Source organism: Bombina bombina, chromosome 7, assembly GCF_027579735.1.
Source record: "Bombina bombina isolate aBomBom1 chromosome 7, aBomBom1.pri, whole genome shotgun sequence".
NCBI classification, from domain to species: Eukaryota; Metazoa; Chordata; class Amphibia; order Anura; family Bombinatoridae; genus Bombina; species Bombina bombina.
The window spans coordinates 95,750,054-95,894,232 of NC_069505.1; positions in this window are offsets into that span (position 1 = coordinate 95,750,054).

A 144,179-nucleotide genomic window follows, 5' to 3' on the forward strand; every position below is an offset into this window, starting at 1 on the left:
CTAATCAGCAAGAACAACCACAATCTTTGTTAGTCTTCCTTGGAGGTGTATTTGTGGGGTTTATCTACTATAGTAAGGCCTACTCCAATATTGATGCTGCCTTCTGCTGCCTCTCCTGCGGCACTTCACGGTATTCCACAACATAGTTCCCTCCCTTCACCAAAGCATCTTTTTCAAAGTAGATCACTTCTGTTTAAGTTGAACTTCTCACAGATACTGCTTTTGTTCACGTTGAAGGACTTTCACAATCTCTTTGTAACTACAAACTGGAGCAGGTTTGGGAAGGTGATGAATGGGATTACTTTATTTCCTTTCACCCATACAACGTCACTCCACTTATGTACATTGCTTTGGTCTTTCATACACTCTAATTTTAGTATCTCACTAGCTAACCCACTGCTATCACATGGGTCCAAAAAGAATATGACAGCACAAAATGTAGGAGGAAGAATGAGGGCAGTGCAGAATATAAGATTGTACGGAAAGGTTTACAGGTTGGAAGTAAAAGGTTAAAAGGGGTTGAGACAATAGGTTGGTGGGAAAAGGTAGTGAAACATAAATTGATAGTAATTAAATTATCACACACTTTTAATTTTTGTTGTATGTTCTCTTGTCTCAACATTGAAACGCATGTAAGTTTAATTAATGACATTCCATAATGTAATTTTTTTAACAAAAATCATTTTCTACTGGTTTACTTTTGGCAACAGCATTATGAACAAATTTTGTTGTGAACAAATTTCTTTACCAAATATTCTGAAAAACTGAATGCTGGATGCCCGAAATTCTGCCAAAATGAACCCCATGAAGCACCTGAAATGAATCTTTTGGACTAAACAAATGTTTTTGCCCTTGCATATTTGTATTTGTAATTGTAAAATATTCATGTCTGTTTTGTTACAGAAAATTCATATTTGTGGATAAAATGGAAGGTAACTTGGAGACCTTGCAGGCACAAACAAGGGGCTGACTTTGTACCAGGCCTGTCAATTGTAAATGGGCGAAAGAGGCACCTGCCCCAGGCCTTGTACTTTGCAGGGCCCACTCTGCCATTAGTCTTTAGGGTAGGATTGAGAAGGTGGAATAAACATCCTGTATTTAGTTTATGAAGAAGTGTTTATGGTATCAGGAGGTGTAATACATAGACTTATTTTTTTTGTATAGGGCAACCAGAAAATTGGGAAATGGTTGGCCGTATAGGAGGCAGGGCTTAAAGGGGATGAGGAATAAGAGGGCTCGGCTGAGGGGCCCAACAAATTTGTCTTGCTCATGGCCGCTCAGATGCTAAGGGTGGCCCTGCTGTGGGCATTCTGGGGCGTTTCAAGGGGGGTATTAGGATTTTTCACCTACATTTACGGAGAGCAAGTGGAATCCATACAGACTCTATTGCCCCTGTTAAGAATCTTGTCTTAGTCTTGTCTGCCTATTACAAAGCTGACAGGGTTATCTAATTTTTTTCTTTTACTTTTTCCATTTTTTATGTATGTGAATTGTTTTAATGAGGATGCTTTTTACCATTTTAATTTGTGTGTTCTGTAACATTTTTGTGTTTTTGTGAGACTGGTATCCTCAGTGGTGCTCATTCTTTGACCTCATTGATATATAATAGAGAGTTATTGAATCTAGGCTAATGTCATAACTATTGCATGAACCGGCTAACTACTACAATCTTTTTGTTATTTTCCCCTATAGATTACTCTTGGTATGGTCCAGGACTCTGGTGACACCACATTTTACTTCTGTAATGTTCTTTTTCAGGTGTGTGGCAGGTGTGGAATTAATAATGTTGTATAGTGATGTCGTAAACATAAAATTTTGCATTCGCGAATGGCGAACGCGAACTTCCGCAAAAGTTTGCGAACGGGCGAACCGGGCAAACCGCCATAGGCTTCAATAGGCAGGCGAATTTTAAAACCCACAGGGACTCTTTCTGGCCACAATAGTGATGGAAAAGTTGTTTCAAGGGGACTAACACCTGGACTGTGGCATGCCGGCGGGGGATCCATGGCAAAACTCCCATGGAAAATTACATAGTTGATGCAGAGTCTGGTTTTAATCCATAAAGGGCATAAATCACCTAACATTCCTAAATTGTTTGGAATAACATGCTTTAAAACATCAGGTATGATGTTGTATCGATCAGGTAGTGCAAGGGTTACGCCTGCTTCACAGTAACAGACCAAACTCCCTGTTTAATGCACCGCAAACAGTCCATTTGCACAACCGCAAACTCCCCATTTGCACAAGGTTGGATACCAAGCTAGCCATGTCCCGTTCCTTGTCCTCACTGATGTCATTGAAGGTCTCTTCCTCCACCCAGCCATGTACAACACCAAGGGTCCCCGACAGGTGAAAACAAGCCCCCTGGGACGCCTGCTGTGTTTGGTCTTCCACCTCCTCAAAGCCACCTTCCTCCTCTGACTCCTCTTCTTCAGACTCCTCTCTCTGCATTGCCTCTCTCTGCGTTATTATAAGGTGTGTTAAGTAGTACTATTCCTATCAGTTTAATCCCTGTTACGTTCCCTATCAGGGGACGTGTATATGGCATCAATTTTAGGAACCGGGAGATGGAAAAAGATGCTTGGTTGGTCCTCCTACTTCAAATATGGGGCACTGCGCGTGCAATCTAATGTGCCACCAGATAGGAGTGGTGTGTTAAGTAGTACTATTCTTATCAGTTTAATCCCTTTTACATCCCCTATCAGGGGACGTGTATATGGCATCGATTTTAGGAACCGGGAGATGGAAAAAGATGATTGGTCGATCCTCCTTCTTCAAATTTGGGGCACTGCGCGTGCAATCTAATGTGCCACCAGATAGGAGTGGTGTGTTAAGTAGTTCTATTCTTATCAGTTTAATCCCTGTTACGTCCCCTATCAGGGGACGTGTATATGGCATCGATTTTAGGAACCGGGAGATGGAAAAAGATGCTTGGTCGGTCCTCCTACTTCAAATTTGGGGCACTGCGCATGCAATCTAATGTGCCACCAGATAGGAATGGTGTGTTAAGTAGTACTATTCTTATCAGTTTAATCCCTGTTACGTCCCCTATCAGGGGACGTGTATATGGCATCGATTTTAGGAACCGGGAGATGGAAAAAGATGCTTGGTCGGTCCTCCTACTTCAAATTTGGGGCAGTGCGCGTGCAATCTAATGTGCCACCAGATAGGAGTGGTGTGTTAAGTAGTTCTATTCTTATCAGTTTAATCCCTGTTACATCTCCTATCAGGGGACATGTATATGGCATCGATTTTAGGAACCGGGAGATGGAAAAAGATGCTTGGTCGGTCCTCCTACTTCAAATTTGGGGCACTGCGCGTGCAATCTAATGTGCCACAAGATAGGAGTGGTGTGTTAAGTAGTACTATTCTTATCAGTTTAATCCCTGTTACGTCCCCTATCAGGGGACGTGTATATATGGCATCGATTTTAGGAACCGGTAGATGGAAAAAGATGCTTGGTCGGTCCTCCTACTTCAAATTTGGGGCAGTGCGCGTGCAATCTAATGTGCCACCAGATAGGAGTGGTGTGTTAAGTAGTTCTATTCTTATCAGTTTAATCCCTGTTACATCCCCTATCAGGGGACGTGTATATGGCATCGATTTTAGGAACCGGGAGATGGAAAAAGATGCTTGGTCGGTCCTCCTACTTCAAATTTGGGGCACTGCGCGTGCAATCTAATGTGCCACCAGATAGGAGTGGTGTGTTAAGTAGTTCTATTCTTATCAGTTTAATCCCTGTTACGTCCCCTATCAGGGGACGTGTATATGGCATCGATTTTAGGAACCGGGGAAAAAGATGCTTGGTCGGACCTCCTACTTCAAATTTGGGGCACTGCACGTGCAATTTAATGTGCCAGCAGATAGGAGTGGTGTGTTAAGTAGTACTATTCCTATCAGTTTAATCCCTGTTATGTGCCCTTTTTTTGGTTTGGTTTTTGAAGCCACAGTGCAGCACCAGAGGCCAGAAAAATTAGGCATGTACACATGCCTGAAAAATTAGGCATTGTTGCAGCCGCTGCTGTAGCAGCGGCCAGAAAAATTGATGTTTGTTTCCCAGGCAGAAAGTGCCCTAAAACATTGCGGCTTGAACCCTAGTTGGTGGCGGATAAGTCACGCAAGTCATCCGGCATTCAGAGATAAAATACAGCAGCGTGTGGACCATTTTTAGCCCAAGGAAGCTCATCTCATCAGGCCTTTTTTAGTCGAATGTATCGCCCACTGTCAGTCCCTTCGGGATCCATCCCTCATTCATCTTAATAAAGGTGAGGTAATCTAGACTTTTTTGACCTAGGCGACTTCTCTTCTCAGTGACAATACCTCCTGCTGCACTGAAGGTCCTTTCTGACAGGACACTTGAAGCGGGCCAGGCCAGAAGTTCTATCGCAAATTGGGATAGCTCAGGCCACAGGTCAAGCCTGCACACCCAGTAGTCAACGGGTTCATCGCTCCTCAGAGTGTCGATATCTGCAGTTAAGGCGAGGTAGTCTGCTACCTGTCGGTCGAGTCGTTCTCTGAGGGTGGACCCCGAAGGGCTGTGGCGATGCGTAGGACTTAAAAAGCTCTGCATGTCCTCCATCAACAACACGTCTGTAAAGCGTTCTGTCCTTGGCGGTGTGGTCGTGGGAGGAGGAGGATTACTTTCATCCCTTCCCCTGTTAGATTCCCGTTGTGCTGTGACATCACCCTTATACGCTGTGTAAAGCATACTTTTTAATTTATTTTGGAACTGCTGCATCCTTCCCGACTTGCGGTAATTCGGTAACATTTCAGGCACTTTCTGCTTATACCGGGGGTCTAGTAGCGTGGATACCCAGTACAGGTCGTTCTCCTTCAGCCTTTTTATACGAGGGTCCCTCAACAGGCACGACAGCATGAAAGACCCCATTTGCACAAGGTTGGATGCCGAGCTACTCATGTCCCGTTTCCTCATCCTCAGTGATCTCACTGAAGGTATGTTCTTCCCCCAAGCCACGTACAACACCACGGGTACCAGATAGGTGACAACGAGCACCCTGGGATGCCTGTTGTGGTTGGTCTTCCTCCTCCTCCTCAAACCCACATTCCTCCTCTGACTCCTCTTCCTCACAATCCTCTTCCAGCGTTGCCGCAGGTCCAGCAAGCGATGCTGATAAGGCTGTTTCTGGTGGTGATGGTGACCACAACTCTTGCTCTTCACGCTCATCTACGGCCTGATCCAGCACTCTTCACAGGGCACACTCCAGGAAGAAAACAAATGGTATGATGTCGCTGATGGTGCCTTCGGTGGGACTGACTAGGTTTGTCACCTCCTCAAAAGGACGCATGAGCCTACAGGCATTGCGCATGAGCGTCCAGTAACATGGCAAAAAAATTCCCAGCTACGCAGAGGCTGTCCTAGCACCCCAGTCATACAAATAGTCGTTAACAGCTCTTTCTTGTTGGAGCAGGTGGTCGAACATTAGGAGTGTTGAATTCCAACGTGTCGGGCTGTCGCAAATCAAGCACCTCACTGGCATGTTGTTTTGCCGTTGGATATCTGAAAAGTGCGCCATGGCCGTGTAGGAACGCCTGAAATGGCCACACACCTTCCTGGCCTGCTTCAGGACGTCCTGTAAGCCTGGGTACTTATGCACAAAGCGTTGTACGATCAGATTACACACATGTGCCATGCACGGCACATGTGTCAACTTGCCCAAATTCAATGCCGCCAACAAATTTCTTCCATTGTCACAAACCACTTTGCCGATCTCCAGTTGGTGCGGAGTCAGCCACTGATCCACCTATGCGTTCAGGGTGGACAGGAGTGCTGGTCCGGTGTGACTCTCTGCTTTCAGGCAAGTCAACCCCAAGACGGCGTGACACTGCCATATCCTGGATGTTGAATAGTACCTGGGGAGCTGGGGGGTGCTGTTGATGTGGAGCAAGATGCAGCAGCAGTAGAGGACTCAGCCGAGGAGGTTATCGAAGAGGATTGAGTAGGAGGAGTAGAGGAGGTGGCAGCAGGCCTGACTGCAAGTCGTGGTGGTGTCACCAACTCTTCTGCAGAGCCACGCATTCCATGCTTGGCAGCCGTCGGCAGGTTTACCCAATGCGCAGTGTAGGTCATATACCTGCCCTGACCATGCTTTGCAGACCAGGTATCAGTGGTCAGATGGACCCTTGCCCCAACACTGTGTGCTACACATGCCATTACTTCCTTTCGCACAATCAAGTACAGGTTGGGGATTGCCTTTTGTGCAAAGAAATTTTGCCCGGGTACCTTCCACTGCGGTGTCCCAATAGCTACAAATTTTTTGAACGCCTCAGACTCCACCAGCTTGTATGGTAAAAGCTGGCGGGCTAAGAGTTCAGACAAGCCAGCTGTCAGATGCCGGGCAAGGGGGTGACTTTGTGACATTGGCTTCTTACGCTCAAACATGTCCTTGACAGACACCTGACTGTGGGCAGATGAGCAGGAACTGCTCAAGGCGAGACACGGAGTGGCGGATGGTTGAGAGGGGGCAAGAAGGACAGCAGTGGTTGACGTGGCTGAAGATGCTGGACCAGGAGGAGGATGGCGGCTTTGAGTTTGTGTGCTGCTTGTACTCATGTGTTGATCCCATAGGCGTTTGTGATGTGCGATCATGTGCCTTCGCAAAGCAGTTGTACCTAGGTGGGTGTTGGACTTCCCACGACTCAGTTTCTTTTGGCACAGGTTGCAAATGGCATCGCTGTTGTCAGAGGCAGACACACAAAAAAAATGCCACACTGCTGAGCTCTGCAATGACGGCATTCTGGTTGTGGCAACAGCATGCGTTGATTGGCGTGCTGTCTGGCTGACCCCGGGTGCCGATGCATGCTGTCTGAATGTGCCACTAGCTCCTTGCGACGACCTCCCCCTGCTTCCAACTCGTCTGCTCCTCCTCTCTGTCTCCCCATCTGAACTTCCCCCTCTTCTTCTTCTCTTCTAGCGGGCACCCACGTAACATCCACGGATGCATCGTCATCATCAACCGCTTCACTTGTATCTGACAACTCAGCAAAGGAAGCAGCAGCGGGTACAACATCATCATCACACCGTACATCCCTGTTATCTACATCCTCTGGCAATAATGGTTGCGCATCACTATCACTCATTTCTTCTAACTGATGTATAAATAACTCCTCTGACAGATCAAGTGAAGCGGCTGTGGTGCTAGTGTTGGTGGTGGCGGCAGGCGGGCGAGTGGTAACTTGAGAGATGCCCGAAGCTAAGCTGGAGGAGGATGGTGCGTCAAGGTTCCGAGCGGAAGCTGTAGAAGATTGGGTGTCCTGTGTTAGCCAGTCAACTATGTCCTCAGAACTGTTCGAGTTCGGGGTACGTGGCCTCTGAACACTGGGCATTATTCTAGGGCCAAAGGGAATCACAGCACCACGACCACGACGGCCCCTGCGGGGTGGCCTGCCTCTGTCTGTCATTTTTTTTCCGATTAGTGGTACTATGCGTACAAGCTACTGTGACAACAGATATGAGTGGCACTGTGCACTGGCAGAAGTTGGCAGAGTAGACGCTGTAGGCCTGGCACACACACTTGCAGACAACTAACTGCTATTCAATCTATTACAGTCATTGTATTTTTTTTTTTTAAATGTACACTACTGTTACACCAGATATGAGTTGCACTGGTGTGACACTGTGCCCTGGCAGGCACTGAAACGCACACATGTGAAGGAAACTGACTGCTATTATTTCACAGTCAAAAAAGTGTTGTGTTTTTTAAATGTACACTACTGTTACACCAGATATGAGTTGCACTGGGGTGACACTGTGCCCTGGCAGGCACTGAAACGCACACGTGTGAAAGAAACTGACTTCTATTATTTCACAGTCAAAAAAGTGTTGTGTTTTTTAAATGTACACTACTGTTACACCAGATATGAGTTGCACTGGGGTGACACTGTGCCCTGGCAGGCATTGAAACGCACACGTGTGAAGGAAACTGACTGCTATTATTTCACAGTCAAAAAAGTGTTGTTTTTTTTAAATGTACACTACTGTTACACCAGATATGAGTTGCACTGGGGTGACACTGTGCCCTGGCAGGCACTGAAACGCACACGTGTGAAGGAAACTGACTGCTATTATTTCACAGTCAAAAAAGTGTTGTTTTTTTTAAATGTACACTACTGTTACACCAGATATGAGTTGCACTGGGGTGACACTGTGCCCTGGCAGGCACTGAAACTCACACGTGTGAAGGAAACTGACTGCTATTATTTCACAGTCAAAAAAGTGTTTGTTTTTTTTAATGTACAATACTGTTACACCAGATATGAGTTGCACTGGGGTGACACTGTGCCCTGGCAGGCAGGCACTGAAATGCACACGTGTGAAGGAAACTGACTGCTATTATTTAACACAGTCAAAAAAGTGTTGTTGTTTTTAAATGTACACTACTGCTACGCCAGATATGAGTTGCACTGGGGTGACACTGTGCCCTGGCAGGCACTGAAACGCACATGTGTGAAGGAAACTGACTGCTATTATTTAACACAGTCAAAAAAGTGTTTTTTTTTTTTAAATCTACACTACTGTTACACCAGATATGAGTTGCACTGGGGTGACACTGTGCCCTGGCAGGCAGGCCCTGAAACGCACACAATTGTGAAGGAAACTGACTGCTATTATTTCACAGTCAAAAAAGTGTTGTTTTTTTAAATGTACACTACTGTTACACCAGATATGAGTGGTGGCACTGGGCAAGTGGGCACAGTATACGCTGTGAGCCTGACACACACTCTGGCAGGCAGGCAACTGCAATTAGATTACAGAGGAAAAAAAAAAGCGGACATGTTCTAGCCCTAAAAAGGGCTTTTTGGGGTACTGTCCTTACAGCAGAGATCAGATGAGTCCTTCAGGACTGTAGTGAACACTGAATACACTAGCCTGGCTATCGATTTCCCTATTAAATCAGCAGCAGCTACACTGTCCCTCCTCTCACTAAGAATGCAGCTTCCGAATGAATCTAAAATGGATGCTGTCCAGGAGGTGGGAGGGTCTGGGAGGGAGGGTCTTCTGCTGATTGGCTGTAATGTGTCTGCTGACTGTGAGTTACAGGTTCAAAGTTTACTCAATGATGATGAATAGGGGGCGGACCAAACATCGCATATGTTCGCCCACCGCGGCGAACGCGAACAAGCTATGTTCGCCGGGAACTATTCGCCGGCGAACTATTCGCGACATGACTAATGTTGTATCATTTAGAGTAATTTTATAATTATGGATATTTTGTCCAGCAAATAAAAGAGCCAATCCATTAAAATGAGAAATAAGCATGCACATGAGCTTTAACCCCTTAACTGCTAGTAACTCTCACAATTAATTGCAGTGGTGTCTGCCAAACGGTGTCTAGAAACAATGGCTGATGTATTGATAAAGGTTGACACATGCTACCCTGAAACTAGAAGACCAAAACAAGCATTCGCCTAGATTACGAGTTTTGTCGGTAAAAACTTGCGTTGCTAATGAGCCTTTTTTTCCAGCGCACATTTTAAACAACGCTGGTATTACAAGTTTTCTGAATGGCTGCGTTAGCCTCAGAAAAGTGAGCGTTGAGCAAATTTAACGCCACTTCTACCTGTAATACCAGCGTTGCTTACGGTAGCGGTAAGCTGGCAAAACGTGCTCGTGCACAATTTCCCCATTGTATACAATGGGGCTGAGCCGGCTGAAAAAAAAACTAACACCTGCAAAAAAGCAGCGTTCAGCTCCTAACGCAGCGCCATTGTTTCCTATGTGAAAATACTTTTAATGTCTACACCTAACACCAACCCCGAGTCTAAACACCCCTAATCTTACACTTATTAACTTTCAATCTTCCTCCCCCAACATCGTTGCCACCTGCATTATACTATTAACCCCTAATCTGCTGCTCCGGACACCGCCACCACCTACATTTTCCCTATGAACCCCTAATCTGCTGCCCCTTACATCGCCGACACCTATATTATATTTATTAACCCCTAATCTGCCGCCCCCACTATATTAAATGTATTAACCCCTAAACCTAAGTCTAACCCTAACCCTAACACCCCCTAACTTCAATCTATTTTAAATAAATCTAAATAAAATTTCTATAATTAAATAAATTATTCCTATTTAAAACTAAATACTTACCTATAAAATAAACCCTAATATAGCTACAATATAACTAATATTTACATTGTAGCTATTTTAGGATTTATATTTATTTTACAGGCAACTTTGTATTTATTTTAACTATGTACAATAGTTATTAAATAGTTATTAACTATTTAATAGCTACCTAGTTAAAATAATTACAAAAGTACCTGTAAAATAAATCCTAACCTAAGTTACAAATACACCTAACACTACACTATCAATAAATTAATTAAATAAATTAAATACAATTATCTAAAATAAAATTCAATTAAATAAACTAAACTGTATTACAAAAAAACAAACACTAAATTACAAAAAATAAAAAAAATTACAAGAAGTTTAATCTAATTATACCTAATCTAAGCCCCCTAATAGAATAAAAAAGACCCCCAAAATAATAAAATTCCCTATCCTAAACTAAATTACAAAGTAATCCGATTGGCTGATTAAATCAACCAATCAGATTTTTCCTACCTTAATTCCGATTGGCTGATAGAATCCTATTAGAGCTGATTACTTTGTAATTTAGTTTAGGATAGGAAATTTTATTATTTTGGGTGGCTTTTTTTATTTAATTAGGGGGCTTAGATTAGGTGTAATTAGATTAAACTTCTTGTAATATTTTTTTATTTTTTGTAATTTAGTGTTTGTTTTTGTAATATAGTTTAGTTTATTTAATTGTATTTTAGTTTAGATAATTGTATTTAATTTATTTAATTAATTTATTGATAGTGTAGTGTTAGGTGTAGTTGTAACTTAGTAATAGGGATTGAACCAGCACCTACTCTATACCCTTAGAGCTTGGGGGGGGGGGGTGATACCTAGTAACCACCAATAGAAATCGAGTGAATAATGGGGATCCCCCAAGCGCCTACCAAACCGGAGGCAGAAGAAGGGATTAGTAACGATAAAAATCTAGTTGTAAAATTAATAGATATTTATTACAAAGTCTAAAAACTTATAATATAACTCATGGATCCATGAAGAATATAACAGGGTAAATAAACAAATATAATAATTGTTAAAAACATACAGATGTAAATAAAAACAATGAATGGTCACAGGTAAGTGGCCTATCTATAGCGCAGAACTGGGTGCAGATTAGCAGGGTATCACTATGATAAGTACAACAAATAAGTGTAGAGAAATATTCAAAAAATCCAAAAAATACAAGTGTTGAGATAATCAAAAAAATCACACGTGTTGGGAAATATTCAAAAAAATCATCGTGCTGAAAAAGTCTCAATGAAAGAGTGTCAATAAAAGCAATAATGTGAATTGCAATTCAGTTCCAAAGATCAAAAGTTAAAATGAAAAAATTATTGTGGTGAAAAAATGATGGTGAAAAAATTAATAAAATTTTTTATGAACTCCTGTGCACAAACAAAAATTGAAATAGTCACCCAAACCTATATGGATATTCCTTGCAGTGGTCCCATATGTAGATATATCCTTGAGGGTGTGGAGAGATGAAGGACAGTGCCCACAGAAGTGTGGAACAAGGAGTCAGAAATCGGTGTATGAACCAGATTAACACAAAAGAAACGATATCCACCTAAAAATATGTGAAAAAGAAAAATATAGTGCAGATTACTTCACACAATATTACATAAATGGAAATAGGCTTACCAATACTCAGTCATTCTATTGGCTGATCGGAACAGCCAATAGAATGCGAGCTCAATCTGATTGGCTGATCGGATCAGCCAATCGGATTGAACTTGATTCTGATTGGCTGATTCCATCAGCCAATCAGAATTTTCCTGATCGGAACAGCCAATAGAATGCGAGCTCAATCTGATTGGCTGATCGGATCAGCCAATCGGATTGAACTTGATTCTGATGGGCTGATTCCATCAGCCAATCAGAATTTTCCTACCTTAATTCTGATTGGCTGATAGAATCCTATCAGCCAATCGGAATTCGAGGGACGCCATCTTGGATGACGTCCCTTAAAGGAACCGTCATTCTTCAGTTGGACTTCGTCGGAAGAAGATTGATCCGCGCTGGAGGTCTTCACGATGGAGCCGTTCCTCATCGGATGAAGATAGAAGATGCCGCTTGGATCAAGATGGTTGCCGGTCTGGATCGCCTCTTCTTCCCGGATAGGATGAAGACTTTGGAGCCTCTTCTGGACCTCTTCAGCCGCAGGATTATGGATTGCCAGCCCCCGCTTGGGTTGGATGAAGATTTTGGAGCCAGGACCGATCGGTGATACCCGGCGAGGTGAAGATAAGGTAGGAAGATCTTCAGGGGCTTAGTGTTAGGTTTATTTAAGGGGGGTTTGGGTTAGATTAGGGGTATGTGGGTGGTGGGTTGTAATGTTGGGGGGGCGGTATTGTATGTTTTTTTTTTACAGGCAAAAGAGCTGAATTTCTTGGGGCATGCCCCGCAAAGGGCCCTGTTCAGGGCTGGTAAGGTAAAAGAGCTTTGAACTTTTTTAATTTAGAATAGGGTATGGCATTTTTTTATTTTGGGGGGCTTTGTAATTTTATTAGGGGGCTTAGAGTAGGTGTAATTAGTTTAAAATTGTTGTAATATGTTTCTAATGTTTGTAAATATTTTTTTATTTTTTGTAACTTAGTTCTTTTTTATTTTTTGTACTTTAGTTAGTTTATTTAATTGTAGTTATTTGTAGGTATTGTATTTAATTAATTTATTGATAGTGTAGTGTTAGGTTTAATTGTAGATAATTGTAGGTATTTTATTTAATTAATGTATTGTTAGTGTAGTGTTAGGTTTAATTGTAGATAATTGTAGGTAGTTTATTTAATTTATTTATTGATAGTGTAGTGTTAGGTTTAATTGTAACTTAGGTTAGGATTTATTTTACAGGTAATTTTGTAATTATTTTAACTATTTTAGCTATTAAATAGTTCTTAATTATTTAATAGCTATTGTACCTGGTTAAAATAAATACAAAGTTGCCTGTAAAATAAATATAAATCCTAAAATAGCTATAATATCATTATAATTTATATTGTAGCTATATTAGGGTTTATTTTACAGGTAAGTATTTAGCTTTAAATAGGAATAATTTATTTAATAAGAGTTAATTTATTTCGTTAGATTTAAATTATATTTAATTTAGGGGGGTGTAAGGGTTAAAGTTAGACTTAGCTTTAGGGGTTAATAAATTTATTAGAGTAGCGGTGAGCTCCGATCGGCAGATTAGGGGTTAATACTTGAAGTTAGGTGTAGGCGATGTTAGGGAGTGCAGATTAGGGGTTAATACTATTTATTATAGGGTTATTGAGGCGGGAGTGAGGCGGATTAGGGGTTAATAACTTTATTATAGTAGCGGTCCGGTCCGCTCGGCAGATTAGGGGTTAATAAGTGTAGGCAGGTGGAGGCGACGTTGTGGGGGGCAGATTAGGGGTTAATAAATATAATATAGGGGTCGGCGGTGTTAGGGGCAGCAGATTAGGGGTACACAGGGATAATGTAGGTAGCAGCGGTTGACGGAGCGGCAGATTTGGGGTTAATAATAATATGCAGGTGTCAGCGATAGCGGGGGTGGCAGATTAGGGGTTAATAAGTGTAAGGTTAGGGGTGTTTAGACTCGGGGTACATGTTAGGGTGTTAGGTGCAGACTTAGGAAGTGTTTCCCCATAGAAAACAATGGGGCTGCGTTAAGAGCTGAACGCGGCTTTTTTGCAGGTGTTAGGTTTTTTTTCAGCTCAAACAGCCCCATTGTTTTCTATGGGGGAATCGTGCACGAGCACGTTTTTGAAGCTGGCCGCGTCCGTAAGCACCGCTGGTATCTAGAGTTGCAGTGGCGTTAAATGATGCTCTACGCTCCCTTTTTGGAGCCTAACGCACTGAAAACCCTGACATTCTGTGAACTCCAAATACCAGCGGTATATAAAAGGTGCGGGGGAAAAAAAGCATGCGTTAGCTACGCGGGTTGTTACTGACAAAACTCTAAATCTAGCCGTTAGTTTGCACATGTAATTCATATTCCTTATAAAATAATCCTTACATATTACCTAGCCAGTAAAAAAGAAATAAATTACCTAAGCACTCCTATGGATCTTACTGAATTATCTAACAGAGTGGGTGCTATGTCACAGAATATGGATTTAATGCTCCAGGGTCTTAGAGATATACAGTCAGAACATGAGCGTTTAAGGAAGTTTATTAATGATCATATGTCTCAAAAAAGCACTCCAGTGGATAATTACCCTGAACCACAGGTTGCAGCACCAGAAAAATTTTCAGGCTTAAGAGCAAACTTCAGAGACTTTAAAAATTCATGTACTTTATTATTTTCATTACAGCCTAGAACTTATCCTAATGAGAAAATAAAAGTTCTGACTGTGATATCTTATTTATCTGGCGAACCAAGGAAATGGGCAAATTCCTTTTATGAAAAGAATGATCCCATATTGAATTCGCTGGATTCATTTTTTGAAGCAATGACTGTCCTGTATGAAGACAGAGACAAACAAAATACAGCTGAATCCTCCATTAGAGCACTCCGTCAGGGTAAGAGGCCTGTGGAGGAGTACATTACGGATTTCAAGGGTTGGGCACCTGATACAGAATGGAATAGTGCTGCCCTGAGGAACCAATTTTGACTTGGGTTGTCTGACCAAATAAAGGATGAATTGGCAAGTACTGAGATACCGACAGATTTGGAGGCTTTGATACAACTATGCATATCTATTGACAGACGCTTGAGAGAAAGAAGGTCTGAAAGGACATCCTTAGACCATATTGTTAAAAGATCTTATTCCTACATCCCCACTCCTGTTAACAGGAATACTGAGGAACCGATGGAAGTGGCCTTTGTCAGGGGCCCATTAAAGGCCGAAGAAAAGGCTAGACGTTGTGTCCATAATCTTTGTCATTGTGTTAAGGACTGTCCTATCTTACAAAGATCTAAGAAGGTTAAGATAACAAATCCAATACCTCTTGTTAGGTCTAAATCCTCATTTTCTTCACATTTATCTTTTTCTATCTCCCTACAGTGGGACCGGCAACTTGTAACCTCACGAGCAGTGATTGATTCTGGAGCAACTGGAAACTTTATTGATTATGATTTTGTGCACTTTCACCGTATTCCTTTAATAAAGGAAGAATTTTCATTAGCAATTACAGTTGTGGATGGTTCTTTAATAAAATCTGGTCCTATAACTCACCATACTATACCCCTTACACTGACAGTAGCTTCAAAACATATTGAGTCGTGTTTTTGATGTTATATCTACTCCGCTTTTTCCTGTGATTTTAGGTCTTCCCTGGTTAAGATCACACCAACCAACTATTCATTGGTCTAATAATTCCATAAACTTCGACTCTAAACATTGCTTAGAAGTGTGTAATCCCAATCTAACTCGTAGTATTATGCAAATTTCAAAGGCTGACATTCCATCCTGTTATTCTGATTTCTTAGATGTTTTTGATAAGAAAGAGGCACAGAGTCTACCACCCCATAGACCCTATGATTGCCCCATTGACCTGCTTCCTGGATCCTCAATACCATATGGTCGTATTTATCCCATGTCAGAACCTGAGCTTAAGAATTTGAAGGAATACCTTGGTGAAAATTTAAAGAAAGGTTTTATTAGACCATCAAAATCACCTGCCGGTGCAGCTATGTTTTTTTCGTCAGAAACAAAGATCAAAGTCTCAGACCAATCATTGATTATAGAGAGCTAAATAACCGTACGAAGAAGAACATGTACCCCCTACCGCTCATACCTGAGCTCATAGAGAGACTCAGAGGTGCTACAATATACACCAAGTTAGATCTGAGGGGCGCATATAATCTCGTCAGGATGAGGAAGGGGGACGAATGGCTGACGGCCTTCCGTACTAGGTATGGTTTATTCGAATATAGAGTGATGCCTTTTGGGCTTTGTAACGCCCCCGCCACCTTTCATTGTTTCATGAATGACATTTTCCATGATCTCTTAGATGTCTTAATGGTAGTATACTTAGATGACATCCTCATTTATTCTGAGACTCTTCAGCAGCATGTGAAAGATGTCCGTGAGGTTCTCTCCAGATTAAGAACTAATTCTTTATACGCAAAGGCAGAAAAGTGTATTTTTCATACAGACACCATCTCCTTCTTGGGTTATAAGATCTCCCCATCTGGAATATGCATGGAAAATGACAAAGTCAAGGCCATTATGGATTGGCCAATACCAGAGTCAAAGAAGGAAGTTCAGAAATTCCTAGGCTTTGCTAATTTCTACAGACGTTTCATCCAAGGATTTTCATCTATAGTTAAACCTCTTACATCTCTTACTAAGAAGGATTGTAAATACACTTGGAATCCACAAGCACATCAAGCTTTTCTTTCATTAAAGGAAAGTTTCATTACAGCACCCATTTTACAATTCCCAGACCCAGCACTCCAATATGTTTTGGAGGTGGATCCTTCAGACTATGCCATTGGGGCTGTTCTTTCTCAAAGACGCACTTCTTCTGATACCTTGCATCCAGTTTCATATTTCTCAAGGCTCATGAATAATGCCAAATGTAACTATGCCATAGGGGAAAAGGAACTGCTTGCCATTAAAGCTTCATTGGAATTTTGGAGACATTTATTAGAGGGCACGGAAACACCAATAATCATATACACAGATCACATAAACTTACAGTATTTAAAATCAAATAAAACATTGAGTTCTAGGCAGGTTCGTTGGAGTTTATTTCTCTTAAGATTTAACTATGTGATCACATACAGACCTGGTATTAAGAATTTGAAGGCTGATACCTTATCACGAAGAGATCCAAGACCTGCTCGCAATGACTCCCCTAGCCCCATCATTCCTTTGGAACATTTTATTGCTCTCACTACATATGGTTTCAATCATATAAAGACTCATCAAGCAAGAGATATTTCAAGTAGATCTTTACCTTTAACAACTTCTACAGAAGGTCTCCTGTACCATAATGAGAAACTATATATACCTCCTAATCTTAGAAATGAAATACTTAAATCAGCTCATGACTCTCTTCTCTCTGGTCATCCTGGAATACGGAAAACCCTACATCTTTTACAGAGGGACTTTTGGTGGCCAAAAATGGAAAAGACAGTGTGTGACTACATCAAATCCTGTGCTATATGTTGTACTTCAAAAAATCCAAAGAATCGTCCTTATGGTTTACTAATGTCCATGTCCATTGCAGATAGACCATGGCAAAGCATTGCAATGGACTTTATTGTTGAATTGCCATCTTCTTCAAACTATAATACAATTCTTGTAGTGAATGACTTATTCTCTAAAATGGTTCATTTTGTACCCCTTTCAGGATTACCAACAGCCCAAGAAACTGCTCAAGTATTCTTAAACAACATCGTCAAGCTCCATGGTCTACCTGACTCTGTTACCACCAACAGAGTTTCACAGTTCACCTCTAAATTTTGGTCACAACTTTGTAAAACTTTACAAATTGATAGGCGCTTATCCAGTGCTTATCACCCCCAGACGAATGGACAGACAGAACGTACCAATCAAACCTTGGAGCAATACTTGCGTTGTTTCTGTACTGTCCAACAAAACAATTGGAGTTCTTTATTACCCACTGCAGAATTTGCTTTTAACAATACCGTTAATAACTCCAGTAAACTTACCACATTCTATGTGAATTATGGTTTTCACCCATCTTATCATCTGGCAAAAAGATCTGAAAGCACATCTCCTCTTGTAAATGATACCATAAACATTATTGCACAGGGGTTTTCTGTTCTCAAGGACATTCTACAGCAAACTCAAGAAAAACAAAAATTTTATTATGACCTTAGAAGAACACCTGCACCAGAATACAAAATAGGTGATCTGGTTTGGCTATCAACTAAGTTCTTGACACTCCAGGTCCCCAGTAAAAAACTCAGCAGTTTATTCATTGGGCCATTTCCAATATCTAAAGTCATAAACCGCAATGCTGTCACCTTACAGTTACCTCCATCCTACAAATGTCACCCTACCTTTCATGTTTCTTTGTTGAAGCCTTATTATCCAGTAAGAGGACAAAGCCGGTCATTCAATGACATAGTAGTACCTCCAGATGACTCTCTGTATGAAGTTGAAACCATCCTTGACTCCCGTTATTTCAAAGGAAAATTGGAATATATTGTAAGATGGAAAGGATATAGTTCAGATGAGGATTCATGGGAACCTTCCATTAATTTGGCGGCTCCTCATCTAGTCTCTCTTTTTCATAGACATTGTCCTGAATGCCCGAAGCCTTGATCCGCTGAGCGGCTCTTTTTGAGGGGGTGTACTGTCAGGTTACGTGTATATACCTTTAAATGTGCTCACTACTCCCTATAAAAGGCCCCTCCTCTAGCAACTCATTGCTAGGTAATTTGTTCAGTTTGACTAAATGTCTAGAGTGAATTGTGTCTAGCCATTCTCTTGAGAACCTAATTTTGCATTTAAAGAAATTTACAACTAAGCTTAACATTATAGTTGCCAGTTTACAGCAACCGGATTCTACAATTAACAGTTCCTCTGTTAATCTTGTTACCTTTTACTTCAACAGTGTATCTACTTCCAGCAGGAACCGGAGCTTGTCTGTTCCTCTCAGCAAACAGTTTCACCAGTCTACAGCACTGCACTTCTCCCTCATTCAGTGTATTCCACACAGCACCTGCAGCCTGTCTCATCATCAGACGCAGTCTGTTACAGGCATATGAGTGAAGTACATGGAGCAACGGTAACCTTTTTATTATATTAAAACAGAATCTGCCTTTTGGATTTCTAACTGAAGACTTATGGTAATTACTAACAGCAACTTATAATTGCATGAGACTTTAAATAGTACAACTTGCCTAATTGAAGTCACGCTTTCAGCAATTCATTTCTAAACCAAAAAAGACTGTATTTACATAGAATCTGTGAAGTGTTGAATTTACTTGCATTTGAATGGACTGTTTATTATAACATCATTGTAAAGAAGGTTCATTGTGGCTTTATTACTCTGCTAACTAACAGCTATACTCTAGATCAATCCTTGGATTGAAAAAATTGTGCACCTGAATAGCACTCTTACCCCAATCTGGAGCGGCAAGATTTGGACATAGGCTGAAGAACTATAGAGTGGGAGTGCTGAAGAGTATTTAAAATATAACCTTTATTTGGAAATTTAAAATAAAAAACCAAAAACACACACACATAAATCTACATATATACAATGTTAAAAAATACAGGGTTTGGTCGGATTTATCTTAATCCAATGTATTCTATTTTAGATAAAGTAGTGATATCTTGGGTTTGGAATACTTATTTTGGAGTCAGTTTTTCAATTAAAGTTAGTATAGGTCTGATATAGCGTATGTAATGCGTGGTATTTATTCACCTTATACCACTGTACCAATGACTCTGTTATTTCTTGTCTATTGTACTTAAGTTACAGTCTTGTCTTACGTGGTAATGCGTGGTTATGTGTGGTATTAGATGACCCTATATCACTGTATTGAGGACTCTATTATTCCTTGTATATTGATCTTAGGTTATAGTCGGTCTTGTCTTCCTAAGTTCTTTGTTGAATATACATGAAGTAGTACAATTTTGTAGAGACTAATTTTAACGTGATATGCGGCAGAGTCTAGTTTGTCTTGTTATAAATATTGATGTTTTGGACTTTGCATATTAGATATCACTGTTGTTGCCAGAATGATTTTTCAAATATGAAATGGGTGATGTTCTGTATTTAAATCTTTGCTTGCAGTAGTCAGCTGATTCTTTTACTAACAGCTACTATCTTGATATAATATAAGTTGTGCCTGATATATTCCCTGGCTGTTAGATTGAACTGTGGTAGCTGCTATCTAAGTATGCTAGTCTCAGTTACTCTGTTTGTTATCAGATTGTCATACTACGTTCTCAAACGTTTTAAAAAGCATATATATATATATATGGTTTCTTAAGCTCTTTACTATTGGTTTCGCTTAGTATCTAGTGCTTATCTAAAGTCTCTCACCATATATTTAGTAAGAATGTTCTTTAATGTTTGGAAGTGTGTATAGAAAAGTTGGAGTAGATTGCTGAGACTTAGCTTGATAGGATTAACTGTTTCTATCAAATCAATTATTTTTATTTTTCTTGTGATTTTGCTAGTTCACAGTAGCAATGTGCTTTGACAAAGTTTTTGTTATTTGGTTCATCAATATGGATAAAGTAGTATGGCAAACTATTGTTAAGCTGCTTATGTAGATGTGCCAGTAATATCACTTTAATTATTCAAGCACTACATAAATTGCCTTTGCTAATACATTGTAGTCAACATTGAATTTACTTAAAAATGGATATTCTCAATATCAAATGATCCAGAATGGATCCGGTATTACTACTGGTTTTAGCGTTTTTTCTAATAGGTTCTAATATCCCATATATTTGCTGTGATAAATATTAGACCTGTATATTCACAGACAACTTTTGAAAACAGTAATGCAGGTATTAGCACTATAACTTTAAGTTGGATTGTATCTTGTCTTTTATCACCACTGCTTAATTTTAGCGTTAGGGAAGATACGCTCTTACATTGTAGCAAAATATAGCTAATAGTGTCAAATTTCTTTGCTATATCGTCTTTGACTCAGTTGTTCTAAATTAATATAGATGCGGCTTACAGCTTGGCGTTTTTCGTATTTTTCAAACGTTAAGTATTGGGGTATTATATTTCAAAATCCTATTGATTGTGATCTTGTGTGAATTCCTAAATTCAAAGTTTTAATCCAACACTCCCTTTGAATTTAGGAATTCACACAAGATCACAATCAATAGGATTTTCATATTTTTATTTTACCCTAATATTTAGACACTTTATCACTCCACTAGATTTATGAAGTACAGAGATACAATATTTTGTTTATTTCAGTGCCACTATCCACTTAAAGAGAGATCAAGACACAATCACATTTGAACACTAAAACTTAATATCTAAACATGCAGTACTCTTATATCCATGTAATGTTCCTGTACAATAAAAATAAGAGCCAATAATTTCTAACCTCAACAGGCACGTACAGAAGACTATAGATCTAAACTATTATAATCATATAGCCAGGTATAAGCCATGAGTTAGCAGGCTACCATATAATTAATTCTACAAGAATTCCCATGTATTATTTCTTACCATAGTTCTCATATAACATCACTATTATCATCTTAATTTTCACGTCTCTTATTAACACCTTCCCAAACAAAAGCACTTAGTCACCATCGAAGCACCCTTTTTTCACCAACATTATCTCAAGAACAGGCACCAACCTACTATTTAAGCAATACATAAACCGTTAGGATCTATACAGTAATTTTGCCCTAGCATTTTTATGCTCCAAAATGTACTATATTTATAATTAATGGTGCAAAACCTCAAAAATGATACAGGTTATGAACAAATGTTCAAAAGTTTTTGTAAAAGCATATCCTCTCCCCTATTGTCCCAACTCAGCACATCATCGTCAGAGAATTAACTATCCATGAGAACAACTAAGATCACTATAAATAAAGATATCTACAAACATCAACATTTGGGAATTGGTTAGTTGAAAGAAAAAAACATTTGAAATATTCAAACTAAGAGGGCAAGAATAAAGATGGCTCAATTGATATTTATTAATATCTGTAATTTTAATGAAACATTTCATTCCCACCATCAGACAAATACTAACCATGAGTCAAAAATAATATCAACTATCATCTCAGCCCTTTAGAGAAAGGCTGTACAGTAACAGGTTATTCAAAGTATATTGGAGAACTATTTGTTAGTACAAAATAACATATGGGAAGCGTCAAAAGTCCATAATTTATTAAGAGACAAACTCTGGGCTTAAATCTTAAGAATATGCCATACCGTTTAATAAATAACACAACAGTACAATAACAGTTTTGCTTGCACTCTTAATCTGCATAATAACTCTGATTCATAGAATCTCTAAGCATACGAAAGTCCTTCCCAAATAACACTTCGCTTTACATAAGTACAAGACATTTTGCAGCGAGTGATTTGCTCCCTGTAACGAACCTCCGGATTCGTCAAAACAACTACCAATAGGAGAAGGAGTGCGAGCCAATAAAAAGACACAATTTTGGCCGCGCCGTACCCTTTGAAAAAGCCACGTTAGTGGCGAAACATGTTAGGGAAATGTTTGTTATGAATGCGTCCTAACTTTTTTTTAAATAGCAGGATGTTTGGTCTATAATTTAAAACATAAGTAGTGGTACCTCAGAATTGAGTTAACAATCCCAGAAATATGATTTGATTTAATACCGCATATTAGACAGTACTCTTAACCGGCAATTTTAAGTGAGGCGTTGTAAAAAGCATACTAGCAAGAGGAAGGGGGGAATGAAATATAATACCCCAATACTTAACGTTTGAAAAATACGAAAAACGCCAAGCTGTAAGCCGCATCTATATTAATTTAGAACAACTGAGTCAAAGACGATATAGCAAAGAAATTTGACACTATTAGCTATATTTTGCTACAATGTAAGAGCGTATCTTCCCTAACGCTAAAATTAAGCAGTGGTGATAAAAGACAAGATACAATCCAACTTAAAGTTATAGTGCTAATACCTGCATTACTGTTTTCAAAAGTTGTCTGTGAATATACAGGTCTAATATTTATCACAGCAAATATATGGGATATTAGAACCTATTAGAAAAAACGCTAAAACCAGTAGTAATACCGGATCCATTCTGGATCATTTGATATTGAGAATATCCATTTTTAAGTAAATTCAATGTTGACTACAATGTATTAGCAAAGGCAATTTATGTAGTGCTTGAATAATTAAAGTGATATTACTGGCACATCTACATAAGCAGCTTAACAATAGTTTGCCATACTACTTTATCCATATTGATGAACCAAATAACAAAAACTTTGTCAAAGCACATTGCTACTGTGAACTAGCAAAATCACAAGAAAAATAAAAATAATTGATTTGATAGAAACAGTTAATCCTATCAAGCTAAGTCTCAGCAATCTACTCCAACTTTTCTATACACACTTCCAAACATTAAAGAACATTCTTACTAAATATATGGTGAGAGACTTTAGATAAGCACTAGATACTAAGCGAAACCAATAGTAAAGAGCTTAAGAAACCATATATATATATATATGCTTTTTAAAACGTTTGAGAACGTAGTATGACAATCTGATAACAAACAGAGTAACTGAGACTAGCATACTTAGATAGCAGCTACCACAGTTCAATCTAACAGCCAGGGAATATATCAGGCACAACTTATATTATATCAAGATAGTAGCTGTTAGTAAAAGAATCAGCTGACTACTGCAAGCAAAGATTTAAATACAGAACATCACCCATTTCATATTTGAAAAATCATTCTGGCAACAACAGTGATATCTAATATGCAAAGTCCAAAACATCAATATTTATAACAAGACAAACTAGACTCTGCCGCATATCACGTTAAAATTAGTCTCTACAAAATTGTACTACTTCATGTATATTCAACAAAGAACTTAGGAAGACAAGACCGACTATAACCTAAGATCAATATACAAGGAATAATAGAGTCCTCAATACAGTGATATAGGGTCATCTAATACCACACATAACCACGCATTACCACGTAAGACAAGACTGTAACTTAAGTACAATAGACAAGAAATAACAGAGTCATTGGTACAGTGGTATAAGGTGAATAAATACCACGCATTACATACGCTATATCAGACCTATACTAACTTTAATTGAAAAACTGACTCCAAAATAAGTATTCCAAACCCAAGATATCACTACTTTATCTAAAATAGAATACATTGGATTAAGATAAATCCGACCAAACCCTGTATTTTTTAACATTGTATATATGTAGATTTATGTGTGTGTGTTTTTGGTTTTTTATTTTAAATTTCCAAATAAAGGTTATATTTTAAATACTCTTCAGCACTCCCACTCTATAGTTCTTCAGCCTATGTCCAAATCTTGCCGCTCCAGATTGGGGTAAGAGTGCTATTCAGGTGCACAATTTTTTCAATCCAAGGATTGATCTAGAGTGTTTCAGTATACAAGTGCACAGCACCTCAGCCATTAGGTAATTACGCCAGATTTACAGATACAAATTCACATAGAATCTATCTCTAATTCCAGAGATTCATAGGCTACCCCAACCTTTTACCCTCAGCAGTGCCATTAGTACTTTTCTCTTTCTTTGTTAACTAACAGCTATGCATGCATTTCATCAGCTTCTTACTAACTTGAGAATTTAACTATTTCACCTCCATTTGACATGTGCTCTCAGTATATTACTCAAAGAATTACTCCTGCTTAAGCTACAGTTTACTAAGTATTAATACTGTTTGGAATTACTTGTTGAAGGGTTATATATTTCAAAACAGAACTACCTTAAAAATATAACAACTTAAACTATTGTGATTTATAGGGATCTAAATTTGGGATTCTAATCTCAGATTTCCCTATCTAGGCTTATGACTAAGTTGTCATCCCCCAGTCAATAAGCAAAACAAGACTCCTAAGAAAATCTAATGAGTCAAGGTTTGGTGTGAGACTGGGTGGTATAATTAATTAAATATTAGTTTGCACATGTAATTCATATTCCTTATAAAATAATCCTTACAGAGGTAGAAGCTGTACCGCTCACTTCTTCCAAGACTTGTAATACCAGCGTTAGCCAAATCCCATTAAAAAGATAGGGTACGCAATTGACGTAAGGGGATTTGCGGTATGGAAAAGTCGCAGAAAAAAAGTGAGTGGGAGACCCTTTCCTGCCTGACTCGTAATACAAGCGGGCGTTAAAAAGCAGCGTTAGGACCTCTTAACTCTGCTTTTTAAAGCTAACTCAGAACTCGTAATCTTCGTAATCTTCAAACAGGTAATGTAGAAATCTATAGAATAGTTTACTTCATCAGCTGTTAGTAGGAAACGCCGTCCTGGGAGTTACTAGGTCAATCCGAAGAATCTGGAACATAGGTACTATCCAGTGTCTCGGTTTGGATACTGCTAACATCTGAAACATCAAACACAGAGGGTGTATCATTGAGAAATGAACTACAAGATTCAGAAGGAGGTTCCTCAGCCACAATTGAAGTAGTAGATTTTGCTTTTACAGTCTGAGAAGTTTGTGGTGTAGAAGTCACAGTGTCTTTGACAGGTTTTGGACACAAGCATAACTCGTCTACTAAATAAACACGTCTGTGAGGAAACTTGTTCGCAAAAGAAGTCATAAGGTCCGGTCCATGTGCCAACACTGTGACTTTTTTTCTCAAAAGCTGTACTGTAGTTGGTGGTATTGTAGGTGTATTTAATGTAGGTGTATTTGTTATTATTTGAGAATAATTATGTTCACATGAACTTTTAGGGGTGTAAGTTCTCAGAATAAAGTCTTCACAATCATTGGAGAGGTGACAGTTGTTGTCTGTTGCAGTTTTTGAAGTTTTTGAAGATTGGTAGGCATACAGTTTCCCTTTCCTCTTCCCCCTTGGGACAGCAACATCTTTATAAAAAAAAGGGTTGGGGTAGCACCCTTTTTTAAGAACATTTGAAGACCAATCATTTCAGAACAGTCTTTAGTAAAGTGCATAGAACAAATGTGCACATTTTTACGTGTTTTGCTATTGGCCAGTTTTTCCACAAGCCCTTCAATGTCACAATTTTGCGTGCTAATATTGTCCAACCAAGTTAAAGGGCCACTAAACCCAAAATCTTTCTTTCATGATTCAGATAGAGAATATAAATTTAAACAACATTACAATTTACTTCCATTATTTATTTTGCTTTATTTTTTCAATATCCTTAGTTGAAGAAAAAGCAATGCACATGGTGAGCCAATCACACGAGGCTTCTATGTGCAGCAACAAATCAGCAGCTAGTGAGCATATCTAGATATGCTTTTCATCAAAGAATATCAAGAAAATAAAACAAATTAGATAATATAAGTAAATTAGAAAGATGTTTAAAATTGCATTCTCTTTCTAAATCATAAAAGAAAAAATGTGGGTGGCATGTCCCTTTAAATACTTTTTGGGTGATTTAGGGAAAACATGCAAAGTAGTATCTGTTCTTTTGCATCGTACTTGCCTGGTTTCACATCCATCGACAAGGCATTTCAGTATTCTGTAAAAATACAAAACACAAATTTTAATGATTGCATTTGGTGAGCCAAAGTTACCCATGAGATTAAAAAAAGTAATATAAAGTATAACCCCATAATGAATATAAAATTATAAAACACACACAATATATATATATATATATATATATATATATATATATATATATATATATATATATATATATATATATATATATATATATATATATATAATATAACATAAACCCTTCATTTCATTTGTAGTTATATACATAAACATCCATAAACATATTTTCTCCAACATTGGTGTGTCCGTTCCACGGTGTCATCCATAACTTGTGGGAATATTCTCCTCCACAACAGGAAATGGCAAAGAGCACAGCAAAAGCTGTCCATATAGTCCCTCCTAGGCTCCGCCCACCCCAGTCATTCTCTTTGCCGTTGCACAGGCAGCATCTCCACGGAGATGGTGAAGAGTATGTGGTGTTTAGTTGTAGTTTTTTATTCTACTATCAAGAGTTTGTTATTTTAAAATAGTGCTGGTATGTACTATTTACTCTGAAACAGAAAAAGATGAAGAGTTCTGTTTGTGAGAGGAGTATGATTTTAGCAGCAGTAACTAAAATCGTTTGCTGTTTCCACATAGGACTGTTGAGATGAGATAACTTCAGTTGGGGGAAACAGTTAGCAGACTTTTCTGCTTAAGGTATGACTAGCCATTTTTCTAACAAGACTGTGTAATGCTGGAAGGCTGTCATTTCCCCTCAGGGGGACCGGTAAGCCATTTTCTTAGTCTCAAACAGAATAAAGGGCTTAATATGGGCTATAAAGCTGGTAGACACTTTATGGGCTAGATCGATTGCTATATTTGGGCATTTTATTAAGTTTAATGTTGGAATTCACACTTTAATAACTTTGGGGAACGTTTTTTAACGTCAGGCACAGTTTTAGACACCTTCCCAGTCAGGAAGGGCCTTCTCTGTAGTAGGCAGAGCCTCATTTTCGCGCCATTATTGCGCAGTTACTTTTGGAAGCAGGACATGCAGCTGCATGTGTGTGGGTCTGGAAGTAGTTGAAAAGGTCCCTAGAAGGCTTCATTTGGTATTGTATATCCCCCTGGGTTTGGTAAAGTCGCAGCAAAGGCTGTAGCTGGGACTGTAGAGGGGTTAAAACTGTAATAGGCTCTGGTATTCTCATTTTAAGGGTTAAAGCTGGGGTGCAATGCTTTGAATGCTTTAAGACATTTTGGTGAAAATTTGGTTAAATTTGAACAATTCCTTCATAGTTTTTTCACATATTCAGTAAAAAAGTGTGCCCTGTTTAAAATTTAAAGAGACAGTAACGGTTTTGGTTTAAAACGTTTTTTGTATTTCATTGACAAGTTTAAGCCTGTTTAACATGTCTGTGCCTTCAGATAAGCTATGTTCTGTATGCATGGAAGCCAATGTGTCTCCCCCTTCAAAATTGTGTGATAATTGTGCCATAGCGTCCAAACAAAGTAAGGACAGTACTGCCACAGATAGTAAGGTTGCCCAAGATGATTCATCAGATGAAGGGAGTAGACATAGTTCTACATCATCTCCTTCTGTGTCTACACCAGTTTTGCCCACGCAAGAGACCCCTAGTACTTCTAGCGCGCCAATGCTTGTTACTATGCAACAATTGACGGCAGTAATGGATACCTCCATAGCTAATATTTTATCCAGAATGCCTGCATTTCAGAGAAAGCGCGATTGCTCTGTTTTAAACACTGTAGAGCAGGAGGTCGCTGATGATAATCTTTCTCTCATACCCTCACACCAATCTGAAGTGGCCATGAGGGAGGTTTTGTCAGATGGGGAAATTTCAGATTCAGGAAAAATTTCTCGACAGGCAGAACCTGATGTTGTGACATTTAAATTTAAATTAGAGCATCTCCGCGCACTGCTTAAGGAGGTGCTATCTACTCTGGATGATTGTGACAACCTGGTCATTCCAGAAAAATTATGTAAGATGGACAAGTTCCTAGAGGTTCCGGTGCACCCTGACGCTTTTCCTATACCCAAGCGGGTGGCGGACATAGTGAATAAGGAGTGGGAGAAGCCCGGCATACCTTTTGTTCCCCCTCCTATATTTAAGAAATTATTTCCTATGGTTGACCCCAGAAGGGACTTATGGCAGACAGTCCCTAAGGTCGAGGGGGCAGTTTCTACACTTGCTAAGCGCACTACTATTCCTATTGAGGATAATTGTGCTTTCAAAGATCCTATGGATAAAAAATTGGAGGGTTTGCTTAAAAAGATTTTTGTACAGCAAGGTTACCTCCTACAACCTATTTCGTGCATTATTCCTGTCACTACAGCAGCGTGGTTCTGGTTCGAGGAACTAGAAAAGTCGCTCAATAGAGAGACTCCGTATGAGGAGGTTATGGACAGAATTCACGCACTTAAGTTAGCTAATTCCTTTATTTTAGATGCCGCCTTGCAGTTAGCTAGATTAGCGGCGAATAATTCCGGGTTTGCAATTGTGGCACGCAGAGCGCTCTGGCTAAAGTCTTGGTCAGCGGATGTATCTTCCAAGACAAAATTACTTAATATCCCTTTCAAGGGTAAAACCCTTTTTGGGCCAGAATTGAAGGAGATTATCTCTGACATCACTGGTGGAAAGGGCCACGCCCTCCCACAAGATAGGCCTTTCAAGGCTAAAAATAAATCTAATTTTCGTTCCTTTCGTAATTTCAGGAACGGACCGGCCTCCAACTCTGCAGCCTCTAGACAAGAGGGTAATGCTTCACAAACCAAACCAGCTTGGAAACCGATGCAAGGCTGGAACAAGGGTAAGCAGGCCAAGAAGCCTGCTGCTGCTACCAAAACAGCATGAAGGAGTAGCCCCCCCGATCCGGGACCGGATCTAGTAGGGGGCAGACTCTCTCTCTTCGCTCAGGCTTGGGCAAGAGATGTTCAGGATCCCTGGGCTCTAGAAATAGTTTCTCAGGGTTATCTTTTGGAATTCAAGGAACTACCCCCAAGGGGAAGGTTCCACATGTCTCACTTATCTTCAAACCAAATAAAGAGACAGGCGTTCTTACATTGTGTAGAAGACCTGTTAAAGATGGGAGTGATACGCCCAGTTCCAACTGTAGAACAAGGACTGGGATTTTACTCAAATCTGTTTGTAGTTCCCAAAAAAGAGGGAACTTTCAGACCAATTCTGGATTTAAAGATTCTAAACAAATTTCTCAGAGTGCCATCGTTCAAAATGGAAACTATTCAAACGATTCTACCTACAATCCAGGAGGGTCAATTTATGACTACCGTGGATCTAAAGGATGCGTATCTACATATTCCTATCCACAAGGATCATCATCAGTTCCTAAGGTTCGCCTTTCTGGACAAATATTACCAGTTTGTGGCTCTTCCATTCGGGCTAGCCACTGCTCCAAGGATTTTCACAAAGGTACTCGGGTCCCTTCTAGCAGTTCTAAGACCAAGGGGCATTGCAGGAGCACCTTACTTGGACGACATTCTGATACAAGCGTCGTCTCTCTCAAAGGTAAAGGCTCACACAGACATCGTTCTGGCCTTTCTCAGATCTCACGGATGGAAGGTGAACATAGAAAAAAGTTCCCTGTCTCCATCGACAAGAGTTCCCTTCTTGGGGACAATAATAGATTCTTTAGAAATGAAGATTTTCCTGACAGAGGTCAGAAAGTCAAAACTTCTAAACACTTGTCAAGTTCTTCACTCTGTTCCACGACCTTCCATAGCTCAGTGCATGGAAGTAGTAGGGTTGATGGTTGCAGCAATGGACATAGTTCCTTTTGCGCGAATTCATCTAAGACCATTACAACTGTGCATGCTCAAACAGTGGAATGGGGACTATACAGACTTGTCTCCAGTGATTCAAGTAGATCAGAAGACCAGAGATTCACTCCATTGGTGGCTAACCCAGGAGCATCTGTCCCAGGGAATGAGCTTCCGCAGACCAGAGTGGGTCATAGTCACGACCGACGCCAGTCTAGTGGGCTGGGGCGCGGTCTGGGACTCCCTGAAAGCTCAGGGTCTATGGTCTCGGGAAGGGTCTCTTCTTCCGATAAACATTCTGGAACTGAGAGCGATATTCAATACTCTCAAGGCTTGGCCTCAACTAGCAAAGGCCAGATTCATAAGATTCCAATCAGAGAACATGACGACTGTTGCTTACATCAATCATCAGGGGGGAACAAGGAGTTCCCTGGCGATGAGAGAAGTGACAAAAATCATAAATTGGGCGGAGGATCACTCCTGCCACCTATCTGTGATCCACATCCCAGGAGTGGAAAACTGGGAGGCGGATTATCTGAGTCATCAGACATTCCATCCGGGGGAGTGGGAACTCCATCCGGAGGTGTTTGCCCAGTTGACCCAATTATGGGGCATTCCAGACATGGATCTGATGGCGTCTCGTCAGAACTTTAAGGTTCCTTGCTACGGGTCCCGATCCAGGGATCCCAAGGCAACTCTAGTGGATGCATTAGTGGCGCCTTGGTCGTTCAACCTAGCTTATGCGTTTCCACCGTTTCCTCTCATTCCCAGGCTGGTAGCCAGGATCAAGCAGGAGAGGGCCTCAGTGATTTTGATAGCTCCTGCGTGGCCACGCAGGACTTGGTATGCAGACCTGGTGAATATGTCATCGGCTCCACCATGGAAGCTACCTTTGAGACAGGATCTTCTAGTACAAGGTCCATTCGAACATCCAAATCTAGTTTCTCTCCAGCTGACTGCTTGGAAATTGAACACTTGATTTTATCTAAGCGTGGGTTTTCGGATTCTGTGATTGATACTCTAGTTCAAGCCAGAAAACCTGTGACTAGAAAGATTTACCATAAAATATGGAAAAGATATATCTGTTGGTGTGAATCCAAGGGATTCTCATGGAGTAAGATTAAGATTCCTAGGATCCTTTCCTTCCTCCAAGAAGGTTTGGATAAGGGATTATCAGCAAGTTCTCTAAAAGGACAGATTTCTGCTCTATCTGTCTTGTTACACAAACGGCTGGCAGCTGTGCCAGATGTTCAAGATTTTGTACAAGCTTTGGTCAGGATCAAGCCTGTTTACAGACCTTTGACTCCTCCCTGGAGTCTAAATTTAGTTCTTTCAGTTCTTCAAGGGGTTCCGTTTGAACCTTTGCACTCCATAGATATCAAGTTGTTATCTTGGAAAGTTTTGTTTTTAGTTGCTATTTCTTCTGCTAGAAGAGTTTCTGAGTTATCTGCTTTGCAGTGTACTCCGCCCTATCTGGTGTTCCATTCAGATAAGGTTGTTTTGCGTACTAAACCTGGTTTTCTTCCAAAAGTTGTTTCCAACAAGAATATTAACCAGGAAATAGTTGTGCCTTCTTTGTGTCCAAATCCAGTTTCAAAGAAGGAACGTTTGTTGCACAATTTGGATGTAGTCCGTGCTTTAAAGTTCTATTTAGAAGCTACAAAGGATTTCAGGCAAACATCTTCTCTGTTTGTCGTTTATTCTGGTAAAAGGAGAGGTCAAAAAGCTACTGCTACCTCTCTTTCCTTTTGGCTGAAAAGCATCATCCGTTTGGCTTACGAGACTGCCGGACGGCAGCCTCCTGAAAGAATCACAGCTCACTCTACTAGGGCTGTGGCTTCCTCATGGGCCTTCAAGAACGAGGCTTCTGTTGATCAGATATGTAAGGCAGCGACTTGGTCTTCCCTGCACACTTTTGCCAAATTCTACAAATTTGATACTTTTGCTTCTTCGGAGGCTATTTTTGGGAGAAAGGTTTTACAAGCCGTGGTGCCTTCCGTTTAGGTAACCTGATTGGCTCCCTCCCTTCATCCGTGTCCTAAAGCTTTGGTATTGGTTCCCACAAGTTATGGATGACGCCGTGGACCGGACACACCAATGTTGGAGAAAACAGAATTTATGCTTACCTGATAAATTACTTTCTCCAACGGTGTGTCCGGTCCACGGCCCGCCCTGGTTTTTTAATCAGGTTTGATGAATTTCTTTCTTTAACTACAGTCACCACGGCAACCTATAGTTTCTCCTATTTTTTCCTCCTGTCCGTCGGTCGAATGACTGGGGTGGGCGGAGCCTAGGAGGGACTATATGGACAGCTTTTGCTGTGCTCTTTGCCATTTCCTGTTGGGGAGGAGAATATTCCCACAAGTTATGGATGACGCCGTGGACCGGACACACCGTTGGAGAAAGTAATTTATCAGGTAAGCATAAATTCTGTTATTGTTATAATAACAAATTGTTGTTTATGTGTATATATATATATATATATATATATATATATATATATATACAATATATATATATACACACACACATACATACATATAAGACATCAATTCATACAAACATAGGTAGACGCACCTACACAAACAATAGTATAAAATAAGCTTCCAATATATGTGTGATATGAAACTTTCAGCTATGCAATAGCTTTTGAAATTATAACTAATAGGCTATGACTACGGCTTAACCGCCAAAACACGTAAGCCCAGTGCTGCGCTCACTCTGCTAAGCTGTGAGGATCTCCGTGTTTGCAACTGTTTGCAATTTTAACCTAAGAAAATAAAGGTCAAGTTTTACTTTACTTTTGGCGTGGATGATTCTTTCCTCTGATGATTTATCTTATTATCCTGATATCCACTGCCAATATTGCTGTATACTGCACGTCCTGCTAACAAGCCAATCTGCAAGACCCAGAAAACCCACTGACGTCACCCGGAATCACCGGGCCACCTGCAGAGCACTTCCGGCTGGAGACGCCGAAGGAGGCGGAGGGTACTGAGGAGCAGTTTTGCCCGTGAGACAAGCGTTCTCGTTCTCGGAAGCCAGAAGCTAGAGGTGAAGGATAAGAAACCACGCATTCAGTGCTATAATTGCCTTATTTCAGTTTAACTAAAAGACTGGATTTTTTAACCGGCGAGTAACGGACATTCATGGGGTCTGTGCACCTTTTGGCTTTTCTATTGGTGTATTTGTGTTTAGGACAAGCACAGAAGGTGCAAGCTTATTGATTTGATTCGCACTCATTCCTTATATTGTGTGACTATATATATATATATACACACACACACAATATATATCTACATCATTACACGATTACATTTTTAATAACTAATGTAATCTCCAACCAATTTCCAGTTTAGCCCACCAAGAGATAATAGCCTGGGTGCAAATATAGGAAGCATATAAGACAAATGTAAATGCACTCGCAGGACTTTCACAAACTTCTTTATTGGAACGTTTTCGGGGTTCACAACCCCTTCATCAGCATAAATACATAGACAAACCTCAAATACTTTATAGTGTTTCAAATACCACTCACAAACCAGGTGTTTCTCCAAAAGTGCGCCAAATCACGAGCGTGGAACGCACCCTGCGTTCCACAGTGCTAACGCCTACCGGAAGTGATATTATCTCACTTCCGGTTTCGCGGCTGTGTTATTATTCAACATACAAATTATACAAAGTGTTTCTTCAACAATATTAGTGACTCATACAAAAATGTGTATATAGTGTCTCAAATAGACAATTACTGACACTAACTTAAGTGTAGTAAGTAAAATTAGTTAGATCGCCATAGTAATATCACATGCAGGCCGATCGTGTGCCACTGTGTATGTGGGTCTCCATGGGAACTGTAGTCATGGTTACAGTAAACCATAGTAAATTGTGTCTCAACACTTTGATTATTTAAACAGTGTAGTAAACAAGCCTAATGTGTAAATATGAGATAATCCCTCTTAATCTCATCTGTGCACAACAAAATAATACAGATGTTAGCATATACAGATAAACAAATAATTACAAACATAAATTTATATACAAAAAAATGGGAATTATTGCTAAACTTGTTACCCGTTAGTAATAATAAATGACTGTATCTATTCTGATGAATAGAAATCCTGGCTGTCTGCCTACAGTATCTATTCCCAGTGGTATACTGATATATATTTCCATGGAATATGTAAGTGGGTAATGTAATCAAATCAAAGTGGGAGCAATAATATTACTAACCACAGGGGTGGTTGATGCATATAAACCAATGCATCTGCCCTTTATTTATAACCACACTCATATATAAAGCCCAATATTAAAGTAGTTATAAATATATTCACCCAATCTTACAGTAAAGGACTGTCAGATCTCAAGGGCGCAGACTGATCAAGATTATCAGGCTTATTGGGAGAGATATACGTAGTAACGTTTTTCAATTAATGGGGTGTACTTGTATCCAAATCTGGAAGGATGCCTCAATACACTTATAGTGAAGATGACATGATATATCTATCAAAATATGTATTAACCCCTAAACTGCCGCTCCCGGAGCCCGCCGCTACCTAATAAATTTATTAACCCCTAAACCGCCGCTCCCGGACCCCGCCGCAACCTAATAAAATTATTAACCCCTAAACCGCCGCCAGCTATATTAAATCTATAACCCCCCTAAAGTGAGCCCCTAACACCGCCGCCATCTACCTTACCTACCCCCTAAAGTGAGCCCCTACCCCGCCGCTATCTATTGTAAAATTATTAACCCCTAATCTAATCCCCCTATACCGCCGCCAGCTATATTAAATTATTTAACCCCTGAAATACTAAACTATCCCTACCACTAAACCTAAGTCTAACCCTACAAATAGCCCTGAAAAGGGCTTTTTGCGTGGCAGCTCTTTTGCCAGCCCTTAAAAGGGCTTTTTGCGGGGCATGCCCCAAAGAATTCAGCTCTTTTGCCAGCCCTTAAAAGGGCTTTTTGCGGGACATGCCCCAAAGAATTCAGCTCTTTTGCCAGCCCTTAAAAGGGCTTTTGGCGGGGCTTTGTCACAAAGTAAACTGCTCTTTTGCATCTAATCTACATCCCCCTACACCGCAGCCACCTATAATAAATGTATTAACCCCTAATCTAATCCCCTTACACCGCCGCCAGCTATATTAACTATATTAACCCTAATTATATTAGGGTTAATATAGTTAATATCGTTATTATATTATATATATTAACTATATTAACCCTAATTATATTACAAAATACACCTACACTATCAATAAATTAAATAAACTACAAATATCTATCTAAAAATACAATGAAATAAACTAAATTACAAAAAAAAAAAAACACTAAATTACAAAAATTAAAAAAGATTACAAGATTTTTAAGCTAATTACACCTATTCTAAGCCCCCTAATAAAATAATAAAGCCCCCCAAAATAAAAAAATTCCCTACCCTATTCTAAATTAAAAAAAGTTCAAAGCTCTTTTACCTTACCAGCCCTTAAAAGGGCCTTTTGTGGGGGCATGCCCAAAGAAAACTGCTCTTTTGCCTGCAAAAAAAAACACAATACCACCCCCCAACATTACAACCCACCACCCACATACCCCTAATCTAACCCAAACCCCCCTTAAATAAACCTAACACTAACCCCCTGAAGATCTCCCTACCTTATCTTCACCACGCTGGGCCGAACTCCTCATCCGATCCGGGCGATGTGTTCCAGCAAGCGGCAGTGAAGTCTTCTTCCATCCGGGCGATGTGTTCCAGCAAGCGGCAGAGAGTCTTCTTCCATCGGCGATGTCTTCAAGCAAATCGGCATCTTCAATCTTCTTTCTTCGCTCCTCCACCGCGGAGCATCCATTCGGCATGACGACTTCCCGACGAATGAGGTTCCTTTAAATGACGTCATCCAAGATGGCGTCCGTCGAATTCCGATTGGCTGATAGGATTCTATCAGCCAATCGGAATTAAGGTAGAAAAATCTGATTGGCTGATTGAATCAGCCAATCAGATTCAAGTTCAATCCGATTGGCTGAACCAATCAGCCAATCAGATTCAAGTTCAATCCGATTGGCTGATTGGTTCAGCCAATCGGATTGAACTTGAATCTGATTGGCTGATTCAATTAGCCATTCCGATTTTTCTACCTTAATTCCGATTGGCTGATAGAATCCTATCAGCCAATCGGAATTCGACGGACGCCATCTTGGATGACGTCATTTAAAGGAACCTCATTCGTCGGGAAGTCATCGTGCCGGATGCATGCTCCGCGGCGGAGGAGCGAAGAAAGAAGATTGAAGATGCCGATTTGCTTGAAGACATCGCCGATGGAAGAAGACTCTCTGCCGCTTGCTGGAACACATCGCCCGGATGGAAGAAGACTTCACTGCCACTTGCTGGAACACATCGCCCGGATCGGATGAGGAGTTCGGCCCGGCGTGGTGAAGATAAGGTAGGGAGATCTTCAGGGGGGTAGTGTTAGGTTTATTTAAGAGGGGTTTGGGCTAGATTAGGGGTATGTGGGTGGTGGGTTGTAATGTTGGGGGGTGGTATTGTGTTTTTTTTGCAGGCAAAAGAGCAGTTTTCTTTGGGGCATGCCCCCACAAAAGGCCCTTTTAAGGGCTGGTAAGGTAAAAGAGCTTTGAACTTTTTTTAATTTAGAATAGGGTAGGGAATTTTTTTTATTTTGGGGGGCTTTATTATTTTATTAGGGAGCTTAGAATAGGTGTAATTAGCTTAAAAATCTTGTAATCTTTTTTTTATTTTTTGTAATTTAGTGTTTGTTTTTTTTGTAATTTAGTTTAGTTTATTTAATTGTATTTTTAGATAGATATTTGTAGTTTATTTAATTTATTGATAGTGTAGGTGTATTTGTAACTTAGGTTAGGATTTATTTTACAGGTAATTGGGTAATTATTTTTACTAGGTAGCTATTAAATAGTTAATAACTATTTAATAGCTATTATACCTAGTTAAAATAATTAACAATTTACCTGTAAAATAAATTTAAACCCTAACATAGCTATAATGTAATTATTAATTATATTGTAGCTATCTTAGGGTTTATTTTATAGGTAAGTATTTAGATTTAAATAGGAATATTTTAGTTTATAATATGAATTAGATTTATTTAATAAGAATTTAGTTAGGGGTGTTAGGGTTAGATAGAGTTAATATAGTTAATATAAATACTATAGTAACTATATTAACTATATTAACCCTAATATAATTAGGGTTAATATAGTTAATATATATAATGTAATAACTATATTAACTATAATATACTTAGGGTTAATATAGATAATATAGCTGGCGGCGGGGTAGGTAGATTAAATTAGGGGCTAATAATTTTAATATAGATGGCGGCGGTGTAAGGGGTTCACATTAGGGGATAGATCAGTTAGATGGTGGCGGTTTTAGGGGTTCACATTAGGGGATAGATCAGTTAGATGGTGGCGGTTTTAGGGGCTCACAGTAGGGGGTTAGTTTATGTAGATGGCGGCGGTTTAGGGGTTAAATAGTTTATTAGGGATTGCGGAGAGGGATCGCGGTTGACAGGTAGACATTGCGCATGCGTTAGGTGTTAGGTTTATTTAGCAGCTAGTTTAGGGAGTTACGGGGCTCCAATAGTCAGCGTAAGGCTTCTTACGGCTGCTTTTTGTGGCGAGGTGAAAATGGAGTAAGATTTCTCCATTTTCGCCACGTAAGTCCTTACGCTGTATATTGGATACCAAATTGCGCGGGTTTGGTATACCTGCCTATGGCCCAAAAAACTACAGGCGACGGCAGAAATATACGCGCGTAACTTCTAGGTTACGCCGTATATAGGATACCAAACCCGCGCAAATATTGGCGTCGCCGACTTTTGCGGGCGACAATTTTTATCGGATCGACCCCTTGGTCTTCTTTGCATACATTTACTAAATGTTACCATTTTGGTGTGTTTGCTTCTTCGGAAACAGCCTTTGGTAGAAAGGTTCTTCAGGCAGCTGTCTCAGTTTGATTCTAGTTGATTTGAGTTGATATTTTTAAGAAAAACTTAAATATTTTTTTTAATTTAATTTCTCAGCGGATATAGCTGTTTTTTTTTATTTTATTTTATCCCTCCCTCTCTAGTGACTCATCTTGGGTATTATATCCCATACGTCACTAGCTCATGGACTCTTGCCACTTGCATGAAAGAAAACACAATTTATGTAAGAACTTACCGGATAAATTCATTTCTTTCATAGAGTCCATGAGACCCACCCTATTTTTTGGGGTTTATGATTTTTTGTATTAAGCACATTATTTTTTTCAGTTCCTCTTTTTGTATGCTTTTTACACTTCACTACTTGGCTATACGTTAAACTGAGGTGTGAGTGAGGTGGGAGGTGTATTTATAGACATTTTGAGGTTTGGGAAACTTTGTCCCCTCCTGGTAGGAATGTATCCCATATGTCACTAGCTCATGGACTCTTGCCACTATGAAAGAAATGAATTTATCAGGTTAGTTCTTACATAAATGATGTTATTTATGTGTATTTGTGTGTGTTTATGTGTTTATATCGGTATATACAGGTATGTTGAAAAAATGGTGCAGATAAACTTGTTCAACAGAGGGTTGCCACAAACCTTCAATTTGTAAAAAGAGCAATATCTGCGAAGTGTAATAAAGCATAGCGCAATAAAACAGGGTATGACTGTATATAGACATATAAATGCATACTGTATGTACACACATATAAACATATTTAGACGTGTATGTATGTATCTCTACTTTAAAGCCTTTTGCCTGCCTGAGACCGCATTTCTGTGAGCCCTTATAACTTTTGTGCAATATATTTTTTAAAATCATTTTTATTAGTGTTATTGTGAGTGTAACTGTACTTTGTGATGTATTTTTGATGTGTTTTGTGACAATTTTTTTATCTTGCGTAACAGCTGACCAGAGCTCTGAGGTCGGAATAATCATTCTAGGGTAAATCGGATTTGCATTTTCTTTCAACTTGTGATACTAGCACTCCTTCCGACACGCGCAAACAGCCGCTGGCGAGAAACAGCTAGCACACCACTCGTAGTCTGGCCCATGTTTATGTAGGGTCATATTAATGAATTAGAACATGTCATCTTTGTTTTAGCATGTCTCTTTAAACATTGAGGTCAGAGGAACTATACAACTTATCAAGGTGCAATGTGTTCTAGGCTGTTTTATAAGACAAACGTGGTACTGATATATAAATCGGTAGTACCAGTTCCTTAAGTGGTCAATGGTGAATACTCTTCCTGGTAATGCCATGTCTAGTGGGGAAAGGCTGTCTTGTGTAGGAGGTCATAGAAATGAAATCCTCATAACCAGCACATGAGTGCAATGGGTACTTATGAAATTAAATGGCATATGTGATTTAAGGGATATTAAAATGTTGTGTAAATAATTTCAGTTATATTAAAATATCAAAAGAGTAAATGTTGTCAATATACGGTATATGTTGTAATAAGATAAATATTTACAGGTATATTATATACACATATATTTTACAACAAAACAGTCCAAATAATACAGGGCAACTAGCTACCACAAACCCAATTTTTGCAACACTGTTAACTAAATAAAATAATTACAGAGAATTTTATCCCAGGAAAAGAAGGTAACATTCTCTGTGTGTTTCTCTCTTTGTCTAAAATCAGCCATCTTCAGCAGGAGTGGGAAAGAGAAGAGAGAGAAACTAATTTGGTTTTGCAATTTTATGTCCAAGTCAATAGGGACTGGTCTATCATATGCCATTCAAAGGGGTCAAAATCCTTGTGTAGAATATAAAGGTGTATCTGGGGCGGGGGAGGGATTTCATGTATTAAAAATGCCTGGTGTTTTAATTACAAGGAATGAAATATCTAAGCTATGTCACCACACCTATTCCTAATATTAATACAAATATCTCTGAGGAAGTGCGAACGTGTCGGTTCCTATATCTGTCTAGCCTTAGGTGTGGTTATGAATATACTCATCCATTACTAATAAACTCTGGTCTTTTTAATTACAGCTGCCTGATGGTACCTGCATCACCTTATCTTATTGGTGTGCTAATACTAACCCCAAACCCTACCATAACCACAGGGAGAATTATCCCCAACCTTACAGTGTTGTATACTACGAAACAATGTGTCCACAGCACCAGATATATTTAAAAAGGCTTTATTTGACAAAAAAGCAACGTTTTGTGATAGATATCACTTAATCATGCTATACACACAGTACACTGAAATGCCTCTTTTTAAAGCTAATAGGTTTGGCGCCATTTTTAAAACCTCTCTCTAGCGCCACCATGTGTTTTTAACTATTTACACACCTTAATACATTAAACATTTAAAGGCAATCATTTCATTTATATTATTGCCCTTTTAATTTTTTTTCAAAATAGTTTTTGAATAATAAAAAAAACTATCGCCTAGATTTAGAGTTTTGCGGCCAAAGGGGTGCGTTAGCTACGCATATTTTTTTTCCCCCTCACCTTTTAAATAACGCTGGTATTGAGAGTTCTCTGAAGGGCTGCGTTAGGCTCCAAAAAGGGAGCGTAGAGGCATATTTACCGCCACTTCAACTCTCGTTGTAGTTGCTTACGGTAGCGGCTAGCTGGAAAAACGTGCTCATGCACGATTCCCCCATAGTAAACAATGGGGCAGTTTGGACTGAAAAAAAACCTAACACCTGCAAAAAAGCAGCGTTCAGCTCCTAATGCAGCCCCATTGTTTCATATGGGGAAACAGTTTCTAAGTCTGCACCTAACACTCTAACATGTACCCTGAGTCTAAACACCCCTAACCTTACACTTATTAACCCCTAATCTGCCGCCCCGCTATCGCTGACCCCTGCATATTATTATTAACCCCTAATTTGCCGCTCCGGACACCGCCGCAACCTACATTATACCTATGTACCCCTAATCTGCTGCCCACAACATCGCCGACCCCTATATTATATTTATTAACCCCTAATCTGCCGCCCCAACGTCGCAGCTACCTTACCTACACTTATTAACCCCTAATCTGCCGACCGGACCTCGCCGCCACTATAATAAATGTATTAACCCCTAAACCGCCTCACTCCCGCCTCGCAAACCCTATAATAAATAGTATTAACCCCTAATCTGCCCTCCCTAACATCTGCGACACCTAACTTCAAGTATTAACCCCTAATCTGCCGACCGGACCTCGCCGCTACGCTAATAAATGTATTAACCCCTAAAGCTAAGTCTAACCCTAACACCCCCCTAAATTAAATATAATTTTATTCTAACTAAATAAATTATTTCTTATTAAAAAAATTAATCCTATTTAAAGCTAAATACTTACCTGTAAAATAAACCCTAATATAGCTACAATATAAATAATAATTACATTGTAGCTATATTAGGATTTATATTTATTTTACAGGCAGCTTTGTATTTATTTTAACTAGGTACAATAGCTATTAAATAGTTATTTACTATTTAATAGCTACCTAGTTAAAATAATTACAAAATTACCTGTAACCTAAGTTACAATTAAACCTAACACTACACTATCAATAAATTAATTAACTAAACTACCTACAATTACCTACAATTAATCAACTAAACTAAATTACAAAAAAAACCACTAAATTACAAAAAATAAAAAAAATTACAAGAATTTTAAACTAATTACACCTACTCTAAGCCCCCTAAAAAAATAACAAAGCCCCCCAAAATAAAAAAAATGCCCTACCCTATTCTAAAATAAAAAGTTAACAGCTCTATTACCTTACCAGCCCTTAAAAGGGCTTTTTGTGGGGCATGCCCCAAAGAAATCAGCTCTTTTGCCTGTAAAAAAAAACATACAATACCCCCCCCAACATTACAACCCACCACCCACATACCCCTAATCTAACCCACCCAAACCCCCCTTAAATAAACCTAACACTAAGCCCCTGAAGATCTTCCTACCTTGTCTTCACCCAGCCGGGTACCATCCGATCTGTCCAGAAGAGGGTCCGAAGTCTTCATCCTATCCGGCCAGAAGAGGTCCTCCAGAGGGTCCGAAGTCTTCATCCAGGCGGCATCTTCTATCTTCTTCCATCCGGAGCGGAGCGGGTCCATCTTGAAGCAGCCGGCGCGAATCCATCCTCTTCTAACGACGTCCTAACAGCGAATGAAGGTTCCTTTAAATGACGTCATCCAAGATGGCATCCCTCGAATTCCGATTGGCTGATAGGATTCTATCAGCCAATCGGAATTAAGGTAGGAAAAATCTGATGGATGGTACCCGGCTGGGTGAAGACAAGGTAGGAAGATCTTCAGGGGCTTAGTGTTAGGTTTTTTAAGGGGGGTTTGGGTGGGTTAGATTAGGGGTATGTGGGTGGTGGGTTGTAATGTTGGGTGGCTATTGTATGTTTTTTTTTACAGGCAAAAGAGCTGATTTATTTGGGGCATGCCCCGCAAAAAGCCCTTTTAAGGGCTGGTAAGGTAATAGAGCTGTTAACTTTTTATTTTAGAATAGGGTAGGGCATTTTTTTATTTTGGGGGGCTTTGTTATTTTTTTAGGGGGCTTAGAGTAGGTGTAATTAGTTTAAAATTCTTGTAATCTTTTTTTATTTTTTGTAATTTAGTGTTTGTTTGTTTTTTGTAATTTAGTTTAGTTGATTTAATTGTAGGTAATTGTTGGTAGTTTAGTTAATTCATTTATTGATAGTGTAGTGTTAGGTTTAATTGTAACTTAGGTTAGGATTTATTTTACAGGTAATTTTGGAATTATTTTAACTAGGTAGCTATTAAATAGTAAATAACTATTTAATAGCTATTGTACCTAGTTAAAATAAATACAAAGTTGCCTGTAAAATAAATATAAATCCTAATATAGCTACAATGAAATTATTATTTATATTGTAGCTATATTAGGGTTTATTTTACAGGTAAGTATTTAGCTTTAAATAGGATTATTTTTTTTAATAAGAAATAATTTATTTCGTTAGAATAAGATTATATTTAACTTAGGGGGGTGTTAGGGCTAGGCTTAGCTTTAGGGGTTAATACATTTATTAGAGTAGCGGCGAGGTCCGGTTGGCAGATTAGGGGTTAACACTTGAAGTTAGGTGTTGCAGATGTTAGGGAGGGCAGATTAGGGGTTAATACTATTTATTATAGGATTTACCAGGCGGGAGTGAGGCGGTTTAGGGGTAAATACATTTATTATAGTGGCGGCGAGGTCCGGTCGGCAGATTAGGGGTTAATAAACCCCTAGGGGTTAATAAGTGTAGGTAAGGTAGCGGCGAAGGTTGGGGGGGCAGATTAGGGGTTAATAAATATTATGTAGGTGTCGGCGATGTTGGGGGCAGCAGATTAGTGGTACATAGGGATAATGTAGGTGGCGGCGGTGTGCGGTCGGCAGATTAGGGGTTAAAAAAATGTATTATAGTGGCGGCGATGTGGGGGGACCTCGGTTTAGGGGTGCATAGGTAGTTTATGGGTGTTAATGTACTTTAGAGCACAGTAGTTAAGAGCTTTATAAACTGGCGTTAGCCCATAAAGCTCTTAACTCCTGACTTTTTTCTGCGGCTGGAGTCTTGTCGGTAGAGGGTCTACCGCTCACTTCAGCCAAGACTCTAAATACCGGCATTAGGAAAATCCCATTGAAAAGATAGGATACGCAATTGGCGTAAGGGGATCTGCGGTATGGAAAAGTCGCGGCTGGAAAGTGAGCGTTAGACCCTTTCCTGACTGACTCTAAGGGCTCCATGTACTAAGCAGTAAGCGAGCTACCCGCAACAAATCTCGCGTCAAAACTCGCAAACTGATATGTACAAAGCCGTCAATTATGTTAAAACGCGCATCTTTAAAATTGCGAGCGTACTTATCCGCCAAACCTCGCTACCTCTCAATTTTTACTGTAATTAGACACATTTGACCACCAACTCGCCAAAAACGAATGTACTAAAACATCTATTTGTCCGCTCGCATCAATCTCCGCCCCCACCTCGTTATTTTTGCCTCGCCACCTTTTAGGTGGCGGGCAAGGTACAAAACAATAGGAAAGCCACTCTAGACGCCAGTCTATACATATATAAAAGGCAGTAATATCAGCATTGTACTTACATTGTTCATTTCAGCAGCTATGGAGAGAATTCTGTTTTTGTTTATTCTCCGTTTGATGCAAATCCGGGCTAGAAGACAGAATACTGGAAATGTAGCTAATCGTATCGTTAGAAGAAGGAGAGTTCGTGTCCCCCGTGTATTCCTTCCACGGGTTGGTTTGCACGGCCTTTCTGACCGAGAGATCATACAAAGATTCCGGCTTGATCGTGAATCGATATTACACCTGTATCGAGAGATTGAAGATCATTTGGAGCCGATGACTGCTCGTTCACAAGCTATTCCGGGACTTCTGAAACTATTAGCTGCATTGCATTTTTTTGCAACAGGCTCCTTTCAGGCAGTTTCTGGCGTCATTATTGGAATGAGTCAATCTGCTTTTTCGGGCCACTTATCCAAGTAAGTAATAGGGGCTATGATGGTTATTTTTCATCGATATGTTTGTTTGCCATCTACCCCTGAAGAAGCTATATCGAATTTGTAAATAAAGATCACAAAAACGAGCGCTCTGTTATCACTCTCCAAAAATTTTGGAACAATAATAAAGTTGTTTAGAAAAGTTGTACATTTATAGGAGCAAAATTCTATTCCCGCGACTACTATGACGTTCATGACACCTTACATGTCACGTGTTAACAATTGGCCAGACAATTCAACTGAAAGTTAAGTACATCAGCTTAGTCGCGGCGAGCGAGGCGTCAAATTTATCAATATTCCGCCACTGCTCGCGGCGGGCTAGACGTGTCTATTTATTGTGGGATTATTAGTACATAGCAACAGCGGACACCATTTCGCCCGCGGCGAGTAACGGCGAGTTTAGCCGCGTCTAAAATGACGGATGAATTGACGGCTTAGTACATGGAGCCCTAAATACCAGTGGGCGGTAAAAAGCAGCGTTAGGACCCCTTAACGCTGGTTTTGACGGCTAACGCAGAACTCTAAATCTAGGCGTATCTAAATAAATAACCAAGCTATTTATTTACAATTTACCATCATTACTAATCTATATTTATGTTTCATGAAAAAATTATGTTTATTTAAAAAAAATAATAAAAAAAAAAATAAGATATTCACAGATTACCAGAAGACTGACCAATCAAAGTCCCTATTCATTCCATATGGGACCAAAGTTCCTAGTCTATTTATCCAATACATTTCTTTCTTTTTAAGTAGCTTTTCACGATCACCTCCCTTCCTCTGAGGGCCCACATGACCAATTATTTGCCACCTTAACTGACTAATACTATGTCCTTTTTCCAAAAAATGGTTAGATACTTGTGCTTCCCTGTCCCCACATCTAATATTGGAGCGGTGCTGGCTCATTCTATCTCTGACTTTTCTCACCGTCTCACCAATATAGACGAGGGAACAGGGACACTTGATTAGATTGACAGCAAATGTTGTCTCACATGTGAAAAAAATTCTTATAGTTAATTTTTGACCACTTCTTAGATGAAAACAATATTTTCCTTTAATGATTGAGCTACAGCTCATACATCCCAAACAGGGGTAACAACCTAAGTCCCTTTTACCTAAATACCTCTGCTCTTTCTGTTTTGATGGGCCTATATGAGACCTAACAAAGTAATCCCTCAAATTCCTAAACCTTTTATACGCGATGATTGGTTTTTCTTGGAACTCCTTAACTTGACTATTACATTTTTGAAGAATAGGCCAATGCTTATTTATAATTTTAGCAATTGAGTTACCATGAATGCTATATTGGGATTAAAATACCATTCTATTTTTATTATCTACCTTTGGAGTTAATTTTTCAAGATTTTGATTACATTTGTCTAGAACAGCTTGTGGGTACCCTCTGTTAAGAAATTTCTTCTGCACTTTTTAAATATATCTGGTGCTGTGGACACATTGGCCTCTAGTTATGAAAATCTGGTGGACCTGATCCGCCAGTGTGGATCAGGTCCGCCAGACCTCGCTGAATACGGCGAGCAAAGCTGCTGGTGCAACGCCGCCCCCTGCAGACTCGCGGCCAATAGGCCACCAGCAAGGGGGTGTCAATCAACCCGATCGTACTCGATCGGGTTGTATTGTTGCGATGTGTGTCCGTCTGCTCAGAGCAGGCGGACAGGTTATGGAGCAGCTGTCTTTGTGACCGCTGCTTCATAACTGCTGTTTCTGGCGAGTCTGATGACTCGCCAGAAACACGGGGCATCAAGCTCCTTTCGGAGCTTGATACATATGCCCCATTGTTTCGTAGAGTGATTAAAGTGGAATGGGCAGTTTCCACAGTCTGCACAAGCACAGAGAAAACGTTACCAGCAGCTGTTCCAAGATTTTGAGAAACTGAATTACAGTGTTGTATAAAGGGACATTAAACACTAAATAAATGATAGATAGAATGATGCATTTAAAGAAAAGATTAGTCTGAGAATAACATCTAGATGAATTTTTAACGTTCCATTAGTTGTATAAATATCAACAAAATAAGTCTAAAGTTTTAGTTTCTATAAAACAATGGGAGCTGCCATGTTGTAACTTAGGTTACCTTCTCTGCTGTGGCCAATTAGGGACAGTTATAAATTGGTCACTAGAGTGTGAAGCCAATGGCTATGCAGAATAAAACAGTGTTCTGCACTTCCATTTCTAACACGAACTGAAAAGCTCACAATTTCAGCATATTGCAGAGATTATTTGTATATACGATTTATCATTTTATATTACCATCTCAAAGTTCTTAATGTCCCTTTCATCTTTGAAGTTCACATATCGGTATACATTTGCTGATTTATCCATTACAATAAGTTATATAATACTTTAACTGCCTTAAAGTAACATAAAACCCAAACATTTTCTTTAGTGGTTTCGATAGAGCATCAATTTTTAAGCAGCTTTTCAATTTACTTATTTTATCTAATTTGCTTCATTCTCTTGGTATCCTTTGTTGAAATGCATATCTAGATAGGCCTAGGAGCTGAGAGCTAGCTGTTGCTTGGTGTCTGCACATATATGTCTCTTGTGATTGGCTTACTGATGTGTTCAGCTAGTTCCTAGTAGTGCACTTATACTCTTTCAAGAAAGAATATTAAGTGAATAAAGCAAAAATGATAGTAGAAGTAAATTAGAAAAATGTTTACAATAGTATGCTTTATCTAAATCACGAAAGAAAACTTTTGGGTTTCATGTCCCTTTAATATAAAGACACATATAGCCCAGTCTGGATTGTAGTCATTGTTATAGCAACACAGATATAAAATATAATTATTAACCCCTTAAGCCAAATGGATGTAGGTACTACGTCACACAGTACTTTGCTCAGTGTACCTACATACCTTCATATGGTAAGAAAGAACTGATTGTTTCCCTTTTATCATATGAAAGGAGATTGCCGATACAGACAGCAAAATTTTGTGTCATTGTCTGTATCGGGTTGCTGTGATGCCATGAGTGGTGAAAGAGTTGGGCAGCAGAAGCATTGCAGGAGGGGGGAAGGAGAAAGGGGAGGGTTCCTATGCTAAATGACATATTTTTGTGAGGGAGGTGGTGGGACAGATGAGGGAGGAGGGACAGGTGGCAGTACTTAATATGGCTGCTACTTGTTAGAGTGAGGAGGGTTAGGGAGCTATTTGGAAGGATCAGGGAGCTGGGACGTTGAGGAGGGGTTCCTACATAAAAAAAATAATTAAAAGAAAAAATGCCCTAAAAATGCATACTGGCAGACTGTCTGCCGATACCTAAGATGTTGTTAGCCAGTGTGGGGAATGAAGACAGCTGTTTGGGAGCTGTCCGGTAGGGATCAATTTGGTGGGAGGTGTCAGTTGGGAGGGTAATACCTACACTACAATAATATTATCCTTGCTAGCTAACTGATTCACCCCTTCACTGCTGGGAATATTATAAGTTTGGTGCGCAGCTGCAATTACCAAAAAGCAAAGGCAAATCCATGCATGTTTGCTATTTCTGAACAAAGATCCCAGGGAAGCTTTTACAACCATTTGTTTTATGACTGCACAAGCTGTATGTAAATAATTTCAGCAAGAAATCCAAAGTTTGCAAAAAAAAGTTAACAATTGTTTTTAATATGATTGAATTTAGCAACAAAATTGGTGGCATGAAATATACCAAAATAAGCCTAGATCAATACCTTGGGTTGTCTACAAAAACAAAATATATAGTTTTGACAGGTAAATATATAAAAAAAATGGGAAAAAAACTATTTCTGTTTAAATAAAGTCATAGCTAAAATGCTAAAAATTCTTGAGTAGTTTTTCTCTAAAATCCGTGGTACTGAAGGAGTTAAATATACATTTTATGGAGAAAGGGGCACACAAAGACAAAAGTGTCTAGGACGCCAAAAGTCATAATGTGGCACTGGCTGCAATCATGGGCATCCAAAATATTTTTTTCCAGTGAGGAACAAAATAGATGCTATATAAGCCTTATAGTATCAGTGGTGGCAATATATACAACAGGCTGTAGACCACTATGTGCAGCACATTGTTTTCAAAATGGTGTCTCACTAGTACTAAAAAGGTACTCAAGAGAGTGCCCACTCTTGATCCCATTGTGAGTGCCATTTCCAGATGCAATTATCATTTCCATATTAATATATTAACTAAACCTTCATGATGCATCATTTAATCTATTTTTAAATGTAATTTGATCACTTTATAATCTAGGCATCATTAATTTTCTGAGTAATGAAATGTCTGTCACATTGTCTCACAACTGTAATTTATTTATATCTTAGAATGCACTTTCCAAATCTATCAAGCAATTACAAGGTTGTCTTCACCACTATGACCTAAAATATAGTATCACTATATGTAACTTGTGTTCTTCTATGTTATGTTCTTCTGTACTAAATCCAATGTTTATCTTCTTCCCAACTATCCATTTTAATAACATTAACAATCTCTCTCTCTCTCTCTCTCTCTCTCTCTCTCTCTCTCAATGCATTTTGATTAAACACATCTGTGTAGAATTAGTCACAGTTAATTTTAATTTTAACAAGTGGATAGCACAATGTTTATTGTCTGGAACAATTCAAATCTTTCCGAATTAAACACAGCCGAGACTTTTGAATCACACAAGATTTGATCTTTATTTTCCCTTAACAGCATTAAGAATTACCAATAATGCACGCCAATCACTAAAATAAACAATGTATTTAATGGAGTTCATGTTTGTGTTTTGCAGTAGGATAGAGTGGTCTTTATGATAAGTGTTAAACAATATAAATTACATTTGTATATAGGTATCATGGGTGTACTGGGCATGAGTAATTTATTATGTTTTTTTAAACTTTTAATATGTTATAAGTGTATATATATATATATATATATATATATATATATATATATATATATATATATATATATATATATACATATATATATACTGTATATTATTAATTTATACGTTTTTTGGCAAAATATTCATCTAAAATCAAGAAGAACGGTATGGGATATTAATGTATAAGTGCAACAAAGAGAGTGATGTTTTTAAAAATATAACAGCTAACGAATGACCACCATACAGCACTTAAAGGGACAGTCAAGTCCAAAATAAACTTTCATGATTCAAGTAGGGCATGCAATTTTAAACAACTTTCCAATTTACTTTTCTTCATAAATGGAAAGAGTCCACAGCTGCATTCATTATTTTTGGGAAATAAGAAACTGGCCACCAGGAGGAGGCAAAGACACCCCAGCCAAAGGCATAAATACTCCTCCCACTCCCCTCATCCCCAGTCATTCTTTGCCTTTTGTCCCAGGAGGTTGGCAGAGAAGTGTCAGAAGTTTGTCTCTTATGGAGGGTAGTACTCTTCGACATGGGACAGGAGTTTTAAGTAGTCCTGTCAGCCTCTCAGTGAGAGCCTGGATAAAAGTTAGAGTGCAGAGATGCAAGGAGAGTCTTTCTGCAAAACCATCCCGACTCATATTAACAGCTCCACAAGCAATGAGCGTTGTGGTACTTCGCTTTGCTGCCTGTTTTCTTCTCTTAAGTCCATGGCGGAGGTTCTGCTACTATTCATAACACTTGAAGGGCCGCATTCCTGTTCCACGGCGTAGATTCCGGTAAGATCGTTCCATGTTACTTCATCTGAATGCCTATGGAAGTGATGCGAGCTGATGGTTGGGCTCGCTTTTTTTTACTGCACGGTTGACCTTGTGACTGGACGTGTTTACGTTCTGATCTACCATTTCCGCATTCCTGATTGTATGGCGACTGAAAAATTTGGGTCTGCTAGTGTCTGGTCTAGGAGGTGGTGAGTGCCATTGTGGGTGTCAGGTGCCATTTAAATATTTTTTCTTTAAGTCCATATTAATATATTCTCTATCCAGTTATGGAGGATTTTGATGCTGACTGTTCAAATTTCAGATTCAGATTCAGAATTGACCCGTTGACACAGGTCAATCAGTTATGTTCGATATGCCGTATTAGAGCGCCTTGTTCCTCGGACTCGGGAATCAAGGGTCCACTGAGCCATCCGCTTCTAGGGATCCTGTCGCCCGAGAGGTGAGTTCCTTACCGCTACCTACTACTACACATGCAGGTAATCCAGATTATTTTTATCCCTCCTTTGCAGGGTGGCTTGTTCTCCACGGAGGTTGCAGCTAATTTTCGCTTACACATATTTTTGGCGATTATGCATCTGCAAAGCCCAGAAGTTTATGTACGTTTGTGCTCATGCCCGATTGTCCAGGGTCTCCCGGCTTTGGATGGGCCTATACAGTTCCCTGCGGGTGTAGCTGTCCCTGAGTGTTGTGCCTTTCGTTACAGAATAGCACGTCTTCGCTTTCTACTCAGACATATTTTTGAGTTATTAGAGGATCCTATCTTAACGGATACGGGAATCCGCAGTATTCTGCTTTGAATGGTTCACCTCATTAGACATGTGGGGATGGCGTAATCTCCTGATTGTTGGTTGTCGAGATACTTCGCAGTTTTGTTGGAAGATCAGGGTTCCGTTTGGCTGGTCCTGCTGATATGCCTGTTTCTTCTTAGGTGCTTGCATATGGGCGGCCTTATATTTTGTTTTATCCGGTTAGGATGACTTTTAGTTTGATTATATGTTTCCTTCGGGAACTATCTCTGGGATTGATTCTCCCTGTTTACTTCTGCGGAAGTTGTTAAGGGACATGTTAGTCCTATGTTTGTCTGTTATCCTCTTCCCCTCTGAGGGAGGTTTTCGGTGGCCTGACAGTTATGGCCCTGTTGCAGGCTGGTCCTGCTTGGGTTCAGATCTTCTGTCTCGTGGCCTGTTCAGACACGTGGTGCTGGTTCGGCCTGGCTGGTCTGGTCGAGGTGCTGAGTGCTTACTTTATTATTTCTGTTCGAGACTCCTTAGCTCCTTTGGAGCATTGAACTTCGGCATGGGGTGGTCTCTTTTTTGGGTCTGGACTGCGAGGTGTTCTTGTTCTCTGGGTTCTCCTGGATATTATAGTAATATCTCCCTGTGGGTCTGCTTTCTATGTCAGACGGGGTGTTTCAATTCCGGGATATGGTTTGTTTTCCACATTTGGGGGCTCAAACCTGTCTTCATCCTGGGTTTCCCAGTTGCTGGAGCTTTTGCTCAGCTTTTTCCCTTGGGGATCTAGTTGATGGTGTCCCACAATAGCTTAGTTGGAATCTATGCTTCTTTGAAGGCTGAAGGTCAAGGGCTCAAATCAGTCTGTGGCTATGTGTTCTTTGTAACACATGTCTTGCGAATATCCTTGTCTAAAGTACCATTGACCGGTCTTGCCGGATCTAGGGTGGGTTCGGGGTTCCCCTTTTTCGGGAATTTGGGCTATGACCTTTTGGTCTGGCTAGTAGATTTGGTTACGTTTGACTAGATTTCCTGTGTGCCCCTATTCCTTGGCTTTGCCTACGCTCATGAACGGTTTCCCTTGGAGGATTTGCTGACGTAACCTGATGGCTTTGTGGTTCTGCAGGCGCAGGGTTATAGGGTAACAGTGGTAGCTCCTGCACCCTTCTGTGCGCTAAGTTTCAGGGGATTCCTTCCAGGTTTATCTGCATTGGAGAGTGCTCTCTTATTCAGCCTGTGGCCTTGGGACTCATGGGCAGGTGTTCTGACTCTAATGGCCCCTTTTTATTAGGGGGGGCTTGTTCCCCTATGGATGCCTTGTTTAGGACTTTCCTATATTCAGGAGATGGAACAGATGGTTTAACCTTTTTTGTGAGGGACATGCTCCCTGGATTGTTCTGTTCTATCTGGAATCTTGTTGGCTCCACGTCAAGATGGGCCTTGCTAGATTCTTCTGGGTCTTCAGCCTTGTCAACAGGTTTATGGATTTTTGGGTTCCCAAGCTCGGTGGAATAGCTGTAGCCATTTTTTTGTCTGTCTTTTTGTGAGCGGGTGCTGGGGTTCTTCTGTTCCCCTGTTCTTGGAACTATAGGAGTGGGTCCTGAGATGTTGTTCCTTGGGCGTGTAATGGGCCTAGTTGAGGTTCTATCTTCTCCCCTTTTAGGACCTATGTGTCGGTCTGGCGGCTGGGATGCAAAGAGGGTGTCCTCTGGCTTGGAGTTTTTACAATCCGAGATCTTGTTTAGCTGCATTTGACTTCTTAAGTAAAGTTTTCTCTCTCTGTGTCATTCTGATGACGGTTGCTTGTTCTTGTCTCGAGTGTTACCTCGTCCGGGTCTGCTACATGTATTCGTATTGAATCTTCAGTATCTAAGTGCTGATGACTTGAGGATAAGGTCTTTAGTTGTCATTTCAGTTCTTCTCTCGACGTTGAGAGTGGAAATCGCTGTTGGGAGGCCCGATCCTAGACCTTGTGTAGTTTGGTTGGAGAGCCCCTTCCCTTATGGATTAGACCCATTTGGGTCTTTACAAGCTGAGCTCGTTCTAGAGGTCTTCCTTTACGGATTTTGTGGTGCCTTTCGATTTCCTTGGATTTTGTTCTTGCCCTGTCCCTTTGGGAGTGCTAGGCTGGTGTTCCCTTCATTAGTAAAGGGGTATGTGTTTGGGAACCGACTGCTGGACGACAGTGTCACTGTCTTAGATACAAGGTAATCACAGAGGTAAAACGTGTATTATAACTGTGTTGGTTATGCAAAACTGGGGAATGGGTAATAAAGGGATTATCTATCTTTTTAAACAACAAAAATTCTGGTGTTGACTGTCCCTTTAAGACTGAAAACACTTATGAACCTTTTGTGTTGATTGCTTACACATATTTACAGACTGCACATATTCAACATTAACATCAACACTGATGCCAAGGACAAGTGAGCAAGAGAAAATCTCTCCTCATGCACTCGATACTAGAAACCTAATAGTGTATCAAAGTACCTTAAATGGGAAGAATCCACCATCAGATTAAAAGTCACACAGTACAAACTTAGGCATCCATTTGTATATAAATACTAAAGTTGCATTCCACAGATCTGGTATGCTCCCTTTCCAATCTGCCTTAAAGTGAGGTAGCCCCACTCTTTAGTAGCCACAGATATACGCAGGGCAACAAATTCTGCACTCATAGATACAGGAAAACAATGGCAGATAACCTCTGCGCTGAGGGAACTCTTCACGCCCGTCAGACCACCACACACCTTGATAAGAACTTTTCCTCCTTCTGGTAAAGAGTATATCCTTCCTCTGCACTTTAGTAGTGGGTCCCAGACTGCACCCAGACTTGTTGCTCACTACACACTGTCATCTCTAGCAGACGGCCATGAGCAACGTGTTTGGCCCCATCTCCTGATGGGTTACCCCTAGAGTGTCATCAGAAAAAGAAAGTGGCCGCAACTTATCTAATCTTCTATAATTGGATTTGAACATACATGAGATGTGATTTGCTGATGCCAGTCATATGGTACAGGGGCTGGCAAATAGAATTAAATTCAAATTAGCAGAAAAAAAATGTTATGCTCATTTAAAGTTTAGAGTAAGTGCTACTGTATTATCTTTTACTATGTTTTTGTTGATTGTGTAATTCTGCTGTATTTAATGTTCGACTTATGGGTCCATTTATTAAGGTACAGAGGCAGTTTTAGTGTCCTTGCGGTGCAGGTTTTTCTCATGCAAAGCTGTTAAAGGGACATTAAACCCCAAAATTTTCTTTCATGAATCAGATAGAGGATACAATTTTTAAAAAGTTTCCAATTTACTTCTATTATCAATTTCTTTTCATTCTTTGTTGAAGAGATACCTAGGTAGGTAGCGTGCACATGCCTGAAGCACTACACAACAGGAAATAGTGCTGCCATCTAGTGCCCCTGCTAATGTAAAACATTGATGCAAAACTGCTGCTATATAGTGCTGCAGACACGTGCACACTCTTGAGCTTACATTTCCACTTTTCCACAAAGGATAACAATAAAACTAAGGCCTAGATTTAGAGTTTGGCAGTAGCCGTGAAAACCAGCGTTAGAGGCTCCTAATGCTGGTTTTAGGCTACTGCCGGTATTTGGAGTCAGTCAGGAAAGGGTCTAACGCTCACTTTCCAGGTTTCTATGTCAGACGGGGTGTTTCAATTCCGGGATATGGTTTGTTTTCCACATTTGGGGGCTCAAACCTGTCTTCGTCCTGGGTTTCCCAGTTGCTGGAGCTTTTGCTCAGCTTTTTCCCTTGGGGTTCCAGTTGATGGTGTCCTACAATAGCTTAGTGGGAATCTATGCTTCTTTGAAGGCTGAAGGTCAAGGGCTCAAATCAGTCTGTGGCTATGTGTTCTTTGTAACACATGTCTTGCGAATATCCTTGTCTAAAGTACCATTGACCGGTCTTGCCGGATCTAGGGCGGGTTCGGGGTTCCTCTTTTTCGGGAATTTGGGCTATGACCTTTTGGTCTGGCTAGTAGATTTGGTTACGTTTGACTAGATTTCCTGTGTGCCCCTATTCCTTGGCTTTGCCTACACTCATGAACGGTTTCCCTTGGAGGGTTTGCTGACGTAACCTGATGGCTTTGTGGTTCTGCAGGTGCAGGGTTATAGGGTAGAAATAGAGAGGGCACAGCATAGGTACTGCAATAATCAGTGTGCACGTTCCCAGGTTCTGCCAAAACCTTAAATCCAACGACAATCCAAAAGGAGGAACAGCACCACAATAATAATGCTTATGAAATTATTTATTGTGACATCAAATAAACACACCACGACGTTTCGGTCCTAATAGACCTTAATCATGGTCACATGATTAAGGTCTATTAGGACCGAAACGTTGTGGTGTGTTTATTTGATGTCCCAATAAATAATTTCATAAGCATTATTAGTGTGGTGCTGTTCCTCCTTTTGGATTGTCACAGGGTTATAGGGTAACAGTGGTAGCTCCTGCACCCTTCTCTGCGCTAAGTTTCAGGGGATTCCTTCCAGGTTCATCTGCATTGGAGAGTGCTCTCTTATTCAGCCTGTGGCCTTGGGACTCATGGGCAGGTGTTCTGACTCTAATGGCCCCTTTTTATTAGGGGGGGCTTGTTCCCCTATGGATGCCTTGTTTAGGACTTTCCTATATTCAGGAGATGGAACAGATGGTTTAACCTTTTTTGTGAGGAACATGCTCCCTGGATTGTTCTGTTCTATCTGGAATCTTGTTGGCTCCACGTCAAGATGGGCCTTGCTAGATTCTTCTGGGTCTTCAGCCTTGTCAACAGGTTTACGGATTTTTGGGTTCCCAAGCTCGGTGGAATAGCTGTAGCCATTTTTTTGTCTGTCTTTTTGTGAGCGGGTGCTGGGGTTCTTCTGTTCCCCTGTTCTTGGAACTATAGGAGTGGGTCCTGAGACGTTGTTCCTTGGGCGTGTAATGGGCCTAGTTGAGGTTCTATCTTCTCCCCTTTTAGAACCTATGTGTCAGTCTGGCGGCTGGGATGCAAAGAGGGTGTCCTCTGGCTTGGAGTTTTTACAATCCGAGATCTTGTTTAGCTGCATTTGACTTCTTAAGTAAAGTTTTCTCTCTCTGGGTCATTCTGATGACGGTTGCGTGTTCTTGTCTCGGGTGTTACCTCGTCCGGGTCTGCTACATGTATTCGTATTGAATCTTCAGTATCTAAGTGCTGATGACTTGAGGATAAGGTCTTTAGTTGTCATTTCAGTTCTTCTCTCGACGTTGAGAGTGGAAATCGCTGTTGGGAGGCCCGGTCCTAGACCTTGTGTAGGTTGGTTGGAGAGTCCCTTCCCTTATGGATTAGACCCATTTGCGTCTTTACAAGCTGAACTCGTTCTAGGGGTCTTCCTTTACGGATTTTGTGGAGCCTTTAGATTTCCTTGGATTTTGTTCTTGCCCTGTCCCTTTGGGAGTGCTAGGCTGGTGTTCCCTTCATTAGTAAAGGGGTATGTGTTTGGGAACCGACTGCTGGACGACAGTGTCACCGTTGGCTCTTTGGATCTGATTTTGCGGTCTCTAGCTCGGCTCCGGACTATCTGCGGCTCAGTGTTCTTGTTTTTTTTTCTGTTCAATGTTCTCGGCTTTGGGTGAAGCAGGGTTTTTGTTGGGTAGTGGTTTCAGGCCTGGTGCCCTTAGAATGGTCCGCCTCTTGTACCCTCCCGTATTGGCATTCAGTGTCCTCTGTAGCTTGGGTATTGTTTTCCCAAAAGTAATGAATGCAGCTGTGGACTTTTTACATTTATGAAGAAAAACATAAATTATGCTTACCTGATCATTTTCTTTTCTTCAGATGGAGAGAGTCCACAGCTCCCCACCCAAATTTTTTATGTGGGGCGTCTGTATTGATCTTCTGGCACCTTTTCACCCTGATATTCCTTCTATTGTTCCTTGTTCCTCTGCAGAATTACTGGGGGATGAGGGGAGTGGGAGGAGTATTTAAGCCTTTGGCTGGGGTGTCTTTGCCTCCTCCTGGTGGCCAGGTTCTTATTTCCCAAAAGTAATGAATGCAGCTGTGGACTCTTTCCATCTGAAGAAAAGAACATTATCAGGTAAGCATAATTTATGCTTTCATCACCAATTTAGTTTTGTTCTTTTGGTATTCTTAGTTGAAAGCTAAACCTAGGAGGTTCCTATGCTAATTTCTTAGACCTTGGAGGCTGCCTCTAAGCTGAATGCATTTTGACAGTTTTTCACCACTAGAGGGTGTTAGTTCATGTGTTTCATATAGATTACATTGAGCTCATGTACGGGATGTTACCTAGGAGTGAGCACTGATTGGCTAAAATGCAAGTCTGTCAAAAGAACTGAAATAAGGGGGCAGTCTACAGAGGCTTAGATACAAGGTAATCACAGAGGTAAAACGTGTATTATTATAACTGTGTTGGTTATGCAAAACTGGGGAATGGGTAATAAAGGGATTATCTATCTTTTTAAACAACAAAAATGCTGGTGTTGACTGTCCCTTTAAGACTGAAAACACTTATGAACCTTTTGTGTTGATTGCTTACACATATTTACAGACTGCACATATTCAACATTAACATCAACACTGATGCCAAGAACAAGTGAGCAAGAGAAAATCTCTCCTCATGCACTCAATACTAGAAACCTAATAGTGTATCAAAGTACCTTAAATGGGAAGAATCTACCATCATCTAGGCATCCATTTGTATATAAATACTAAAGTTACATTCCACAGATCTGGTTTACTCCCTTCCCAATCTGCCTTAAAGTGAGGTAGCCCCACTCTTTAGTAGCCACAGATATACGCAGGGCAACAAATTCTGCACTCATAGATACAGGAAAACAATGGCAGATAACCTCTGCGTTGAGGGAACTCTTCACGCCCGCCAGACCACCACACACCTTGATAAGAACTTTTCCTCCTTCTGGTAAAGAGTATATCCTTCCTCTCAGTGACGTGCGGTGAGGTCAGAGGCTGGTGAGGCACTCGCTATGAAACATCCAAGAAACAAACGTGTGTGTGTGTATTTATATATATATATATATATATATATATATATATATATATATATATAAAAATTATGGGGGGAGATAAAAAACTGAAATTAAAATCCTCCATGTCTCAAAATTAAATCAATGTAAATATTTGCATAGGAAATTAGTACATCTAGGCAAGTATCCCCGCTTGCTTTTCCCCAGAAATTCTTAATATACAATGTTTCCAATGCACAAGAGAATTGTGGGTAAGATATCCAATGCACAAGAGAATTGTGGGTAAGATATCTTACCCACAATTCTCTTGTGCATTGGAAACATTGTATATTAAGAATTTCTGGGGAAAAGCAAGCGGGGATACTTGCCTAGATGTACTAATTTCCTATGCAAATATTTACATTGAGATATATATATATATATATATATATATATATATATATATATATATATATATATATTGCTAAATTACTGTCACCAACAAGTATTTAGCACCTGAAAAGAGTTCTTTGTGTCAACCTCTAGCACATAATAATAGTACTAAACAGAGACAGACAGACCCACACACAAAAACATTTCCAGCAGTCACTGGCTGAATACAAGTACAAAAAAGTTTCCCATCATGCCACATTTCCCAACACACTATAAACTAAGCTAACCTTTCTTGGCACTAAGGTAGAGCAGTTGCACAGTGGCAATGCACAAAGCAACACTGAAAAGGGACTGACTCTAGCACACAACCAGACTCTAAAATTAATATCTGACAAACACTAAAATTCTGCTTAGAAATTACAGCAGCTATATGAAATTTAGCAACTGTTATAATGGTCATAATAATGTGTAAAATTACTAATAGTATAAAAAAAGCCTCTGTCAGAGCAGTGTTTTCCTCTCTAATATAACAAGCAGTGACAATATAATTATTTACAAGCAGCTGCCCATGATTCCAGGGAGAGAAAGAAAAAGTTACAGGCTGTACATGGCATATCTAGACACTGACAAAATAATAAGCAGCTCAAGGTGTGAGATTGGTGTGTCACTAGTAGGCATAGTGTAAAGCTTATTAGCTTAAAGTTTATTAGTATAAAGCTAAAGTTTTCTTCAGTTTAACCCCTTAATGACCGAGGACGTGCAGGGTACGTCCTCAAAAAAAAGGCAGTTAACGCCTGAGGATGTACCCTGCACGTCCTCGTTGTGGAAAGCAGCTGGAAGCGATCCTGCTCGCTTCCAGCTGCTTTCCGGTTATTGCAGTGATGCCTCGATATCGAGGCATCCTGCAATAACCATTTTTAGCCATCCGGTGCAGAGAGAGCCACTCTGTGGCCCTCTCTGCACCGGACATTAACGGCTACGTTCGTTGGTGGGTGGGAGCCGGTGTGGGAGGTGGGTGGCGGCCATCGATGGCCTTTGTGATGCGGAGGGGGGCAGGATCGGGGGCGGGGATGACCGGGGGGACGCTCACGGACGCGCGCACGTGCACGGGGAGGCCGGCCGGGCGCGTGCACGGGGAGGGAGCGGGTGGGAACCACTACGCTACAGAAAGTTTTTTGTTAGAAGTGGGGATCAAAGGGGTTAATATATTTATTTTGGTGATCGGTTTGGCTGGTGGGGTATTGGACTGTGGGGGGGAAGCTACACTACAGAAAAAAATAATAAAAAATAATAAAAAAAAAACATTTTTATTTGAAAACTGGGTACTGGCAGACAGCTGCCAGTACCCAAGATGGCCCCAATAAGGCAGAGGGGGAGGGTTAGGGAGCTATTTTGGGGGGGATCAGGAAGGTTGGGGGCTAAGGGGGGACCCTACATAGCAGCATATGTAAATATGCTAAAAAATATTATTTATTTTTTTTTAATACCTTTTATTTTAGTACTGGCAGACTTTCTGCCAGTACTTAAGATGGCGGGGACAATTGTGGGGTGGGGGAGGGAAGAGTGCTGTTTGGGAGGGATCAGGGGGTGGGATGTGTCAGGTGGGAGGCTGATCTCTACACTAAAGCTAAAATTAACCCTGCAAGCTCCCTACAAACTACCTAATTAACCCCTTCACTGCTGGCCATAATACACATGTGATGCGCAGCAGCATTTAGCGGCCTTATAATTACCAAAAAGCAACGCCAAAGCCATATATGTCTGCTATTTCTGAACAAAGGGGATCCCAGAGAAGCATTTAAAACCATTTGTGCCATAATTGTACAAGCTGTTTGTAAATAATTTTAGTGAAAAACCTAAAGTTTGAAAAAGTGAACAATTTTTTTTTATTTGATTGCTTTTGGCGGTGAAATGGTGGCATGAAATATACCAAAATGGGCCTAGATCAATACTTGGGGTTGTCTACTACACTACACTAGAGCTAAAATTAACCCTAGAAGCTCCCTACATGCTCCCTAATTAACCCATTCACTGCTGGGCATAATACACGTGTGGTGCGCAGTGGCATTTAGCAGCCTTCTAATTACCAAAAAGCAAATCCAAAGCCATATATGTCTGCTATTTATGAACAAAGGGGATCCCAGAGAAGCATTTACAACCATTTATTCCATAATTTCATGAGTTGTTTGTAAATAATTTCAGTGAGAAACCTAAAGTTTGTGAAAAAATTTGTGAAAAAGTAAAAAAAAAATTTTATTTGATCGCATTCGGCGGTGAAATGGTGGCATGAAATATACCAAAATGGGCCTAGATCAATACTTTGGGATGTCTTCTAAAAAAAATATATACATGTCAATGGATATTCAGAGATTCCTGAAAGATATTAGTGTCCCAATGTAACTAGCGCTAATTTTGAAAAAAAAGTGGTTTGGAAATGGCAAAGTGCTACTTGTATTTATGGCCCTATAACTTGCAAAAAAAGCAAAGAACATGTAAACATTGGGTATTTCTAAACTCAGGACAAAATTTAGAAACTATTTAGCATGGGTGTTTTTTGGTGGTTGTAGATGTGTAACAGATTTTGGGGGTCAAAGTTAGAAAAAGTGTGTTTTTTTTCCATTTTTTCCTCATATTTTATAATATTTTTTATAGTAAATTATAAGATATGATGAAAATAATGGTATATTTTGAAAGTCCATTTAATGGCGAGAAAAACGGTATATAATATGTGTGGGTACAGTAAATGAGTAAGAGGAAAATTACAGCTAAACACAAACACCGCAAAAATGTAAAAATAGCCTTGGTCCCAAACGGACAGAAAATGGAAAAGTGCTGTGGTCATTAAGGGGTTAAAATGTACTGCATGTTAAAATTGCAATAACTACCTTTAGATGGCAACTAACTAAATCATTCTACACAAAACAGGGTGTAAATTCACATTAAAGACACAGTAAAGTGTGAATCTGTAATATCCACAGGGCATGGTGTGCATAAGTATTTTACATACAGTTAAATGCCCTCTGTATCACAGAAGCGTGTGTCGGCAGCAGCATGAACCAGGAAATGAATCTGAATTAAACACAGACCAGTATGTAATTTATCTATCAAGTCCCTGAGTGTCACTGACTGTCTACACTGTGACCACCTGACCAATGAATGCCATAGTCTATTATATTAATTTAATTTTCAATTTAATTTCCCTAAGACTTAGGGAAATTAAATTGAAAATTAAATTAATTGCACATTTGCACAGTGCACTGCACTCATGGACTGCCGGACGCCAGTGGTTAATTTGTGACACTGACTCACTGTCACTCAGTCACTGTCTGTCCTGTCCTACCTACTAGGCTCAGAGTCAGCTCACCTCGATAAATTAAACTGTTCAATCTGTTCTTCTGTTGGTTGCACTGAATCAGTGACCGTCAGTCACTCACTGTCCTCTGCTCTGCTGCCATTGCCGGGTGGTGTCTCTCACTGACTAACAGTCTCTGATTAGTTACTACTCACACATACTATATATAAATGTTTGCAGCTCTACTGTTACTAGGGTAACCAATAACCAGACATTGTAGGGTTAATTATTCTTATTACATGAAGCTGCAGTGAGTTTCAACCCCTCCATCCCCTAATTTACATATTGTAAACTATACTGAACTATATAATTTATGATATCTTCTTCATCTACCGTGGTTTCTCCCTCACGCATTTTCTGACTTGGCTGCTGCAATCAAAAGCATTTACTTACCGGCCGGCGTCTTCTTCCAGTGTGGCAAAAGAACTGAGCAGCAAATGTCCAGAGTTCAGGGCAGGGCAGGTCCTTCCTTCTTCTCAGCAGCTTCACTGTCTTCTTTTAACTTCCCGCAGTGCGAGGCCGCCAGCAGTTCCACCTCCTAACCTCCACTTGGGACGAGTCGATGTGATGTCACTGAGACCTAATTGGCTCCCGGGACCCGTCACTCACCCGAGGCGATTTGGAGAGAAGCCTCTACTGGGAGCATATGGGCCGCGTGGAGCAGCACCGCTGGGTGGCGCTAGCTCTCGCGGCTCATACAAACAAGAAAACATGATCTATGTTGCCTAATGATGGGGCAGCTGAATGCCTCACAGCCTCCTCATTGCGCAATATGGATCGCATCAATGCACTACATGGTGGAGGCGGAGGACAGGGGGGTGGGGGTTGGGTTGGTAACTTGGGGTACAAAAAATATTTTTTTTTATAAACTTTAAAAAAAAAATGTTTTTAATTAAACCTATAAAAAAAAGATTATACACCTGCCTCCTATGACGGCACGTCACTGCTTCCTCTGCACTTTAGTAGTGGGTCCCAGACTGCACCCAGACTTGTTGCTCACTACACACTGTCATCTCTAGCAGACGGCCATGAGCAACGTGTTTGGCCCCATCTCCTGATGGGTTACCCCTAGAGTGTCATCAAAAGAAGAAAGTGGCCGCAACTTATCTAATCTTCTATAATTGGATTTGAACATACATTAGATGTGATTTGCTGATGCCAGTCATATGGTACAGGGGCTGGCAAATGGAATTAAATTCAAATTAGCAGAAAAAAAATGTTATGCTCATTATCTTTTACTATGTTTTTGTTGATTGTGTAATTCTGCTGTATTTATGTTCGACTTATGGGTCCATTTATTAAGGTACAGAGGCAGTTTTAGTGTCCTTGCGGTGCAGGTTTTTCTCATGCAAAGCTGTTAAAGGGACATTAAACCCCAAAATTTTCTTTCATGATTCAGATAGAGGATACAATTTTTAAAAAGTTTCCAATTTACTTCTATTATCAATTTCTTTTCATTCTTTGTTGAAGAGATACCTAGGTAGGTAGCGTGCACATGCCTGAAGCACTACACAACAGGAAATAGTGCTGCCATGTAGTGCCCCTGCTAATGTAAAACATTGATGCAAAACTGCTGCTATATAGTGCTGCAGACACGTGCACACATTTCCACTTTTCCACAAAGGATAACAAGAAAACTAAGAAAATTTGATAATAGAAGTAAATTAGAAAGTTGTTTAAAATGTTATGTTCTATGTAAATCATGAAAGAAAAAAAATTGGGTTTTATGTCCCTTTAACCACTAGTTAAAGGGACCGAGAGGTCAAATTTGAATAGTACCAATTTTGCCATATACTTTCATTAGCAAAAATGCTTTTAGTTAATGTTATTACTGTTGTTGAGTGGCATATGCACATATGCTGTGAGGGTCCGTGGACCAGAATTCAAGTAATAACTTTTACTCTAAGCATTTTTGCTAATCAAAGTATATTACAAAAATGCTTATTTTCAAAATTAAAACACACATATGCACATTTAAATTTTGACCTTTCTATCCCTAGACCCCAGCTTCCTAACCTCTAAACCCCCCATGTACTAAAAGGCGAGCGGGCAAGCTTCTCATCTAGAGAAGTTGTCCGCTCTCCTTCACTAATTCAGCTAATGGGGATAGATTTTTAAATGTTCTCAGGGATAACTTCTTGTCACAATTAATAGAGGAGCCAACTAGGAGTAAAGCTATATTGGATTTAGTGCTATCAAACAATACAGATATAATATCAAACATAGAAGTTAAAGAACATTTGGGTAACAGTGATCATAACATGGTCACATTTGAAATCTCTTTTCATATGCAGTGTTTTAAAGGCTTAACAGTGGCCTAGATTTAGAGTTGGGCGGTAGCCGTCAAAACCAGCGTTAGAGGCTCCTAACGCTGGTTTTTACCGCCCTCTGGTATTTGGAGCCAGTCATTAAAGGGTCTAACGCTCACTTTCCAGCCGCAACTTTTCCATACCGCAGAACCCCTTACGTCAATTGCGTATCCTATCTCTTCAATGGGATCTTTCTAACGCTGGTATTTAGAGTCGTGGCTGAAGTGAGCGTTAGAAATCTAACGACAAAACTCCAGCCGCAGAAAAAAGTCAGGAGTTAAGAGCTTTCTGGGCTAACGCTGGTTTATAAAGCTCTTAACTACTGTGCTCTAAAGTACACTAACACCCATAAACTACCTATGTACCCCTAAACCGAGGTCCCCCCACATCGCCGCCACTCTCTAAAAAAATTTTAACCCCTAATCTGCCGTCCGCACGCCGCCGCAAGGTACGTTATACTTATGTACCCCTAATCTGCTGCCCCTAACACCGCCGACCCCTATATTATATTTATTAACCCCTAATCTGCCCCTCTCAACGTCGCCTCCACCTGCCTACACTAATTAACCCCTAATCTGCCGACCGGACCGCGCCGCTATTATAATAAAGTTATTAACCCCTAATCCGCCTCACTCCCGCCTCAATAACCCTATAATAAATAGTATTAACCCCTAATCTGCCCTCCCTAACATCGCCGACACCTAACTTCAAACATTAACCCCTAATCTGCCGACCGGAGCTCACCACTATTCTAATAAATTTTTTAACCCCTAAAGCTAAGTCTAACCCTAACACTAACACCCCCCTAAGTTAAATATAATTTAAATCTAACAAAATAAATTAACTATTATTATATAAATTATTCCTATTTAAAGCTAAATACTTACCTGTAAAATAAACCCTAATATAGCTACAATATATATTATAATTATATTGTAGCTATTTTAGGATTTATATTTATTTTACAGGTAACTTTGTAATTATTTTAACCAGGTACAATAGCTATTAAATAGTTAATAACTATTTAATAGCTACCTAGTTAAAATAATTACAAAATTACCTGTAAAATAAATCCTAACCTAAGTTACAATTAAACCTAACACTACACTATCAATAAATTAATTAAATAAAATACCTACAATTACCTACAATTAAACCTAACACTACACTATCAATAAATTAATTAAATACAATACCTACAAATAAATACATTTAAATAAACTAACTAAAGTACAAAAAATAAAAAAGAACTAAGTTACAAAAAATAAAAAAATATTTACAAACATAAGAAAAATATTACAACAATTTTAAACTAATTACACCTACTCTAAGCCCCCTAATAAAATAACAAAGCCCCCCAAAATAAAAAAAATGCCCTACCCTATTCTAAATTACAAAAGTTCAAAGCTCTTTTACCTTACCAGCCCTTAAAAGGGCCCTTTGCGGGGCATGCCCCAAAGAATTCAGCTCTTTTGCCTGTAAAAATAAACATACAATACCCCCACAACATTACAACCCACCACCCACATACCCCTAATCTAACCCAAACCCCCCTTAAATAAACCTAACACTAAGCCCCTGAAGATCTTCCTACCTTGTCTTCACCATGCTAGGTATCACCGATCGTTCCAGGCTCCGAAATCTTCATCCAAGCCCAAGCAGGGGCTGGCGATCCATAATCCGGCGGCTGAAGAGGTCCAGAAGAGGCTCCAAAGTCTTCATCCTATCCGGGAAGAAGAGGCGATCCGGACCGGCAACCATCTTGATCCAAGCGGCATCTTCTATCTTCATCCGATGACGACCGGCTCCATCTTGAAGACCTCCACCGCGGACCCATCTTCTTCTTCCGACGACTTCCCGACGAATGACGGTTCCTTTAAGGGACGTCATCCAAGATGGCGTCCCTCGAATTCCGATTGGCTGATAGGATGATCCAGGAAGCTATAGACCAGTTAGTCTGACATCAATAGTGGGGAAGATATTTGAAGGGATGATAAGGGATTATATTGATGAGCATATTCGTGTAAACAAGATTATGAGTTCTAATCAGCATGGCTTTAGGAGAAATAGATCATGTCAAACTAATCTAATTAGATTCTACGAGGAAGTAAGTAAAAATATAGATAAAGGGGAATCAGTTGATGTGATATACTTAGATTTTGCAAAGGCATTTGATACAGTGCCACATGAGAGATTAATGCACAAAATTAAGGGACTGGGAAATAGCTGAAAATGTTAGCTCATGGATAAATAACTGGATAAAAGATAGGGAGCAACGAGTAGTAGTAAATGGATCATACTCAGATTGGACAAAGGTAATCAGTGGCGTCCCACAGGGATCAGTACTGGGCCCTGTTCTAGTTAAGTAAGGTCATTAGGTCAGAGCAGGACGAACTCTCTTTACAAAGGGATTTGCTAAAATTAGAACTATGGGCAAGTGAATGGAAAATGAGATTTAATACGGAAAAATGCAAGGTTCTACATTTTGGAAGTAAAAATAAGCAGGCTACGTATTTTTTAAACGGGACAAGACTTAGCCAAACACAGGAGGAAAGGGATTTGGGAGTAGTAATAGATAACAAGCTAAAGATGGGTGCACAACGCACGGCAGTGGCTTCAAAGGCTAATAAGATACTAGCATGTATTAAAAGAGGCATTGATTCAAGGGAGGAAAGCATAATTCTGTCATTATATAAAGCCCTGGTAAGACCTCACCTTGAGTTTGGAGTGCATTTCTGGGGACCGATTGCTAAAAAAGATATTGCAGAACTAGAAAAAGTTCAGAGAAGGGCCACAAAGCTAATAAGGGGATTGGAGAAATTAACCTATGAGGAGAGGCTAGCCAATCTGGGTCTGTTTTCTTTAGAAAAAAGGCGCTTGAGAGGTGACATGATTACTATATATAAATATATTCAAGGCCCATATACAGAGATGGCAGAAGCTCTGTTTATTCCAAGAAAATTGTTTCTGACAAGAGGTCATAATTTAAGGTTGGAGGAAAGGAGATTTAATCTCCTGCAACGGAAACGTTTTTTCACTGTAAGAGCAATAAAATTGTGGAACTCATTACCAAAGGAAGTAGTGAATGCCAATACCATAGATACATTTAAAAATAGTCTGGATAAATTTCTATATATAAACAAAATTCATGGATATGATTGCTAGTATTAAAAGGGTCACATTTTAATGGGGTTATTTAAGCTTAACTGGAGCTTTTTGTAAGTATTTTAGATTTGTATAGGTTGAACTCGATGGACTTCAGTCTTTTTTCAACCTTATCTACTATGTTACTATGTTACATACGGGCAGGCTGCAGCTGACAAACAGTATCCACTGCCGGTAAGGATCATTACATGATCAAGTGAGCATGTAAGCCCGCCCCTTCTCTTACATGATTAGTTGAAGGGACTGTCAATAACTGAGAGCAAGCAAGCTCTCTGTGATTTCTCCTCGCCACCTCAGAAGTGGCGTAGAGTGTAGGAAGCAGCTGTCTATTGACCGCTGCTTCTTACATTGCGGGAACAGGCTTTCATATGAAAACCTGCCCCGGAGCATCTCTCGCTGATTAGTACATGGAGCCTTAAATCACTTGTTCAGGGGCAGTGCTGTACTATACAATGACAAGCAGAAGAACCTGACTGAATGAGACAGGGTGACGCCCTAGCTGGGAACCTTATCTGCATTATTTTCGTTTGTTTTCAAACATCTATCAAGATCAGAACTAACTTTCGTTATTCATATAGAGCATGCAATTTTAAAAAAAAGTTTCAATTTATTTCTGTTATCACAATTACTTTGTTCTTTTGGTTCTTTGTTGGAGAGCAAACCTAGGTAGGTTCTAGAGTACATACATGTCTTGAGCACTATATAGTAGCAGTGTTTGCAACAACATTTTTAACAATATTATACATTGTTTTGCAAACACTGCTGCCATACACATACTGATTACGAGTTTTGAGCGCTATAGGGAAAGTAAAGAACGCCACAAAAGTTGCGTTATTTAACCCCCTATAGCGCTGCCATTACAAGTTTAAAAAAACCCGGCTTGTGTGGGCGATATGGCTGTGTTGAGCTCCATACTGCACCAAAAACAGCTGACGTGTTCGTGCACGCTTCCCCCATAGACATCAATGGGGAGAGCCGGCAAAAAAAAATCTAACACCTGCGGTCACGGAAAGAAAAACTCTGTAACGCAGCCCCATTGATGTCTATGGGGAAAAAGAAAATACAGTATAAACCTAACACCCTAACATGAACCCGAGTCTAAACACCCCTAATCTGCTGCCCCTGACATTGCCGACGCCTGATTACAGTTATTAACCCCTAATTTGCTGCTCCCAATATCGCTGCCACTATACTAAAGTTATTAACCCCTATTCCGCCACACCCCAACATCGCCGCAACTATATTAAAGTTATTAACCCCTATTCCACCGCTCCCAATATCAATGTCACCTAAATAAACCAATTAACCCCTAAACCGCTAGCCCCCCCACATCGCAACAACCTAAATTAAAATATTAACCCTTAACCCTAATGTAACCCTAACTCACCCTAACGTTAACATAATTAAACTAGATCTAAATTAAACTTACAATTATTAACTAAATAAACCTATTAACCCCTAAACCCTAACACCCCCTAACTTTAAAATAATTAAAATAGATCTAAAGTAAATTTACATTTATTAACTAAATAATACCTAGTTAAAACTAATTACCTGTGAAATAAAACCTACGCTAGCTACAATATAACTAATAGTTCTATTGTATCTAGCTTAGGTTTTATTTTTATTTCACCGGTAAGTTTGTATTTATTTTAACTAGGTAGACTAGTTAGTAAATAGTTATTAAAATAAATACAAACTTACCTGTGAAATAAAACCTAACCTGCCTTACACTGAAACCTAACATTACAAAAAATAAAAAAACCTACCATTACAAAAAAAACAACTTAATTATCCCAAAAAAATAAAGATTATTCCTATTCTAATACCCTAAAAAAAAAAAAAAAAGCCTAATCTAGTATAAACTACCAAGGGCCCTTAAAAGGGCCTTTTGTAGGGCATTGCCCTGAGAACAGCTCTTTTGCTCCAAAAAAATACAAACACCCCCTAACACTATACAAACCCCTACCCCCCAAACTACCAAGGGCCCTTAAAAGGGCCTTTTGGGGGGGGCCTTAAAAGGGCCTTTTGTAGGTCATTGCCCTGAGATAAACAGCTTTATTGCTCCAAAAACATACAAACACCCCCTAACACTATACAAACCCCCACCCCCAGGGCCGGCCTTAGGGTGTGGGGGCGAAGGCGGTCGACTTGGGTCCCGCGCTTAGGGGGGCCCCGCCATGCTGCCGGTGTTATAAAAAAAATTGGCGCAATGTGTGAGTCCGTCAGGAGGAGCGGAACGGTGAGCCTTGGGACTCCGGTGGGAGGAGGATGAGCAGCAGGGTCGAGAGGAGAGTGTGGAGAGAGTGGGAGCCAAGTGTGGGACTGTCGGACTCGGACCAGAGGAGGAGGGCCAGGGCTGGCTGTGTGTGATCATCATCCCATGGCCATCAGAATAATGGTAAGCAGCTCATCAGGGCAGCATTTTATTGCTGGGGCAATTGAAGGGGGCTGCTGGGCATCATTTTATTGCTGGGGTCAATTGAAAGGGTCTGGGGCATCATTTTATTGTAGGGGTATTCATTTCATTGCTTGGGGGCTGCCTGGGGGCATCATATTTTTGTTGGGGGCATCATTTTATTTCAGGGGGGCATCAATTTATTGCAGGGGAGATGGGGCATAATTTTATTGATGGGGCATCATTTTTGTACTGGGGCATCATTTTTTGCAGGGGGGCATATTTTTATTGCAGGGGGCATCATTTTTTTACAGGGGGACTGGGATCATTTTATTGCTGGGGCATCATTTATTGCAGTGGGTCTGGGGCATTATTTTATTGCAGGGGGGCTGGGGTCTTCATTTTATTGCTGGGGGCATCATTTATTGCAGGGGGGCTGGGGGCATCATATTTTTGTTGGCATCATATTATTGCAGAGGAGCTGGGGCATAATGGTATTGCTGGGGGCGTCATTTTTTGCAGGGGGGCTGGGATCATCATCTTATTGCAGGGGGCATTATTTTATTACAGGGGGACTGGGCATCATTTTATTGCTGCAGGGGGGCTTCATTTTATTGCTGGGGGCATCATTTATTGCAGTGGGGCTGGGGGAATAATTTATTGCAGTGGGACTAGGGGCATCATTTATTGCAGTGGGGCTGGGGCATCATTTTATTGCAGGTGGGCTGGGGCTTCATTTTGTTGCTGGGGGCATCATTTTATTGCAGGGGGGCTGGGGCATAATTTTATTGCAGTGGGACTAGGGGCATCATTTATTGCAGTGGGGCTGGGGCATCATTTTATTGCAGGTGGGCTGGGGCTTCATTTTATTGCTGGGGGCATCATTTATTGCAGGGGGGCTTGGGGCATCATTTATTGCAGTGGGGCTGGGGGCATCATTTTATTGCTGGGGACATCATTTTATTGCTGGGGGCATCATTTATTGCAGGGGGGCTTCATTTATTGCAGACTGTGGGACTGGGGCATCATTTTATTGCAGTGAGGCTGTGGCATCATTTTATTGCAGGGGGTTGGGGGCTTTATTGTATTGCTGGGGCCTGGGCTTCATTTTATTGCTGGGGGCATAATTTATTTTATTGTGTGTGTGTGTGTGTGTGTGTGTGGTGTGTATACACCTGTGTATGTGTCTGAGTAGAGGCCCCGCTCTGTCAATCTGCCTAGGGACCTGCACTTGCTAGGGCCGGCCCTGGCGTCTCTGTAATGTTCTTGTTATCATAAGAAAACACATAAAAATAAGGCCCAGTTCAACTCAACTGTTTCTAATTATCAGCATAATTCTTCGTTATATACATAAACAGTCCAATAGTACAAATGGTATATTGCAATATATACAATGTTATAGTGCTCCACATTAGTGGATTTATGTTTATATATAATATAAAAAATGTTGTGCATTACCTTAAATTATTTTTCTTTTCATTTTAAAAACTGGCTTTGGGGAGAAAAGGGGCCCCATTTTGTCATCCTGCCTTGGGCCCCGCAATGGCCAGGGCCGACCCTGCCAACCCCCCAAAGACCCCCCCAACAGTAAAACCCACCACCCAACCAATCCCCCAGAATAAAAAACCTAATTCTACAAAAACCTAAGCTACCCATTGCCCTAAAAAGGGCATTTGTATGGGCATTGCCCTTAAAAGGGCATTTAGCTCTTTTACTGCCCAGACCCTAAACTAAAAAATAAAACCCACCCAATAATACCTTAAAAAAAAGCCTAACACTAACCCCCTGATGATCCACTTACAGTTTTTGAAGTCCCGCTTGAACGATCTTCATCCCGGAGTTGAAGTCCTCTAGGCGGTGAGAAGTCTTCATCCAGACGGCCTCTTCAATCTTCATCCCGGCGGCGATGTCCTGATCCAAGCGGCGAGAAGTCTTCATCCCGGCGGCCTCTTTAATCTTCCAGGCAGCATTTTCTATCTTGATCCTGGAGGCACGGAGCGGGTTCATCCTGAAGACATCCAGCAAGGAGCATCCTCTTCATATGGTCGTCGCCGTACACTGAATCTTCAATGCAAGGTACGCGATTCAAGATGGCGTCCCTTGCATAACTATTGGCTGAACATTTTTAATCAGCCAATAGGAATTAGAGCTGCTAAAATCCTATTGAATGTTTAAATCAGCCAATAGGTTTTAAGCAGCTCTCATTCTATTGGCTGATTAAGGTCGCTCTTCACAGGCAATGCTCCTTTAAACCGTTGCTTCATTTAGAGCCACCGTCATTTTTGCAGTTAAAGCGTTCTTGTTGAGAAACTTGCCCGGGGATATGCTTACAAGGTGAGGCTGGAGGAGAAGACCTTTTGCCGATATGCTGCCTCCCATTATCAGCTGTGGTGATCCTGCAAGCGCAGTGCTTATTGCGGGTCTTAGTAACTAACAGACTGGATGTGTCTGTGCACTGCTTAGATCAGCTTGTGATGTCTAATCATAAACTCTCAGTGCTAATGTATGTTAGCTACTAATAGTTAGCTTTCTCTGCATTCATGAACGCACGGAGTAAATAGTAAACGGACCCTTTTGAAAGTTTCATTACTTGAATTATGGTAATTACTGTATGTTGTCGCATGTGAAGGGCAGTGATTGTTTCAAAGTGTATTCTTCTTTACCTTTCTCCCTCCCTTCCTTCCTCAACTCCTTTACTCCCTCCCTCAACTCCCTCCCTTCTTTATTTCACTCCCTCCATTCTTTGTCTCAACTCCCTCCCTTGCTCCCTTCTTTCACTCCTTTCTTTCCTTTCTATCAGCTCTTTTACTTGTAATTTTAATATAAAGTTAGGGGGTTGTTAGGTTTAGGGGTAAATAGTTTAATTTTGTTTATTTTGATGTGGGGGTTTTAGGTTTAGGGGTTAATAGTTTAGTTTAGTATATTTTGTTGTGGGGGCTTGCTGTTTAGGGGTTAATAGGTTTATTATAGTGGCGGCGGTGTAGGGCTTAATAACTTTAGCAAATACAATCCAAATATGTTAATAACTGAATGTGTGTACTGGTTTAAGTATAGTAATCCTGTGTATACTCCTCAATCTTGAGTTCCACATATGCGGTTATACGCAGGATATTACTTGTTGTTAACCCCAATAATAATACTCTTGTCAGAGTCCCACACTTGCGGTTATAATCAGGGCATATATGAAAGTTCAATAATATATTAATTCCAAGAACAGCAAAAATATCAAAAACGATAGGCTTACTACTCTCTCAGCGGTTCCTCAGGAGTACGGATAATACCATAATGGAATCTCCCTCTAATAGCATGTAGCTCCTTGGATATTTTCAGTGTAGCGTGTAACGCCAAACTTCACTGCAATGTGAAATGCCTCGTTCTCAAGCCAGCAATACGTCATCCAGCATGGCTAGGCCAGTAAGATCGTGGGGATCCTCCACACCCCCAGAACAGCAGTTAATGCAACAATGACACCAGGAACAATTACGATCTTACCGGAATGAGCAAGGAGAGGAGGAATATGTTGAATAAAAGTTCAATTTATTGTATCAGTTTAAAAGCGAGTAAAGGACACAGCAAAACAAAAGATACAGCTGACGCGTTTCCTGCCTCAGCGGCAGTTCATCAGAGCTGGTGAACAAGCGTTTCTAACAGCTGTTAAATCTCCACAGAGGCGAGTAGGTATGACCAATCAAATACGTGTTCTATTAACACCTGTGTTTAACCCTATCATTACCTCTGTTTAGGATTATATCATAATATATGTAAAATACCTATAACAATATATAACAACTAAAGTGACAACTTGTTAAAAATATTATATAATATGTTAAATCTAATATTAGTCTTGGGACAACTTAGTTGCAGATGGATATTAATAATTAATGTGAATTTGAATTCGGATGTTGTTATGATAAAGTGGAAAACATAAGCCAGGAACAATTATCTGTATAAGGTATATAAGTTAAATGCAATATAATTATTTCTATTGTCAAGCTTATGTGATCCAATACATCGACATCATATCCAAATCACACAATTATATATCAGAGTAAACTTAGGTTTAAACACAGAGCTAGGGATAGATTTTCTTATTTAAATATTGACCCTCATTGTGAAAGATATTATCTATCCGGTATAAATAATCTATCAATAATATTTTAGACTATGGACAGGGAAATTCAAATCATGTAATTAAATTTAACAATTCCCTAATCTTTATCTATGAAAAGTTTGACATCGCTGATTTTATTTATACCAATTGGAAAACCTGTTTTTAAAGTGTAAATCCAATACATTTCTTTCCTACTCAGCGCCTGGTACCTATCTCCTCCCCGTGGTCCTAGGGAAACATATTCTATTCCCTGGAAGCTAAAATAACCCAAGTTGCTATTATGTAATGAAAAATGTTTGGCAACAGGTGTCTTTGGAATTTCAGCTTCTATGGAAAGTAAATGTTCCCTGATCCTGTCTTTCAAAAACCTTGAGGTAAGTCCTACATATTGAAAATTGCAGCATTGACAAGTAATGAGGTACACCACATAAGTAGAGTTGCAGTCTATCCGATCTCTAATTTTATATGTTTTACCTGTATTTGTTGAAGTGAAAGTATCACTCATTTTGGCATATTCGCAACACTTACAAGGCCTGCCTCCACATCTGTAGAAACCAATTTTCTTGGTTAGTTTATGGGTGTTAGTGTACTTTTTAACACATTAGTTCTGAGTTTTATGTTACAGCTAGTTCTGAGTTTTATGTTACAGCTTTGTAGCGTAACACTCATAACTACTGACTTTACAGTGTAACGTTCGCTTTTTAGCCTTACCGCAAAACTCGTAATACCGGCACCATTGGAATCCCATGAAAAAACTTAATTTTTAGGAGTGCGGTACTGACTTTGCGGTACAGGCTAAAAGGTATGCGGTACACCTATACCGACAAGACTTGTAATGGCTGCGTTAGTGAAAATGATGTGTTATGGGCCACAACGCTGCTATTTGACTCATAACTCAAAACTCGTATTCTAGGTGTTAAGGTTTTGGAGAGGTTAAATAGTAGTGGTCTTAAGAGCGCAGCAGCTACTTTTCTAGCGTTTCAGGCACGCTCGCACAAGGCGGAAATGCTGGGACTCCAAAGCTGCAGTCGCAGTTTAATAAATAAAGCCCAAAATGTTTAAGACACATGCACAATTAGGGTTAGGGGGAAATCATATTATCTTCTAGAGATGTGCATTTGTTTTCGGACTAATGCATATTCATCACGACAATGGGATTTTCATTTTGTTTTAATGAAACAAAATCCGAAGAATTTACCAACGAAAATGAAAGAAAACTTAAAATTACTGATGAAAATCGTCAGTATTTATTCCTTTTCACCTCTAGCTTTGAAACATTCACATTTGTTTTAATGAAAACTAATATAAATGTTTAACAGAAATTCGGTTTTCATTTAGTTTTAAACCAAACAAAAACCGAATAGTGCAACCACAAAATATTCAGTGAAACCAATTTCACTGAACATTCAAAATTAAAATTTCTTGCAAAATGATATTTTTTGGACTGCACATGCCTATTAATTTCATCACACTTCACAGTTTCATCACACTTCATACACTTGTAGAATTTGTTTGATTAGTTTAGTCTTGACAGTTAAAAAAAAGTTAAAACTTAAAAAAAAAAAATTCAGCTGATAAACAGTATTATGACCATTGAAGATAATATATAGTTTTCCTTTTTTAATATTGATTGCCAAGCTTAACAGTGCTGCTATTTTTAGCTCATATAAACTGGAATTAATTTATCAGGATTGTGATTATGTTTAGCCTAGGGTTTAGCAGGATAAGAATAGTAGGCAGACATTTTGGCTAAGACGGGAGGACCCCAAAACCTCTCATTTTGTAAATATAGGGGTAGATTTATCAAATGTCAAGCAGGCATGATTCACTATAGCGAATCATGTCCGCTCGACCTCGCAGTCGGGATTTATCATTACACAAGCATTTCTTGTGCAATGCCGCCCCCTGCTCACTGGCTGCAAATCGGCCGCTAGCAGGGGCTGTCAATCATCCTGATTGTATCGGCTTGGGATGATTTCAATCCGCCACCTAAAGGTTGATGGACAGGTTAAGGAGCTGCGGTCTTATGACCGCTGCTTTTTAACTTCCGTTTCAGGCGATCCGGAAACAATGGGACTCCGAAACAGCATCCACTGCGTTATAAACGGTGCCCATAGTCTCTAAATATTTCAAGACATCAGCTTTTTGGATTTATAACAGTGGTTGGTTGCATGATTTTTTGAGTGCATTGAATTAATTGTGCTGCTGAGTCACTTAATGCTGGCTATTTGCCCGGATTAAGGTTTGGTGCTATTTTTTATCTCCAGTGAATGGAAATCTATTTTTGGCTTTATGAGAAATGATTTGTATATTGTCAAATATAAGCTTAGGAATTGCAGCGGCATCTCTAGACACTAGATATAGCGGATGCACAGACATAATAATATTTTCCGGATGCCACTCTGTGTTTTCATTGGCAGGGCCATGACGGCAGGGGTTGGGCAAGGTGTGTAGTCAGCTAGGGCCAGGTGGTGTTGTGGAACTTTAGTGGGAGGGATAGCCACAGTTGGGGGGCACATAGTAGGGCAATCATTATGCTGAAGCTGCTAGAGCACCCCCTGAACTGGTGGGTTTAGTCAGGATGTTGCAGGCAGGGTATCATTGCACAATGGGCTTGATTTTTCAAGTATCAAGCAAATCATGTCCGCTGGACATTGCTAAATGTGGACAATTTATCATAGCACAAATATTTTACCAGAAATGCTTGTGCAATGCTGCCCCCTACTCACTGGTGGCAAATCAGCTGCTAGCAGAGGATGTCAATCATCCTACTTGTATCGGATTGGGATGATTTCAATCCGCCACCTAAAAGGTGGTAGACATGTTAAGAAGCAGCGGTTTTTAACTTTCGTTTCAGGTGAGCCTTAAACAATGAACCCTCGGAAGCAGCATCCACTGCTTGATAAATAGAGCCCAATGTATCTATCGAGAAAATGCTGCTACAAAAATGTGGTTGTTTCATTATTATCACAGGTAAGATTGACATTTATGGTGCAAACACCCATTAAAATGACATTAAACAAATCTTACTTGTATAAATACGGTGCTTGTCCCACATTCTCTATAGATGCTAAAGTTAAGAAACCTGGGTTAACCCCTTACTATCCAAAAGGTTATAGAGACATCAAACACTCCTTGGATTAGTTTAAAAAATGTGCTTGTCCGATACTCTCTAGAAAGTCTAAAAATAACAAATTCTGCATCCTAGGTTTTCAAAATGCTGCAACTCAAATGTAACAATATCAATGTCAGTCCTGGCTAGGACCCTGTGGCGGAGTAGTGGTAGTTTCTATACAAACTTTACACACAGGAAACAGTCCAGGGAGTTACCCACAGAAGGTGATTCTGATGATGATATGAGTTTCAGATAAATTTAACAGAATAGAGAATCTGGAGATAAGATGGATCAGCAGGGCGTTATAAAGGACAAGATAAGAATGAAGTAAGAGGTAAGCCGAGAGCTGCATCATATTATAATTATCACTTTGCACATTAATTAGGGCTGAGGCTTGTTCCCAATCTCTTGCGCAGTGGCCCCTTCCTCAGTGGAGGCTCCTCTATTGGCGCACGTGAACCCCCAGTGATAGAAGAAGAAGATTTTTTTGGCTGAATAAATATAATTTTTCCAATAGCCCCCCTATTGGAAAAATTATATTTAATTTCTCAGCCAAAAATGGTCCAAGCCAGACTGTGTTTAAAAATACCTTTAAAAAAAACTTTTTTTTTTTTTTTAAAACCGCACATGCGGTAGAGTCTAGATGCCTGGTATAGCACTCTGCACTTATTCATAGTGCCTGCAGGGGCTGCACCAACTCAGTCCCTATAGTTCTCTAATCGCACAGTTTGTTCTGTGTGAGTGAGACGCCGACGTCACCACTGGCACTGTGTATTTGCACAGGAGTCTGTAGAGGGGGAGGGACTTATTCCTCCTACAGCAGGGAGCTGTACTGCAGCGCGGTAAGGACTCACTGAGAGCTGTGACAGGCAGGATCCACGAAGGTAACAGTTAGTACTAAACTCCTCTTATTAGGAGACATCATCACATCTGGAAAGTGTCATTTACTACTAGTTCAACTAGTAGTAAATTACACTTTCCAGATGTGATGGTGTCTCCTAATAAGAAGAGGAAATGGGGTCAAGAAGGGCAAAGGTCCTTGTGCGTGCTAGGATTGGAATGGTGCTGAATTTAAAAAAGAGCAAGTTTTAGAGGCAGCAGCAAAACATATAGCAGAGAGGGCCTACACTGAGCATATTTTTTAATTTTATTTGAAAATACCGCTGCACAGTCAGAGTGCTCAGTGCAGATGTGATGCAAGGAGGGCTTGTCAGTGTGAAGCCATGAGGAGGATCGCAAGCTTGATGAGGAACCTTAGTGTGGGACAACTTGTGAGTCATCTGTGAGCTGCAAGACAGTAATGGTGCTGTAGCCGTGTTTTACTCTGGGAAGAGGCTGATATATCTTTTCATGATCACCATAACATTTCTTGTATTGCTGGTTGTGATTGCTTCACCTCTCTTTATTTTCTGGAGATCCTCACTCGTCAGGGCCGGACTGGGAAATCAGACCAGCCCTGGAAATTTATATCTCCCAGCCCTTCCCCCTCTGACTCAGTCCCGCCCCCTTTGGGTCAGCCCTGCCCCCTCTTGTTCCGCCTCACCCCCTCTGACTCAGTCCCACCCCCTCAGCCTTGCACCACACACAGCACAACAAAAAATGGTTGTAAAGTATATACATATTAACACATATACACAAACTCACACATAGGCACTTACGCACACGCTCACACAGTATCATGCTACAGTCTCTCAAACATGCTCACACATACACATAGGCTCACTCACACAGTCTCTCTCACACTCACACAGTCTCTCTTTCTCTCTCACACACACAGGCCCACTCACACAGTCTCTCTCTCTCTCTCTCACACACAATGGCCCACACTCACACAGTCTCTCTCACACACATAGGCTCACACAGTCTCTCTCACACACACATATATATGCTCACACAGTCTCTCTCACACACACATAGGTTCACATAGTCTCCATCTCACACACACACATAGGTTCACACAGTCTCTCTCTCACACACACACATAGGCTCACACAGTTTCTCTCTCTCACACACACACAGGCTCACACAGTCTCTCTCACATACACACACACACACACATAGGTTCACACACAGTCTCTCTTAGGTAAAAAGTCAAAATGTACTTGATTTAGATAGAGCATGTCATTTTAAACAACTATTCAATTTACTTATTTTACCTAATTTGCCTTGTTCTGTTAGTATCCTTTGTTAAAAGCATATATGCCTCTTGTCATTGGCTCAAATGATGCACTAAATAGCTCTCAGTAGTGCATTGCTGCTCCTTCATAAAAGGATACCAGTATATTAGTAAAATGGATTGGAAAGTTGTTTAAAATTGTATGCTCTGTCTGAATAATTTAAAAAAATCTTTAGAGTGTTATGTCCCTTTAAAACACTGATATAAGTAGACCAAACAAGCAACTAAGATTTAAACATCACCGGACAGGTGGACACTAATAATCCTGAAATGGATTTTAGATTTTTTTATTTTTTTTTATTGCCTGCTCTAATTTAAAAGCATAGCATTCTTGCATCATAAAGAACATTATCTCACAGAATATGAAGTATATATATTATATATATATTATATATATATATATACTTCATATTCTGTGAGATAATGTTCTTTATGATGTATCGTGCAAGAACGCTATATATACTTCATATTCTGTGAGATAATGTTCTTTATATGCAAGAATGCTTCTAACTTAGAGCAGGGCAGGCATTGAAAAAAAAAAATCTTAAATCCCTTTCAGGATTATTAGTGTCCTCCAGTACTGTCATGATCTGATCTGTCTGTATTGCATTGTTAGAAACACAAACCTCCTTACTTTATGAACTGCTTTTTGTTTGTTTTTCAGTAGAAAAAACACACACACACACACTTCAACTTCATGCAGAATTGCAGATATTCATTATGGTGGAGAAGATATATGTATTCATAGTGGTTTTACAACTTTTACTTTGAGCATTTTTGCAAAAGCAGGTGTTGGGCTTCTCTAGATAGATGCTATATAAAACAGTGACAGTCTGTCATATTTTATTTTCTTTGCCATAGGAGCTTCTCAGATTATGGCTGACTGTGCTAGCTAGAATTCTACACCTCCACAGGACAGGAGAAATAGTGGATATATTTTTGATGATAATGCAACATGCAAGAGAAAATTAAAACAAATTTTGCTGTAATTTAAAACACATCCATATAGAAAAAAAAATACTTTTTAATTTTATCACTGAGTCAGTGACATGAAAAATGATCCTAATCTGTAAATATAAAGAACTAGTACTAAAGCCCGTGTACACGGGCCATTTTTTGCAGTACAGCGGTCCCACCCCTTGCACTCTCCCCCCTCTCTTTTGCTCTCTTCCCCCTCTCTTTTGCTTTCTCTCCCCCTTCTCCTTTGCTCTCTCTCTCCCCTCTTTTGCTCTCTCTCTCCCCTCTTTTGCTCTCTCCCTCCTTTCTTTTGCTCTCTCTCCCCCCTCTTTGGCTCTCCTCCCCCCTCTTTGGCTCCCCCCCCCCTCTTTGGCTCTCCCCCCCCCTCTTTGGCTCTCTCCCCTCTTTTGCTCTCTCTCCTCTTTGGCTCTCTCTCTCCCCCCCTCTTTGGCTCTCTCCCCCCTCTTTGGCTCTCCTCCCCCCTCTTTGGCTCTCCTCCCCCCTCTTTGGCTCTCCCCCCCCTCTTTGGCTCTCCCCCCCTCTTTGGCTCTCCCCCCCTCTTTGGCTCTCTCCCCTCTTTTGCTCTCTCTCCTCTTTGGCTCTCTCTCTCCCCCCTCTTTGGCTCTCTCCCCCCTCCTTTGGCTCTCTCCCCCCCCCTTTGGCTCTCTCCCCCCTTTGGCTCTCCCCCCCCTTTGGCTCTCTCCCCCCCCCCTTAGGCTCTCCCCCCCCCCTTTGGCTCTCCCCCCCCTTTGGCTCTCTCCCCCCCCCTTCGGCTCTCCCCCCCCCTTTGGCTCTCCCCCCCTTTGGCTCTCTCCCCCCCTTGGCTCTCTCCCCCCCCTTGGCTCTCTCCCCCCCCTTGGCTCTCTCCCCCCCCCCTTGGCTCTCTCTCCTCCCCCCCCCTTGGCTCTCTCCTCCCCCCCCTTGGCTCTCTCCTCCCCCCCCTGGCGCTCTCCCCCCCCCCCCTTGGCTCTCTCCTCCCCCCCCTTGGCTCTCTCCTCCCCCCCCTTGGCCCTTCTCCCCCCCCCTCTCCTGCTCCCTCTCTGGCTCTGTCTTCACATCGCGGGACCCCGCCCGGGCACGCCCCATCGCGGCGACACCCGCCCGGCCACGCCCCATCGCGATGCCCGGCCACATCGCAACGCTGTTTACACGGGCCATTTTTTGCAGTACAGCGGTCCCACCCCTTGCACTCTCCCCCCTCTCTTTTGCTCTCTCTTCCCCCCTCTCTTTTGCTTTCTCTCCCCCCTCTCCTTTGCTCTCTCTCTCCCTTCTTTTGCTCTCTCTCTCCCCTCTTTTGCTCTCTCCCTCCTTTCTTTTGCTCTCTCTCCCCCCTCTTTGGCTCTCCTCCCCCCTCTTTGGCTCTCCCCCCCCTCTTTGGCTCTCTCCCCTCTTTTGCTCTCTCTCCTCTTTGGCTCTCTCCCCCCTCTTTGGCTCTCTCCCCCCTCTTTGGCTCTCCTCCCCCCTCTTTGGCTCTCCTCCCCCCTCTTTGGCTCTCCCCCCCTCTTTGGCTCTCCCCCCCCTCTTTGGCTCTCTCCCCTCTTTTGCTCTCTCTCCTCTTTGGCACTCTCTCTCCCCCCCTCTTTGGCTCTCTCCCCCCCTTTGGCTCTCTCCCCCCCCTTTGGCTCTCTCCCCCCCCTTTGGCTCTCTCCCCCCCTTTGGCTCTCCCCCCCCTTTGGCTCTCCCCCCCCCTTTGGCTCTCTCCCCCCCTTCAGCTCTCCCCCCCCTTTGGCTCTCCCCCCCCTTTGGCTCCCTCCCCCCCTTTGGCTCTCTCCCCCCCTCTTTGGCTCTCCCCCCCTCTTTGGCTTTCCCCCCCCTCTTTGGCTCTCCCCCCCCTCTTTGGCTCTGCCCCCCCTCTTTGGCTCTGCCCCCCCTCTTTGGCTCTGCCCTCCCTCTTTGGCTCTCTCTCCCCCCTCTTTGTCTCTCTCCCCTATTTTGCTCTCCTCTTTGGCTCTCTCTCTCCCCCCTCTTTGGCTCTCCCCCCCTTTAGCTCTCCCCCCCATTTGGCTCTCTCCCCCCCCTCTTTGGCTCTCTCCCCCCCCCCTCTTTGGCTCTCTCCCCCCCCTCTTTGGCTCTCTCTCCCCCCTCTTTGGCTCTCTCTCCCCCCTCTTTGGCTCTCTCTCCTTTTTGGCTCTTTTTCCTCTTTGGCTCTCTCTCTCTCCCCCCCTCATTGGCTCTCCCCCCCTTCTCTTTGGCTCTCCCCCCCCTTCTCTTTGGCTCTCCCCCCCCCTTCTCTTTGGCTCTCCCCCCCTTCTCTTTGGCTCTCCCCCCCTTCTCTTTGGCTCTCCCCCCCCTTCTCTTTGGCTCCCCCCCCCTTCTCTTTGGCTCTCCTCCCCCTTCTCTTTGGCTCTCCCCCCCTTCTCTTTGGCTCCCCCCCTTCTCTTTGGCTCCCCCCCTTCTCTTTGGCTCTCCCCCCCCATCTCTTTGGCTCTCCCCCCCATCTCTTTGGCTCTCCCCCCCTTCTCTTTGACTCTCCCCCCCCCTTCTCTTTGGCTCCCCCCCCTTCTCTTTGGCTCTTCCCCCCCCCTTCTCTTTGTCTCTCCCCCCCCCTTCTCTTTGGCTCTCCCCCCCTTCTCTTTGGCTCTCCCCCCCCTTCTCTTTGGCTCTCCCCCCTTCTCTTGTGCTCTCCCCCCCCTTCTCTTGTGCTCTCTCCCCCCCTTGGCTCTCTCCCCCCCCTTGGCTCTCCCCCCCCCTTGGCTCTCTCCCCCCCCCCTTGGCTCTCTCCCCCCCCTTGGCTCTCTCCCCCCCCCCTTGGCTCTCCCCCCCCCCTTGGCTCTCTCCCCCCCCCTTGGCTCTCTCCCCCCCCCCCTTGGCTCTCTCCCCCCCCCCTTGGCTCTCTCCCCCCCCACTTGGCTCTCTCTCCTCCCCCCCCTTGGCTCTCTCTCCTCCCCCCCCTTGGCTCTCTCCTCCCCCCCTTGGCTCTCTCCTCTCTCCTCCCCCCCCTTGGCTCCTCTCCCCCCCCCTTGGCTCTCTCCCCCCCCCTTGGCTCTCTCCCCCCCTTGGCTCTCCCCCCCCTGGCTCTCTCCCCCCCCTTGGCTCTCTCTCCTCCCCCCCCCCTTGGCTCTCTCTCCTCCCCCCCCCTTGGCTCTCTCCCCCCCCCTTGGCTCTCTCCCCCCCCCCCTTGGCTCTCTCCTCCCCCCCCCTTGGCTCTCTCCTCCCCCCCCCCCCTTGGCTCTCTCCCCCCCCCCCCCTTGGCTCTCTCCTCCCCCCCCTTGGCTCTTTCCTCCCCCCCCCTTGGCTCTCTTCTCCCCCCCCTTGGCTCTCTCCCCCCCTCTTTGGCCCTTCTCCCCCCCCCTCTCCTGCTCCCTCTCTGGCTCTGTCTTCACATCGCGGGACCCCGCCCGGCCACGCCCCATCACGGCAACACCCGCCCGGCCACGCCCCTCGCGACGCCCGGCCACGCCCACATCGCAACGCTCCCGTCGGCCACAAAAAGCTGTGAGGTCTGGGCAGGGATAGGCAAGGTGTCCGTACACGGACACTGGTGTCCGTGACTGGCCCTTGCAGTGTCCACCGCCCATTTTGCTGTGGGGAGGGAGGAGTAAGACAGATGAATACTGGTCCTGACTCCTCCTTAACACATGCGGCGCCAAGTTTTGCAGGGTTGGGGAAACTCACACATGATGCTGCTTAGTACCAGAAAATGACTCTGAGTGAGACAGAGAGAGAGGGAAGATTCAAGAAGCAAGCTGCCAGTGTGTCCCTGGAGCTTTATATGCAAAGGTAAAGCACTTTAACCAGCACCTGAGGTTTATTATAAGTAGTATTTAAATAGAAAGAAAATATATAGTAAGGTTGTGAATCATAACCTTAGTATATCTTTTCTTTCTGATTAAATAATAGGAAAGGGAAAATATTTAGTGTGAATAAAATTAGTGGCTTGTCAAGAGACTGCTAGCAATATTGGGTGATAAGTTATGGAATAAATAAAGCCTGAGTGAAATACTGGATGTGTATCTGCATATGTATAATAACCTAGCTCTATACAAAGACACAGTAGTGACACTGGCACATGCGTATAGCCAGATAAGGGCTGGTTATAGAGTCAGTGGTATCTGCATCAGTATAATAACACCCAGCACTATAAAATAATAGTTTTAATTGTAAATGTACCTTGGTGTCCTTCACTAAAGGTCTTTACTTTAGAAAATGTCCGCCACAGCCTTGGCTCGTGCCTATCCCTGGGTCTGGGGAGCGTGTGGCCGCTTCTCACGCAGCAGACCTCACAGCTGTTGAGTAGCTTACCTCGCGCTCCCCAGACCTCACAGCTGTTTGTGTACCTCGCGCTCCCTATCTCAAGGCCAAGTGTTTGTCTCTACTGCGCATGACGGCTTCAGACAAACACTTGGCCTTTTATAATATAGGATTAGGAAACATGTTCTCATGTCTCATCAATGCAAATTGCAAAAGAAAGCAAATTTTTAAACTGGAAGTAGCTAGTAATAGATCATTGTAAATTAGATGATAGTTACTGTTACAGATCTGAAAATCCATGTTTTCTTTTAGTTTTTTTAATCAAAAATCAAAATCACACATGGCTCTGACTGACTGTAGGTCATCAGCACTAGTTCAGTACAGTACTAGTAAGTAACTGGACATGTTGTTTGTTCATGTTCTGTTCACACAGACAGACATCATCATTCATCATTTATTCAAATCACATAAATAATAATTATTTAAACTGTTGACTCACTGTTCATATCATGATGTTCACAAACTGTTACTTCAAATCACCATTCAGTCACATCACAATCACATTTAATTATTAAAAAAATATACTAGTAGTAGTGACGATCAATTCAATTATTCCAGAGACTTTACTTCAATCAACTTCTGTGTGACAGTGTGTCCAACTGTCCACTGTCCACTCAGACAGACTGACTGACTGACTCACTCTGTCTCCACTTCCTGGCTGGCTGGCACTGTCCCTAGGACCCTTCCCTAACTGACCCGCCGTCAGAAGAATCAGTCTAGTCCCTGGGCCTGCTATGCTTTCCGCACAGACATGACCCCACGTGGCCTCACCTGCTGCAAGTTTTTACAGTATGTCCAAGTCGGCTCGCTGACGTCAGTAACGCGTCATGTATGATCATCTTCTCCCAGGGCACGTGTGGTGTGAGACTGAGAAGAAGTTAAGTAGACACAGATTCAGTCTACACAGTCTCAGTGATGTCACTCACGTAGCCGCCAGCCCGCCCCACCTGACCTGACTCTGACCCGGCCCGCCGCGGCCCACCACCTCTGCCCTCACTCATACATTGATTGTGTTTGTTGACATACACTGTGAGTGACATGATGATGGATGACACAGACTGAGCCTGTGACTGTCTGACTGTGAGTGACAATTTAACAGCTACAGACACAGACTCAGTCTGTCACTCTGAGCTCCCAGCCTCAATATTTTGGCAAATGCAATGATGAATGATGATGAAGGAAGAAATACTGCGTCTGGTCTTACGGTAATAGTAGTACTTAGCGGACGGTGGTACTGGTAATACTATTATCATGTGAAAGACGTCACGTGTAAGATGAATGATGATCAGATTCAGAACAATAAACAGAATGACACACATGATGTCAGACAGTGGATGGTCATGGTGTGTACTGTAATCATTCTGTAAATTCATTCATTATACCGGCAACCAAATCGTGTAACGCAATAGCAGCAGCGTCTGCAGCCAGCCAGCCTGAGCAGCTGAGCTGAGCCTAGCCCCGGCCCAGCTGACATAACATACGATCCGCCGGACTCAGTCTGACACAGATCGATGGTTACGTCACTCCAGATGTTCCGAACGCAAGTTCGGCACTATCTGACTACTTTTGGAAGTTATCAAAGAACAACCATGTACGCTCGCCACTATTCCGGCCCAGCGTACCTGGTGTTCAATCCGCCGCCCTGGAGGCGGCGGATCCCATAAGAATCAATGGGAGTCTGACAGCATCGAGAGCTCATGTTCGCTGCTGCCCGATATCCCATTGATTCCTATGGGAAGTGTCTGCACCTAACACCCTAACATGTACCTCGAGTCTAAACACCCCTAATCTGTCCCCCCTACACCGCCGCCACCTACTTTATACTTATTAACCCCTAAACCGCCACTCCCGGACCACGCCGCCACCTACATTATACCTATTAACCCCTAATCTGCCGCCCCCTATACCGCCGCCACCTACATAAAGTTATTAACCCCTATCCTGCTGATCCTGGACCCTGCCACAAATAAATTAATTGTTTAACTCCTAAACCACCGCACCCGGAGCCCACCGCCACCTACATTACATTTATTAACCCCTATCCTGCCCCCCCTACACCACCGCCACCTACAGTACATTGTTTAATCCCTAATCTACCCCCCTATACTGCTGCAACTATATTAAATCCCTAACACCCCCATAACTTAAATATTATTTAAATTAATCTAAATAAATATTCCTATAATTAAATAAATTATTCCTACAGGTAATTTTGTATTTATTTTAGCTAGGTAGCTATTAAATAGTTAATAAGTATATAATAACTATTGTACCTAGTTAAAATAAATACAAAGTTGCCTGTAAAATAAAAATAAACCCTAAAATAATTACAATGTAACTATTAGTTATATTGTAGCTATCTTATGGTTTATTTTGTAGGTAAGTATTTAGTTTTAAATAGGATTCATTTATTTAATTATAGGAATATTTATTTAGATTAATTTAAATAATATTTAAGTTAGGGGGGTGTTAGGGTTAGGCTTAGGTTTAAGGTTTAATTCATTTAATATAGTGGCGGCGGTGTAGGGGGGGTAGATTAGGGGTTAATCAATGTACTGTAGGTGGCGGCGGTGTAGGGGGGGCAGGATAGGGGTTAATAAATGTAATGTAGGTGGCGGTGGGCTCCGGGTGCGGCGGTTTAGGGGTTTAACAATTAATTTATTTGCGGCGGGGTCGGTCCGGGATCAGCAGGATAGGGGTTAATAACTTTATGTAGGTGGCAGCGGTATAGGGAGCGGAAGATTAGGGTTAATAAGTATAATGTAGGTGGCGGCAGGGTCCGGGAGCAGCAGTTTAGGGGTTCATATATTTATTATAGGGGCGGCGGGGTCCAGGAGCGGCGGTTTAGGGGTTAATATATTTATTATAGTTGCGGCGGGGTCCAGGAGCGGCGGTTTAGGGGTTAATAAGTTTATTTAGGTGCGGGGGGCTCCGGGAGTGCCGATTTAGGGGGTAAAACAGTATAGTATAGTGTGGGTGCTTAGTGACAGGGTAGCAAGAAAGCTGCGAATAAGCCGATGAGCAGCGAGATCGATGACTGTTAGTTAACAACAGTCTGCTGCTCATCGCACCGTACTTGGTGCGCGGCTTTTTGACAGCTTTCTTGATAAATTTGGCAAATGTGTTCATGTCCGCGGCAGCGATGTTAGGCGAGCGGTTTTGGGGCCGGCAAATGCAGGTAAGTAGACAGGTTGATAACTAGAGGCCTATGTGTACTTGATCCTAACGTGCTGACAGCATGAATGAGGGAGGATCTCCAGAAAATAAAGAGAGGTTTATTATAAATGTCACATTATACCCTCTGTTTTTAAATGTACCATTTCAGTAGGAAAACAATCCGTTTTTCCAGTCAAGCAGCCTAAATGTGAGCACAAACAGAAGAAAATCACTGTAAAGGAACTTTAGAAATCCAAAAGTTAGCAGGTTCAGTTTATTACAATATAGTCCTCTGTTAGTTTGCTTTACATTCCTGTTGTCAGTTTGCACTTTGCAAGACGTTCTGAGTTGCAGATGGGGGAGGAGGCTTGGTGGTTGCCTAGCAAAACAGAAAGCTTCCTCTCATAGTTCAACAGGCAGTTTGTGTCTGCAGTGAGTGTGTACATATCTGTTATCAGTCCGTGTCTGCAGTGAGTTTGTACAGATCTGCTATCAGTGAGTGTATACAGATCTGTTATCAGTCCGTGTCTGCAGTGAGTGTGTACAGATCTGTTATCAGTCCATGTCTGCACTGAGTGTGTACAGATCTGTTATCAGTCCGTGTCTGCAGTGAGTGTATACAAATCTGTTATCAGTCCGTGTCTACAGTGAGTGTATACAGATCTGTTATCAGTCGGTGTCTGCAGTGAGTGTGGACAGATCTGTTATCAGTCCGTGTCTGCAGTGAGTGTATACAGATCTGTTATCAGTCCGTGTCTGCAGTGAGTGTGGACAGATCTGCTATCAGTGAGTGTATACAGATCTGTTATCAGTCCGTGTCTGCAGTGAGTGTGTACAGATCTGCTATCAGTGAGTGTATACAGATCTGTTATCAGTCCGTGTCTGCAGTGAGTTTATACAGATCTGTTATCAGTCCGTGTCTGGTAGATGTGTTCCAGTTAACAAAGGAGGCAGTAAAGGACAAAGATAAACAAGGCGATAGAGCGCAACGAAAAAATGACGCCCCTAGGAGGGACATTGTACAATGGATGAAGGGTTTCCTAGTATACGCAGCATGCTATTTGAAAGATAGACCCACACAGGGGGAGAGTCTAACTAGATATATGCATACCATATTGGAGATATACACAACTTTCGGAGGTCAGGCATGGAGGGATTATGACACTGAATTTAGAAAAAAATTGGGTAAATCAAACAACAAATATTTTGGGAGAAAAGAACTGGACATGTGGACTAGACTAGTGAAACCGGACGGTAGTCATAGGCAGAAGGGGAGTTATTATGGTAATAGCTGGGGAATTAACACAACGGAGGAGGGTAATAAAAAGATATGTTGGGCATATAACGACAAAAAATGTGACAGACAAAACTGCAATTTTAAACATGCTTGCAGATACTGTAAGGGAAATCACCCAGGAGCTGACTGTAACAGAAACACCAGGCGGCCCTTTCGGCCCCCCCAAGGCAGGGGACCCATTCAGACACACCCATTCAGACACAAACTAACTGACCCTATTCACCTATACACACCACTCCATATCCCAATAATTGTAAAAATGCTAAGCGAATACAAAAACACTAAGGCCTAGATTTGGAGTTCGGCGGTAAAAGGGCTGTTAACGCTCCGCAGGCTTTTTTCTGGCCGCACCATAAATTTAACTCTGGTATCGAGAGTTTAAACAAATGCTGCGTTAGGCTCCAAAAAAGGAGCGTAGAGCATTTTTACCGCAAATGCAACTCTCGATACCAGAGTTGCTTACGGACGCGGCCGGCCTCAAAAACGTGCTCGTGCACGATTCTCCCATAGGAAACAATGGGGCTGTTTGAGCTGAAAAAAAACCTAACACCTGCAAAAAAGCAGCGTTCAGCTCCTAACGCAGCACCATTGTTTCCTATGGGGAAACACTTCCTACGTCTGCACCTAACACTCTAACATGTACCCCGAGTCTAAACACCCCTAGCCTTACACTTATTAACCCCTAATCTTCCGCCCCCGCTATCGCTGACCCCTGCATATTTTTTTTAACCCCTAATCTGCCGCTCCGTAAACCGCCGCAACCTACGTTATCCCTATGTACCCCTAATCTGCTGCCCTAACATCGCCGACCCCTATATTATATTTATTAACCCCTAATCTGCCCCCCTCAACGTCGCCGACACCTGCCTACAGTTATTAACCCCTAATCTGCCGAGCGGACCTGAGCGCTACTACAATAAAGTTATTAACCCCTAATCCGCCTCACTAACCCTATCATAAATAGTATTAACCCCTAATCTGCCCTCCCTAACATCGCCGACACCTACCTTCAATTATTAACCCCTAATCTGCCAAGCGGACCTCACCGCTACTATAATAAATGTATTAACCCCTAAAGCTAAGTCTAACCCTAATACTAACACCCCCCTAAGTTAAATATAATTTACATCTAACGAAATAAATTAACTCTTATTAAATAACTTATTCCTATTTAAAGCTAAATACTTACCTGTAAAATAAATCCTAATATAGCTAAAATATAAATTATAATTATATTATAGATATTTTAGGATTAATATTTATTTTACAGGCAACTTTGTAATTATTTTAACCAGGTACAATAGCTATTAAATAGTTAAGAACTATTTAATAGTTACCTAGTTAAAATAATAACAAATTTACCTGTAAAATAAATCCTAACCTAAGATATAATTAAACCTAACACTACACTATCAATAAATTAATTAAACACAATTGCTACAAATAAATACAATTAAATAAACTAGCTAAAGTACAAAAAATAAAAAAGAACTAAGTTACAAAAAATAATAAAATATTTACAAACATAAGAAAAATATTACAACAATTTTAAACTAATTACACCTACTCTAAGCCCCCTAATAAAATAACAAAGCCCCCCAAAATAAAAAAATTCCCTACCCTATTCTAAATTAAAAAAGTTACAAGCTCTTTTACCTTACCAGCCCTGAACAGGGCCCTTTGCGGGGCATGCCCCAAGGATTTCAGCTCTTTTGCCTGTAAAAAAAAACATACCATACCCCCCCCCAACATTACAACCCACCAACCACATACCCCTAATCTAACCCAAACCCCCCTTAAATAAACCTAACACTAAGCCCCTGAAGATCTTCCTACCTTGTCTTCACCATACCAGGTTCACCGATCCGTCCTGGCTCCAACATCTTCATCCAACCCAAGCGGGGGTTGGCGATCCATCATCCGGTGCTGAAGAGGTCCAGAAGAGGCTCCAAAGTCTTCCTCCTATCCGGCAAGAAGAGGACATCCGGACCGGCAAACATCTTCTCCAAGCGGCATCTTCAATCTTCTTCCATCAGGTGCGGAGCGGGTCCATCTTGAAGCAGGCGACGCGGATCCATCCTCTTATTCCGTTGTCTCCCGACGAATGACGGTTCCTTTAAGGGACGTCATCCAAGATGGCGTCCCTCGAATTCCGATTGGCTGATAGGATTCTATCAGCCAATCGGAATTAAGGTAGGAATTTTCTGATTGGCTGATGGAATCAGCCAATCAGAATCAAGTTCAATCCGATTGGCTGATCCAATCAGCCAATCAGATTGAGCTCGCATTCTATTGGCTGTTCCGATCAGCCAATAGAATGCGAGCTCAATCTGATTGGCTGATTGGATCAGCCAATCGGATTGAACTTGATTCTGATTGGCTGATTCCATCAGCCAATCAGAAAATTCCTACCTTAATTCCGATTGGCTGATAGAATCCTATCAGCCAATCGGAATTCGAGGGACGCCATCTTGGATGACGTCCCTTAAAGGAACCGTCATTCGTCGGGAGACAACGGAAGAAGAGGATGGATCCGCGTCGCCTGCTTCAAGATGGACCCGCTCCGCACCGGATGGAAGAAGATTGAAGATGCCGCTTGGAGAAGATGTTTGCCGGTCCGGATGTCCTCTTCTTGCCGGATAGGAGGAAGACTTTGGAGCCTCTTCTGGACCTCTTCAGCACCGGATGATGGATCGCCAACCCCCGCTTGGGTTGGATGAAGATGTTGGAGCCAGGACGGATCGGTGAACCTGGTATGGTGAAGACAAGGTAGGAAGATCTTCAGGGGCTTAGTGTTAGGTTTATTTAAGGGGGGTTTGGGTTAGATTAGGGGTATGTGGGTGGTGGGTTGTAATGTTGGGGGGGGGTATGGTATGTTTTTTTTTACAGGCAAAAGAGCTGAAATCCTTGGGGCATGCCCCGCAAAGGGCCCTGTTCAGGGCTGGTAAGGTAAAAGAGCTTGTAACTTTTTTAATTTAGAATAGGGTAGGGAATGTTTTATTTTGGGGGGCTTTGTTATTTTATTAGGGGGCTTAGAGTAGGTGTAATTAGTTTAAAATTGTTGTAATATTTTTCTTATGTTTGTAAATATTTTATTATTTTTTGTAACTTAGTTCTTTTTTATTTTTTGTACTTTAGCTAGTTTATTTAATTGTATTTATTTGTAGCAATTGTGTTTAATTAATTTATTGATAGTGTAGTGTTAGGTTAATTGTAGGTAATTGTAGGTAGTTTATTTAATTATTTTATTGATAGGGTAGTGTTAGGTTTAATTATATCTTAGGTTAGGATTTATTTTACAGGTAAATTTGTTATTATTTTAACTAGGTAGCTATTAAATAGTTCTTAACTATTTAATAGCTATTGTACCTGGTTAAAATAAATACCAAGTTGCCTGTAAAATAAATATTAATCCTAAAATAGCTATAATATCATTATAATTTATATTGTAGCTATATTAGGATTTATTTTACAGGTAAGTATTTAGCTTTAAATAGGAATCATTTATTTAATAAGAGTTAATTAATTTCGTTAGATTTAAATTATATTTAACTTAGGGGGGTGTTAGTGTTAGGGTTAGACTTAGCTTTAGGGGTTAATCAATTTATTAGAATAGCGGTGAGCTCCAGTCGTCAGATTAGGGGTTAATAATTTAAGTTAGGTGTTGGCGATGTTAGGGAGGGCAGATTAGGGGTTAATACTATTTATGATAGGGTTAGTGAGGCGGGTTAGGGGTTAATAACTTTATTATAGTAGCGCTCAGGTCCGCTCGGCAGATTAGGGGTTAATAAGTGTAGGCAGGTGTCGGCGACGTTGAGGGGGGCAGATTAGGGGTTAATAAATATAATATAGGGGTCGACGGTGTTAGGGGTAGCAGATTAGGGGTACATAGGGATAACGTAGGTGGCGGCGCTTTGCGGTCGGAAGATTAGGGGTTAATTATTTTAAGTAGCTGGCGGCGACGTTGTGGGGGGCAGGTTAGGGGTTAATAAATGTAATACAGGGGTCGGCGGGGTTAGGGGCAGCAGATTAGGGGTACATAAGTATAACGTAGGTGGCGGTCGGCAGATTAGGGGTTAAAAATTTTAATCGAGTGGCGGCGATGTGGGGGGAGCTCGGTTTAGGGGTACATAGGTAGTTTATGGGTGTTAGTGTACTTTAGGGTACAGTAGTTAAGAGCTTTATGAACCGGCGTTAGCCAGAAAGCTCTTAACTCCTGCTATTTTCAGGCGGCTGGAATTTTGTCGTTAGAGCTCTAACGCTCACTTCAGAAACGACTCTAAATACCAGCGTTAGAAAGATCCCATTGAAAAGATAGGCTACGCAAATGGCGTAGGGGGATCTGCGGTATGGAAAAGTCGCGGCTGAAAAGTGAGCGTTAGACCCTTTAATCACTGACTCCAAATACCAGCGGGCGGCCAAAACCAGCGTTAGGAGCCTCTAACGCTGGTTTTGACGGCTACCGCCGAACTCCAAATCTAGGCCTAAAAGAGCCACCTTTCTGACAGAGTCATTTACTAATGGCTTCTGTATACCAACGCAAGGCGAGATTAAAATGGAAAAATCACGTAACTTAATATCAGCTTACCAATACCAAGAGGTGGTTAGAGAGAAAATTACAAAAGAGGTTAAGTTGGGAAGGGTAGCTGGTCCATTTAAAAAGCCACCATTAGTCGATATGGTAATTTCACCAGTGGGGATAGTGCCGAAAAAAGAGCAAGGAAAATTTTGACTCATTCATCATTTGTCAGCACCTAAAGGTACCTCTGTAAATGACGCGATAGATGAACAGATATGTTCAGTTAAATACCAATCCTTTGATCAGGCAGTCCAAATGATAAAACGGTTAGGGCCAGGCGCAGAATTGGGCAAAATAGACATTGAAGTGGCTTTTAGATTGCTACCTTTACACCCTCAGAGCTATAGGTTGATGGGAATCAAATTCCAAGGGCAATATTTCTATGATCATTGCCTACCAATGGGCTGTGCAATATCCTGTGCGTACTTCGAGGAGTTCAGTTCATTTATACGTGACATGCTGGTGGTGAGAACGGGGCTAGACAGTATAGCGCACTACTTAGACGATTTTTTGATTGCAGGAGAAAGTGGAACAAAGCAGTGCAGTTTATTAATGACCCAGCTACAATCACTGCTCAAACAATTGGGGGTCCCAATAGCACACGAAAAGACAGAGGGTCCAGTAACTTCACTTACATTCTTGGGGATTAAAATAGATACACAGGAGAAAAAGTGCAGCCTTCCCCAAGACAAGTTGGAAAAGTTGGGGAATCAATTAGTTAAAGCAAACACATCGAGTTATATAACACTCAGGGATATGCAGGCGCTGCTAGGGCTTTTGAATTTTGCGTGTAAGGTTATACCCATGGGTAGAGTTTTTTAACAGGCGCTTGGAACAAGCTACAGCAGGTTTAAATAACCCAAGAAGCAACATCAAATTGACTGATGACATGAGAGAGGACATACAGATGTGGGCTAGTTTCATAGCACAGTTTAATGGAGTTAGAATTTGGCAGGAGGGACCCCACTCTAACCAGGTGCTCCACTTGTTCACGGATGCGGCAGGTTCCCACGGATTTGGGGCTTACTTACATGGGCAGTGGTGCGCAGAGACATGGCCAAATGACTGGGTGGAAGTGGGAGCTACAAAAAATCTCACACTCTTGGAAGTGTTCTAGATAGTATGTGAAGCCAAATACTCCATTTTGCCACTTTGCTTGGAGCCCCTGGACTTATAATGTGATCTAAGTGACACTGATCTGCTCCTACCACATTATTTGTGGGTATCCCTGGACTCTCCCTGGTGAGACGAGGACCCCTATTGGCGATATCTTCCTATTGAGGTCTACTGGACGACGTGTGGTTCCGGATTGTAAATATAGCACTTCTGTGCTTTATACTGTGTGAGTAGGATTCTTGTGTTCCTATTGCTGCCTTTACCTATATTATATGACCTGCACTATGTGGCGCCCTCTACCCATTCCTTCCTAGATTTGTCATCCGTGTTGCGGCACAACACCCTAGAGGAGCGGCCTATACTTCCTTGGAACACTGCTGTTTACCCGTCAGCTTTTGGAACCACCAATAGCGCATTACAGGACTTTGTATTAGACCATATTTACCGGACTATACAGTTTGTATATATAGATATATTATTTATTATTATTTTTTGAGCACCATTATATTGTTGCTATAATATTTTCACATTATACTGTTGTTGCTTTATACCATATTGAATAATCCTATTCTAACAGTACATACTGCAAAAATTATCTCCATTTTGGTTAGACTGCAATATTGCAATAATACTGCAAAAATTATTTCCATTTTGGTTAGACTTATCCTAGGCGCCTCTTGTAAGTACTATAGTGACACTGGTTGTCACTATAGGTACTAGTTGTTGCAATAGTGGTTGCGGTGGAAGTGTGGCATCACCATTTAAGCGACAAAAGTGTGAGATTTTGGACGGACAACATGAGTGTAGTGCATGCGATTAACAATTTGGCATCCAAATCAAAGCCTGTCATTAAACTGTTAAGGTTGCTAGTACTTCGATGTATGCAAAGTAATATCACATTTACGGCAGTACATGTGCCCGGAGTAAAAAAATCATTTTAGCTGATGCATTATCTAGGGGTAAATGGGATGTGTTCTGGAAACTTGCACCTAACGCAGAAAAAATTAGAACAGCTTGCCCGTGCTATCTTTGGCAGGTGGTGAATCCGAAAGCATCCTTAGGGATTTGGTAAGACAATCCCTCACCCCCAGAACGTGGGACAATTACAGAAGGTACTGGGGGGAATGGGTCTCATTCAGGAAGCAAAACCAGATACAAGTCGATTCTCTTACCGCACTCTGCGAATACATGGCAAATCAAAGGAAGAAAGGGGTTAAAAAAGGCCTAATAAAGGTGAAATTAGCCGCTGTGTCATTTTTTAATCAACTATTGAGACACAAGGACTACACTAAGGAGTTTATGGTTAAGAAAGTAGTTAAATGGTGGGATAAGGGTAATCCAAGAAAAGATCAAAGGGAACCAATAACGAAAGACAGATTGGGGCTTATTTTGCAAAAAATAAAGCACATTTGTGAAGACAAATTCGAAACGACATTATTTAGAGCGGTATACTCATTAGCATTTGCAGGGGCATTTAGAGTGAATGAAGTAGTTGCAAAGAACAAAAAAGACTTGGAAGGAGGTTTACAATCTGATCACGTACGTTGGTACCAAGATTCCATCATGGTCTACGTGAGGAGATCAAAAACTGACCAAGAGGGAAAAGGATGTTGGATATCCATTAATAAAGACATGGATAAGGGGACATGCCCGTTAGGAAATTTGCATAGGTACATGGCTATTCGTCCAATGGGAAGGAAACAATTATTCATTCATGCCAAAGGGGAACCAGTCTCTATTTTTCAATTCAGACAAATTCTGTAATTAACAGTGCAGAATCTGGGTTGGGAGGCCGCCAGGTACAATACACACTCCTTTAGAATAGGTGCTGCGACAACACCAGCATTAAAAGGGGCAACAGAGGAGCAGATTAAGAAGCTAAGCAGGTGGATCTCAAACTGCTTCATGACATATGTAAGACCATAATAAAAAAAAAAAAATAATAAAAAAAAAATTGTTTGAATTGGATATAGATAAGGTTAGTTTACGGTAGAGCATAATAAGCAATTGTTTTTTCTTTTTTAATAAAAATTATAACAGTTAATAATAGTGCATGGATGACAGCAAATATTGCATTAGAAGTTTATTAAGAATAATAATAATGATGATTAAGTGGTAACTCTTCCATGTTTTCTCTATTTACACAGGCGAAAGGGAGAGGTCGGTGAGAGTATGGATAGTAGGGCACTCCTACATACACTGGGCGGCAATTAAGGCGGCTAGGGATAATTACCAACAATTAGGTTTTCACTTTAGTAAAGTGTCAATAAGATGGATAGGGAGGAGAGGCATGAGATGGGAACATCTGACACAGGCGATTAACCAGGCAGCAGCAAGGTGGGGGGCCCCCGACATTATGGTAATGCACTTGGGAGGAAACGACATAGGATACTGGCAGAATATAGATTTGATTGCAGCAATCCAGTCTGACATACAGTGGCTTACTACTAAATGGAAACACCTCAGGCTAGTCTGGTCCTCCATAATATCAAGACAGATATGGAGGGGGGTTGAATCACAGAGAGGAGCATTTCGGGCAAGGAAGAGAATTAATAGTGCGATTACCAAATTTATAATGACCCTACATGGGCCAGAGAGGCATGGATGGGCTGCCCATCAAAAAATTAATGCGAATTGTGTGGAGCTGTACAGACCGGACGGGGTACATCTATCAGATATCGGGTTAAACATTTTTCTGGAGGACATAAAGGTCAGCTTGCAAAGCATGGTAACTGGAGGTCACGGTCTGGTACGGGTAGGTCTAGTGCTGGGAGGTGGCGGCAAAAAGAATCCCCTCTCTTTTTTTATTGGGTTATGGTGGCGGTAATTTGCGGCCAGTATTGGTGCACGGTTTGATCGAGTAACGCACAGGGCGTAAGTGGAAATATAGGTCTGCGACCCCAACGGGCGAGCCGGTAAAATTCTCCACATGCGCAATGCAGCGTTTTGGTGCGGTGTAAGTTAAGCACATAATAGGCTGGCTGGGGGAGTGTGGGCTCCCCCATGTTTGAGAACAATTTGGTGATAATTGTCAAGTCCGCCGCAATTAAAGGGGGGTTTAGTTAGGGGACTCATTGCCGTTACTAATGTACCAAAGTAAAGTGACCTTTTAAAATTTTGCCACTAAAACTGTGTTGTGTGTTTATTGGTAAGAGGGTTTAATGAGGTTCTCAAAGAGGAGGTTGGCTATAGTGGGGACATAGTTTTATGATGGAAACAGTTGGCCCTAAATCACTTACTAAATAGATAAATTAGGCAGTGAGCAGATCTGCATGCAGAAATTTTTTTTATTTTTAAATTGTCAGAGTAGTAGTAATGTATTAGATGTTGTGAGCAAACTGTCCATACAATCACAGAACATAATGCTAAACTTAGTTGCTATTACAAGCCCAAAAATAAACAAGCCCTGTGTATGTGTGTGTATGTATGTGTGTATGTATGTGTGTATGTATGTGTGTGTGTGTGTATATGTGTGTCTGTTTGTGTATGTGTGTGTGTGTGTGTATGTGTGTATGTGTGAATATGTGTATGTATGTGTGTGTGTATGTATGTGTGTGTATGTGTGTGTGTATGTGTGTGTGTATGTGTGTATGTATGTGTATGTGTATGTGTGTGTGTCTGTTTATGTATGTGTGTATGTCTGTGTGTGTCTGTGTGTATGTGTGTATGTATGTGTGTGTGTGTATGTGTGTGTGTGTTTGCATAACCAACATGGTAATATTAATACACTTTTTACCTCTGTGATTAACTTGTATCTAAGCATCTTCTGACAGCCCCTTGATCACATGACATTTTATTAGTTATCTATTGACTTGCATTTTATACAATTAGTGCAGTGTCTGCCACAAGCCACGGGCGTGATCACAATATTATCAATATGGCTGACATGAACTAGCACTCCCCTGTTGTGAAAAGCAAATAAAAAATCATGTGATAAGAGGCGGCCTTGAAGGGCTTAGAAATTATCATATGAGCCTTCCTAGGTTTAGCTTTCAGCTAAGATTACCAAGAGAACAAAGCACATTTGATGATAAAAGTAAATTGGAAAGTTTTTTAAAATGACATACCCTATCTGAATCATAACAGTCCAAATGACAAACAGCACTGTACCCACTGCCTGTGATATAGGGGCAACTGCAAACACCCTTTAAATCACAAAAAAACAGAGTCCACAGTACCCAATCTTAAGACGAATCTTATGCTTTTATTTAAGCATCATTGCACACAACAGCAACCAGCAACGTTTCGGGTTATTCGCCCTTAATCATGCCAATACAGAGTACCTGTGTGTTGCTTCTTATATACCTCCTACATTAAAGGAGCAGTAAACTTACAAACTAATGTTATATAATTCTGCACATAGTGCAGAGTTATATAACATTAGCCTACCGGCATATTTATACTTTAAAGTATTTCAGAGAAATACAACAGCAACCAGCAACGTTTCGGGTTATTCGCCCTTAATCATGCTAATGCAGAGTACCTGTGTGTTGCTTCTTATATACCTCCTACATTAAAGGGGCAGTAAACTTACAAACTAATGTTATATAATTCTGCACATAGTGCAGAGTTATATAACATTAGCTTACCGGCACATTTATACTTTAAAGTATTTCAGAGAAATTGTATCTAAAACCTCCTTTTACCAGAACGCCGCTCCTTGCGCTACTGAGCGGGTCTGGTTTTTACACAGCGCATCGCGGCAACACTGTCTAGTCACTCTTTAATTACTTTCACATCTCAAATACAAGTAATACTACCACCTAGTGGTCAAAATTACAAAACATTTTTACATACAACAATGTTAAAAGAGTTTTTTTTTAAAAAAAACTAAATGTTTGCCTAACAAGATAGAATTAAATTCACAAAATGTTGAAATAAAAATGTTAAAAAAATATATTTGGTTTAAAGAAACACAGACATATCTATTTCCCTTTAGGGTGCAATGTATCCAGCTTATCAATCCAAAATGATTCCTTTCTTTTAAGCCATTGTTCCCTGTTACCACCTCATCTTAAAGGGCCAACGCTGTCTTTAACTTGCCATCTTAATTTTTTATATATTGTGCCCTGCTTCTAGGAAGTGACAGGCTACCCGTGCCTTTCTGTCACCACATCTGATGTTAGATCTGTGTTGACTAAGTCTGTCTTTGATTTTTCGTGTCGTTTCACCTAAATAAATCCTAGAGCATGGACATTTTATTAAATATATAACATAGGATGATTCACGCGTGTAAAATTCTTTAATAAAAAACTTTTTCCCTGTATGGGGATGGAAAAATGTAGTACCCTTTATGAGTGAATTACAGCTGGCACATCCTAAGCATGGGTAGGTGCCCTTATTTTTAGAGGTGATATAACTGTTTTTTGCTATCTGAATCATGAAAGTTTATTTTTGACTAGACTGTCCCTTTAAGTATTGAAACAAACAGAACGTACATGCTTATGCAATACTAGCCTGAAGGATAGAAGTTTATTGTATGACAAGCACAACCCACACAGCTGTATTGGTAGACAAAGACACGCCCACAAAAGGTGTATTTTTTTTATCCCTGTACAGAACAGAAACATTCATTTTATGGCAAAGAAAACAATTGTAGGATTTTTTAAAAAGGAAAAATACTTTAATATACCTTTAAACTATTTCACTAAAATATAAACAACAAGGAAAAAATACTATAAAAGGGATATGACATCCAAAAATGTCCTGTTGTGATTCAGACAGAGCATGCCATTTAAACCAACTATCCAAGTTACTTCAATTATCAAATTTGCTTTGTTCCCATGATATTCTGTGAAGAAGAGATACCTACGTAGCTATCTGGAGTATTACATGGCAGGACAAAGTGCTGCCAAATAGTGTTCTTGCAACTGGATACAATCCTTGTAAAACTCCTGCCATACAGTGGTCCAGAAATGGGCTAGGTCTTAAGCATACATCCCTGCATTTCAACAAAAGATACAAAGAGAACTAAGAAAAATTAATAACAGAAGTACATTAGAAAGTTGTTTAAATTTGAATGTTTTATCTAAATCATGAAAGAAATAATTTTGCTTTCATATCCCTTTAATGTTCCTTTAAACTTTTTCCCTAAAATATGTATATTGTTCACATCAGTTATATTAAAGGGGCAGTATACACTCATTTTCATATAACTACATGTAATAGACACTGCTATAAAGAATAAGATGCACAGATACTGATATAAAAATCCAGTATAAAACTGTTTAAAAACTTACTTAGAAGCTCTCAGTTGAAAAGGTAGCTGGAAAGCCCACTGCACATGGGAAATAAGACACTCCCCCTCACCCTTCTTTTGCATATGAAAAGACCCTTTACACAAACAGGAGCAAGCTGGAGTAGGTATCTGACGGTATTCTCATAAAACTTTGGGGCTTGGTTAGGAGTCTGAAAATCAGAGCAATGTTATTTAAAAATAAGCAAAACTATACATTTAAAAAAAAAAAAAAAACTTTATGGGCTTTATAAATAGATCATCTACAAAACATTTATGCAAAGAAAAAATGAGTGTATAATGTCCCTTTAAGATGTATCTCTTGTTACATAAACTAGTAAGGCATGAAGTTACATTAAATTTCAAAGCATTTTTAAATCAGAACAATGAAGCAGAGCAGAATGCTAACATAACTTTGCCATTATTTTCAGTTTCGTTTCTCATGCTCTGCTGATGAAACACACAAGTTTCTTTGTATCATAGGTAATTACCAGGAGTAACCACTTCCTCCTTTTTCTTTTTGCTATTCAGTGAAAGTATTTCACAGCTTGTCAATTGCTGTTTCATCATCAAAAATATATTTGAACCTGAACATTTAAAACATAGTAAATGTGTTATGTATTGTACACAAAATAGACTTCATGAAGAAATTAAATGTACTTAACCCCAAAAAAATTATGTCACTATTCAGACAGAGCATGCAATTTTAAGCAACTTTATAATTTACTCCTAATATCAATGTTTCTTCAATCTCTTGCTATCTTTATTTGAAAAGTAAGAATGTAAAGTTTAGGAGGCAGACCATTTTTGGTTCAGCACCTGGGTTGCGCTTGCTGAATCAAAAATGGACCAGCTCCTTAGCTTAGATTTCTGCTTTTTAAAATAAAGATAGCAAGATACTGAAGAAAAATTGATAATAGGAGTAAATTGGAAAGTTGCTTAAAATTGCATTCTCTATCTGAATCATGAAAGAAAAAAAATTGGGTTATTAGTGTCCCTTTAAAACTTGCTGAGTGTATTAGATTTTATTGGTGAAACTGTAACAAGAATCGGTTACCAGTTAGCAATGATGTATCTGTGTGTATTGCGATTATGAGCTTCACTTAAAAAGCTGCCTTGCAGGGCAGGTTTGCACATGTCAGCCCGCTTCTCACAAAGTCATTAAACCGCTGCTTCTTACACTCTTTGCCATCTCTACGGTGGCAAACAGAAATCACCTTGAACTTGCTTCCTCCGGGTGATTGACAGACCCTTCTCTCATGTGATTGGTCATGCAAGAGAAGGGGCGGGAATTACACACTCATCAGAGTGTGTAATGATGCATACGGGTCAATGGAGTGCCATTTGCAGCGAAGGCGTGAGGCCCAATTTCCCTCAGTATTTTAAAGTGTGATAGTAGAAATGTTTCTCTTTTAAAAATATTGACCAACTTACATGATCTTTTAAAGGGATATGAAACACAACAAGTTGTCTTTGCTGACTTAGAACTAAGAGGTTTGAACATTATATATCAATTTTAACAACTTTCCAGTTTACTTATTTTTATCCTTTGTTGAAAGGGCAGCAATGCACTACTGGGAAGTAGCAGTGAATATATCAGGTGAGCCAATGATAAAAAGCATTCACCAATCAGCAGTAGTTCCCCGTAGTGCATTGCTGCTCCTGAGACATGGCATGAGAACCCAGTGCAACGATGGGCAGCATTTGTAAATATATATGTGAATGATCCCCTGATGATTTTGTACGTTTGCCCACTGACAAAGAAATGATCAGTCTATAATTGTAATGGTAGGTTTTTTGAACAGCGAGAGACAGAATAACAAAAAAAAATCCAGAAAAATGCATTTCAAAAAATGTATACATTGATTTGAATTGCATTTTAATGAGTGAATTAAGTATTTGACCCCTTTGCAAAACATGACTTAGTACTTGGTGGCAAAACCCTTGTTGGCAATCACAGAAGTCAGACGTTTCTTGTAGTTGGCCATCAGGTTTGCACACATCTCAGAAGGGATTTTGTCCCACTCAGTCCTTCAAGGCGTAGTGTGTTACCAATTGTTTTCTTTGTGACTATCGTCCCAGCTGCTTTGAGATCATTGACAAGATCCTCCCATGTAGTTCTGGGCTGATTCCTCACCGTTCTCATGATCATTGAAACTCCACGAGGTAAGATCTTGCATGGAACCCCAGACTGAGGGAGATTGACACTTATTTTGTGTTTCTTCCATTTGAGAATTATCGCACCAACTGTTGTCACCTTCTCATCAAGCTACTTGGCGATAGTCTTGTAGCCCATTCCAGCCTTGTGTACGTCTACAATCTTGTCCCTGACATCCTTGGACAGCTCTTTGGTCTTGGCCATGGTAAAGAGTTTGGAATCTGATTGATTGATTGCTTCTGTGGACAGGTGTCTTTTATACAGGTAACGCGCTGAGATTAGGAGCACTCCCTTTAAGAGAGTGCTCCTAATCTCAGCTTGTTACCTGTATAAAAGACACATGGGAGCCAGAAATCTTGCTGATTGATAGGGGATCAAATACTTATTTCACTCATTAAAATGCAAATAAATTTATAACTTTTTTGAAATGCGTTTTTCTGGATTTTTGTTGTTGTTATAACCTACCATTAAAATTATAGACTGATCATTTCTTTGTCAGTGGGCAAACATACAAAATCAGCAGGGGATCAAATAATCTTTCCCTTACTCTGTGTTAAACACATAATTATTATATATAAGAATATACATATATATTTACAGTGAACACACAGTTCCGTAGACTGCAATGTAAAGACACTTTTCGGTGCCGATTTTTTTCCTAACACCCCACACCTGCCAATTTTAACCTCAAATAAATGCTTTTTGCAGTTATTTCATTAAAAAATAAAGATGCTACTATCATTCAGCTAGATACAAGTTTTAAACGCTATAGGGGTTTTTAACAACCGCCACAAAAGCGGCGTTATTTCACCTCCCTATAGCGCTGCTATTACAAGTTTTAAAAAAGCAGGCTTGTGCGGGCGATTTGGTTGTGAACGATTTCCCCATAGACATCAATGGGGAGAGCCAGCAAAAAAAAAAGCCTAACACCTACGATTGCGGAAACAAATGCTCTGTTAACCCTAACATCCTAACATAAACCCTGAGTCTAAACACCACTAATCTGCTGCCCCCAACATCGCCGCCACCTACATACAGTTATTAACCCCTAATCTGCCGCCACCTACATAACGTTATCAACCCCTAATCTGCCGTCCCCAACATCGCCGCCACCTACATAAAACTATTAACCCCTAATCTGCTGCTCCTGATGTCACCGCCACTATACTAAAGTTAACCCCTAAACCTAACCCTAATGTAACCCTAAGCCTATCCCTAACACCCACTAACTTTAACATAATAAAAATATAGCTAAATTAAATTTACAATTATTAACTAAATAAACCTTTTAACCCCTAAACCGCCAGCCCTCCCCACTTTGCAACAAGCTAAATTAAACTATATTAACCCCTAAACCTAACCCTAACCCCCCTAACTTTAACATAATTAAAATAGAGCTAAACTAAAGTTACAATTATTAACTAAATAATACCTATTTAAAACTAAATACATACTTACCTGTGAAATAAAACCTAAGCTAGCTACAATATAACTAATAGTTATATTGTATCTAGCTTAGGTTTTATTTTTATTTCACAGGTAAGTTTATATTTATTTTAACTAGGTAGACTAGTTAGTAAATAGTTATTAACTATTTACTAACTACCTAGTTAAAATAAATACAAACTTACCTGTGATATAAAACCATGCCTTACACTAAAACCTAAAATTACAAAAAAAAACCACTAAAATTACGAAAAATAAAAATTACTAAATTACATAAAAAACAAACACTAAATTCCAAAAAAAGAAACAAATGATCAAAAATAAAAAAGAATTACACCTAATCTAATAGCTATATCAAAATAAAAAAGCCCCCCAAAATAAAAAAACCCTATCCTACAATAAACTACCAATGGCCCTTAAAACGGCCTTTTGTGGGGCATTGCTCCAAAGAAATCAGCACTTTTACCTGTAAAAAAAACATACAAACACTCCCCCCAGCAGTAAAACTCCCCACAACCAACCCCCCCAAATAAAATAACTATCTAAAAAAAACTAAGCTCCCCATTGCCCTGAAAGGGCATTTGTATGGGCATTGCCCTTAAAAGGGCTTTTAGCTCTTTTACATGCCCAGACCCTAAACTAAAAATAAAACCCACCCAAAAAACCTTAAATAAACCTAACACTAACCCCCGAAGATCTACTTGCAGTTCTTGAAGTCCCACTTGAAGGATCCATCCAGCCGGCAAAGTCATCATCCATGCGGCAAGAAGTCTTCATCCAGATGGCATCTTCTATCTTTATCCATCCGGCGCGGAGCGGGTCCATCCTGAAGACATCTGGCGTGGAGCATCCTCCATACGGTCGCCAACGTAAACTGGAACTTCAATGCAAGTTACGTCATCCAAGATGGCGTCCCCTGCATTCCTATTAGCTGAAAGATTTCAATCAGCCAATAGGATTAGAGCTGCTAAAATCCTTTTGGCTGTTCCAATCAGTCAATAGGATTTGAGCAGCTCTCATCCTATTTGCTTTTCCAATCAGCCAATAGGATTGAGCTCTCCCAAAAGGAATGCAAGGGACACCATCTTGGATGACGTCACTTGCATTGAAATTCCAGTTTATGGTGGCGACCGTATGAAGAGGATGCTCTGCACAGGATGTCTTCAAGATGGACCCGCTCCATGCCGGAAGGATGAAGATAGAAGACCCCGTTTGGATGAAGACTTCTTGCTGCCTGGATGAGGACTTCGCCAGCTGGATAAGGATCGAGGAGGCCGTCTGGATAAAGACTTCTTGCTGGCTGGGTGGATTCTTCAAGCGGGACTTCAATAACTGTTAGTGGATCGTTGGGGGTTAGTGTTAGGTTTATTTAAGGGTTTTTTGGGTGGGTTTTACTTTTAGATTAGGGTCTGGACCTGTAAAAGTGCTAAATGCCCTTTTAAGGGCAATGCCCATACAAATGCCCTTTTAAGGGCAATGACTGAAAGGGCATTTGTATGGGCATTGCCCTTAAAAGGGCTTTTAGCTCTTTTACATGCCCAGACCCTAAACTAAAAATAAAACCCACCCAAAAAACCTTAAATAAACCTAACACTAACCCCCGAAGATCTACTTGCAGTTCTTGAAGTCCCACTTGAAGGATCCATCCAGCCGGCAAAGTCATCATCCATGCGGCAAGAAGTCTTCATCCAGATGGCATCTTCTATCTTTATCCATCCGGCGCGGAGCGGGTCCATCCTGAAGACATCTGGCGTGGAGCATCCTCCATACGGTCGCCAACGTAAACTGGAACTTCAATGTAAGTTACGTCATCCAAGATGGCGTCCCCTGCATTCCTATTAGCTGAAAGATTTCAATCAGCCAATAGGATTAGAGCTGCTAAAATCCTTTTGGCTGTTCCAATCAGTCAATAGGATTTGAGCAGCTCTCATCCTATTTGCTGTTCCAATCAGCCAATAGGATTGAGCTCTCCCAAAAGGAATGCAAGGGACACCATCTTGGATGACGTCACTTGCATTGAAATTCCAGTTTATGGTGGCGACCGTATGAAGAGGATGCTCTGCACAGGATGTCTTCAAGATGGACCCGCTCCATGCCGGAAGGATGAAGATAGAAGACCCCGTTTGGATGAAGACTTCTTGCTGCCTGGATGAGGACTTCGCCAGCTGGATAAGGATCGAGGAGGCCGTCTGGATAAAGACTTCTTGCTGGCTGGGTGGATTCTTCAAGCGGGACTTCAATAACTGTAAGTGGATCGTTGGGGGTTAGTGTTAGGTTTATTTAAGGGTTTTTTGGGTGGGTTTTACTTTTAGATTAGGGTCTGGACCTGTAAAAGTGCTAAATGCCCTTTTAAGGGCAATGCCCATAGAAATGCCCTTTTAAGGGCAATGAGGAGTCTAGTTTTTTTTTAGATATTTTATTTGGGGGGTTGGTTGTGGGGGTGGTGGGTTTTACTGTTGGGGTGGTTGTATTTTTTTTTTACAGGTAAAAGAGCTGCTTTCTTTGGGGCAATGCCCCAGAAAAGGCCCTTTTAAGGGTCATTGGTAGTTTATTGTAGGCTAGGGTTTTTTTATTTTGGGGGGGGCTTTTTTATTTTGATAGGGCTATTAGATTAGGTGTTATTCTTTTTTATTTTTGATAATTTCTTATTTTTCGTAATTTAGTGTTTGTTTTTGTAATTTAGTTATTTTATTTTTTTATAATTAGATACTTTTTGTAATTTTTATAGTAGTGTTAGGATTGTTTTAATGTGTAGTTTAGTTTAATTGGTAGTTAGTTTAATTGTAGTTTAATAATTATCTTGTTAGTTTAAAATTAATTTATTTAATTTGACAGGGATGTTTTAATTTAATTTAAGATACGGAAACTGTAATTTTAATATAAAGTTAGGGAGTCGTTAGGTTTAGGGATTAATATTTTATTTTAGTATATTTTGTTGTTGGGGCTTTCAGTTTAGGGGTTAATAGTTTATTTAAGTATATTTCATTGTGGGTGGCTTGTGGTTTAGGGGTTAATTGGTTTATTATAGCGGCAGTGTGGGCGGACAGCAGATTAGGGGTTAATAATATTTAAATAGCGTTTGCGATGCGGGAGGGGAGTGGTTTAGGGGTTAATAGGTTTATTATAGTGGCGACGATGTCGAGGAGCGGCGGAATAGGGGTTAATACATTTTAATAGTGGCAGCGATGTCTGGAGCAACAGATTAGGGGTTAATAAATGTATTATAGTGTTTGCGATGCGTGAGGGTCTCGGTTTAGGGGTTAATAGGTAGTTTATGGGTCTTAGTGTACTTTTTAACACTTTAGTTATGAGTTTTATGTTACAGATTTGTAACGTAAAACTCATAACTACTGACTTTAGATGGCGGTACGGATCTTGTCAGTATAGGGTTTACTGCTCACTTTTTGGCCTCCCAGGCAAACTCGTAATACTGGCGCTATGGGAGTCCCATTGAAAAAGGACTTTTTTTTAAAGTGCGGTACTGATGTTGCGTGAGTGGCTAAATGGTGTGCAGTACACCTATACCGACAAGACTTGTAATAGCAGCGTTAGGAAAAATGAAGCATTATGGGCCATAATGATGCTATTTGACTCATAACGCAAAACTCGTCATCTAGCTGATTGTTTTTTAACAAAATATATTACACTGGATTTTGGGGGCATTTGGTGGACATTTATAAAATGAACCAGAGATCTGATCTCTGGTTAATTTTATAAGCGCTAATTACTACCGCGAGCTTGCAGTAGCAATAACCAGTCACTTGTAATGAAGTTGCTGGTTATTTATCACACGTCCGCAAATAGGCAATTTTGCACATTTGCGGCTGCATGATTAATTAGCTCTTTGTAATCTAGCCCAAATTTGGCACATTGTATTTGCCAAATGTACATTCATATTGCAGCACTCACAAACACACGTTAGGCTATTTGCTAAAACTACTATCTAAACGGATATTATATAGCCTTGAGAGTGCGAGGATATGTTATTCCTCTAGAGATGTAGGGACCCCATTAGTGTTAAGACTGTTACTTCTGAGAAGGTAAAAAGGGGCAGAGAGAGACTGGAGAGGAAAAGTGGAAGCAGCCGATTGGCCACGAATCTGTAGTGGGCGGCATTGCACAAGCAGTTCACCAGAACTGCTTGTGCAATGATAAATGCCGACAGCTTATGCTGTCAGCATTTATAGATGTGCGGCGGACATGATAGTTACAGTGAATCATGTCCGTCCGCACAATGGTAAATCTACCCCATTACCTGAGAGAAAAGGGAGAGGGTAAAACGAGATACTGAAGAGAGAAGTAAGTTGAAAAATATATTTAAGAGCGAGAAGGGAGAGATGATAATTATTAAAAAAAAAATCTCCAGGTCTGCTATGACCTTCTATGTCTGTCAGCATTCTCTGTATTCTCTCAGTTTTCTATCCAGCTGTTGTCTTCTCCAAAACCCCTAATTGATGTTTCTAACTACTTTGAACTTATTTTTGTTAATTTATTACTGTATGTAGCATTATTTAATTTGTTATGGTATAAAATAAAAACGATATTACAAACAGTTTCACAATGGCTAAATAGCTAAACATATGCAAAGAGGGGGTGAAAAAGTGGGTGTGATTAGAAGTGGCGAGTTACATTTTGTCCTGGCTAGTAGCTTAGGTCTTGAGAAAGCGTTAAGCCAGATGTTAGCGCGACCAGGGCTCTAGCAAGAAGAGGATCAGGTTAGCTCTGGAGAGCGTGTTAAAGGGACAGTTTACTCAAAAATGTTCTCCCCTTTAATTTGTTCCCAATGATCCACTTTACCTGCTGGAGTGTATTAAACTGTTTACCCTTATATTGTCTTTTGAAATAGCTGATTTAGTCTGTATTATCCCTACCTATCATGAAAGTTTTTGGCCTTAAGGCCAAGCTGTATAAACACAGCCAGCAGAAGAGATTACACTCCCAGTGGGGTATAGAAGAGATAAGGTAAAAAAAATATTAATTTTCCATTGTTCTCTCTAAGTATTGGTGATTGGTTTACAGACAGATATAAGATAAAGAAGCAGGTATATGTACACAATGTGATAAAGTAATGAGATCTGATTATACCCACAAGCTCAACCCATTTTATTAGGTTGTGGCTTCAAAACACAAAATCAGCTTTTTTACATAGACAAATAAACCTTAAAATCTCATACATTTTATACTCTGAAGCTGGTAAAAAAGTAATTAGAAGCACATTAAAAGGACATTATACACTCAATTCTTCTTTGCATAAATGTTTTGTATATGACCTATTTATATAGCCCATACAGGTTTTTTTTGTAAAAAAAATGTATAGTTTTGATTATTTTTAAATAACATTGCACTGATTTTTAGACTCTTAACCAAGCCCCAAGGTTTTAGGAGAATACTGATGTATACCTACTCCAGCTTGCTCCTGTTTGTGTGTACAGAGTCATTTCCTATGCAGAGAAAGGGGGAGGGTCTGTTATTTCCCAATTAAAGTGGGTGTTCTAGCTACCTTTTTAACAGAGCTAAACTGGGAGCTTCTAAGTTTTTAAACTGTTTTATACTGGATTTTTTTTTTATCAGTATCTGTGCATCTTATTCTTTATAGTAGTGTCTATTACATGCAGTTAAATGAAAATTGGTGAATACTGTCCCTTTAAGGGAAAAACAATTGTATAGTATACTGTCCCTTTATAGTAAGTATTTGATCTACAGGTGAACTTTATATCTCTAGCTTCTATAATTGACATTCCTTGAACAAACAAGAATGTAAATGTTTAATGAAAATTTAATTTTGTTTTTTTTTTAAACAAAATGAAAACCAAATAGGGCAGCCAATGAATATTTGGGGAAACAAATTTCCTCGAATATCCAAAATAATTTTTTTGTCTATTAGACTAAAATTACATTAAACTATATTAAACTATTAATTAACCTATTCTAACTATTATACTAAAATTACTTTAAACCATATTAAATTAATAATTAATCTAACCTAACTTTTAAACTAAAATTACATTAAACTATATTAAACTATTAATTTACCTATTCTATTATACTAAAATTACTTTAAACCATATTAAATTAATAATTAATCTAACCTAATTTTTAAACTAAAATTACATTAAACTATATTAAACTAATAATTAATCTAACCTAACTTTTATACTAAAATTACTGAAAATTACAAATTAAAATAACTATATTATATATTTAAACACCTATCCCTACTCAAATAATTTAAATCTACACTAAAAAATTACAAAGTTACAAAAAACTAACACCTAGATAACGAGTTTTGCGTTAACAGGGGTGCGGTGCTAATGAGCAGTTTTCCCTCACCGCTCACTTGCAGACAGCGCTGGTATTACAGGTTTTTACAAACCCAGGGTTAGCCGCAAAAAAAGTGAGCGTAGAACAAAATTTAGCTCCACATCTCACCTCAATACCAGCGCTGCTTACAGTAGCGGTCAGCTGGCTAAACGTGCTCATGCACGATTTTCCCATAGGAATCAATGGGGGAGAGCCGGCTGAAAAAAAACCTAACACCTGCAAAAAAGCAGCGTTCAGCTCCTAACGCAGCACCATTGATTCCTATGGGGAAATACTTTTAATGTCTACACCTAACACCCTAACATGAACCCCGAGTCTAAACACCCCTAATCTTACACTTATTAACCCCTAATCTGCCACCCCCGACATCGCTGACACCTAAATTATATTATTAACCCCTAATCTGCCACTCCGGACACTGCCGCCACCTACATTATACTTATGAACTCCTAATCTGATGCCCCCAACATCGCCTAACCCTACATTATATTTATTAACCCCTAATCTGCCACCCCCAATGTCGCCGCAACATAACTAAATTTATTAACCCCTAATCTGCCGCCCACAATGTCACCACCACTATATTAAAGTTATTAACCCCTAAACCTAAGTCTAACCCTAAACCTAACCCCCCCTAACAAATATAATTTTAATAAATCTAAATAAAATTAATACAATTAACTAAATTATTCCTATTTAAAACTAAATACTTACCTATAAAATAAACCCTAAACTAGCTACACTATAACTAATAGTTACATTGTATTTAGCTTAGGGTTTATTTTTATTTTACAGGCAACTTTGTATTTATTTTAACTAGGTACAATAGTTATTAAATAGTTATTAACTATTTAATAACTTCCTAGTTAAAATAAAGACAAATTTACCTGTAAAATAAAACCTAACCTATGTTACAATTACACCTAACACTACACTATAATTAAATAAATTACCTAAACTGAATACAATTAATTACAATTTTAAAAAATTATCTAAAGTACGAAAAAAAAAACTAAATTACAGAAAATAATAAAATAATTACAAGATTTTTAACCTAATTACACCTACTCTAATACCCCTAACAAAATAAAAAGCCCCCCAAAATAAAAAAAGCCCTACCCTACACTAAATTACAAATAGCCCTTTAAAGGGCCTTTTGCGGGGCATTGCCCCAAAGTAATCAGCTCTTTTACCTGTATAAATATTTAACAAATACCCCCCAACATTAAAACCCATCACCCACACAACCAACCCTACTCTAAAACCCACCCAATCCCCCCTTAAAAAAAACACAAACCCCTTGAAGATCACCCTACCTTGAGAAGTCTTCACCCAACCGGACTAAAGTCCTCCACGAAGCCGGCAGAAGTGGTCCTCCAGACAGGCAGAAGTGGTCCTCCAGATGGGCAGAAGTCTTCATCCAGGCGGCATCTTCTATCTTCATCCATCCGGCGTGGAGTGGCTCCATCTTCAAGACATCCGACGTGGATCATCCTCTTCAAACGACAGCCGACTGAAGAATGAAGGTTCCTTTAAATTACGTCATCCAAGATGGCATCCCTTCAATTCTGATTGGCTGATAGAATTCAGCCAATCGGAATTAAGGTAGAAAAAATCCTATTTTCTGATACAATCAGCCAATAGGATTGAAGTTCAATCCTATTGGCTGATCCAATCAGCCAATAGGATTGAGCTGGCATTCTATTGGCTGATTAGATCAGCCAATAGAATGTGAGCTCAATCCTATTGGCTGATTGCATCAGCCAATAGGATTTTTTCTACCTTAATTGCGATTGGCCTTTTGCGGGGCATTGCCCCAAAGTAATCAGCTCTTTAACCTGAAATAAAAAATACAAATACCCCCCCAACAGTAAAACCTACCACCCACACAAACATTCCCCACAAATAAAAACCTAACTAAAAAAAACCTAAGCTCCCCATTGCCCTGAAAAGGGCATTTGGATGGGCATTGCCCTTAGACGGGCATTTAGCTCTATTGCAGGCCCAAGTCCTAATCTAAAACTAAAACCTACCCAATAAACCCTTAAAAAAATCCTAACACTAACCCCAGAAGATTTACTTACAGTTTTGAAGATTCAACATCCATCCTCCAAGAAGCCGGAAGAAGTCCTCAACGAAGCGGCCGAAGTCTTCATCCAATCAGCCAATAGGATTGAGCTTGCATTATATTGGCTGATTGGATCAGCCAATAAGATGAAAGCTCAATCCTATTGGCTGATTGCAACAGCCAATAGGATTTTTTCAACCTTAATTCTATCTATCTAAGGGACACCATCATGGATGACGTCATTTAAAGGAACCTTCATTCGTCGGTAGTCGTCAGAAGGAAGAGGATGCTCCGCGTCGGATGTCTTGAAGATGGAGCCGCTCCACGCCGGATGGATGAAGATAGAAGATGCCGTCTGGGTGAAGACTTCTGCAGGCTTGGATGAAGACTTCGGCTGCTTCGTGGAGGACTTCTCCCGGCTTCTTGGAGGATGGATATCAGATCTTCAAAGCTGTAAGTAAATCTTCTGGGGTTAGTGTTAGGATTTTTTTAAGGGTTTATTGGGTGGGTTTTAGTTTTAGATTAGGACTTGGGCCTGCAATAGAGCTAAATGCCATTTTAAGGGCAATACCCATCCAAATGTCCTTTTCAGGGCAATGGGGAGCTTAGGTTTTTTTTGTTAGGTTTTTATTTGAGGGGGTTGTTTGTGTGGGTGGTGGGTTTTACTGTTGGGGGGTATTTGTATTTTTTTATTTCAGGTAAAAGAGCTAATTACTTTGTGGCAATGCCCTGCAAAAGGCCCTTTTAAGGGCTATTTGTAGTTTATTGTAGGCTAGGGTTTTTGTTTTGTTTTTTTGGGGGGGGGGCTTTTTTATTTTCATAGGGCCCATAGATTAGGTGTAATTAGTTTAAAGCTTTGATAATTTATTTTTTATTTTTTGTAACTTAGTGTTTATTTTTTTGTGCAACTTAGTATTTGTTATTTTTTGTAACTTAGTTAGTTTTTTGTAACTTTGTAATTTTTTAGTGTAGAATTAAATTATTTCAGTAGGGTTAGGTGTAAAAATATATAATATAGTTATTTTAATTTGTAATTTTATGTAATTTTAGTATAAAAGTTAGGTTAGATTAATTATTAATTTAATATAGTTTAATGTAATTTTATTATAATAGTTAGAATAGATTAATTATTAGTTTAATATAGTTTAATGTAATTTTATTATAATAGTGAGAATATATTAATTATTAGTTTAATATATTTTAATGTAATTTTAGTCTAATAGTTAGGGTAGATTAATTAATAGCTTAATATAGTTTAATTTAAATATAAAGGTAAGTTTACATTTATTATAGGATGGGGATGAGTTAATATTTAATGTACAGTTAGCGGGTTGTTAGGTTTAGGGGTTAATAGGTTAATTTAGTTTATGGCGATATGGGGGGCTGGCAGTTTAGGGGTTAATACATTTATTTCGTTGCGGTGGGCTCAGGGAGCAGCAGGATAGGGGTTAATAAATGTATGTAGGTGGCAGCGGTATAGGGGGTGGCAGATTAGGGGTTAATAAATTTTACTGTAGGTGGCGGTGGGCTCCAGGAGCGGCGGTTTAGGGGTTAATAACTTTATTTAGTTGCGGCGGGGTCCTGGAGCGGCGGGATAGGGGTTAAATAGTGTAGTGACAGTATACAAATAAAGCTGTGAAAAAGCCAAATAGCAGCGAGATCGATGACTGTTAGTTAACAACAGTCAGCTGCTCATCGCCCCGTACTTGGTGTGCGGCTTTTTGACAGCTTTTTTGTTAAATAAGGGGAGCGTATTCAGGTCCGCGGCAGCAATGTTAGGCGATGTCAGGCAAGCGTATTGGTGCCGGCGAATGCAGCACAGTTGACGGCTTGATAAATAGGCCCCTATGTGTACCAGCCGGTGTTGGCAAGATAAGGGAAGCACAATAAATTGCAACCGAAAATATAAGTTTAAGACATTCCCCAATTCTATGTATTAATGGAGGTGGAAAAGGTTATGAGGCCATAAAATGCTGTTCACACAGGTCTGATTGTTGTGTTTGGTGGTCTTTCAGGGTGCCCACAGTTTGTGTGTAGCGCACTTGCTGTTTAAAGTGGATTCAACAACTGCCTGCAGTATACTGAGGTGCTGGCTGTGTACTAGCACATTAGTAAAGTGCTGAAGTAGATTTCTAATCTCCTTGTACTCTGACCAGCTGGTGATATTAACAGGAGCAGGAGTAAGCCGCCACGTGGTGTTTGTTGCGCCGTAAATAGCTATGGTCCATTCCTGTCAGTTTAGGCTCAGAGTTTATTTTAGTATTATAAGGTAAGTTTGCTGCCCTCAGCAGTGTCGGTACTTGGTTCTAATCTGAGTAACAGAATGTCAATGTTGACCCTAATATACCAGAGCGGATCCCCTGCCCTCCGGTATCATGTAATGTAAGTGCTCAATGTCATGAGTGTGGCCCCACCACCTGCGTGTCAATTGTAAAACTTAGGGTCGCTTATTGCCTTCAGCTACGGATGAAGCCAATCTCAGTGAGCGGACACTAGTTCATACTGTAGGTGTGCTCAATAGCTCCAGGCTTGAAAGCGGGTGGTAATCCAGCGAAGTCGGTGGCCACAGACCGCATCCGTGCACTCCTCGTAGTAGGTTATTCTCTCCTGAATGCGGCCAGTAAATGAACTCCGGTTCTGTTGTAGGTAGTTATAGATAGTGTATATACAGTATGTCACTACAAGGTTTTTTTTTTACTATTCTTGGTGTGTTAAATATATTAATTTTATGCAATGTTATGAGAGCTCTCCTGTGAAGCATCCGCTCCTGATCGCGGCTAGCTCTGCCCCCTTAATATATTATTTTAAATTTTGTTCCAAAATGTGTTTCTACTTGAGGGCATTTTCATGCATCAATTAACATTTTCTATACCTAACTGTTTTTGCAAGTCGTTTCTGAACCTTCTAACCTTCAACTTATATCACAACCTCTTGTTCCAGTATTCAGGCCAGCTTTAGTAGTGCGCTCTTTCTCAAAACTGTTTGCACCCTGAAATCTTTTTATTTAAAACTTTTTATTGCGAAGCTATTCAGCCTATTACTGTAGAGTTGTGCCAATAGATTTTTTTTTTCAGGTTCGTTACCTAAAACTCTTTTTAAGATAGGATCCTATTGTAAGATCTGCCAATGTTTGTTCATATTTTTTCTAATGTTATGATGTTGAACATTATATCTGGTTACAAATGTGGGTGGTTCTTCTTTTTTAGATCATGAACTTGTGTGTTCCTTAAAGGGACATTAAACCCAAACATTTTCTTTCATGATTCAGGTAGAAAATACAATTTTAAACAACATTCCAATTTACTTCTATTATCTAATTTGCTTCATTCTTTACATATCCTTTGTTAAAGAAATAGCAATGCACATGGGTGAGCCAATCACATGAGGCATCTATGTGCAGCCACCAATCAGAAGCTACTTAGCCTATCTAGATATGCTTTTCAGGAAAGAATATCAAGAGAATTAAACAAATTTAGATAATAGAAGTAAATTAGAAAGTTGTTTAAAATGATATTCTCTATCTGAATCATGAAAGAAAAATGTGCGTTTAATGTCCCTTTAATTTTCACTAGTGTTTTTCGGTCCATTAGGTCTACCTTTTCTTTAGCTGTTTTCAATAAATTGTCACTATATCCCTTATCTTTGAATCTCATATGTAAGATTTCACATTCTTTCTCATAGTCTGTACTTACGGTACAATTTCTTTTCATGCGTTGGTATTACCCTGTAGGGATATTATTTTTCCACTGCTTTAGGTGTCCACTGTTGGCATTTAATAAACCATTTCTATCTGTTTTCTTCCTTAAGTTTTTTACTGCTACAGTGTTATCAATATTATTATGGAATAAAGTTAAGTCTAGGAAGTCAATGGAGCTTGCTGAGTGATTATAGGTGAATTTTAGGTTGTATAACATGAACTCTTCTGCTTGTTCTGCGCTTCCTCGCCAAATCACGATAATGTCATCTATAAATCGAAAATACTGTACAACGTTTGCACTGAACGGGTTATCTTTCCAGACAATATTGTTCTCAAAGCTGGACATGTACAGGTTAGCGTATGATGGAGCAAAGGTAGTCCATCGCTGTCCACAGCAATTGTCTGTAAAAAGCTCTTTCAAATACAAAATAATTGTGCGTAAGAATAAAATTAATTGATTCCATGATGAATTTAACTTGATCTATAGGCAGTACACTTGTATTACATTCTGCCCCTACTCTTGATACTTCTCTGTCATGTGGTATGCTAGTGTAAAGACCTTGTACATCGCAAGTGACCCATAGAAAATTATCTTCCCAGTGTATAGACTCTAATTTATTAAAGGGACATAATACTCATATGCTAAATCACTTGAAACTAATGCAGTATAACTGTAAAAAGCTGACAGGAAAATATCATGTGAGCATCTCTATGTAAAAAAGGAAGTTATTTTACCTCACAATTTCCTCAGCTCAGCAGAGTAAGTTCTGTGTCAAATGTTATACTCAGCTGCAGGTGAAAAAAAAATAAAAAATGAAGAAATGAACAGCAGACAATCAGCATCAGCAGTGCTGAGGTCATGAACTCTTTTACTGTGATCTCATGAGATTTGACTTAACTCTCATGAGATTTCTTTGTAAACTTCCTTTAAACTGAATAGGGAAATAACATGAGAGTGCACAAGGCTCATCCCTTCGGATGTCCCGGGACAGATATACTGATATGCTGCTTAGAATTCCTTTACAATGTGATGTGGCTACTGAGGAACTTTTGAGGTAAAATATCTTTCTTTTTTAAATAGAGATATTCAGGTGATATTTTCTAGTCAGCTTTTTACAGCTATACTGCATCACTTTCAAGTGTTTAAACATTTGGGTATTATGGCCATTTAATAACGTCTATTGTGTCTCTTAAATATGCTTTTGTTTTGTGGACCAAGAGTTGTAAGAAATAATCTATATACTTCGATAAATTGTCACATAGCGAACCAATCCCTGAAATTATTTATGTTGTTTTTGAGCACATTCGGTAGGTGATAAAAGCATGCTATTTTTGGTTGTGGTCCATAGACATGGTCAAATTCTTTCTGGTTTAGAATATTCATATTTTTAGCTCCCATAAGATAGAACTCTACATGGCAGTTTCGCAAGAATGATTGTAATAATATTATGCTTTGTGCAGGCACTACTGACATCTAGTGTTCTAATCAATTCTTGCAAAACTGCTGCTATATATCGTTCTCTAAAAACATATTCACCACCTATCTAGGTTTTATCTTCAACAAAGAACACCATGAGAAGAAAGGGAATTTGATAAAAGAAGTCAATTGGAAAAAAATCAAATAAAATTGTATGTTCTATCTGAATCATGAAATAAACACATTGGATTTCATGTCCTTTTAAAACATCTTTAGATTGTTACTTTTTGTGTGTGTTCCAGATTGCTAGTGGCGCGCTAACAGTTGCACACAATTTACGTACAGTTTACATGTAAAATAATAAAAGCAACAATGATACAGTCTCCACTTCAGACACTGTTCTTCTATATCGAATGTTGCTCCAACGTATCCAGCAACAATGGAATGAAATCCAAACAGTTAAAGGGATACTAAACCAAAACTTTTTCTTTCTCGATTCAAATAGAGCATGCAATTTTAAGCAACTTAACTACTGTTATCATTTTTTCTTTGTTATCTTGCTATCTTTAATGAAAAGCAGGACTGTAAGCTTAGGAGCCGGTGCTGACAAAAAATATGGGCTAGCTCCTAAGTATACATTCCTGCTTTTCCAAATAAACATACCAAGAGAATGAAGAAAAATTGATAATCGGAGGAAATTAGAAAGTTGCTTAAAATTGCATGCTTTATATGAACCACGAAAGAAAGAATTTGGGTTTCATATCCCTTTAAGAATCTCTATGGAGAGCTGAAATCTCAGAGCTAGTGGGTTTCATTTCCACATGCAAACAGACCAAACTATATCAAACAGAGAAGAAAACAGCACATCTCCGATTCAAAGTAGTTTAATAACAACAAAAAAACGCAGAAGATACCTCACTTACTTAAAGCAAATTATAATGTGCATAAATCAATGCGTTGTTCAGGAGTGAGTCACGCCTGCATATGCTGTATACTTCCGATGCCATGAATCACAATCTCCACCTCTGTCAATCAGATAATGTCACAGCACCAGGACCTCACTACAGATACCCAGAATGGACACAATAGTTCAACGCGTTTCACCCGGTATGGGTCCGGGCTTTCTCAAGAGCTTAATTTTGCAGAATCGGAGATGAGCTGTTTTCTTCTACTCGATTAACCACTAAACCACCACACACCCCACTGCAAAATACCCACTAACATCTAAAACCCATAACCATCTAACCCTCTTAACCTAACATTCCTAAGTTACCCCCCAAAAAAACTAACCTTACCTATAAAAAAACTAACATCACATGAAAACAGAAATAAGCTAACATTATAGAAAAAAACTTACCAAAAATAAAAAAGGCATTGCCCTAAAATGATTAGCTCTTTTTCAAACAAAAAACAAAGCAAAACAAAAGCATTACACCATTATATAAGAAACACCCCAAAAATCCCTATCTAAAAAAACCTACTATAAACATTGCCCTGAAAAAGACATTTGGTTATTTTTATGCCCAAAAAACACTAAAAAAAACCTTAACACTAAATACTAAAGATGGTACTCACCAAATTTGCATTCCTATTGACTGATCTTCAAATTAAAATCAGCCAATAGAATTAAAGGTTTTTCTTTTGGCTGATTTGAATTTGAAAATCAGCCAATAGCAATGCAAGGGTACCTCTATATAAAGGGAATATCTCACATTAGAAATTCAGTATGCGGTGGGTGACTGCATGAAGAGGATTTCGGCAACAAAAGATCTGCAGATAAGAAGATGGATGAAGATAGAAAACCACCTCCAGGATGATGACCACCACCAAGATGAAATGGAGCACCGCCGCCACATAGGAGCCGGAGTCAACTTTTAGTGATTACTGTCTTTGGGGTTAAGTGTTAGGAATTTTTTGGGTGTTTTATAATTTTTATTTTTTTTTTTGTTTTCTTTTTGGGCAGCAAAACAGCTAAATGCTCTTCTAAGGGCAATGCCCAGTCAAATGCCCTTTTCAGGGCAATTATTAGAATAGGTTTTATTTAGATAGCCTTTTTTTAGGGGGTGGGAGGTTACTTGTAGAATGGTGTAGTCTTTTTTTGTGGGGGTTTTGTATCGCAATGCCCTACAAAAGGACCTTTTAAGGGCTATTGTTATAGTTTAGTGTTAGTATAGGTTTTTTATTTTGGGGTGTTATTTAATTATTATTTTTTTTAGTGGGGCTTTAGTTTTAGAATAGGCATAACTATTTTGTTTGTTTGTCCTGTAATGGTAGGTTTTTTATTTCCTGTAATGAAAATTTTTTTTCCATGTAATGTTTAGATTTTTTCCGGTAAGGTTAGGGTTTTTTTCAGGTAAAGTTAGTTTTTGGAGGGTTAGGGCGTTTATATGTTAATGGGTTTTATGCAGTGGGGGTTGTAGCAGGTTAGGAGTAGTTGGGACTTTGTGGGTTATATGGCAAGTAAGGGGTTAATAGTGTAGTGGGGAATTTGGGGTGAACTATGTGGTGGGTTAGGGGTTATAAGATTAGTTGGGGCTTTGCAGTGGGCTATGTGGCCCATTTTGGATTAATAGAGTAGGGGGCTTATGGTGATTCAGGTTAGCAGGTGAGTCTCCATTGAAGTCTATGGGAGAGTACGTTAATGTGGTTGTGATATTCTTTATATGTAAACATATGTATGTATGTATTTATATGTGTATATATGTATTTACAGACATATATAAACATAATGTAAATATACATCAAATATAAGTGCAATGGATGCACAAAGTAGTGAAATAATTTCCACCAAAAAATCAATCAGTCAAAGAAGGCCAAAAAACACGTTTACAAAATCATTTATGTAAAAATATAAATACATATGAGTAAAAATAAATAAATGAAAAAAGATTAAAAAAAGGAAACTGATCCAAACATGACTATGTCCTAGAGTGCTCAGTATGCGCATACTAGGTAAAAGTTAATATTCATGACCCAAGTTCATCATTGTGAAAAGCACACAGCACTCAAAAAATGTCACAGAATATAAACTCCAGACTGCTTGGGCAGTATCTCAATCGTCTCAAATGCAAATTATGTCAGCAGGGCAGCTCCTCTTAGAAGGGTAACCGATATCATTGAGAGAGACACTGAAAAGAAAAGAGCATAAGTGCACCTACAACTCATATTAAAAGTACAATTTATTGCTAAAAAGCCCCAGTTAACGAGAGACACTCACAAGATAAAAGCATAAAACAACAAAAAAACATCAAGGAGCAAACTCCAATCTACTGTCTCGGGTCCACAAAGGTTGCAAGGGGGTAAGGGTCCATATCTCACTGATGAAATCCACTTGTAGCGAGTATACACCCAGCATATTCACCACGCTGACAGCCTGCTCAGCGGTAAGACCAAAAACAGTTACGGCAGCTGGAAAGGGTCATACAACCTTAACTTTTTTTGGGTCCCTATTTTTCCTGAAGATAAACTTTGGTTTATCCCCGATTATGGTCTTTAAGATATATTTTGCAGAAGCATTGGAAAGTTTAAAGCTAGATCCATATCTAGAGTTCATCATAGAGTTCATCATAAGGAAAAATAGTGTCGGGGTATATGAATATTATAAATGAAAATTATATATATATATATATATATCAGTTTCATATATATAGTTGGTGAGACCACAGGATTAATTAAATATGAGGCTATTTACAACAGTTCTATTTCACTGTAAATCACAGCCCCCCTGCAAAATGGTTTTGGCTGGGTGAAGACACGTTTATCCTAATTAAAAGATAACATAGCTTTTGAAGCTCACAGACTTGCAGGGGGTAGTAAACGGGGAATGTATGGAGACGAAATTCTAGGCATAAAGCTAGATAAGCAAATAAAATTCTGACTGCATAGTGATTAGCATAGACTTGTAAAATGACCCCTGCTGTGCACTGAGCAATGAAAGTTTGACCAGCAAAAACACGTTTTAAATTATACTCTTAAAACCATTGTTAAAAGACAGCATAGAAATGAATACATATATATATATATATATATATATATATATATATACATGTACATATATTCAGACAAAATATTTAATATATATACCTTAGACTGTATTACATGTCTATAATGCAATTCACATTGAAATAAATTAAATGAATAACTGCATTAGTAGGTATAAAATGTTTAAGTTATTCCAAAATAAATACATTTTTTCTGTTTTCCAGGAAGCTAATGGAAAATGAAAGGAAGAACATTGATGGATATATAATTGTCTGTTCATATAATATTAAATATGAATGTCTGCTAAATGAAAAATATAAATAACCTAACCTTTCATTTTCAGGCATGGTTAACAAATACTCACGTAATTGTCCCATAAAGAAGTACACTGAATGCGAAATATGCTGTGTTTGTATATAAATGTGGGGAAATTACCTGGTGACATTTTAAATAGATTTTAAGTAGTGATGTCGCGAATAGTTCGCCGAGAATAGTTCCTGGTGAACATAGCATGTTCGCGTTCGCCGCGGACGGCGAACATATGCAATGTTCGGTCCGCCCCCTATTCCTCATCATTGAGTAAAATTTGACCCTCTACCTCACAGTCAGAAGACACATTCCAGCCAATCAGCAGCAGACCCTCCCTCCAAGACCTTCCCACCTCCTGGAGAGCATCCATTTTAGATTCATTCAGAAGCTGCATTCTTAGTGAGAGGAGGGACAGTGTAGCTGCTGCTGATTTAATAGGGAAATCGATAGCTAGGCTAGTGTATTCAGTGTACACTACAGTCCTGAAGGACTCATCTGATCTCTGCTGTTAGGACAGCACCCCAAAAAGCCCTTTTTAGGGCTAGAACATTAGTCTGCTTTTTTTTTTCCTGTGTAATCTAATTGCAGTTGCCTGCCTGCCAGCGTGTGTGTCAGGCTCACAGCGTATACTGTGCCCACTTGCCCAGTGCCACCACTCATATCTGGTGTAACAGTAGTGTACATTTAAAAAAAACAACACTTTTTTGACTGTGAAATAATAGCAGACAGCTGCCAGTACCAAAGATGGCCACCAATAAGGCAGATGGGGAGGGTTAGAGAGCTGTTTTGGGGGGATCAGGGAGGTTGGGGGCTAAGAGGGGATGCTACACCACAGCATATGTAAATATGCTAAAAAAAATTATAAACCTTTTATTTTAGTACTGGCAGACTTTCGTCCAGTACTTAAGATGGCGGGGACAATTGTGGGGTGGGGGAGGGAAGGGAGCTGTTTGGGAGGGATCAGGGGGTCTGATGTGTCAGGTGGGAGGTTGATCTCTACACTAAAGCTAAAATTAACCCTGCAAGCTCCCTACAAACTACCTAATTAACCCCTTCACTGCTAGCCATAATACACGTGTGATGCACAGCAGCATTTAGCGGCCTTCTAATTACCAGAAAGCAACGCCAAAGTCATATATGTCTGCTATTTCTGAACAAAGGGGATCCCAGAGAAGCATTTACAACCATTTGTGCCATAATTGCACAAGCTGTTTGTAAATAATTTCAGTGAGAAACCTAAAATTGCGAAAACATTTAAGTTTTTTTTAAATTTGATCGCATTTGGCGGTGAAATGGTGGCATGAAATATACCAAAATGGGCCTAGATCAATACTTTGGGTTGTCTACTACACTACACTTAAGCTAAAATTAACTCTACAAGCTACTTACATGCTCCCTAATTAACCCCTTCACTGCTGGGCATAAAACACGTGTGGTGCGCAGTGGCATTTAGCAGCCTTCTAATTACCAAAAGCAACGCCAAAGCCATATAAGAAATGACAAGAAGAAAACAGCGCATCCACGAATCACAGCAGCGTTTATTCAGGTAAATGACACACACAGAAAATTGCACACTTACAAGATGACAGTAATGTATGAGCGGTAATGCCCTCTGGCTAGTTGTCTTTCGCCTGTAGCAAATCTCAGCGGGAACACCTCAGACGCCGACCAGCAGCACCAAGAGACCCGCTTCCTGTCACATACGGCAGGTGCCAAAGAGAAACTCAAAAGAGCAGCAGTCCTAAACACTTTGATGGTAGGAGTTAGTTACCCTACGCGTTTCCTCTGCACACGGGCAGACTTCTTCAGGGGTATATGAAAATGCAAGCTAACAAACTACCTGTAGGACTGCAATTTATACACACACCTCTGACATACTTCTTCTCAGGAAGGGATTTACCTTTTTACCACATATATCCTAATACACTCGTATCTGACAGATTACTTGGATTATATGGGCACTAGTGGTTAAAAAAGGCTCACACATATATAACTACACTAAAATAGCAACATATCTAAACAAGTATTAAATGCATTTAGCTGTATAAAAATAGATATATATAGCTATATTATAATTCATAAAATCATTTGATCCATATAAAAACACCAACATAAATGCAAACAATGTATAAAGCCACAAGAATTTATCAAGATATAAAACTAGCCCAATACTAAATCTAAAAAAAAAAAAAAAAAAAAACTCTATAAAAAAACTCTATCTCTAGTAGACCTAATACTAAAATTTATAATAAGATAAGCCTAATATTTATTACCTATAAAATTGAGGATGTGGAGTATTAAATTTATTAAATACCTAAATAAATAAAATAGATGAAAATGTTTTATATTAACCCATAAATGCCTGGAGGTCAATATCAATATTTAAACCTTTTGGTTCCAAACACTCTAAGCGATGGATCCATTTGGTTTCGCACTTTCTAAGTAGCAACAATCTCCTATTAGGACATGGTCCAGGTTTAATTTGTTCCAAAATTCTAATCTTCAAATCACTAAAATCCCTATTATGTACATAATTGAAATGGTTAGATACACTATGTTTATCATACCCTGATTTAATGTTCTCAACGTGTTCGTACCACCTTCTTTTTATACATCTTTTTGTACGACCTACATATATTTTCCCACATTTACATAACAATTGGTAAACCACATATGTTGATTTACAGTTTGTTCTACCCTCTATTATGTATTTTTTACTTTTATCAAAGTTGTATATTTCATTACCCTTCAAGACATGATCGCACATGATACAATTTTTTCTAAAACATTTAAAAGTACCAGCTTGTGCTTGCAGCCAGTGGGAGGAGGGAATAATGTTACTTTTTAATTTTGAGGGAGCCACCATACTTTTTAAGTTCCTATTTTTCTTAAAGATAACCTGGGGATTCATTCCTATTTGATCTTTTAAAATAGGGTCACCCCTTAGTACTTCCCAGTGTTTCTTCAAAATGTTCTTAACTACTTGAGCACCCTCATTATATGTGGTGATAAATTTAACCTGACTGTGGTTATCCTGGAATCTGTTGTTATTCTTGGTACTCTTATAATCTCTGGGGAAAGTTCTACACTTTTCCTTTGCCTCTTCAATTAAATCTCTGTTATATCCTTTTTATATCCTTTTAAATCCTTATTTTCCAAAACTTTGGCCTCGTCCATATAGTCATCCTCATATGTACAGTTCCGCCTAATGCGTCTAAACTGTCCATAAGGGATATTGTCCTTCCACCTTTTTAAGTGTCCACTGCTGGCATTTAAAAAGCCATTTCTGTCTGATGGCTTTCTAAAGTTTCTAACAGCCACTTTATTTTCTTTTATGAAAAGGGTAATATCTAAAAAATCGATAGAATCCCTGTTAGTACAACTCGTGAAAGTGAGATTATATGCATTGTTATTCATGTAAAGCCATATAAGTCTGCTATTTCTGAACAAAGGGGATCCCAGAGAAGCATTTACAATCATTTATGCCATAATTGCATAAGTTGTTTGTAAATAATTTCTGTGAGAAACATAAAGTTTGTGAAAAAGTGAACAATTTTTTTTTATTTGATCGCATTTGGCGGTGAAATGGTGGCATGAAATATACCAAAATGGGCCTAGATCAATACTTTGGGTTGTCTACTACACTACACTTAAGCTAAAATTAACTCTACAAGCTGCCTACATGCTCCCTAATTAACCCCTTCACTGCTGGACATAAAACACGTGTGGTGCGCAGTGGCATTTAGCAGCCTTCTAATTACCAAAAAGCAATGCCAAAGCCATATAAGTCTGCTATAATGGCATGTCTGGCACAAAGTGTTGGGGCAAGGGTCCATCTGACCACTGATACCTGGTCTGCAAAGCATGGTCAGGGCAGGTATATCACCTACACTGCGCACTGTGAAGCGGGCTTAACCCTTACACTACCTGATCGATACAACATCATACCTGATGTTTTAAAGCACGTTATTTCAAACAATTTAGGAATGTTAGGTGATTTATGCCCTTTATGGTTTAAAACCAGACTCTGCATCAACTATGTAATTTTCCATGGGAGTTTTGCCATGGATCCCCCTCCGGCATGCCACAGTCCAGGTGTTAGTCCCCTTGAAACAACTTTTCCATCACTATTGTGGCCAGAAAGAGTCCCTGTGGGTTTTAAAATTCACCTGCCTATTGAAGGCTATGGCGGTTCGCCCGTTCGCGAACATTTGTGGAAGTTCGCGTTCGCCGTACGCGAACCCAAATTTTTATGTTCGCGACATCACTAATTTTAAAATAATCAGTTAGCAGTATAAATTACTTTGATATAAATAATGTTAAAAAGAATACTGATGTTTCATATTAAAATAATCAGAATAAATAATGTGACATAATACAGTACATTTGAACATGTAATTCAGTAATATAAAGAAATTATAGCATTTTTAAATATACATTTTAAAGAAATGTTTTTACAGTCTAGGAATGGTTAAATTAATCTGTTTGTTTGTCATGCTGCCCCCGATGGCCAAAATCCAGTATTACAGCCAAAAGATTTGACTGTTAAAAGATGCGTCTCCATAGTAACCATGCCTCGCCTAGGGCCAATCAGAGAGATTCTTCCCAGGTGACCAATGGGATGATCAGTTTCCGTAGGGCCGCCCATATGGTTTCATCAATGATTGAAAACATATATAAGCTAAATGCAAGAAAGAAAAAGACAAATGCTGCTGAGCTAACTTGTAACTGGTTACTGGGCGTTTGAAATACAAACCCCTCTGAGGAAGCGTATGTGAAACGCCGCGTCAGGGGTTCCCTTATTTTAACTGAGCTCTCCAATATGTTTTAATAAGTTTATTTGTTTAACATTCAGTTGGTGGTTTTCTTCAGTTATGAAGTAAAAGTGACTAATAATAGTAATAAGAACATTTTAAGCTAAGTGGTTAACAATAGTTAAGACACGAAAGTGTCCATAAGGCTTAAATCGAGCTAAGGTGGTGTAAGGCTAAGACAGTTAGCCGGTGCAATTGTAGCAGCGTATGCTTAAAATAACCGATCTTGTTACAGTATAGTATAAAGCAACAGTGGTATCGAGCTGGTAACAGCTGACAACGGCTCTGTATAGAACGGACTTTAGACATTGTTTCCAGTGGGAAGAGCTGCTCTCCTTAAAATAGCGGAGCAAGTGTAAAATGTTTAAACTTTACTTTTAATAAGAACAGCTGCTCTCCGTAACAGCGGAGCAAGTGCAGAACTTCTACCCTTGTTTACAATACCTCTCACATAGAAAAGACTCAGTCCAGATAAGCTCCAGCTACAATGTATATACTTTAACAAATCAAAGAACTGCAAGAGCAATATAGTTACACTTTATCTTACTGAGACGTTAAAAAGCAGTAACATACTAAAACTATAGTTATACTAACACAACCAGCCTCTTATTAACATCAGTCTAGCAGCAAGCTAAGACCACGTCAGCATATAATACTAAGGAGCTGCAAGTACAAAACTGGCTTTCCTCATTTACAGATAAAATAAAAGCAGCAATATATTATAACTTAAATTTAAAGCAATACATTGAACTTTGTTATAATATAGCAGATTTGTTAAAACAATTATTTTTGTTTGGTGATGTATGAATATACATACTTTAATTTATAAGTATATTCTGGATTAGAAGAGCAGCAAAATCTAATAAGTGGTATTGCAACATTACCCTGATTTATGGTACAATGGAAGTTTAAACTCTTAATCTCAAGCACAAAAGCCTAATACAACTCGCTGTATAAGAAAATATAAGGCTATGAAATAGCACAAATAGAAGAGCTGACTGATACATCAGCCCATGCCCTGATATTAATTCTAAGATACGCTGCTAAAAACATAAATCAATATAAGAATAAAACCAGACTAAGAACAAGTGTATAAACACTACACCAAACACATATCCTATTCTAAGTATATTGATACTGTTACCCACCTTGGAAAACCACACAAGCCATATCAATACTGTAATGTCACTATGAGATCAAGTCTTTGAAGACCAATATATAAGAACTTAAGGTTACATACAGGAATATCAAACCTGTTAAGAAATAATATATTTAGTTGATATATCCTTTAATTTCAATTTTCTGACAAGCCACACAAGGCTAAGAATCATATAGAAAATATAATTTAAAAAAATATAATTAAAACCAACTATATATCTTATAGTAACCTATAGCTCTCATAAATATATCCAACTTGAAAATTAACAAACTATCGGCTAGATTTAGAGTTCTGCGGCCAAAGGGGTGCGTTAGCTACGCGTGCTTTTTTTCTCCCGCACCTTTTAAATACCGCTGGTATTTAGAGTTCACAGAAGGGCTGCGTTAGGCTCCAAAAAGGGAGCGTACAGGCATATTTACTGCCACTGCAACTCTAGATACCAGCGTTGCTTACGGACGCGGCCAGCTTCAAAAACGTGCTCGTGCACGATTCCCCCATAGAAAACAATGGGGCTGTTTGAGCTGAAAAAAACCTAACACCTGCAAAAAAGCAGCGTTCAGCTCCTAACGCAGCCCCATTGTTTGCTATGCGGAAACACCTCCTAAGTCTGCACCTAACACCCTAACATGAACCCCGAGTCTAAACACCCCTAACCTTACACTTATTAACCCCTAATCTGCCTCCCCCGCTATCGCTGACCCCTGCATATTATTATTAACCCCTAATCTGCCGCTCCGTACACCACTGCCACCTACATTATAGCTATGTACCCCTAATCTGCTGCGCCTAACACCGCCGACCCCTATATTATATTTATTAACCCCTAATCTGCCCCCCTCAATGTCGCCTCCACCTGTCTACACTTATTAACCCCTAATCTGCCGAGCGGACCGCACCGCTACTATAATAAAGTTATTAACCCCTAATCCGCCTCACTCCCGCCTCAATAACCCTATAATAAATAGTATTAACCCCTAATCTGCCCTCCCTAACATTGCCGACACCTAACTTCAAGTATTAACCCCTAATCTGCCGATCGGAGCTCACCGCTACTGTAATAAATGGATTAACCCCTAAAGCTAAGTCTAACCCTAACACTAACACCCCCCTAAATTAAATATAATTTAAATCTAACGAAATAAATTAACTCTTATTAAATAAATTATTCCTATTTAAAGCTAAATACTTACCTGTAAAATAAACCCTAATATAGCTACAATATAAATTATAATTATATTATAGCTATTTTAGGATTAATATTTATTTTACACGTAACTTTGTATTTATTTTAACCAGGTACAATAGCTATAAAATAGTTAAGAACTATTTTATAGCTAAAATAGTTAAAATAATTACAAAATTACCTGTAAAATAAATCCTAACCTAAGTTACAATTAAACCTAACACTACACTATCAATAAATTAATTAAATAAAATACCTACAATTACCTACAATTAAACCTAACACTACACTATCAATAAATTAATTAAATAAAATACCTACAAATAAATACAATGAAATAAACTAACTAAAGTACAAAAAATAAAAAAGAACTAAGTTACAAAAAATAAAAAAATATTTACAAACATTAGAAAAATATTACAACAATTTTAAACTAATTACACCTACTCTAAGCCCCCTAATAAAATAACAAAGCCCCCCAAAATAAAAAAATGCCCTACCCTATTCTAAATTAAAAAAGTTCAAAGCTCTTTTACCTTACCAGCCCTGAACAGGGCCCTTTGCGGGGCATGCCCCAAAGAATTCAGCTCTTTTGCCTGTAAAAAAAACACATACAACCCCCCCCCCAACATTACAACCCACCACCCACATACCCCTAATCTAACCCAAACCCCCCTTAAATAAACCTAACACTAAGCCCCTGAAGATCTTCCTACCTTATCTTCACCATGCCAGGTTCACCAATCCGTCCTAGGAAGTCTTGATCCAAGCCTCGGAACTGTTGATCCAAGTCCAAGCGGGGGGCTGAAGAGTGACGTCCATCCTCGGGCTGAAGTCTGGATCCAAGTGGCGGCTGAAGAAATCCATCATCGGGCTGAAGTCGGAAGTCCATCATCGGGATGAAGTCTTCTATCAAGCAGCATCTTCAATCTTCTTTCTTCCAGAGCGGAGCCATCTTCTTCCCAGCCGAAGCGGATCCATCCTCTTCTAACGACGCATACTAGCCGAATGACGGTTCCTTTAAATGACGTCATCCAAGATGGCGTCCGTCGAATTCCGATTGGCTGATAGGATTCTATCAGCCAATCGGAATTAAGGTAGGAAAATTCTGATTGGCTGATGGAATCAGCCAATCAGATTGAGCTCGCATTCTATTGGCTGATCGGAACAGCCAATAGAATGCAAGCTCAATCTGATTTGCTGATCGGATCAGCCAATCGGATTGAACTTGAATCTGATTGGCTGATTCCATCAGCCAATCAGAATTTTCCTACCTTAATTCCGATTGGCTGATAGAATCCTATCAGCCAATCGGAATTCGACGGACGCCATGTTGGATGACGTCATTTAAAGGAACCGTCATTCGGCTAGTAGGCATCGTTAGAAGAGGATGGATCCGCGTCGGCTGGGAAGAAGATGGCTCCGCTCCGCTCCGGAAGAAAGAAGATTGAAGATGCTGCTTGATAGAAGACTTCATCCCGATGATGGACTTCCGACTTCAGCCCGATGATGGATTTCTTCAGCCGCCGCTTGGATCCAGACTTCAGCCCGAGGATGGACGTCACTCTTCAGCCCCCCGCTTGGGCTTGGATCAACACTTCCGAGGCTTGGATCAAGACTTCCGAGGACGGATCGGTGAACCTGGCATGGTGAAGATAAGGTAGGAAGATCTTCAGGGCCTTAGTGTTAGGTTTATTTAAGGGGGGTTTGGGTTAGATTAGGGGTATGTGGGTGGTGGGTTGTAATGTTGGGGGGGGGGTATTGTATGTGTTTTTTTTACAGGCAAAAGAGCTGAATTCTTTGGGGCATGCCTCGCAAAGGGCCCTGTTCAGGGCTGGTAAGGTAAAAGAGCTTTGAACTTTTTTAATTTAAAATAGGGTAGGGCATTTTTTTATTTTGGGGGCTTTGTTATTTTATTAGGGGGCTTAGAGTAGGTGTAATTAGTTTAAAATTGTTGTAATATTTTTCTAATGTTTGCAAATATTTTTTTATTTTTTGTAACTTAGTTTTTTTTTATTTTTTGTACTTTATTAGTTTATTTCATTGTATTTATTTGTAGGTATTTTATTTAATTAATTTATTGATAGTGTAGTGTTAGTTTTAATTGTAACTTAGGTTAGGATTTATTTTACAGGTAATTTTGTAATTATTTTAACTAGGTAACTATTAAATAGTTCTTAACTATTTAATAGCTATTGTACCTGGTTAAAATAAATACAAAGTTGCCTGTAAAATAAATATTAATCCTAAAATAGCTACAATATAATTATTATTTATATTGTAGCTATATTAGGGTTTATTTTACAGGTAAGTATTTAGATTTAAATAGGAATAATTTATTTAATAAGAGTTAATTTATTTCGTTAGAATAAAATTATATTTAACTTAGGGGGGTGTTAGGGTTAGGGTTAGAATTAGCTTTAGGGGTTAATTACTTGAGATTAGGGGTTAATACTTGAAGTTAGGTGTCGGCAATGTTAGGGAGGGCAGATTAGGGGTTAATACTATTTATTATAGGGTTATTGAGGCGGGAGTGAGGCGGATTAGGGGTTAATAACTTTATTATAGTAGCGGTGCAGTCCGCTCGGCAGATTGGGGGTTAATAAGTGTAGGCAGGTGGAGGCGACGTTGAGGGGGGCAGATTAGGGGTTAATAAATATAATATAGGGATCAGCGGTGTTAGGCACAGCAGATTAGGGGTACATAGCTATAATGTAGGTGGCAGCGGTGTACGGAGCGGCAGATTAGGGGTTAATAATAATATGCAGGGGTCAGCGATAGCGGGGGCGGCAGATTAGGGGTTAATAAATATAATATAGGGGTCGGCGGTGTTAGGGGCAGCAGATTAGGGGTTCATAGGGATAATGTAGGTGGCAGCGGTGTGCAGTCGGCAGATTAAAGGTTAAAACATTTTAATAGAGTGGCGGTGATGTGGGGGGGCCTCGGTTTTGGGGTACATAGGTAGTTTATGGGTGTTAGTGTACTTTAGAGCACAGTAGTCAAGAGCTTTATAAACCGGCGTTAGCCCAGAAAGCTCTTAACTACTGTTTTTTTTCTGCGGCTGGAGTTTTGTCATTAGATTTCTAACGCTCACTTCAGCCAGGACTCTAAATACGGGCGTTAGAAAGATCCCATTGAAAAGATAGGATACGCAATTGACGTAAGGGGATCTGCGGTATGGAAAAGTTGCGGCTGCAAAGTGAGCGTTAGACCCTTTCCTGACTGACTCCAAATACCAGAGGGCGGTAAAAACCAGCGTTAGGAGCCTCTAACGCTGGTTTTGACGGCTACCGCCCAACTCTAAATCTAGCCGTATGGCTATTAATGTAAAGGAGATGTGTTTTTAATTTAATGTGAGAACAGCAAAACATAAAAAAGAGCTGTCTTTTTTAATCAATACTAATAAAAGCTATATTTTTTTATTTTTTTTATTTATTTATTTATTTTTTATTTTTTTGAAAAAGAAACTTTATTGAAAATCAACAGCATTACAGCATCGTATTCCATGTAAAACTCAGAGACTACAGTGTATTGTTACAATCCAAGAGGAGCGTAATAGCTCAAAGGATGGCCACCCTCACAATTAATCACACGTGTGTGAAAGTCATTTTGAGATTGAGGGGTTGTCCAGGTGGCCCATAGAGAAATACACCGTGGGAGAGTCTCCCCAGCCTTGTCTCTGCTCATACTTGCAAAGTCCCGGGTAAGGCTGATATCAATAAGTGTCGTAAAGCCTGAAAACATTTCTTTCTGGTGCCAATATACCTAACATACTGTAATAAACAGTCTATACCATACATACAGATAAAAACATCTACAGCTCAAATTAGTTCACAACCTGCTATACAGAGGTAGGTGGAAGGGGAGGAAACGGGTGGAGGGAGGGGGGAAGGGGGGGAGGGGGAAGGAATGCCCGGCCGGGGGCACCCTATTGGTTTAGGGCATATCTGAAAAAGCGGAGACCTCCGGTGACTGGAGAGTTTGAGAAAGGCTTTCCCAGTAAAACTGGACATTGTGGAAAAAAAGTTAAGTTGCCGTTCCGATAAAAGGAGTACTCCTCCGCCGCTAAGAGTTCCGAGGTGAGGGAGATCCACTCCTGCATCATGGGGATATGTGCAGATCTCCAGTGCCGAGCTATAAGAGCCCTGGCGCTATTTAAGCTGATTTGTGTTAATTTCCATTTATATTTGCATATTTTTTCCGGTTTAAGGTTTAGAAGAGCGAGGGAAGGTGATAAATTAAATGATGCCCCCAGTAATTCCCTAAGGGCCAGCTCTACTCTCCTCCAAAATGAGGATAGAGAGATGCATTGCCACCAGATATGGGACATCGATCCAGCGGACCCACATCCCCTCCAACAGGTCGCCCCCGCACCCGGATAGATTTGCCTTATTCTTTCTGGTGTCTAAAAGCTATATTTTATAAGTCAACTTGGATTTTCTACATTTGAGATATATAAACGACAGTGTATAGAAGCATACCCTTTCTGACATAACTCACACGCTATGTGACTTATGTCATTCTAGTGAAAATTGATATTATATGCTTAAGCACTGCTCCTATAGAGTACCCACTTACTGTGTTATATACTTTTTGACAAAGTATCTAAGGAGAAAATAAATTCCCCAAGAAAGAACTGACAATTATATCTTTTGGTTTCCTAACCTTTCAAGTCTTTATTGTGTTGTCCTTTTAACATCCAGACACACTCTGACTATTCAACATATACAAATTATGTGGAATATTAAACCATAGGATACAAATTCCTCTATCTTAACAGGACTTTGGAATTCTTAGTTAATTTTATGCACATATACTGCATATTTATTATTTAAAACATTGTTGTGTTTGAGAGCTCTCTGAGGAAATTTTGTATTCATAGTGCACTATGATAGGAGTCGAATTAACCCATTTATAGTGACATACATATATATATATTTGCCTATTGGAACTCCAATAAATGCTTTATTTTATGCTCCCTTTCTTGCAGTGTATTGATGCTTTGAGCATTGGTTGGTTATTCATAATTATATTGTTATGTTGGAGGTCTTTTATCGCTAAGGCAGTATATCCACATATTTTCAGGGATTAGTTAGTGCTGGATAGGAATTGCTGATATTCTTTTTATTTTCAATTTAATTTTGTCTTTTCCCCTGCACCAATGGTCTGTTAACTACTTAAATTCAGATAATTGTTTCTAGCCCTTTTCTAGGCAATACTGGAAGTTGCTGACAACACTCTAATATATATATATATATATATATATATATATATATATATATATTAGAATTTGCATTATTGCTGCTAAAGTTTTATTTCAGCTCAGAGAAATTGGCATAGGAATTGACTGTTTGCACAAATAATATATATAATTTCTGATGTTGTAAATTAGAGTTATATTGGATCAATTGTGGGCTAAATAGTTTAAGTATATTTGTCTGGAAGTTAGTGATCCATACTGTGATATTTCATTGTGGTATTTTAATGCAATTCAATTGTGAATAAGGTTAATTCTAAAGATATATTTGGTTTGCTTGGTAAAGAATATTGTAACAGTTTATGCTTGTATAGTTTGAGTCACATCTGGTTTTCTAGAAATATAATTCAATGTGTCTATACATTTTAAGTAATATAAAGAATTTAGGAATTTACATTAATTTTAATTGTTTTGTATATGCATTTTAATGGGCATTTATTTTAAAAAATAATTATTAAATATATTGTATTATAACTTGGCCATATACTGACATATTATTTGGAGGCACTGCTGAGATATTATTAATATTTATCACATTGATATAATATATTTGTAGTAAATAGAAATTATTATTGAAAATATATATATATATTGAAAAAAAAAAATTTTTAAATTGATAAAAAAAAATCATATCTCAAAATTAATATTAATATTTTGGAAAATATTTTTTTTCTTATTATTTGTCAAAATTGTATTAGCGTTTTAATTTAACTAAATACTAAGCCAATATAATAATGTCTGTTACTAGAAGTGAATCAATTAATTCTATACATAGTGTTGAAATATGTTCCAGAAGATTGCACCTCACTCAAGGGGATGTTTTTAAGATGGACATTATAGACCACATTAAAAAGAGGTGTAATATTGTGGGTGATTTAAATGATTATATGGATATGCTTGCAATTAAGGCTAAGAATATTGCTATTGATGATGGAAGGTGGAATGAAAAAAGTGAATTATTCCAAGAACTATTAAAAATGAATCAATGCAAAATTCTCAAAAAAACTGGATGAACTAATACTAAAATCTTGACCCCTGGTAATATGCATTATTGACAAAATATCGCTATACTTCATAGAGAAGGAATTGCAATCAAAGGGACTAGAAGATAGTATTTGCTCCTCACGCAGATGCGAAGAGAATTTAAATATAGCTGAAAATACAATTGAGGAGTTTGCCCAAGACATGGCCACCTTAGATAAGCATATCCTAAATCTACTTGCCAAGATAGAAGATTTGCATAAACAACTCACACCAAGCCAGAGATAATTAAGTGGTTTTAAAAAGGCTGTATCATCATAATGAAAACCCCTCTATTAGCAATGAGAATAATGCAGATAATTCTAACTCTCTTAAAGAATACATCAGGGATGAACTGCAGAAATTTAGGGAAGAATTTGAACAAAGAACCCCTAGTACATTTCCCAGATATACAGGTTATAAATTCAGGGAACTGCTATACCTCAGCTGAGGAGGGGGAGGAAAGCTCTAGTAGTGAATCAGAGGGCAGAGCTAGCTACCCAAACAGCCCACATAGTACTAATGTACATAGGGGGTCTCCCCATAGTGAATATAGGGCAGATAACAGATGCTCCAGCCCCAAAAATAAGGCTAGAGATATGTCTAATATGGTATATGACACCCCTAAAATAATTACATTTTTAAGTTATGCAGTACCTAAGTTCTCCAACAAGGGAACCAATTCTATAATTGACCCCTTAGAGGCTTTTGAAAATTCTTTATCCATAATGAATTTCACAAGTGAGCAGTCAAAAATTTACTTTCTGTCCTGGGTATTTGAAGGTAAATATCACAAATTCTTTGCTTCACTAAAGGATATGAATATTCATTCCTGGAATGAGACAAAACGACAGTGCAGAGAAGAATTTGGGCAATATTGCACTAAAACTGCAGCGAAAATAGCTGTATACGGTTTAAAATGTAGTGTGAATCAAAGCCCTATAGAATTCCTTTCGGTACTGAAAAGTGCGTACATTATGGCTGAAGATTATCCCATATTTGAATGCTCAGAATTTGTGAATTTATTTTTTAAAGCATTGGCTGTGCACATCAAAGTTAATTTAGCTAGGGATTTTGATGAGCACTGCTCATTGGACTGACTGATCAAAGAGAGTACAAAGTTATACTCTATTCAGCAGTCCGGTAAACAAAGGGTTAAAAGGGAACCAAAGCCCAACCCTAAAATTGTGTCAGAAACTGGTGTCACCTAGCCCCCTCAATTTGGAGTCTAAAAAGAAAAACTATGCGGAGGTGGCCCGAAAAAACAGGCCATCCCCACAAAGTTTTAACTCTGCCCCTCCCCCAACACGGGCTGAGGCGCAGAGAGATTATGCTCAAGATGGGGGGCATACCCAGGCAAATAATTATTCCCAAAGAGATGAACGCCCACAAAATAATTGGTATCCCCGTAAAAATAAATACCAAAAGTGGCGAAAATACTCTCAAGGTAACCAGACACCCTAAGTAAATAGTGCTCCCCAAAATATTAACGCTGAACAAGTTGAACCCCAAAGACAACCACGTCAAAATAGGAACAATAGCTATGATTCTGAGGGATCCCAAGGATCCAGGAATCAATACCCTGGGACATGAAAAAATCGGTCCATGGGTAAAGATAGCTTGTCCATTCAAGTGGGCCAACTCAGTACACAAGTTAGTCAATTATGTACGCTATTTACTAATATGAGTCAAGCACCCGAACAATCCTTTTTTAGGGGTACAGCCAGTGGCCAGCAGTGGGCCACAGGCACAGTCATAAATACTGCAGTATTGCCTGAGAGAGGGGGGAGAGATATACCAAATGAGATGATAAATACCCTGGGACATCAAAAAATCGGTCCATGGGTAAAGATAGCTTGTCCATTCAAGTGGGCCAACTTAGTACACAAGTTAGTCAATTATGTATGCTATTTACTAATATGAGTCAAGCACCCGAACAATCCTTTTTAGGGGTACAGCCAGTGGCCAGCAGTGGGCCACAGACACAGTCATAAATACTGCAGTATTACCTGAGAGAGGGGGGAGAGATATACCAAATGACTGGAAATGGACGATTTAGCTGTGATGACAAGCAACCTTGGCCTGAAAGCTATAACCAATCTCTTCCTTATAATTCCAGTATTCTCTTAACCTTATTTCCACAAATGCAGTACACAGGAATCCAATCGATCCTATTACAAAGGGATGCACTGGTAAGAATTAAGTTTCTTTTGCATCAGGTAACGTGGCAGATTCAGGTAACACGTTGCGAAGCCCAGAATTGTGTAATCATGCCAATTTTATGTGTGAAATGGTAGAAACTGCAGGGTGATATTACGTATTAGCTAAGCACCAGGATTCAGTCTCCAACCCAATCATGGGATTGATTGATTGATACTGGATCTCAGGCAACTATTTTATCCCACAGGTAATACACACAGCTAAATGAGCTAACACCCCACAAACCTAAAATAAAAGAATTTGATGGTTCACTAATAGGTGTTGGGGGTGACTCTCTAAAAGTCTACGGTACGGCATGGTTAAAATTGAAAATGGGGAACAGGGTTATAAGACACACTGTCATTATAGTGGATCTGCCAACTGATCTTTTAATTATTGGTAGTGATCTCCTGAAACGGTAAAGCACCATAATTGATTGCATAAATAATGTAATTTGGTCACAAGTAAAAAGGCCTATTAATTATGAGCGATTGGAAGAGAAGCCAGATGCTGTGAAGATTCATTTCAGGAATGACTCTATACCTGAAATCACTATCCTACAAATAGATGATCAGACTCCTTTAAGTGGCTCTGATGGTAATACTTTTAAAATTTCGCCTGGAAAGATAGCCAATATTTCTTTAGACGGCGATGTATTAGCCATATTTCTCCACAAGGGTGGGATCATAAAATCCCTAAAGGGACAGGCCATACTCAATACCTCGCAGGAATTGAGAGAGTTAAGGGTGATCTATTTATCCCTATGCAAGTGCATGACCTTGCTAAAACCAAATATGCTAAATTGAACTTAAAACAGGAAGCTAGCTATATAAGCGAAGGCTTATTAGTGCAAATAGCTGAACCTAAAGTGATTAAATATCTTTCTCCCCAAGACCACTGTGTCCACGGCCTGGATGACACGTCTGAAAGCTATAATGTCACAGCTAAATGCTTATTATCTATCTTCATAGGCAATAAATCAGCGAAGCACATGTTTTTAGTTTTAAATACTCCCCATAATCAAATATACATTGGCAATGATCTCTTACATAGATATGCCATACAAATAGATTTGATTAACTCTTGCCTCTGGAGCAGGTTAAAGGGGGACCCTGAAGTATTTCAGGATGAAAATTCCGCCCTAAAATCAAACCAGCAATTGCCATATGCTTTGAATGTGCAGGTGTCTAACGATGTTATAATTCCTGCTGGGGCTGACAGATTCCTCTTACCCTTACAGGTAAAAAAAAAGAGGTCAGAAATTAAAAACTTCTGAAACACTAATATGCATCTCCCATAGAAAGATTATGAGTTCCCTATAACCTCTAGGGAGAGAGGGGGGGATTAGTGGGTTTATAGCCCTTAGACCTATAGAAACCAGACCTGGGTGTTTCCAGTAGGTAGTGCCTTATGCCAAATAATATAGAATTATTACAAAGAGGGACAGAGAAAGTGAAGCATATTGGGCACACTTAATGGGGCAAAAACCATTGCTATATTAATTGTGTGGTGTGTCGTGTATTAATTAAAACTTAACTTTTATATCAATAATCATTAAAAAAGGAGTGGAGATTTCCACCAATTAATAAAAAAGAAACAAACAATATTAAAATTGTGTCCGATAAGTACTCGGTACACAAAAGCTCCTCTCAAATGTGATACAGTGATCAGTTTGTATCACACTGTCCTGTTGAAACCAAGTAAATATCAGATATTTCACTATATGTTATTTTTGAGAGTATGAGTACCATTTCCATCAATATAGGTCTATTTCATTGAAATTTCCCCATTGCACATATCATTATATAAATGATTCTGTGCTTGTCAGTCGCTAATGGGGTTATTTAACAATAAAGTGTTGCCACACTATTATAAGAGTCTGGTTTGGCAAATACAAGATTAATAAGTGTTAGTGTACAGGTAATTTTATTCAGGTAAATGTGGGAAAAACATTTATAATAAACACCTATATATCCTGGTGTTTATACTGTTCACATTAGTTGGATATTGAAAATAGTTGTTGCTGCCAGTATTGACAGATTTACAATGTTAATCGTATATTGTTTACTGTGAATCAACCTCAGCAATCGTCCATTAAAGTTTACTATCTACGTGATATTGGCCTGGTAAATATAATTATTCCAGGTGAGGTGGGGATTCTGAGGTATTTCAAAGTTTAAAAACGCAGTGCAGGCTCATGTAAAGCGATAACCTTTTAAAAGACAGCCATCTGTTATAAGGCTTATGGTAGCCCAAATCAATTAAACCCAAGGTATAATATCGCTATAAGGAGCAGGCACTAGTGATATTTGCTGCACAAAGTATTTGCCAGGAAATAATGGCACTTAGGATAGTCTGTCTATAGCGATAGCTTACGCTTGAGCATATTGCTCCAACAAACTATAGTTAGATTAAAGTATTAACCTTTCCCAATTAAAGCCTATAATCGCTGTAACCGCTATAACCGCTATGTCAGACTAACATCTAAAGTATTTTTAAAAGTTAAAGTGAAGGGTGCCTAAAAGAGGCCAACAATTAATCTAATTTCAACGGACTGATAGAGAGGAGCTATAAAGTGTAAAAAGCACTGTATAAATATAACAGTGCCACAATTGAAGGACTCACTTTGTTTAGGATGCAACGGGATACACATTACCAGCCCTCACAAATATTTGCTCAAATAACAGCTACAAATAGACAAAGCATACAGACGGTAGTCACAAATAACGTCTGATCGTCTAAATATATATGATAGAAATGTTGGAATCATAAGAAACAAATATTATACAAGGATCTACATATATATTTCCAATACTTGTTTTGAAATAGATAGTATACATCTATAGAAGTATTAACTATCGTTGATCACTCAATTTACATGCAAGATCAGTCTGACACAAAAAGATAAACATTAGACGAGCAATCTATTGGACACGTTAACAAACACACCCCCTAATTTGATAGGCCACAGCTGACGATGACGCTACCGTGCCATCATCACATCGCAAGATGGTAGAAAACAGCCGATAGGCTGACAAGAATTTACAAAAATGTAATCAGCCATGTGATTGGCTGAAGGTCCTTTAAAAGCAGTGTGTGGCGGTCGGACCGGACGCCTCTGAAAAAGCAGTTGCGAAACGCGCGTCAGGCGTTCGCACTGCTCCTCTCTATCAGTCCGTTGAAATTAGATTAATTGTTGGCCTCTTTTAGGCACCCTTAACTTTAACTTTTAAAAATACTTTAGATGTTAGTCTGACATAGCGGTTATAGCGGTTACAGCGATTATAGGCTTTAATTGGGAAAGGTTAATACTTTAATCTAACTATAGTTTGTTGGAGCAATATGCTCAAGCGTAAGCTATCGCTATAGACAGACTATCCTAAGTGCCATTATTTCCTGGCAAATACTTTGTGCAGCAAATATCACTAGTGCCTGCTCCTTATAGCGATATTATACCTTGGGTTTAATTGATTTGGGCTACCATAAGCCTTATAACAGATGGCTGTCTTTTAAAAGGTTATCGCTTTACATGAGCCTGCACTGCGTTTTTAAACTTTGAAATACCTCAGAATCCCCACCTCACCTGGAATAATTATATTTACCAGGCCAATATCACGTAGATAGTACACTTTAATGGACGATTGCTGAGGTTGATTCACAGTAAACAATATACGATTAACATTGTAAATCTGTCAATACTGGCAGCAACAACTATTTTCAATATCCAACTAATGTGAACAGTATAAACACCAGGATATATAGGTGTTTATTATAAATGTTTTTCCCACATTTACCTGAATAAAATTACCTGTACACTAACACTTATTAATCTTGTATTTGCCAAACCAGACTCTTATAATAGTGTAGTAACACTTTAATTGTTAAATAACCCCATTAGCGACTGACAAGCACAGAATCATTTATATAATGATATGTGCAATGGGGAAATTTCAATGAAATAGACCTATATTGATGGAAATGGTACTCATACTCTCAAAAATAACATATAGTGAAATATCTGATATTTACTTGGTTTCAACAGGACAGTGTGATACAAACTGATCACTGTATCACATTTGAGAGGAGCTTTTGTGTACCGAGTACTTATCGGACACAATTTTAATATTGTTTGTTTCTTTTTTATTAATTGGTGGAAATCTCCACTCCTTTTTTAATGATTATTGATATAAAAGTTAAGTTTTAATTAATACACGACACACCACACAATTAATATAGCAATGGTTTTTGCCCCTTCAAGTGTGCCCAATATGCTTCACTTTCTCTGTCCCTCTTTGTAATAATTCTATATTATTTGGCATAAGGCACTACCTACTGGAAACACCCAGGTCTGGTTTCTATAGGTCTAAGGGCTAAAAACCCACTAATCCCCCCCTCTCTCCCTAGAGGTTATAGGGAACTCATAATCAGTTTATTTTAGACTATTCAGTAGTCATTTCCTGGGGGTAATATGGCTTCCATTAATTTAATGGAAGATTTTCTAAAGAGAGAAAAGGACCGCAAAGCAAATATAGATAAAACATTTGCCAACCTATCGGCTGAAGGTTATAAACCAACAGAAATTGATGACTGGGAATCTGGTCTAAAAGAACTAGGGGAACTGCTTAGAAAACACACACGCTCTGTGTGGAATAAAAGCGCTTACGACAAGTACCTAGCCAAGCACATAATCCCAAGAGGTCTAAAAGTAAGGCTGTTCCCATCTTTCAGCTTCCACATAGAAAGCTATAGGGGAAGATGGGAACAAGCCCTAATCTCCTGCTCAGAAGTACTCGTCGCTATACTATCGGATTACGAAACCGAAATTGTTGAAGAACTAGGCACAGAAATATCTGAAATAACAATTAAACTAGCCAAATTTGAATCTTTAGACAACTTTAAAACTGCATACAAAAACCTAAGGGAAGAACTGGATTCAAAAGAAAGAGAATTCATTAAAACAAAATGTGATAAATTAAGCAGGGATATAAAAGACTTCGAAAAAGGGAGAGTCTTTACATGGGATGAACAGAACCCAAGACGGAGGAGAAATTTCCTACCACCCAAAGGAGATAAGGATGAAATTTCAACATCTGAATACGAATCGTCAGCAGCTGAGGATGTGGAAGAAGGTACATCTAATAGAAGGTTGTTGGTACCTAGCGCTAACGAAAGACTTGCTATACTATCACAGACAGAGTCAAAAAACGAGAGAAGCACAAAACCAAAAACAAAGGAAAAAGGAGGGGAGGGAAAACCAGAGCGGAATCTCAGGAACAGATCAAGATGGGGGTACGGGAACGACCGCAACAAGGAGGACTGGTCGAAGAGACCGAGGTGGTAAAGACCACAGATTTACAAATCATAAATCTGTCTAATAAGATACTATCACAAGATCATATCAACGTTCTGAAAAAAGGACTTTCCTTCTCCCCAACTAACAACATAGACTATTTTGAAATCATAAAAGATGTGCATCTCTTCACTAGAAAAATGGCTCTGAATAAAATATTTGCTAAACATGAAGATACTGATCGTGACACACAAGCCATTATGGACTTAATATCTCTACTAGAAGATAATGAAAATGAAAACACTGACAGTAATGATTGGAGAAAAGAACTGGTAAAAAAATTGACATACATGCCTCAAATCTGTCAATTTCCTGAAATAGATACATATCAAAAAGTAGTAATTAGAGATATTCTAAAACTTTGTGATGTGAACACAAAAAATATCAGTGAAAAGGAATCCACAGCACTGAGAGAAATCGAGAAGTGGGAAGACGTGGTAATCAAATCTTCAGACAAGGGAGGAAATGTTGTGATCTGGCCTACCGAATTATACCTAATTGAAGCAAAAAAACAGTTAGGAGATAAAAACTGCTACAAACCACTCTGGGGAAATCCCACACAAGATTTTTTGGCAAAATATAACACGCTAATTGAGACAGCAAAAAAAGACGAACTAATAGATACAAGAGAATACAAATTCCTAAATGTCAGCAACCCCAAAGTAGCAACATTATATTTGCTACCCAAGGTGCACAAAAATCAGAAAATACCTCCTGGCAGACCGATTGTGTCGGGTATTGGAAGCCTATGTGAACAAGCATCACGATATATTGATCTGAGATTAAGAGATATAGTACTCTCCCTCCCTTCATATACTAGGGATACTATGGATATTTTGAACAAAATTGAAGGCATGACCCTTGATTCTGATACTTGGCTTGCCACATGCGATGTTGAGTCCCTATATACATCGATAGAGCATAAATGGGGGTGCCATGCAGTGGGATACTTCCTTGAAATGGAACCAAGTGTGAATACGCTTAAAAATGAATTCATACTGAGACTCCTAAAATTTGTCCTGAGCCACAATTATTTAGTTTTCAACGACAAATTCTATCTCCAAATACGTGGCACTGCCATGGGCACAGCATGTGCCCCAACATATGCTAACATATATCTTGGATGGTGGGAGCGAGAACACGTATTTGGAGAGAAGATGGAACAATACACTGATAACATACTGTTGTGGCTCAGGTACATAGATGATGTATTCATTCTATGGAAGGGAGAAGAATCGAGATTCAAACAGTTCATTCATGAACTAAACTGCAATGATTTAAACTTGAAACTAACGTTTGAAATCAGCAATACAGCAGTAACCTTTCTTGACTTGACAATCTCAAGGGATATGTTTGGATGTGTACAATCAGGTATACATAGAAAAGAAACGGCTACAAACTCGATACTATCTTTTGACAGTGCACATCACCCCTCTAC